This window comes from Stylophora pistillata, chromosome 6 (genome assembly GCF_964205215.1).
Source record: "Stylophora pistillata chromosome 6, jaStyPist1.2, whole genome shotgun sequence".
In the NCBI taxonomy this organism is placed as follows: Eukaryota; Metazoa; Cnidaria; class Anthozoa; order Scleractinia; family Pocilloporidae; genus Stylophora; species Stylophora pistillata.
The window spans coordinates 7,433,410-7,573,643 of NC_142524.1; the positions used below are offsets into that span (position 1 = coordinate 7,433,410).

At 39.0% G+C, this 140,234-nt stretch overlaps 13 protein-coding genes, 2 long non-coding RNA genes and 1 pseudogene across 19 annotated transcripts; 8 read left to right on the forward strand and 8 right to left on the reverse strand.

Annotated features, from left to right (window-relative positions):
- The first annotated feature begins 3,484 nt into the window (after positions 1 to 3,484).
- LOC148728036 (neural cell adhesion molecule 2-like) lies at positions 3,485 to 5,280 on the forward strand. The gene has a single exon (XM_088724908.1). It carries the CDS (start codon positions 3,485 to 3,487, stop codon positions 4,421 to 4,423), a length of 939 nt encoding a protein of 312 aa, XP_088581034.1. The 3' UTR covers positions 4,424 to 5,280.
- Positions 5,281 to 5,896: 616 nt separating this feature from the next.
- Positions 5,897 to 12,136, forward strand: LOC111319360 (uncharacterized). Of its 2 annotated transcripts, none has more exons than XM_088763173.1 (3): positions 5,897 to 6,296; positions 9,805 to 10,368; positions 10,805 to 12,136. In XM_088763173.1, exons 1-3 carry the CDS (start codon positions 6,068 to 6,070, stop codon positions 11,947 to 11,949), a joined length of 1,938 nt encoding a protein of 645 aa, XP_088619299.1. In that variant the 5' UTR covers positions 5,897 to 6,067; the 3' UTR covers positions 11,950 to 12,136. The 2 variants fall into 2 exon arrangements, with proteins under 2 accessions (XP_088619299.1, XP_088619300.1); XM_088763174.1 differs by lacking the exon at positions 5,897 to 6,296 and adding an exon at positions 7,748 to 8,050.
- A 700-nt stretch (positions 12,137 to 12,836) lies between these two features.
- Positions 12,837 to 15,563, forward strand: LOC111330685 (uncharacterized). The gene is made up of 3 exons (XM_088763177.1): positions 12,837 to 12,995; positions 13,469 to 13,526; positions 14,023 to 15,563. The coding sequence occupies exons 1-3, from the start codon at positions 12,963 to 12,965 to the stop codon at positions 14,454 to 14,456; spliced, it is 525 nt and encodes a 174-aa protein (XP_088619303.1). The 5' UTR covers positions 12,837 to 12,962; the 3' UTR covers positions 14,457 to 15,563.
- A 145-nt stretch (positions 15,564 to 15,708) lies between these two features.
- LOC111339369 (uS5 assembly chaperone PDCD2) lies at positions 15,709 to 22,567 on the forward strand. The gene is made up of 4 exons (XM_088763175.1): positions 15,709 to 16,568; positions 17,747 to 18,009; positions 19,641 to 19,754; positions 20,450 to 22,567. The coding sequence occupies exons 1-4, from the start codon at positions 15,980 to 15,982 to the stop codon at positions 20,633 to 20,635; spliced, it is 1,152 nt and encodes a 383-aa protein (XP_088619301.1). The 5' UTR covers positions 15,709 to 15,979; the 3' UTR covers positions 20,636 to 22,567.
- On the reverse strand, positions 20,797 to 27,632 carry LOC111338801 (tRNA 2'-phosphotransferase 1). Its single transcript, XM_088763176.1, has 8 exons — positions 27,426 to 27,632; positions 26,789 to 26,876; positions 24,338 to 24,504; positions 23,372 to 23,470; positions 23,194 to 23,266; positions 22,080 to 22,136; positions 21,353 to 21,460; positions 20,797 to 21,013 (listed from the first exon to the last, which is right to left on the reverse strand). Exons 1-8 carry the CDS (start codon positions 27,483 to 27,485, stop codon positions 20,985 to 20,987), a joined length of 681 nt encoding a protein of 226 aa, XP_088619302.1. The 5' UTR covers positions 27,486 to 27,632; the 3' UTR covers positions 20,797 to 20,984.
- A 541-nt stretch (positions 27,633 to 28,173) lies between these two features.
- On the reverse strand, positions 28,174 to 44,977 carry LOC111342608 (pyruvate carboxylase, mitochondrial). Its single transcript, XM_022950050.2, has 17 exons — positions 44,841 to 44,977; positions 44,577 to 44,628; positions 42,147 to 42,575; positions 41,420 to 41,816; positions 40,782 to 41,085; positions 40,074 to 40,236; positions 39,315 to 39,497; positions 38,448 to 38,672; positions 37,760 to 38,015; positions 36,692 to 36,927; positions 36,055 to 36,216; positions 35,255 to 35,504; positions 34,068 to 34,312; positions 33,264 to 33,443; positions 30,849 to 30,945; positions 30,163 to 30,458; positions 28,174 to 29,482 (listed from the first exon to the last, which is right to left on the reverse strand). Exons 3-17 carry the CDS (start codon positions 42,501 to 42,503, stop codon positions 29,225 to 29,227), a joined length of 3,609 nt encoding a protein of 1,202 aa, XP_022805785.2. The 5' UTR covers positions 42,504 to 42,575; positions 44,577 to 44,628; positions 44,841 to 44,977; the 3' UTR covers positions 28,174 to 29,224.
- On the forward strand, positions 43,628 to 53,553 carry LOC111343540 (TAF6-like RNA polymerase II p300/CBP-associated factor-associated factor 65 kDa subunit 6L). 3 transcript variants are annotated; one of them, XM_088725659.1, is made up of 12 exons: positions 43,628 to 43,770; positions 46,079 to 46,165; positions 47,402 to 47,558; positions 47,848 to 47,907; positions 48,003 to 48,049; positions 48,663 to 48,728; positions 49,091 to 49,168; positions 49,365 to 49,460; positions 49,973 to 50,097; positions 50,270 to 50,402; positions 51,533 to 51,661; positions 52,341 to 53,553. In XM_088725659.1, the coding sequence occupies exons 1-12, from the start codon at positions 43,744 to 43,746 to the stop codon at positions 53,106 to 53,108; spliced, it is 1,773 nt and encodes a 590-aa protein (XP_088581785.1). In that variant the 5' UTR covers positions 43,628 to 43,743; the 3' UTR covers positions 53,109 to 53,553. The 3 variants fall into 3 exon arrangements, with proteins under 3 accessions (XP_088581785.1, XP_088581784.1, XP_088581783.1); XM_088725658.1 differs by lacking the exon at positions 43,628 to 43,770 and adding an exon at positions 44,972 to 45,193; XM_088725657.1 differs by lacking the exon at positions 43,628 to 43,770 and adding an exon at positions 45,501 to 45,971.
- On the reverse strand, positions 52,340 to 57,399 carry LOC111340559 (uncharacterized). The gene is made up of 3 exons (XM_022947456.2): positions 57,263 to 57,399; positions 56,621 to 56,660; positions 52,340 to 56,316 (listed from the first exon to the last, which is right to left on the reverse strand). The coding sequence occupies exons 1-3, from the start codon at positions 57,294 to 57,296 to the stop codon at positions 55,401 to 55,403; spliced, it is 990 nt and encodes a 329-aa protein (XP_022803191.1). The 5' UTR covers positions 57,297 to 57,399; the 3' UTR covers positions 52,340 to 55,400.
- Positions 57,400 to 58,011: 612 nt separating this feature from the next.
- Positions 58,012 to 67,729, reverse strand: LOC111320661 (acidic fibroblast growth factor intracellular-binding protein). 2 transcript variants are annotated; one of them, XM_088725664.1, is made up of 12 exons: positions 67,489 to 67,729; positions 66,677 to 66,875; positions 66,332 to 66,458; positions 66,092 to 66,195; positions 65,116 to 65,172; positions 64,639 to 64,727; positions 63,701 to 63,736; positions 63,308 to 63,413; positions 62,957 to 63,026; positions 61,450 to 61,536; positions 60,878 to 60,978; positions 58,012 to 59,959 (listed from the first exon to the last, which is right to left on the reverse strand). In XM_088725664.1, exons 1-12 carry the CDS (start codon positions 67,568 to 67,570, stop codon positions 59,875 to 59,877), a joined length of 1,143 nt encoding a protein of 380 aa, XP_088581790.1. In that variant the 5' UTR covers positions 67,571 to 67,729; the 3' UTR covers positions 58,012 to 59,874. The 2 variants fall into 2 exon arrangements, with proteins under 2 accessions (XP_088581790.1, XP_022779055.2); XM_022923320.2 differs by lacking the exon at positions 63,701 to 63,736 and having other exon boundaries at positions 67,489 to 67,728.
- Positions 67,730 to 68,639: 910 nt separating this feature from the next.
- LOC111345124 (adenosine receptor A2b) lies at positions 68,640 to 71,406 on the reverse strand. Its single transcript, XM_022952436.2, has one exon. The coding sequence runs from the start codon at positions 70,876 to 70,878 to the stop codon at positions 69,712 to 69,714; it is 1,167 nt and encodes a 388-aa protein (XP_022808171.2). The 5' UTR covers positions 70,879 to 71,406; the 3' UTR covers positions 68,640 to 69,711.
- Positions 71,407 to 73,535: 2,129 nt separating this feature from the next.
- LOC148728037 (uncharacterized) lies at positions 73,536 to 85,639 on the forward strand. Its single transcript, XM_088725660.1, has 8 exons — positions 73,536 to 73,800; positions 77,610 to 77,730; positions 78,471 to 78,775; positions 79,260 to 79,395; positions 80,413 to 80,721; positions 82,367 to 82,580; positions 83,396 to 83,724; positions 84,385 to 85,639. Exons 2-8 carry the CDS (start codon positions 77,667 to 77,669, stop codon positions 84,612 to 84,614), a joined length of 1,587 nt encoding a protein of 528 aa, XP_088581786.1. The 5' UTR covers positions 73,536 to 73,800; positions 77,610 to 77,666; the 3' UTR covers positions 84,615 to 85,639.
- On the reverse strand, positions 85,332 to 91,894 carry LOC148728038 (uncharacterized). Its single transcript, XR_015988907.1, has 2 exons — positions 91,004 to 91,894; positions 85,332 to 85,911 (listed from the first exon to the last, which is right to left on the reverse strand). It is a non-coding gene; the product is annotated as an uncharacterized LOC148728038 (long non-coding RNA).
- LOC148728039 (uncharacterized) lies at positions 90,262 to 99,416 on the forward strand. Its single transcript, XM_088725663.1, has 6 exons — positions 90,262 to 90,459; positions 92,369 to 92,447; positions 92,740 to 93,126; positions 93,701 to 93,920; positions 95,024 to 95,367; positions 97,941 to 99,416. The coding sequence occupies exons 2-6, from the start codon at positions 92,393 to 92,395 to the stop codon at positions 98,105 to 98,107; spliced, it is 1,173 nt and encodes a 390-aa protein (XP_088581789.1). The 5' UTR covers positions 90,262 to 90,459; positions 92,369 to 92,392; the 3' UTR covers positions 98,108 to 99,416.
- Positions 99,417 to 123,832: 24,416 nt separating this feature from the next.
- Positions 123,833 to 124,720, reverse strand: LOC148728040 (uncharacterized; annotated as a pseudogene).
- On the reverse strand, positions 123,833 to 125,217 carry LOC148728041 (uncharacterized). The gene is made up of 2 exons (XR_015988906.1): positions 125,107 to 125,217; positions 123,833 to 124,978 (listed from the first exon to the last, which is right to left on the reverse strand). It is a non-coding gene; the product is annotated as an uncharacterized LOC148728041 (long non-coding RNA).
- An 809-nt stretch (positions 125,218 to 126,026) lies between these two features.
- Positions 126,027 to 134,072, forward strand: LOC111338423 (uncharacterized). The gene is made up of 7 exons (XM_088725661.1): positions 126,027 to 126,170; positions 126,925 to 127,229; positions 127,714 to 127,849; positions 128,846 to 129,154; positions 130,800 to 131,013; positions 131,830 to 132,158; positions 132,820 to 134,072. The coding sequence occupies exons 1-7, from the start codon at positions 126,107 to 126,109 to the stop codon at positions 133,047 to 133,049; spliced, it is 1,587 nt and encodes a 528-aa protein (XP_088581787.1). The 5' UTR covers positions 126,027 to 126,106; the 3' UTR covers positions 133,050 to 134,072.
- Positions 134,073 to 140,234: the final 6,162 nt, after the last annotated feature.

Sequence of the window (140,234 nt, forward strand, 5' to 3'; positions counted from 1 at the left end):
AAGACTCTGCATTTCCTTTGTCAAGAGACTTAAAGTAAGATATAGACTACCTAAACAACGCATTGTAATTTTATTATTCATAGCCATATAATTATGTAGTTTAGGTTAGTGATACTTATTTTTAAAAAGAGAATTGTAACTTGCAAGATTCTTTCTTTTTTTTTCTTTTTTACTTTTTATACACTTTCATGTCATATTCCGGGTTGTATGAAATTGCTCAATAAAGATTATTTTATTAAAATTACATGTCAAGCAGTTTGAGTGTTGCTCGGGATTTTCAGACGATGAACGATCTACACTGTAACTTGGTCTTCCACAAAAATTTTTAGATCTAGTTGAGGTCTCCGAAAACAGTTAAGTTGATTCTTTCTGCAGATATGAAAGGTTGGTTATTCATCAAACAAGCTCGGTAAAATTATTGGAGTAATGGAAACAACGATATATTTTTATTTCACACGATACCCTACCCTACAAAGAGGCTCTTATATGCTTTGGTGCGTTAAAGGAAGCTTCAGGTTTGGTTATGAAGTTGTTGACAGCAATTTGTGCTTATCTCAACTGGTTAATGTTAGGTATTTTAGAAGAATATCTGAATGTTTTAAAATTAATACCTCTCACCTTGAACAGTCAAAGTAGCCGAGGATCTCAATGCTCTGAGAATATTCCTTGCTTCGCAGCTGTACGTTGCCACTATCTTGTGACGTCACTTCTGTAATCACCAAGCCCTTACGTGGCAGAACAGCCCGATTGCTCGAAGCAATACTGGTGTTATCTTTTAGCCACGTGACTTTGGGTTGTGGGTTTCCTACGGCCTCACACTGAAACGAAGCTGTACCAGTTTCGTTTATCACTATGGACAGTACTAGTGGAGGTGCCACAATGGAGGGAGCTGCGATAGATTTACCAGGTTCACCCTTAGCTCCCGGAGAGCCCATGGGTCCGGGAGGTCCCTGAATGCCTTGAGGACCATGGTTTCCTGTTGGTCCCCCATTATTCTTCGTTGCCTAGATGGTCCATGCTTACCTGGAGGGCCTATTGGTCCAGCTGGGGGTCTTCCCTGACCGGGTCTCCCTCGTCTTCCCCTGATGCTTTTAGGGCACTGAACGCTACAAGCCTGGCTGCTCAAAGTAAGTCGTACTTCTCTTCTGATCGCTTCACGATCGATGCTGACATTGGCGTTTAACCTCCCGTCTGTATTTTTCAATTTCCGTTTTTGACGAGTTTGAAGATCTGCGGGAAACACTCCAGAATAACTACCGCTACGTTCCACTTAGCTTATTTCACTCTCAAGATGCCTGAGGCTTCTGTTTAAAGAAAAAGGGAATCTGCCGAACCTCTTACAGAGCTACAAGTTTTTATCATCATGCGCTCAGCGTCATTTTGTAAGTGAGGTCGTCTAAACTTACGAATGGCCCATTTAAGCTGGCGCGATTCCCAGCTGCTGTTTCGGAAATGAGAGAACTCAAGAAAACGAGGACATCAAAACTAGAAATGAGTTGCGATACCGCTACAAATTATTCGTTATAATTACGATGCTCGATTCACCGTATGTCTCTTGAGGTGCATGTTATTTATCCTCTCGAACGGAAGAGTTGGACAAAATTATATTTATCTACGCGAGTTTGTTACAAATTCATAACCTACAGCGTATAAATTATCCCCTCAAGCTTTTCTTTGTTTTCTTATTTGTGTGAACTGAACTAAGATTCAGTGTCCACGGCCGTTCGAGCTAAATTGGGTACTGCCTCGGTAAAAGTGCCCATCAAAAGGGGGGAAAGCAGCTCTTGTGCGTGTTTATGTTTTTTTGGTATTTCTGGAACAGACCCAGAACGTTTTGCTTTGAAATCAGAACTACACGAAACAAAAGCAAACATGTCGTCATTAGAGTAGATTAGCAGCTGACTCTGAGACGTTTGAGGGCTTCATTTATAGAAACCTTAAGAATTTTTAAACCGTCAAAATACCCTGTGATGTTTTGTAACCTTCAACCCGTAGATCGAAATTGACAAATGAGCAAATGAAAGCACTCGATATCGTGGAAAGAGGTCACAATCTCCTTCTAACCCTAACCTTAACCCCCCGGGTAAATTAACTTTCTCCAAGACTAAACGATATTGAAATGTAACGATAGAGCGCATAATTTCTGTTTACCTTGCCATGTTTTCAACTGCGATTGTTCTTTCCAACTGTTCATCCAAAAAATGAACGCACTTTTTGCACCGACAGCCTATATATATATATATATATATATATATATATATATATATATATATATATATATATATTTCTGATACAAACCAAGACAAGATTTTGCTGGCGGGAACACAGGGGTTTTCGCGGTTTTGTCACAAGTATCATCTCAAAGCTCATTTGGTTACGCGAACAAAGAGGTTTCAGGTCGTGTCGGGTTTCCGTCCCGCGCCATAAACTTCACATCAGGCTAGTCAGTAGATGAATCGCCGGCGCGAATATGCCCCTGACTCCCCTTTCACACGAGGCATTTGAATCAGGGCATTGTTTACCATCATCCAATCAGCGTGGAGCAAACAGTGTGACGGTTGCTCCCTGGTACACGAAATCTGTGCCGAGGATGCCGATCGCTTGGAAAGCTGCATTTCTCGAAAATTTTATGGCGGTTAGCGCTTGGATTTTGAATGGATCTTGGATTGAACGACACGAGAAGAAGTGTCAACCTTTTAGTTTATCTGGCTTTCGATTTGGAAGCCGGGCGATTCTACTGATTTCTGGGTGAAAATCGGCTTCGCGTCTCCTTCTTATAACGTAAAGTGACAGTCAACGCAAAACCCACCAAATCGCTCAAATTCGCCATTTAGAACCACAGAAACGACAATACACAGCAAGTGAGGTAGGTTTACATTTATTTTGAACCTTAACATAGACATTCCTTGATATAAGTTTACGATTTTACAATTCTTTAATATTCTCCAATACACTTCTTTATATTTCGAGCAAACGACCAGACACGCCGCTTGTGTAGGCTCCCTGTGATTTAACTAACATAAGGTCTATTTGTATTGAGAGATCATTTCCTTAGCTTGAATCCACTCTTACTAACATTCACTGCATTAGTACTGATGTCATACCAACATGTACTTGAGCTGTTCGGTTCTATATTTAACAATTATTCGCCGAAGGCGAGGTGAATATCGTCGAATAATCCCCGAGACGAAGTCGAGGGGATTATTCGACAATATTCACCGAACCTGAGGCGAATAATTGTTTTAGTATAATTTCAGAGCTGAACAGCAGAGAAAAAACTAAAATCAGAACATTTTAGTAACATTTATTAACCTTTTATTTTAACATTTTATATAAACCGCGTGGAGCGGTTTATATAGCGTCATATAAGGAACTGCTCGACCAATCAGATTGCTGGAAACTCTTTGCTCAGCTCTGAAATTATACTAAATATATATATATCTGACGCTGTTTCAATGAAAATTAATTTTTTCTATCTTTATCAATGATTCAGTTAAGGCCTCTATCGTTCGGAAACCCTCGTCTGTTCTGCAAAGCTACTGGTCTACCAACACCAACAGTCACATGGAGGAGAGCGTTTAGGCAATTACCAGAAGAGAAGACCAAAGTCTCTGACAGTAACATTACCATATTCAGAATTACAAAGTTAGAGGGCGGTAGCTACGCATGTGTGGTAAAGAATATGTTCGGTGAAGACTCAGCTGTGGCACAAGTAGTGGTGATTGATGAGCTCGAATTTACTTCCAAGAAAACTTCCAAGAAAGTTAGACTTTCGTCTTTTAGTGACGTTTGGTTGAATTGTGGTGCACAAGGCTCCATAGACATTGACTGGAAAAGACAGGGTCAGTCACTTCCTCAGCACCACGTGATATATCCCAACGGAACTTTGTTTCTAAAAAGCATTTCTTCAAACGATGCCGTCACATATATATGCGAAGCAAAATATTCTCAACGGTCTATAGAGGCAGCGGCCTTCCTTGAGGTATTGAAAGCCATGTCATTCTGCAGTAAATTAAAATCAACCTACAATGGAATCTCTTCAAGTAATTATATGATTGATCTTGATGGCAATGGAGGTATGACACCCTTCAGTGTGTACTGTGACGTGACTGACAAAGGTGGGGTTGGTGTGACGGTCATCAGTCACGACAGTGAGAGGAGAACCTATGTTAATTACAATTCCGGTGGTTTTGGCTCGGTAGGATGTTATAGTAAAGATGTGAGATACACTGGAGTCAGCACCGCTCAGCTGTCAGCACTCACTCGAGTCTCACAGAACTGTGAACAGTTTATCAAGGTTGAGTGTAGCAATGATGTGACGTTTGTTGAGGTAGGATACGCCTGGTGGATATCACGTGATGGAACGCAGATGAGCTACTGGGAGGAGCAACAGGCTCCGATAAGATGTGCGCATGCGGAGTAACAGATTCTTGTTCCAATAGCAACAAATGCAATTGTTTTAATAATGACGATGGCTGAAGAGAAGACAGCGGTCTGCTGACAGACAAATCTGTTCTCCCCGTGACACAAATCAGACTCGGAGACTTGGATGAACCACATGAAGAAGTATATCACAGATTAGCAAAAGTGAAATGTTACGGTGTGACAAGGTGGCATTGTGCTAGAGCAAGCGTAATTACTTATAACAGCTAAGTTTTTCGGTATATATATATATATATATATATATATATATTAAACCTTTTACTAACTATGCATGTTCGGTTAAGATGGCTCCAGAAGCAACTTCACGCCACTCATTGCGGATAATTTCGTTCCTCTTCTTAAAGGAATTTTTCTCAGAGTTAAACTAGCAGTCTGCTCCTTTTCGACGAAGTCCGTCGCGCGAGTACAAAAAATCGTTGAATAAGACATTAATGTTAGCGCACCGCGGGAACCTCTGAGAGTGACGTCGATACTTTGCGGGAGCTCCATGAGTGAGTCGCTCACCCCGTCTAGATCAAAACACGTTTGTTTTCTAAGATAAATTATTCCCTTGACCTTAGCTTTTCATTAACAACCTAAACACTTGTTGACATAAAAAGTTAAACCATAACTCAGTAACAGGCAGCTCAGTGAAGCAAATCCAATAAAAATTGAAGAAACCACATAGGGTCAGGTGAAGGGATTAGATGATCAAAACACTCATTTGTGAGAATGGAAACTAGGGTTTTCAACAATAACTGTCGCTTGGTCGATTCTACTCATTTCCTACGTTCCTACTGCAATCAACTGTCAAAGAATTAGCTGTTGATCTACTCCAATAAAGATCTGTTTGCTCTGTTTCGTGACGTACTAATTTCAAAGCATAATATCAAAAACAGCACTTTTTACTATTTTGATGACCCTTTTTTAGCCTTGGGCCAGATTAAGGAAGGGCGGAAGACTGACAATCTATATATCTCTTGACCAAGAAAACAGCCCTGAATTAGGCTCGAACAAAAGCACTGCCTATCTCTTTGCAAGGTCAATTAAAGAAGGGGACAATCCGAATTCTAAAGCTCTAGATATCCAAGATCGTTATTCTTTTCCTATCACGCCGTGATACCTTGAACATGGAAAACAATGTCAATGAAACTTCGAATTCTTAAATTCCACGTTATAGAGGCATCAATTTTTCTTAATGGAGATGTTCAGAGCACAGGGGAACCCAAAAGAGTGCGACTCCGTATCAATTGGAATCGTTAAAATCTTACACCGAACGGGAGAGTTCCAATTACTGGAACTCTCCTCTTTAGCATAAGATGATAGGAATTGGTGAAATTTTGATTATGTAAGAGACGAATTATGACCAGTGCAAGACAATACTGAAAAACGTGTTCACAATTGGATAAAAACCATATATGCCACCCAACGCCTCGCTGTGACTATAAATAACAATCTTAAGCTGAAGGAAGTGATGAAACTTTGACTTAAAAAGATATGTAACGTGACCAGCGAAAGTTGATAAGAACTCCTGACCCACACGTAATGTCTCGCTGAGATTATAAATGCGTGTGTTGCACTCTGTGAAAGACACTATTTTCATGCTTGACAGAGCTTACGGCACTTTCGTCGTACGTTCCGCGATATGGAGAAATCAAAGACAAAACCAATTTCTAGCTCTCTGGTGTTTTCGACGTTATTTCTCTCCTTTGTTTGCCTCGCCGGACTGATTCACGTCGAGATCGAGCTTCACGCTCATCGACAAATGCTTCAAGTCTTGAATCAATCAAAAGACGTGAAACTAGCGCTGAAGAACACAGCAAACGACGAAAAGACGAATGAGATGAATATTTTATACCCTTACTCAGATAAAGGTGGGTTAAAGCACATTTAAATTAGAAGAGTAGAACGACTCATAGTTTTAACTGGAATAGGCCCTTTACAGCTAGAGGTTTGGCAAAACAAACGTGCTTGGCAAAACAAAACTGGAGAGCAAGCGCTCCAGTAAACAAACTCTCGTAAGAGGTCAAGCATATCTGGCTTTAGACAATAGTTTTCTGTTCATCAAGCTCAATCCTTTTGCAATATCTACAAAAACTCTAAGGTATTTACTAAATCTCTCGTTTGGACTCGATTTTTGGATGGAAAGCACGATATTTTTCTCGAAAACGTGAAAAAACTGTCACCAACAACCCGCTCGACGGCTAAGAAACATGGCGGCTTCGCAAGGTATGCACTTCAAAAAATATACTTTTTTCTGCTTTTTTCTAGTTATTGGACTTCGCAAGTCTATGAAAGTAAAATATTAGATCGAAAATAGCAACGGAGAGTAATTTTACGGCATTCGACGCCCGATTTCTTACGATATTATGAGAGTAATTATGCGTTTGCTGCAGCCTTTTTGCTGCACAAATGACATATTGTTATGTTTCCGGTGAAAGAGGTAGTTGACCAGGTTCAAGAAAAATGCTTCTTGAAGATGAGTTGTTTAGGTTTTGTGTGCGACTCAAGCTTGGTTTATTTTAGCAGGACTTAGCTGACATAGGTTTCAGATACACAACTAAGTTGAAATTGTAAATTGGCCATCTACAAATGTGTCCTTATAACGTTCGGTGTTTATCTTAGGCCTTTGGTAGCTCCTGTCAAGTCATTCTTGATTCTTAATTATAACAGCTAGGTCTTTCGGTATATCTTATATCCTTTACTAATTATACATGTTCAGTTAAGATGAATGGATAAGATTGGTATTCTTTTACGTTTTTATGAACCGAAACGAAACCATTCCAGCATTTATTCGGATGCCCGTCTTAGCAAAGTCGCGTTTTGAGAAAATCTAAACTGACTTGATTTCTATTCATGTGAGGTTACCCAGATTTTTTCCCGCTCAGAGGAAAAGTCCAGGGCTATGATGAAAAGCATTTCTCAGAGCTAGACTAGGAGCAGTCCCTCCTTTTCGGCAAAGTCCGTCCCTGGAGCAAAAAAAACAAAACCAAAAAAAAAAAATTCGGGAAAAAAAACTGATGCTAGCGCGCCGCGGGGATCTCTTGAATTGGGGTAACGTCGATGCACCGGGGAGCTCCATGACTGAGGTGCTCTCCCCGTCGAGATCGATGCACGTTTTTTTTCTAAAATTAATTCTTATCTGACATTTGGCTTTTCATCAACAACCCTAAAAACTTGTTAACATAAAAACTGAAACCATAATTCAGTTACATGCATGCAGCTGAATCAAATCCAATAAAAACTCAGGAAACCAAATATGGTCAGACTGAAGGATTATATGAATTATAAAAGGCCTTGCGGACTTCTTTCAAAGTCTCTTCAAACGTGTAAGTTAATACACTGTCCGTACATCGTAGATTTTATATTCCGAGATCTCGCAGCCTCGCAAATCAGAGTATGAAGAAGTCAAAGATGAACCCAGTTCATAACAAGCTGGTGTTTTCATCATTAGTTCTCACCGTTGTTTGTTTCGCGGGACTGATTCACGTCGAGATCCAGCTTCACGCTCATCGACAAATGCTTAATGTCCTGAATCAACCAAAAGAAGTGACACTTGAGCCAAAAAACAAAGCAAACGACGAACAGACGAGTGAGATAATTATGTCATTCCCTTACACAGATAAAGGTAGGTTTAAACACAAAACACTCCCAGCGGTAGACCGACCTATCCTGGTTGTTAAATATAAATGAGGCTGCTGAGTAACGTTAGAAAAATTGAAAAGTTTATCTGCAGTTTTTAATGTTCCCATTTGAAATTTTTGTTCAAATACTTACTGCGTCTCCTCGCTCGTTCTGTCTTAAGTATCTTTTAATCTTTGGAAAAGTGGCTTTCGACCCGATCACTTTTTTTTTTTTTGCTATCTTGAGCTTCTTAACGATTAAGAATTTTCATACAATGTCAGAATTTCTCATGAGAAAGAAGTTCCTCTAGCTGTTGAAGCCCAAGTTGTCACGTAGAGTTCTTGATGATAAGAAACATCACCGGGGTTTTTCCATCTTTTTATGGCTGCATATTATTCCTATTTCAAAGAATGTATAGCTGAAAATTACACCAGCGAGTAATGTGAAAAAACTTTACATTTTCTATCGCAATAAAACAAAATTTATGATCAGAAGCGTTACTTTAAGCAAGGGAGTCAATGCCCTACAAGAGAAACAGGATGCGGACACTCTGGATCTAGATCTGTTGGGAAGGAACCTCAGCCTTTCAGTATTAAGGACATGAAAATAGATTTCCCCTGGGGCGAGCAAATGTTTTTTTCCTTTCGGTTTTCCAGACGGCTTGCTCGTTCAATTTTAAAATCAAATAACGTTCAATGAAGGGTTTTTGACACTATACAGATTCTTTACGTCTGTGATCAATGCTAAAAATCAATTATATGTAAAAGAGTCAGCTGCTAATCTACTTAAAAGACAATGTGTTTGGCTGTGTTTTGTCTCGTTTTGATTTAAAAATAAAACATTGCAGGTCTGTTTAAAAGATTAAATAAAAAAAAAAAAGAGAAAAAACCTACTAAATCTGTTTTAGGGAGAAAGAAGTTACTTTATCAATTTCTTTCCCTTTGCAATGGTAGGTATTTTTATTGAAGAACTACCCAAAAATCAGATTAAATTGAGTCCGAGCGGCAAAGGAAGCTAATTCTTAATGAAGTTTATACCATAAAAAAAGAAAAAAGTCATAAAGGAAATTTACAGGGTAGAAGGTTATGACTTCGTAACAGACTCGCCCAGATAAATACACTTTGGACATAAAGGTTTTTTAAACAATTTTTCAAATGACAAGATAAATAAAAACCTAGAGAGAAACACCGCAGAAAGTTGAGAAAACAACCGACAAATTGTACTTCGATATCATCAGCGAAGTATAACGCAACTACACTCTAATTACGGCTGGCCGGCTAAGTTTCTGTAGTTCTGTCGAGTCCACTTACTCCTTAAACAGCAGCTGGAAATCGAGCCAATTTGAATTGGCTATTTTTGAGTTGCCAACGGCCACGGCCAAGGGCACGATACTTAAATTTAATCATCGTATGAGGCTCTACACTAAGCCTCGTTTTGAAACCGAGACCCTATGCAACTTGGAGGTGTTCTGTTTAGCTGAGTGGATGTTAAAGGGGTAGGTTTCTAAAGAAACTGTGGTGCTGCGCCGGTGGGGGAACAAGGTAATTTGGTTATATCAACAAAGTTGAAATTGTAAATTGGCCACCGTAAAGAGTTAAAAAGCTGACGTTTCGAGTGTTAGCCCTTCGCCAGAGCGAATGATTCGCTCTGACGAAGGGCTAACGCTCGAAAGGTCAGCTTTAACTCTTTACGGTGGCCAATTTATAATTTCAACTGAGTGGATGTTAGCCGAAATAATTCTGTGGTGATTTTTTGCAGAACCAAAAATTCGTAACAAACGGCAAGTAACAAAAACAGAAAGGAGATCGAACGCCAGTGTCACCATCAATCGTGAAGCGATCAGAAAAGAAGTACGACTTGCTATCAAGAGCCAGACTTGCAGTGTTCACTGCCCCAAGAGCATCAGGGGAAGACGGGGCAGACCTGGTCATAGAGGCCCTCCTGGGCCACAGGGAGTAAAAGGACCTAAAGGAAATCAGGGCTCCCAGGGAATTCATGGACCACCCGGACCTATGGGCCCTCCTGGAGCTAAGGGCGAGCCTGGTATATCTATCTCAGCTCCCTCCATTGTGACGTCTCCAATGCCAATGGTGGTAAACGAAACTGGCACAGCCATGTTCCCATGTGAGGTTGAAGGAAACCCACAGCCTAGAGTCACATGGCTGAAGGATAACTCCAGTCTTCTCACGAACAAACGAATTGTTCCGTCACGGGCAGGCCTGATGATTAATGACGTTAGGTCAGAAGATAGTGGAAAGTACACCTGTGTGGCAAGAAATATTCTTGGAATGATTACGTCATTGGCTGAGCTGTCTGTTCAAGGTAGGAAATAATTATCTTACGTCTTGGTCGGATACATTTTTTTATCTACATTACTCGATAGCGAACATAAAAAGGCAATATTAACATTTTATTCTCGCAAATTATTTGTCCAACGTTAAGGATTTGAAACGTTTATTTATCTCCAAGGAGAAAAACATCTATTCGACTCTTTAACTGAAGGCATATTCCTCACGTTCCTCAAATCGTAGAAATCTACGGTAAAGTTATCGTTATGCTGAAAATGTCACAGTGCAGAGATTTTGAAATAAGTAACGGTAGAATATTCGAAAGTGCAGGAGTCTGCGAAAAAAAGGGGACTCGAAATAACACTACTTCACAGCAATTTCTACTAGTCATGGCCGGGATCCTGCCCATGTTCTACGCAGCACATAATCTGGTTATCTTACATCATTCTATTTTTCACTGTTCAACCTAGTTGGTGCGTCTATCATCCAAAAACCCACATCCGTTATCGCTGAAGAAGGACAAGACGTGACTCTGATCTGCCAAGCTAGTGGTCGGCCGACACCAACGGTCACGTGGCTAAAGGCAGTTGGTCACATGTCACAGGAAAGATCAAGAATTATTGATGGAAGACTGAACTTGGTCAATGTGACTAAAACAGACGGTGGAGACTACATATGTTCTGCTAAGAACGTTCTTAGCATGGAATCAGCCCATGCGCAAGTTATGGTGTTCGACGAACTTAAGTTTACATTACCTCCACCTAATAAAAGCGAAGCCACAACCTCAGAAAACGTGTTACTGACTTGTGAAGCACAAGGGGCAAGAGAAGTCGTGTGGCAGAGGAAAGCACAAGGTCTGCCTTCAGGTCACGTAATTCATTCAAATGGCTCCCTGCTTCTTAAGAATGTTTCCCCAAATGATTCTGGATCGTACACTTGCATCGCGAGAAATTTTTATCGCTCCATCACAGCAACTACTGTGCTTGAGATTCAAGGACCGACATCTTGTAGTGACATGAAGACACTCAATCGAGCAACAACATCAGGAACCTATATGATTGACCCCGATCGTAGAGGAGGAGTGACACCCTTCAAGGTGTACTGTGATATGACTGACAAAGGTGGAGTTGGTGTAACGCTCATTAGTCACGATACTGAGAGAAGAACCTTTGTAGATTACAAATCGGGTGGATGTCGCGGGAAAGGATGTTACAGTAAAGATGTACGATACACTGGAGTCAGCATCGCTCAATTGGCAGCACTAACTCGAGTCTCACAAAATTGCGAACAGTTTCTTAATTTTGAGTGTACCGCTGGTGTGGGATTTTTCGAGACAGGTGTTGCTTGGTGGGTGTCACGGAGTGGAACGCGGATGAACTATTGGGGAGGAGCTACAGGACATGACAATAAGTGCGCATGCGGAGTAACAAATTCTTGTTCCAGCGGTTTCATGTGTAATTGTAGAGGCCGTTTCAGTGGCTGGAAAGAGGATGGCGGTCTGTTGACAGACAAGTCTGTTCTACCTGTGACACAAATTAGACTCGGAGACCTGGATGGCCCGCACGAAAAAGGATATTATACATTGGGAAAACTTAAGTGTTATGGTGTGGCTTAACGTTACACTTCGTGAGGGTGACCGGGCCTTTAAAAGTTTTACAAATTTGTATTGACTCCTTCGTATGACCGCAGTAAATAAAGTCGCATGTGATATTGTAAACTTCATTGCCACGGCTTGTAGATGTGATCCGAATAATTTTGAGCAATCATTAGAGCTAATAAAAAAACTAAGTGTAAATTTTCCACTAGTTTTGACAGCTCTAACGCGTCATTATATACACCCGATCATTGTTACCGGCGGGGGGAAAAGGCAGATTGACAAGGAAACATCAACAGCACCAACAAACAAACGACTTAAATCAATAACGGTCCGAATGAAAAAAAAAAAAAACGATAACAACTACAACAACAGCACGAGTAGTGTCTAAAATAGATTTACAGCTTCGGCCACATGCTACCACCTTGAGCGGGTTTGCACAAGAAGAAACTTCAACAGAAGCAATTTTTGTTTTAAGTTCAGTTTGAAACTGTTTGTACTTTTCAAACTCGGCCGGATCAGGCAGTTGAAGAAAGTTTTTGCTCGTTCGCCATGAGTACGTGACCTCAATAAAATAAATCTGAATTTCCCGGATGCTCAATTCAATAATCTGAAGGAAACTCTTTATTCGCGCTATTTCAAGAGGTTACCACAGATTATAAAAGTTAGAATATAATCACATCAATAATCAAAAGTAAAATGTGCAGTGACCAAACTAGCATAGCTTTCGAGTTGGCCACTGAAAAGCTTCGAGTTGGCCACTGAAAAAATAAAAAAACACTCGTTAATGAGCTAGCGTTCCCCTTGATGGACGTGCTTCTGATGTGAGAGAAATCTCTGACATTGAGAATTTTTTTGTTCGTTTCTCCAAAATACTACTTCATGTTTCTCACCCGATATGTCCCAGCTGTTTTCGTTGCTATCGTTACCATGGAACCCGCACGTAAGACGCAGGCGCTCTCGATTTTTTTCGCGATTCAGGTAAATGTGGATTATTTCCACCATGTTTCCTTTTCGTTTATAACTGGTTCTTCATGGGTTGTGGCAGTTCTTCGTCGGGTGCTGTGGTAAGTGTACAAACTAGTCTGAAATCATCTTTTCTCTGCGGTTAATTGCTTTCCCACAGGTGACTGGAGATTTGTTATAATTTTTCTTTTGAGACTTTTTTGTAGAACATTCAGTAGATAATTATCAAAAAGAACGCTAGAATTGTTGTGTTAAGCTGAAGTTGGTACCGTTTAATTAATCAGGAAGTAACAAAAACAAGCGTGATTAACCTTAAGAGATCTAAACCACCAAAGCCCATAGTGAATATGTTAACGTGAATTGCTTCATCCTTCCCTCTATTTGTTCGTTAAATTTTCTCCCATTTTAAACTTTTCTATATCTGTATATCTTGCTCGTTAATGATGGAGGTGGAATTGAAAGCCACTGATTTAGAAAAGTCATGCTCGTTTTTCGGATTCTCAGAACTATTAAAAAGGATTAGAAAGTACTATTATATGAATCATGTTGATATTTCTGATTTGTTTACCATCAGATAACAACTCAGCAATCGACCGTGGTCACACCACAGTATAATGGAACTCAAACTGTAGGTTGGTACAACCAACTTTTCGAATATTTTTCCCCATGTTAACTGTTAGTAAGCTTTTTGAAAGTAGGTATGAAACTGTTTCTGATCAAAAATCTTTGCTCGTGGGCAAGACCGCAAAATCAGCTGATATCAGAGGGTAGCAGTACACTGTTACCGGAAAATGTTGGCTAGTGATGGCTATTGCATGTGAACTGAGTGTGATTGAATATAGCATTTAGTTTTTAGCACAGTGGTATTTTTCACTAGTATGCATATGGACTTACATGAAATTTATCAGCAAAATTTCCATTTGTTTTCACATTTTGTCCAGTAATGCCCCTGTTATGCTATAACAAATCATCTAAATTTAATTGGTTCCTGTGGAAAAATTTATAATTCTGTTTTTCTCACCTTCTGCCTCACTCAGGAAACATTGATATTCTCAAGAAACAAAATCAACTGTTTCATTCAGGACCATTTTTTAAATCTTAAATTAATTTTTTTTTATCCATTTTCAGCGCAATATCCATCATCTTACCCACAACAAGCAGTCTACCCCCAACAACGTGGACCACCACCACCTTACTACAGCCAGCGTTATCCTGGTCAGCCTGTGGGATATGGAACCCCTGGGGTCATTCAGCAATCCCAGACAGTTGTGGTCCAGGACAGAGATAGAGGTGGAGACCTCTTGGTTGGAATGGCAGCTGGTGCAGTAATGGCAAATGCTCTACACGGACCTCATTATTACGGGCATGGGTCACAAATCCACATACATGATCATGACCACTTCCATAGCGGGGGAGATCACTTTCATGAGCACCATCACTATGGAGGTCCTGAGTATCATGAACATTATGGTGACACGGGTGGGTTTGATGGTGGTGGTGGATTTGATGATGGTGGTGGATTTGATGGGGGAGGCTTTGATGATGGAGGAGGGTTTGATTAAACTAAAGTTACATGTTCTAGATGAATGTAAAGACTGCAAAAATACAAAAAGTAGCCAGTAGATATTGGGATTTCTATCAGTCAGCCAACAAGGGGCAAAATTCACTGTATAAATTATATCTAACCATGTTGCCCCCCTTATGAAATTAAGAACACTGGAATAAAAATTGCACTTTCCTTAGCTGCAAACTTATTGAAACCTCTCAGAGAAATAGCCTGAAATAAGACAAGGTGCTAGCTTTGAATGAAAGATGACTAACTAAATGCCCTAGACATGTACTAGTAACTTTTGCTAATAAGCCATGTTATAACTACTGGAAGCTTATAACCTAGCTGGCTCATATGCTTCTGTTACTACTTAAACTATTTGTACAGATTATCTGGGGTATCCTTTTAGAACAGAGTAGAGGTCTTTTCTTTTGCAAAAATGGTCTCTGCTTTCTCAGGCTTCATTTAAGTTTTTGTGTTCGTAAATCATTTTAAGTTCTTTTATCCTACATATATGTAAAAAGGCTGATAGTTTCTAAAGAAACTGTTTGGGGCTGCGTCGGTGGGGGTAACGAAATAATTTGAATATATCAACTAAGTTGAAATGGTAAATTGGCCACCGTTATGTCAGCTTTTATAATCGTAACGGTGGCCAATTTACCATTTCAACGTTGTTGATATATTCAAATTACTATATATTAGATTGAAATTTAATATGAGGTACTTTTGAAAGTTGTGATAAACTTACTAAGATGCAAAAAGAGAACAAAATACATTCTATTGATGTAGTTATAAAGGTATGTCACTGTATTCGTTGTGAATGCATTTCCTCCTTAGTAGGGAAGTATGACTACCGCTGTATTTATTGAGTACTTGAATTTGTTGTTAGTATGTGGAGAAATCAATGTAATACTAACCATTAAAATTCATGCAATTACATATAGAAAAATGTATTTTGTAGGTTGTTGATACTTCAATCATCACTTTGTAAATACATGACTATAAAATGGTACACGAATGAGTGTATATTGTTGTCCAGTTATTTAATAGGTATTGTGTTAAAACTATAGGGTGTTAGATTTAATCTGTGAAAAATTAAATTTACCCTCTCAAATCATCATTGGTTTTTAGTCACATTTTTTTTTAATTTGAATGCATTGAATACATATAGCTTGACCTAGCAGAAGTGGTAAGATGTTATTATTCCAACATTTTCCCCAAGTTTCTCCAGTAACTATCAGTTATTTGTAATTAACTATCTGAATTTACTTGTGCAAAATGGTTTTAATTCAAATATTCAAGATAGCATCAAAGAGCTTCCCAAAACCAGGGGGCATTTTGTGCACAATCTACTGTTTGATCATCTTCATTTGACCTTCTTCGTCCACATCATCACTGCGCACTCATCTTTCCTATTAATCTTCTACTTCTGAGGAAATTTTCGAAAATTTGCCTGACCCTCCTCTCCCTGCTCATACTACCCCAAGAAGTAGAGCCCGTACCTTTACTTGCCAGCGGTGAACTTCGTGAATCGACATGGCGGCCGAAGAAGTGGAACTAGGTTTTGTAGAAGAAATTGGTAACGATGCTGTTCGTAAACTGCAGATGACGAGCGCCTTCTTTCCGAGCAAAATCGGTGGAACCCCAGCATGGTTAAACTTGCTAGATTTGCCCGATCCAAGCTGTATGCTGTGTAAGATCTGCTTAAAACCAATGGCATTTCTCTTACAAGTGTACGCTCCGATGCCACAAGACCATAGTTTTCATCGAACGATCTTCGTATTTTGTTGTAGAGATGGCAGTTGTCACTCTAAAAAGTACACCGATTGTTTCCTTGTACTAAGAAATCAGTTAAAACGCGATAACAAGTTTTACAGCTTTAATCCGCCGCCGGAATTGGACGAAATTAACGAGCTGTCTATGGAATGTCAGGCTGAAGAGTTCAAACCTAAAACGTGGACCAGTTTGTGCGACGTGTGCGGGTGCAAAGGGGACAAGAAGTGCTCTAAATGTCACGTGGCACAGTACTGTGGCCGTGAACATCAGACGGTGGATTGGAAATCAGGTCATAAGAACTTGTGTCCGAAATTTTGCTCACAGGAAAATAAAGAGCACATGTTACAAGGTAAAATGACATTTTAACCCTGTAACTCCCAAGATCTGATTGTCAGTTCTCCCCACTAGCTGATACACATTTACTCATAAATTAGTTATGAGAATTTGAATTTCGATCAAGATTACAGTGGTGGATCCAGGGGGTGGGTCCGGGGGGTCCGGACCCCCCCTAACAGACCTGAAGCTTACAACTTTGAAATTGAAATTCTTACATTGACAGGATCGTATATCACTTTTTAACTGGTTGATCTTTTAATGAATCCAAGTAAACGATAAGCGGCCAAGGAATTATAACGTGCAACCGCGACTGGTGGGAGGGGGTGTGGGGGAGAAGTAATTTGCCTCAAAAGAGTCCAACAGTCCTTTCTGAACCAAATTTTGGACCCCCCAATCAAAAATTACTGGATCTGCCCCTGGATTACAACTTGTACCTGGTAAGTTTGTGTATTCCCAAGACTTGTGTGCTAGATAATGTGTGGATATTATAGAGGAAAGTTGCATGTTGATCACTTCAGGGAGTTAAAAGGACAAAAATACATGTAGAGTACATAATTATAACTTTTGTCCAATGATTTCAGTCAGAAAAGATGTGTGATGGAGGCCCATTTGGTAGGATCATTTACTTTTTCATCACTTTTTTCTCTTATACAGTACGTGAATGTACAATTGTACTAAATCAGTTGCTGGAAAGTTTTAAGTTTAACCCCATCTAATTTTAAATCAAAGCCTTAGTCCCAAGGGCAATTTATCATTTTCATCATTATTTTCTTTATCCAATAACTGTTTGCATAATGAAGTACAAGGTTGTATGGAAAATCTCTCCTGGATGTGTAATTATTGATCTGCATATTCACTTGAAACAGTTGAAATAATGACGACAACAGTTATTAGCATACATTTCTCAAGTCTCAATGTGTGTAATGGTTGAATGTCACAGCAGGTTATGTTGGGCTTTGATGTAAAAATAAAAAAAACTAAGAACTTTCAGCAACAATGATCATCAAACTGTAGAAGTTACTGAGACATGTACCAATAAAAATATTTACTTGGAAAATATCAAACCCTTTAAATGTCTCCAACATATCCCTAAAAGTTTATCAAGGTTGATTGGGGCTTTTATGTGATTTTATCAGTTTGTTCTTGTTATATCCTTAATTGATCTTCTTATTCATTTATTTTTGTTTTCAGGTGACAAGCGTGGGAACAGTAAAATTCTCTTTCCAGAATATGAACTAGTAATTGAGACAGAACCAGATGAAAATGAGGAAAATGAGAAAAGTGAAAAGGACAGATTAGATGAATTCAAACAGTTTATGAAAACAAATGAGCTGCTCACAGATATGGGAAGTGACAAAGAATTAGAATCCTTAGCTTCCCTTGGAAAGGAAGCTTTACTTGCCGATAAACAGTTTAGGAAATTCAAAAAGAGAATTGCCAGAGAACCCAAACAGGTCTGTTAACCCTTTCCACACTATTATCAGTGACCAAAATTCTCCCTACTGTTCTCTATACATTTCCTAACATGATGACTAGGTGAATTTGTTTAACAATCAAGAGCTTCTTTGGTTGGTGATGACCTACCTTATTCTCATAATATTAACATGTGATTCAGGGGTGATATTGTTAGGAGAAATTTGATGTTGGTCTCTCTGAGGGATTAAAGAGTTAAATAGAGAGCAAGAAAAAATAGAGCAACTCCCCCTCTACCTTCATTGAGCACTCGTTTGTTGTACCTGGTTAAGTCTGTAAATTAGTTATTGGGCAGCAGAGATACAGTAAACACCCGCATATAAGAACACATGGATTAAGAACATCAGGCTGAAATTTTGCAAATAAAGCACCATTTTTATAAGAACAAAATCAGCCTGGAAATATAAAATGTTCTTATAAAATGGATAAGACATTAACATGCCCTTCATGTTAGATGTATTTTCTTGTTCTGTTCGCTAGTTAACTGGTAATAAGGTTGATTTTCTTTTGCAGGCTAATTGTTACAATAATGTCACGATATTTATTAATTTGCTTTGTCATTAGATATGCTAATTTAATCTCAAGCAATTTTTTGCATTGTTACAGTTCTGAATTCCAACAACAAAATTTAAGAACAATTTAAGAACACCTTCAGGCTGATTTTTCACTAAGCACCTGATAAATAAGAACCTGATCAGCCTGGCCTCCAAAATCATGTGTTCTTATATGCGGGTGTTTACTGTATTTTATATTAATTTATCTCTTGTCTAAAGCACACAGCCCAAAGACGTTTTCCCTCATGTTATACTTGATCAGCTTCGCTTGTTTCTCCCTTAAAACCCCACTATATAGATAGATAGATAGATAATAATCTTTAGACAGGGTGCGTTCTCACAGAAGTGGTTTTCAGAACGGCCCTGTAACTACCCACCCAACCCACCCCAGGGAGGACATCCATCACACAGTAATCTCGTGCGTGGGAAATTAACGTCTCCTACCCCAACCCTGCAGGAGACGGGACCTCCATTTATTCGTCCCTATCCGAGAAGACTAGAATATCTAACCATTTCTTGATGTTAAAGAAAGGAAGCATATTCTTCTCAGTTAATTTTAAGACCCTGAGTGTTGGTCCGGCCGGTATTGAACTCTCGACCTCCCGCACAGCAGTCCGGCGCTCTCCCAATTGAGCTAACCAGGCGGCGGTTTGTGCTCCTCTTCCTGTGGGCGAAACTTAATGCAATACTGAGGGGGGAGGGGTAGGGTAGTAACCTGCATGGGAATAACATCTAACTTTTTTGGAGGGAGTAACAATTCACAGATGCTTTTTGCAATGAATGCTGGGATAAGCACTGGCATTGTGAGCATCTTGGCATAACTGCTGACTTTTCCCTTTTTAACCATCTTGTTTAAGAGGCAGATCTTCCAGACTACAGTACCTTTTCCCTCACCATATCAATCACCTTTGAAAGATGAAGTAGTGTAAATATTACTCAGTCAGAGCACATTTGAGAATGCTTGGAATTCAACCCTTTCAAATGGGAATTTCTTTGGTGAGCTTATATTAGTAAAACACCAAAACATTTTGTGATAGTTGTCCTGTTTTGTCCTTTAGGTTTTGCGCTATCACCAAAATGGTGAACCACTCTGGGTCTCTGATGAAGGCAAGCCCAGCAAAGATGACATTCCAAGATGTAAATGTGGGTCTGAAAGGGTGTTTGAATTTCAGGTGATAATGATGGTAACATTATTTTGTGCCCTTTGGAAACCTTGATAATAGTACTGTGTGTTAACTCTTTCTGCACATGAAGTGTGTTTTGTTGTGGCCAATGTTTTAAACGGAAAATTCTCTTTTTTTAATAAATAATATTGCATACAGAAAATTCTTTCACAGGAATGAAGAACCCACTAAAATTTTCCTTTCACCCAGCATGTGGCTTTATACAACTCGGTTGATGGTAACCCTCAACTAGTATCTGTGGGGAGCATTTCCCAATTCTGAGAAAACCTGACTTCTTTTCTGCAGTTCTATTCAATTGCAGCTCATCTGGGAAAATCATTAATGAACTTGAAAGCATTGATTCATAATTCCCAATATTGCAATTCAGTATTGTACAAATATTTGTTCGGTTAACACCATGGAGTTGATAAGAGATTAAATATTTCTTCCCCTGATGTTGGCTGAATATTGCAACAATATGGTGAGGAAAAATTTACTTGTTAACCACCTCAGGGAGCTTAAAGGTTTGGAAAACAACCCACTGTGATGTTGGTGATAGCAATTACTGGTATTTCTATCAGTTTTTTGATAAGAAAATTGTCAGGTCAATACTACATTTTTTTTTCTTTTACTGATCTTAGTAATGATTGTTATTTTTTCTTTCATTGATCTTATTAAAGATTGCTTTTTAATTGCCTTTTCAGATTATGCCTCAGTTGCTAAACTATTTGCATGTGGACAGTCTTGAAGAAAGTGCTGATTGGGGAACATTACTTGTGTACACTTGTGCTCAAAGTTGTGGTGATGGAAGTTCATATCAAACTGAGTATATCTGGAAACAAAACTTTGCAGACACAGGGATACCAACTACTGCTTTAGGAACTGGTTGAGGACTTTCATACTAACCATGTTCACAGGCACAACTATTTATTGCATGAAAATTAATTTTTGCCTGGTTTCCTTTTTTTCTTACATGTATTTAGTGAAACCGGTCAGTCATTGATTTCTCAATCTTCTCATTATTGCCAGATTAATAAATTAAATGACAGAATTATAAAGTTATGACTGGTATCTCTTTTTATTCACCAACATATACATGTACAACATACCTTGTGGTTTACATGTACATTTTCTTTGCTTTTTAAAAAGTTCAAACCAAAGAAATATTTTAATCACAAACTTTGTTTGTTTCATCTTAACATATACTTTCATAATGAATAATTATAGTACATTTTATGATCAGTTGGCAGAAAGAAGTAGTTGTCTTTCTGAAAACAAAAACAAGACAAAGCCACATTAAACAGCATTAGATTCCCACAAACCAGCATAGTTTCAGGGCTCGTCACTAATTTTTCAACTTACTAGCCAAGTGGCTAGTGACATCGTAGATGATTTTAGATGTTACGACAATTTCAGTCTGTTTACTAGCCAAACTGGCTGGTGGAAATTGAAAACCACTAGCCAAAACTGAATATCTACTAGTCTGTGGCTAGTGGGCTACTGTTAGTGTTGAGCCCTGAGTTTAAGTTCTGACTGTTACATGGCTTTTTCTCTACTAGCATCTACAGTCTGTTTGTTTATGAAATAAATGAAAATCACATACTTACTGGGTTTAGTCTGTACAACCTTTTCAAAGTATTGAGGTGGGAGAAATCCTTGTTCATTACCAGGACAAAGAATCACATTGTTGGCTGATTGATAAAATCTGAAGCCATCTGAATGAAAAAAGAAATGTATAAATTAATTCTAGGCAGGTATTTTGATTCAAGAACACTTTACATTGTGGCCTTAGCCATTAACCCTTTAACTCCCTAGATCTGATTGTTAATTCTCCCCTCTAACTGCTATACATTTCCTTGTAAATTGGTTATGAGAATTTGGTGTTCAATCAAGGTAACAACTCTCACCTGATAAGTTTGAGTATTCTCATTACCTGTTTGCTGGATCATGTATGGATATTATAGGGAGAAGTTACAGGTTAATCACTTCTAGGAGTTCAAGGGTTAAAAGTTAAACCAACATTACTTCATGTAGAGAAATTTTTTTTGTTCCAATCACAAGCAGGGGAAAAAGTTAAAATTCTAAGTCTCTATGAGACATTGTGTTACTGCTGAGCCATAGAACCTATGGTGAACTAAATTCATATGACTTGTACTGATGGAAGCAGTGTGGCTGATTCAAGTATTGAAAAAAAAAAAAAAACTTACAGTAAAAAGTAAAAAGAAACCAAAAGCAAAACAAAAACAGGAAAATTAAACTATTAAACAAGAATGGGACATTTTAATTAGTCACAAGTCAACTACATTTTATAAAACTAATTCTAAGTTACTGTACCACTCAGGGCCTTTTTGAGGTTGATAAACACCAGGATTTGACAGCTCGAACGCATTCCTAAAGGAATATAATTAACAAATGATAAACACCACAGTGTACACTATTCAGTTATGGATGCACGCAGGAGGTTGCTAAGCACGAAAGAAACGTAAGATTCGTGCGAGGCGATAGCCGAGAGTGACTCTAGCTTCTCGAGTGCTTAGCAAACCTCTCGAGTGCATCCATAACTCAATCGTATACACTGTGGTGTTTATCATTTGTTTTATAACATAACATTGATACATTGTAGCTAAAGAGTTCCCTTTTATTTAACAAATCTTACACGACCAGAAAAAACAAGCGCGCGCAGAAAAATAGTCTTTGCATTTGCTCATGTCAGCAGCGTACACCCATGGGCAAATGGGGGATGCTAAACTGACCAATCAGAGTGTGCGCTTTACTTTGGTTATGTTATAAATGATGTTAAATAAAAGAAAACAATTAGAATATCGTACTGACTCACAGACACATGTTGAGATAAGATAACGTCACTTTATTTACATGTTGTGAAAAAAATTCAGGGTTCTGAATTTTCCCGAAACTTATCATGTTACATTCCTGACTAGCACTAATTGTAAAGCCACTGTTACATACAGATATTAAAGAGTGACAAGCTTGAAAAGGTTCTTTACTTATCACTACACCGTAATGATGAAGATTATCTAAAAATTAATACTAAAATGAGTTCTTGGCTTCTTAATTAGCCTTCTCAACCAGTAGTGCATAATGACATGTAAACCAAAAGTAAGGCACAGTGTTACAATGAGTTGTTGAAAGGGACTTGCCACTGAGGCTAACAGTGGAGTCATCATCATTGATCAGGGTTTGACACTAACTTTTCAATTTACTAGCAGAGTGGCTAGTGAAAACTTAGATGTTACAACAATTTTAGTTCGCTTACTAAGCCAAACTGGCTGGTAGAAATCAAAAACCACCAGCCAAAACTGAATTTTTACTAGTCTGTGGCTAGTTGGCTACCGTTATTAATATTTGTAAAGTATCTTAAATACAGATACAATATGTATTGCACAACCACTAGCAGAAGCAAAACATTTATTTACAAACATTTACTGACCACTGATGACTCCCTCTTCTCCTGGTTCTCCTGATGCAAAATGAATATGATTTCTGCTCATTCTTGACAAACCCTGGTAAGAGAAAAAAAGTGTTTTGCAAGTAACAACATAGCCAGATGAGGGTTAATGAAAAAAACAATGAAAAAAAAAAATGCCAAAAAAAGTAAAAATACCCACCTGAGATTTTATTAGCTCCCAACACTCACTGTAGGTGCCATGGACAACAACTGGTGCATCAGAGTGATCTGTGATGGGATCCAGTTCAAGATCATCAACCTAAAATGCAAAAAAGTTAATAAAAAATAATAGCATTAGTTAAACCTACACTCATTAACCCTTCGCTTCCAACAACTTGATGAAAATTCTCTTTACTGTCTGCCCTACATCTCTTATAAATTTTGTACTGAGAATTTAAATTTGAATAAGACAATAATCCCCTTCAGTTGTTGACATTTTTTTTTACCATTCTCATCACCATCACTAATGTCTGCTTGATATTGTGATTGTAAGCCCTAAAGGTCAAAACTTCAAACTAACATGAAAACTGTAATCTTGCCTTGTGATTGTATGAAGAGCTTTCTTGTTTGGATTAGAACATCCTTACCCTTGCAATACATATATCTTATTATTTTGGATATATCAACATGAATGCTCCAACAGCGAATGCTCCGACGAAGGGCTAACGCTTGAAACGTCAGCTTTTGTAATCATTACCGTGGCCAATTTACCATTTCAACTTTGTTGATATATCCAAATTATTTCGTTACTCCCACCGACGCAGCCCCAAACAGTTTCTTTCGAAACTATCAGCACATATATCTTATTAACCAAGCGCGAGGGCCGTACTGGGAGAATATCGGCCCAAGGTCTTGACAGTACGGACCCAGCGCAGCGAGGTCTGTACAAAAAAGACCAAGGGCTGAAATTCTTCCAGTACAGTCCCAAGCAAGCTTGGTTAATAAGAGATTTATTATACGACTGAAGTCCAAAGGGACACAAGTGCGGTATCATTCGGGACCATTCGGGACAGTGCCTGGTCCAATACTTAGAGAATATTGGACCGGCAATAGATCATTTTGATTGGTTAATTTTAGTTATTGGCCCTCTGACTGCCCGAGTCGTGTAATAAAGCATTATACTAACCTCCATGGTGTGTCCTTGATTTGCTTTGATTTGCAGCCTGTTTGTGGCTGCATCAAGTCTTAGGGCAAACCTCTTCTTGTCATTCTCATCAACAACTTTTTTGATGTCACTCTCAGAATACCTTTTCAATTGTTGTAATTTTAACAGCTCATCAACAAAGACAAATCCTACAGGAATAAGTGTTGATAAAATATAATCCAATAATCATTAAAGTCCTTTTGTGCCTGACCCAAAAAGTAAAATTCCGTTTCCTTTTGATATTTATTTAATACTTCATTTTTCCCAAGGGTATTGATACATTTTCAAACAGAAAAGTGATGAAAGGTAGGAAAAAAATAATACCAGTATACACACAATGTAATAAATTGTTTCATTTGGCACCTAGTTCTCAGATATAAGAAATGTGGCAGACAGTGCAAAGGTTTTTTATTTCTATCTTAGTTGGGAGTGAAAGAGTTAATATTAATACTCTCACTCTTAAGATCTCATTCTAGGCATATTGTAAAACAACTGGATTGGATTTGTAAAACATGGACTTGATTTGTAAAACATGGATTTGTTAAACATGGATTTGTTAAACATGGATTTGTAAAACATGGATCTGTAAAACATGGATTTGTAAAACATGGATTTGTAAAACATGGATTTGTAAAACATGGATTTGTAAAACATGGATCTGTAAAACATGGATTTGTAAAACATGGATTTGTAAAACACGGATTTGTAAAACATGGATTTTTAGCTACCAATTCAAACACTAAAAATTATCCGTGTTTAATTTCTTTCTCGCGACCTTCTTCACTCTTTTTCACGTGTTTGCTGGATGCAGAGTATTCACTTTTTCACATTTTTGAGTTAACTGAAAAAGCTCGGTCCAGATATGTACAGTTACCGTTATAACAAATCTGGAAAACATTTAAAGTACATGGCACTTAGATAGACTCCAGTGTTTTATTCATCTTTAACACAGGAGAAGAAACAAAATTAATGTAAAGTCAGACAAATAGACACTCCCAAATGTCCTGCTTCCAAACCCTTCTTTAACTTTTACAGAGCTCCATGAGAACTCGGGAAATTCAAATCCATGTCGCCGTTTTCCGGTCAGAGATGGAAGTTTAAAAGAAGCCGCCATCTCCTTCCTTGCACAATAACCTATCTTCTCCCGCAAAAATTTAAAAGATGCAGATTTATTTTCGACAGAGGTCTACAATGCATTTTCAAATTACGGTCTTTTGGCAGCCTGGTTGTTTCTATGTCACGTACACTTTTGTTTGTTCCATGTTTGCCCTAGTAAAATTACCTATTCCCGTAAAATGTTGGAAATCGGTCTTGACCAGCTCCTGTGTATTAAGATGTTGATAATTTTAAAAATAAAAACGCCCCAAATGCATTGTAGAGTTAAATATAAGGACGTGGAATTTTGTTTTTGAACACAAGAGAATGCCGAAAATGCTGAGAATGGTTACTCGCTGTAAGCGAGTGCTTCTCGTATTTCTTGATTATTCTTAAAAATTTCCAAAAATTAATGCTAATATTACTCAACATCAAACAATCTTTTAGAGAAATTATTAGGTAAATAAATATAAAATGAAAATAATATAAAGTAAAACAATTAAGATTAAAAAGGGACAGACAGAGAAATAAACGAATAAACAGTCAAACAATGCTATCATGTTTCCATAAATCCATGTTTTACAAATCCATGTTTTACAAACCAGTCCATGTTTTACAAATCCAGTCCATGTCTTACAAATCCAATCCAGTCCATATTTTACAATATGCCCTCATTCTAAAGTAATTTTCCTTACTGTCTGCCATACAGTTCTCATGATGCTAGTACTGATAATTTGGTAATTGATTAACTAATAATCCCCTAACTGATATTTTCTTTTTTCTCATCAATTTTTTTCCACTTGACATTGTACTGTTGCAGCATCAATAATTTACGTCTCGCAGGTCTACAAATTTGTGTGTGAATTCAGATTTTAACGTTGTTCCAAGGGCCACATCATGTACGCTGGGCTTCATAATGGTATGCTTAAAGTTGGCCTGCAGATGAATCAAATCCTTGGTGAGCAGGCCCTGAGATCCCACTAACAAAATTCTGGAATCTCAACTATCTTCTCTAGGCTCCTTTGATTGCCATGTACTGTATGAGGATTTCAACAAAGTTAGCCGGTTTTGTTTTGGGCTTGGATCATTCAATCAGTACCAGATTAGACATTGCTGCAGCAAAGGGAACCAGCATGGCTCAAATAATCGGGCTTTCAATCCTAGTCATTTCTCAGGTAAACTTAAGTCACAAGTAGATTGACTGCCTGTGGTTACATTCCTAATTACTAGAGTGCGAGGTAAAACTTAAGAACATGCACCTAGATCGATGTGTACTATCTGCAAAAACCATAAACATATATTACAATAACTGTAATAATACATTCTAGAAACATTTACCTTCAGACATGTGCAAACCCTCTTTCGAAGCACCATGCCGAAGAATATAAGAAAGGGCTTTGGACAACTGGATTAAATTGTGACCTCTCTAACAAAAAAATTAGATTTTTTTTTTAATGAATTTTGTCTGGCTTTATCAAAGTGTACTACAAGTTATGAAATACATGTAAAATTCATGGCAAATATATCTCAGTATACTTTTTGTCTTTAAAATTGGCTGAGCTTTAAAATCATTAGCTAAAACTAACAATGTACAGGAAAATATGTGAAAGGAAAATAGAGTCAGTTAGGTAAGCCACATGCAACGGCCAAACGGTATCATAAGTAGGTTTGTCTAGTGAAAATGATCTACAGATATTCATTGACCCTGGGTAGCCAAACAAAGTAAAGAGTCATTATTTTTTGAAGGGAGATAGCCAAAGTTTTGTAAAGCCACTCCGACCCCAGGCATGAAAAGCGTCCCGGCCTCTCAATCATTCAAGCTCATAACCTTTGTGAACCAGACTAGTTCTTCAATCTTTTATGGAGTTTACCGAAACAATGCTTGCTCTTGTCTGAGACTACTGGAAGTCTTTTGAAATGCTGGACGTCCGAAGTTTTAGATACAATACATAATTATTTGACGGATATTCCTCACCTTTCGCGGCTTTCCTGCGCTTGCCTCATCTGCAAGACGCTGGCTCCGCGAACCACTCATTCAAATCAAATATTATTTCTGTACATAAAAAAGCCCAACCTTAAGACCCCTCAATTATTTAGTGTCCTAAGTCCTCGCAAAAACGAAACCATCTGTTGCTATACTTCTTGCACCATCCATAGCTAAACGTTTGCAATTGTGTCACGATGTCACGCGTTCTATTTAGTTACCAGGACCCGCTCATTAGTCTCCTCCATCACGCAGTCAGGACCATGCGAGCTCCTTATTCAAAGCTGTCGTAATTTTCAAATCATTAATAATTATATCTTGTCTGAGTGTGTCTCAACAATATTTCTACACCTTTTATGATCTCTCCAATAAAGCCGTGTAATTTGGGAAACTTCACAAACGTTCATCATACAAACTTCTAGGCGAATACGACCTCCCGTAAACAAAATCACGCACGCACAACAGGTTAATTGATTCGCATTTCACGGGAAAAACGAAACAGCGCTAATGAAGAACTGCTAGTAGAAATGAGTGTTTGGAATTCGGCGCATGGGTGTTAATCTTCGTATAAAATTAATTGAATCTTGGGGACAGAATACTCCAAAATCCCGGTTGAATGGCAGTGGAGAAAGATTGAGCTTGAAAGATTTTGGTGTCGAAGAGTCGATTAACAGCATCCTCAAACCAGTGACGGAGGTGGTGAGATTTGGCGAATATTTAAAACAAAATGACCTTCAGGTTAATTTTTTCTATTGTTTTTATTTATCAAATTTACCAAATGAAGCTTAATTTAAAATGTTACACTCTTTCTGCCTGGTAAAAAATAATTGTATCTAGTTTATTCCTTGATCGTCCCAACGTGTCTCAGCCTGAAAATCGTACTCAATTCTAATCTGAAATCGGTGTGTTTCCAAAGATGGCGTGATATAATTTAACCCTCGTAGATTGCAAATTATAAATTAGTTCATAGATATATTTACTCTCCTTTTAGCAAATAATGACATTTCTCTGGGTGAACATCATCTTTGGATTGTTCTTTAAGCCAAGAGCTTGATTAAATATCTAATTCCTTAATTTAACGTCATAATCCTCCTGTGTTCGTCTTACAGTTAAGTTTTTTGGGGGTAACTGAATTCAACCGTGATCATTTTTATTTTGGGAACCCAAGAAGAACTCTAAATATGATAAATTAAAAAAAAACTTTAGAGAATTAAGAACGATATGTTAACGTATCGAAAACGAAGACAGCGGTAGTAGCCACCAAAAACATAACATGACAAAACCACAAACCAATAAACAGCAATTGCAAATCTAAAATTAGTTAAATCAGATTATGTTTTAACCATTTAACTCCTGTGAGTGATCAACATTCAACTTCCAGCTGTGATTCCGACAGGTTGTCCTGTAAAACAGGTTGTGGGATCAGACGTGGTAATCAGCTAGCGCCGGGGTGTCTTCGTGACATAACACCAAATTCTCTTGTTTACTTTGCAAGGAAATGTGTGGTAATCAGTTAGGAGATTAACTAATTAGATCTTGGAAGTTAAAGGGTTAGGGACCTCCATACGCTACCCATTTCTGACGACAGATTTTTCTGAGAAGTGCTTTCCATCATTCAACTTTTTAAACATTAAAATTCCCTACTGTTTAAATACTAATACACATTTGAACATTTGACTATTGAAAATGTTTAACCGCATGGCACGGAAGTGCTTGTCCACCGACACTTCCATAACTTCCCGAAGTTATCCGAAGGTGCACCGAGCGACTATGATCAGTTCCCGACCGGTTTAACTCAGAGGCTCAATATCCACCAAAAGATCGCCCGCATCTAAGTTCTGGTTCAATTTGACGGAAATCTTCGTCACCGTTCCGTCGATGGGAGCAGTCACGTTGGTCTCCATCTTCATGGCGCTGAGCACAACTAGAGGGGTTCCCTTCTTCACCACCTCGTTCTCTTTCGCTCGGATGCCGACAACTTTTCCCGGCATGGGGGCTCCGACGGATCCTTTGACGGACTTGTCGGCCTTCGGATGTCGCTCAAGTGTCTGAGAAAGGAGGAAGAAAAAAGAAAACAGCAGTGGTCAGACTGCAACAAGGGAAGTATTAGAAACAGTAATAATGATAATGACAATAGTATTAATATTAATAGTCACACTTATAATAATAAAAGATCTTCAACCGTTAACACAGGAATTTTTTTAATATGCAAAGGACCATTTGGGAGGCACGGGTTCGAGTTCTATCGACGCCTGAATGATGTTAGTGTAGAGAATTTGGTATTGAATCAAATAATAATTCCCTAATTGATATTTTTCTTTGTTCTCATCACTTGTCTGCTTGATATTGTATTGATATTGTAAGGAGAAATTCTGTCTTGGTCACTCATCGGAATTAAAGGGTAAGGGCTTCTTTTCTGCAATTTCTTCATCCTTGCGAGGGTCATGTCTCTATTCGGACTATGAAACTGTCGCTTAGGGGTGGTATTGTTGGTGCAGTTTTAACACCAGGGTGGTTTCAGGATTTGGTGCTTTCCATTGCCATGGTAACACTGATTTCTACAGAAATACAATTCCATTAGTCTTCACTCTTAGCAAAGAAGTGAACATTTCATGTCTACCCGACGATGAAAAGGTATTAAAAGTCTGGATAGGTATGGCCCACAAAAATAACAACGAAAAATGTGTACGCGAAAGAGAGCTTGTTTTCACGCTAAGGCAGTCAATACCTTGGTTACAGACTTGTCCTCCACCAATACTGTCCTCAGTTGTCCGTTCATCTCACAGAAGACTTCTCTTTGTCCATTCGGGTGCAAGTCACTGATGGCCAGTACTTTAATGTTCAAAACTTTTCCAGGCTCGATCGCTACTTGGAATTCTTCTCCGATTTCAGGGCCAGTGAAGAAGAGTCTGGTGGGAAGACCATCAACTGGACCAAACTCCTCCCTGAACACCATGTAATCATTGAAAACTTTGGGGTACAGAGCAGCGCTAAGTACGTCCTCGTCACGGATGGCATTTTCTCCTGCACAGAAACAAAAAAAAAAAAAAAAACGCGCGCTTAAGTTTATAGATATTCTACCGCTGTGATCAACGTGAAGGGCTGTGAGGTTTGAAAAGGAGGCTGAAGAAGTAAGGCGACAATTAGACCTGTAGTATTCTCCTTTCTCAGAAGCATGCATCACGACCATTGCCGTCAGACCGATGGTAGCACTAAGGTAGTCCGCACCACCCCAAACCCTGACCCTGATCACAGTTCAGACATTTCAGAAATTTTCTTTCCATTCAATCAAACTGAGGTACATAGATACACAAACACTATTAAAAATATACAGATAACTGCAAATTTTGAGATCTCTGACGTACCTTTTTGTTATTAAAGCACTTGCATGTTGGTACAAGCTTTCGTACTTACCGAATTCCTCTTGCAGTTTGCTTTTCAGTGCTTCAAAGTCAAGTGGCTCCAAAGATTCTCCAGGCCTGCCCTCGATGGTGGGGCGTCCCTTCAAAGCCTGCAGGGACAATAGAGGGCTTTCAATGAGGTTAACAGTAGATGGCATGTAAGCATTTGTAGACGGCCAGGTTAACGTGGAAGCCATGTTATTTCGTGAGATGACATGTAAGACTGAGAACTGTTCAGTCAAAATGTCCCACGCATTTCCACGAAGTTCGCATGAACCTTCAGAAAAATTTCTGAAAGTGGATTCGGTTCATACATCTAAACCGGTTATTTGTTAATTATGAATTCAGTACGGTTCTGTATGGTGCTTTATAAATTGAAAAAAAAACAAAAACAAAAACAAAAACAAACAAACAAACTTACAAAAATTGTTTACACTTTCTTTCCGGAAAGAATATTTGTAACGAGGACAGTGCGAGATACGAACAACTGAAAGCAGGTGAAGTGGCGATCTGGAAAAGAACTTGGTGCGCTTGAGCAAGCAATGGAGAAGAGAGTAATTTCTGGAAAAATATTAATTAATTAAAAAACCAAGGAGAGTTTTTCAATCTTAAGAGGCTGGTGATATTTTAGACTGTCGAAGAGCCGTCTAACCAAAAAAAAAAAAATCTGGCACCCATCTTTTGTCTCCAAGTGAACTTAAAAAAAACATATCAAATTTCGGCTCGATTTTTAAGTCTTTTGGGATATCCACGTCGGAAATGTTCTTATTGATTGAAGGCTACAAGCCTGGATTTTGTCAATAATCATTTTGACTTTGATCTTGCGATTGATATTTGGTCTTAGAAAGTAAAACTTGAATTTCGGCCCGCCTACTTCTTCAGAGATCTGGTGTCGAGCTACAATCGGAGAAAAGAGGAGATATACACAACATACACAGATGGTTCTGGATAATCGGTTGGTTCCCTTCCATTATGGCTGTAACAGGAAACGCAATTTGTGATTTGGCTCATAATGACAAGAAGACGAATACGAACTACAGCAAACTGGTTCGTTACATCCCTGGCTGCGGATTTCTTCATTGGTTTAGTTTTGTTCCCTACCCTATACACCTGCAAGATTCGATGGAGTTTGTGTTCGTCGCAAAAGGGTCACGTTATCACGATTCTGCTAAGTATTCTGTTGCACGCTTCGGTGGGGAATCTTTGCGCGATGATAATCGATTGTTACGTCACCATCGCGTTGCCTCTCAAGTACATCGTTTACATGACGCCAAAACGGACGCCAAGGCATGGATTTTCCCAGCAGTTGTGTGGATTCTTCACACAGTCATTGTAATGTATTTTAGTGCATCGGCCACCGTGTTTACTGCAACCGTCAGAAGAAAGTGCGTTCTTGAATTTCTTCCCATGATCCTCTTGACTTCAGCCACTATTCACATGCTCGTGATTGTTCGAAGGCATAAAAAAGAAACCTCTTCTCTCCTGGCCGATTTACCACATAATCGCCCCATCTCCGATGAAAACCGGAAACTTTTCCGACTGATTCCCGAAACGTCTTCGGCAATGGTTGTAGCAGTCTTGGTTTTCATCTTTGTTTTTTGTTACTCTATCGAAACTCACTTATTTTCTGTACAGTCTGCCCGTTAGCTTTGGTCGATGTCGTTTTGTTTTTCTTGCTATTAAACGCCGCGGCAAATCCTCTCGCTTACGCATTCTTAAAGAAGGAAATCAGGAGAGAGTTGGGAAGAGTTTTTAAAGCCAAATGCATTCACAGAAAAGTAATAAGGCATAATTAGTTCTTATTAACCGAGCGGGAGGTCTGTATGGGAGAATCTTGACCGACGTCGCCAGTACAGACCGAACGTAGTGAGATCTGTACCAGCGACCGAGGTCAAGATTCTCCCATACAGACCGACCTAGCTCGGTTAACAAGATATTTATTATATGGCTGTGTCTTATATGCCAATTTTTTTATATTCTTTGTACCTGTTTTTTTCTAGACCGGTCTAGATGCCGGTCTAGATGGGAAAATCTAGACCGCTTTCAATATTGATTTCAGCCAATCAAATTAGTGAATTCGGTAGTTCCCAGTCCTTGTGAGACACAGCCATATAATAAGAGACGGTAATATCCACAAAAACGTGTAAAACCCGTGATAACTAGTCAAAAAATATCGCGAAAAAGTTGATTGTCTCCGTAATGATAATTCATTTGTTAACCAATCTAATTATTATTTTCCTTTAAATACAACAAAGAAATAAGAGTTATATTTGTAAAGAGTACTTTTAATTTAAAGAACGCAAGTTCCAAAAGGTTCTTTGGACACAGGAAAGGCCTCGCTTTCAAGTGACATAGGAACCCGTTTTCTTTTACCAAAACAAAACGCTTTAAAAAAAGGTTCGATTTCAAACGAAGGGAATTAACTGACCTTTGTTCGAAGTGGCTCGGGAAAGCCGCCATGCGGTTGTCCCAAATAACCTTGCAAGAACTCCACCACTGACGAAGGGAAGTCAAGTTCATCGGCCTTGGCCAGCACATCGCGATCATCCAACTTATTCTGCACCATAAACTGGGCTAAATCGCCAACCACCTTGGAGGTTGGAGTCACCTGAGGAGAAATTATATCTCCTGTTAGTTTCTTGAAGTGGAGCCGTTTTTTGTTCTAGTTAGTATAGATATAAATGACGAACCAGTCAAGATTAACCATCTTCGAGCTTCTTGACTATACAATCTTCCGGAGCTTACAAAGAAGATTGAATCACTTGGTAAAGGATAACACCAAACAACTTTTTCGCTTTGATAAGGGTCGCTTCGGTTTTGTTTTGACACGGTGGCCAAGCTACCAGTCCAGTTAGCACGCTTGGTCACGGATCTTCGCTCTTTGTTCCTGGAAAAGTCACTTGCATTCTAAAGTTCTCTCTGCACCCAGCACCATATCTGATAGGTATCAGTAAACTCGAAGCCGGAAGGGGGTGGGACAAACTCGTTCCCATGGCCTCATCCTCAAGTAAGGGAAATGGTTATGGGAACGAGGTCGGGAGATGAAGGGGGGGAGGGGCGGGGCTTTAATCAGATCAGCATCCATACAGGGGAGGGGTAATACTCCTAGCCACTGCAAAAGATGACGAGATGGACTACCGTAATAATGGTGCACAAAGCTTCTACGGCATCAGCATTAAAATCGTTACTAAAGAAATTTATTTCCAAATCTTTCATCAAAAAACAGTTATACCTTCACTACATCACCCAGCAGTTCATTAGCCAGGGCATACTTCTTTTTAACGTCGGTAAACTGATCAGCCAGGCCGAGCGAGTAGGCCTGGAAGTGAAGATTGGTATACTGTCCCCCAGGGATCTCGTTTTCGTACACGTCAGCATTTCCGGTCTTCATGGTCACGGTGCTCTCAAATGGAGCGTACAAATTCCTCGCTCGTTCCCAGTACTCGCTGTACTCGTAGACACGTTCCAGTGGAATGCCTTCGTAAGAAAAAAAAAGATTTTAAGACTTGTGTCATGGAGTTGCTCGCACATTTCATACAGATAGCGCTCTCATTTCAGAAAGATCATATAGAGGGCTGAAATTCTAATAAGAAATATTTAATCAAGAGATGTTTAACTCAGTAAGATAAAACTTAGCTTTCTCCCGGTATAATGTTTTTTAGTTTCCTCACATTTGCACTTGTGCTAACCGTGCAGTTTTTACACGCCCACAGTATTCACCTTCTAAAAAGAGCCTCTATACGTTTGTCATCAACAATCTGTCGGTCTTCTCTATTATTTAAGGCTCCGGTTCGGCCGAGAAATTCGGTTTTGTTTTGACCTGGTTCACTTGTTGTAAGCTGTGTTTTGATTGGCTGTGTTCCCTAAGAGACGATTTTACCCTATATGAAATTCCCGCAGGACATCCAGCGTAGCAATAAAGTTGGTGGGTCTTTTTTATAATTACTATTTCTTCCCTCCTCTTTCTCAAGATTGAATTGTTATGCTGATGTGTTCTCAGGCAACATACTGAACTTACGAGATCAAATGGTACTGGCAGGAAACCCTTACATGATGCTCCTTTTTCATTTGAAAAAAAAAGTCTGCTTACAAGCCAAGTGGCCCATCAGACCTGCGCTTGACTCCGGTTTCCGTAGTATAAAGTAACTAGAAGTATTTCTACTCCCCCCTGGATGGGATGCCAGTCCATCACAGGGTTACCCCCCAGCATTAAATTTGCCGGTACCCATTGGAACACCCGGGTGAAGAGTGGCACTGTGAGAGTAAAGTGTCTTGCCTAAGAATACAACACAATGTTCCCAGCCAAGGCTCTAACCCAGACCACTCGATCAGGAGTCGAGCGCGCCGACTATGAGGCCACCGCGCAATTAAGCTAAGTATGAACTCTTCATGTTGTGATTCTAAAATCTTCAACAATACCTGTTTCCTTCTCTGAGTTTTCCAAAGCCGCAACAATGGCGCCCATGCTGGGCTGCGACGTCATGCCAGACATGGAGTCTACTGCAACGTCTACCACGTCGGCTCCAGCCTCCGTCGCGGCCAGCATGGAGGCTACACCTGCTCCAGCGGTATCATGGGTATGCACGTGAATGGGGAGCTTGGGGAACTGGGCTCGAAGGGAACCAATCAACAGTGTAGCAGCATTTGGTTTTAAAACTCCGGCCATGTCCTGTGATAAAGAATAAACAGGGACACGTTACGAGTTGAGCAGATACTGAGGAGAGGTCGCACTATATCATTAGGAAAAACAAACAAACAAAAAGAAAGAAAGAGAGAAAAACATAAGAGAAAGAAAGTAGAGAAACAGAAAGACCTTTATTCTCCTAAACTCAAAGCTACGTCTTATACTGGGAATAACTTAAGTATACTTTTTCATTAAAATTTACGCGGACGAGTAGCGTTCTTTCTGAAGACCATGACCTAGTTGGCCAAAGCCTATGTCGTGAAACAAGGGTAGATGTGAAAATCATTCAGTTTATTCTTTTAGTTCTTATGCAAACAAAACTCATTCGACACAAAAAACGGTTTGACCCACTGCCTCAGTTTGAAAATGCGAGCTGTTGTAATGGATAATTTGGCGAGGAAAGTAATGGCAAAATAAAACCTATGTAAAATAATGGCTTCTTTTAAGGCTAAAAGATGCAGTGATTACTACAAGCTTATTTGTTGAGCAAAACGAAAGTACAAATAAATGAATAAGTTATTCTTTCCCACCATACCTTGATACAGAGCACATGCGCACCAGAGCGTGCCAGTTCTGTTGCCAGGTTCATGTAGTAATCAATGTTATACTTTGTCTTCATTGGATTGGACACATCACCGGTGTAAGATATGGCAGCCTCAACCACTCCGCCAGCTGCACCAGCTGCTTCAATACCAAGCTTAAGGGGAAAAAAAATGGGCGTCAATCAGAGATGGAAGGAAGGCCAAATTCTCATGAGGAGTACCTGCTTTATTAACTCATACGTGTTACTGGTGAGGTAAAAAACGAACACAGCGTGAATTAAAAGTTTAATACAGTGCAGTGCTATAATATGTTTGAAACACGCAGTGGAACACGATTGAAAAGATATATTGATATGTTAAGGCCAAAGTTTAAAACGTGCTGTAGAAACATTACGAGAAATAATAGCCTCGGTACAGTACTAAAACTCTAATGAAGATCAGTAGAGGAGCATCTCCTGGTAGTACCAATGGAAAGGCCTTGGATTTGACACGAAACCCTCGTATCCCATTTTTCAAGGAGCGTGGGGCGTGGGGGAGGATTGCCTGCAATGGGCTAACATCCCTATGAGAAGCAAACAAACTTATAGTCGGTTCAAGCGGCATAATTTGTAGATATAATATTGTAGTTACCTGTAGGTTAGGCAGGTAGTTCAAAGAATCGAAAACCCTGAAAATGTCCATGCCGTTCTGGTGTGCCTTTTCACAGAACTTGAAAACTACGTTGTCGGGGTAACTGGTGTAACCCACTGCATTGGCCCCACGGAGGAGCATCTGAAACGGGATGTTGGGAACAGCTTCTCGCAGCTGCGCCAGACGATCCCAAGGACATTCGTACAGAAAGCGTAAAGCCACATCAAAGGTTGCACCTGTACATAGATTGAGGTTGGAAAGATGGTTGATATTGAGCTCGGTCGCCCGTAGAGAAAGAAGTCATTGTGTTTAGTTGCGTAATATTTAATTTTTTTCACTGTCGCTCACCCCCTCGGTACAAATTTCTTTCTCTCCCCAGCCTTCCGCTCCCATTAAAATCAGAGATGACGGCCATAATTTTCGGTCAGAAAATACCGAGCGCTCTCTCGCCAAAATTACGCCTGCACAGCAAGCTACTTAGTTACAAGCGTGTAACTAAGGGGAAAAAATATGAGCTCCCCAGAAGGATTAGGGATCCAGACCGCACTCTGATACTCTACCACTACTCTACCACTACTCTGCAGAGAACTTGATGTTGATCTAGCTTACTTCCCCAGCCCAAAAAGGACCTTAAACTGTATTCCTTCAGACCTAAATTTGTTGACTGCAACAAAAGCTGGCAGAAAGAGGTTTCGTAATTCTATGACAAAGTGCAATTTTCAAACAAGGGTCCAAATCAATCCCGCCTTGCATCGGTATCGCTTTACCTTGCTTTGTGATTGGTCTAGAAAACTAGCATCACCCTCTTAACCAATCAAATACAAATCTAAAACCAGTCGAGACTATGACACTCGCTTTTTCCCGCGCTTCAAGCAGATCACGTGTTTTCAAATTGAATTTTCATTGGCCCCTTGGAATTACTCTGGTATTTTTTTTTAACGACACTTGATCGAAATGCGCTCTGAGGGAAGCTAATTCAGACGCTGTATAAATTTCAAGATCGGTTATTTTACAACTACTGTCGCCATTAAGGATTTTCAATCTAGGCTCTCTTGCATATACACTGACCTCCCCAATTCTCCAAGCTGTAGGCATTGGCAAAGTAATGCGACACAAATGGGGCCACTTTAAGCATGTCATGAGTCCTCACTCGAGTGGCCAGCAGTGACTGATGAGCATCTCTAAATGTGGTATCGGTCAGCAGAAGCCTGTTGCTCTTTCGAACAGCGCTGGCAAAACCTTCTGGTCCTTGCTGTAATAAAATATCTCGGAATCCGCTCGGTTTCAGGTGGCCGTAAGAACCGGAATTGGACGTTTTGGGGATCTAGCAAAAGAGAAAGCTTCTTTCAGTACTAACAACCTGCAACTATTAATAACCCCGTGTAAAATAGCCTGATTGCAGGCGTTTGTGCGTGTTTTTCAAGCGTAAGACTCAGCGCGGCGAACATTCGATCGCTATATTGGACAGGTGAAAGAGTAGGGACGAGTGACAAAACTATAGGGGAGGAAGGGTATTTCTCACTCGTCCTAAATCTTCCACCCGTCCAATATGGCGACCGAATATTCGCACTTGAAAATACAAACTACCCCGTGCAAGCAGGCTACGAGTAAAACTCCCTGGCTGTGCTTTCTATATACAGTAGCCAACAAATCCATAAGGTAGTAAGTGCGGAACTCTAAAAATCTTAGGCTAAATTTGTGTTCAGTATACAAGCCATCACTCAGCCCGTTACAACTTGCGCATTAAGGCTCATACCTCGGGTGCTTCTGGGGCGTCCTTGGAAGGTTTCAAACCAGTAGCCAAAGGTGTGCACGGTCCGTTAACCATCACGTTTCCAAGATACTGGAGCAATTTTTGGGCTCGATTTTGACCCCATTCCACTTTGATCAAGTGAGGTCTATGGAGGATGAAATCTGTCTTGACAGCTCCTCCTAAAAACTCTTCTTCTTTAAGAACATTGATGATGAAAGGAATATTGGTCTGAAAACAAAACAAAGTCACTGCGTCAATTAAATTGACTCAGGCATATTTCGTCCTTCTAAGAGAGGCTAGTAGTTGAATTCTAGCCTCACGAGATACCGAGGCCGCTTTTTATGCGTAGTACATAAGCTTCCTCGCGGCAGTATTTCAAACGACAACAATCACGCAAGACTTTCTGCGCTCACAACGATAATTCAACGCTATTTTAGCTGCCCTCAGACCGTAATTATCAGCGTAAGTTAAACAGAATCCTAGGAAAGTGTGAGACTGGGACACGTGGCAAAGGCTGACGAGATTTTAAGATTGGAATCCCGGGCGTTTGACACGGAAAATTCTAGCTGTGTTTTTTTGTCCGCTAGTTAATCAGCTTTTGTGATATTTACTGAAACAATAATTCACCTTAACGTTGATGGAAGTGGTGGCTTAACTTCGGCGAATACAGTTGAACCTCTCCACAGCGGCCACCTTAAGGATAGAGGAAAGTGGCCAACTTGTGTAGAGGTGGCCGTTGTAGATGAATGCATGGACAGCCCTCCGGGACCAAAAAAAGTTACCGTTGTGGAGAGGTGGTCATTGTAAAGGGGTAGCCGTGAGTGGAGTAGTTGTTTAATTAAAGACAGAAAAATAATTCGTTAGCCATACCTTGACCCCTCTCACCCTAAACTCACGCAGCGCCCTCAGGAGTTTGGTTGCAGATTCTCTGTGAGTCGAACCTTTGCTGATAACTTTTGTTAGAAGTGAGTCGTAATGAGGAGAAACCACAGCCCCGGGAAACATAGAATTTCCATCCAGCCGAATTCCCATTCCTTCGCCTGTTCGGAAAACCTGCGAATAAACAGCAAAAATCGAGACGAGTGAAGCACGGTTAAAGTTACACAATGTGAATGGAAATCCTCTTTCCAAGTCCCTGAACCTTAAACAACCTCGAGCTCCATAATCAACATAGTAAATCTTCGGTTTTTTCCAGAGATATTCGACGATCTCCGTAGTCAACGTAATGCAATCTTCGCTTTCCGTAGTCAACGTCATGCGTCTTCGGCCATCTCTGAAAATCTTCGGCAAAAACCGTAATCACGGTGATACGATCTCTAAAACTCTCTGAAGATTTTTAGCAATCTCAATAATCAACGCAGAATGGTCTTTCAATTTATTCTCGGCTATCTCCGTGATCAAAATGATAAAATCTCCGAATTTCTGGTAATCTCCATCAATCTCCGTAGTCGACGAAGCACAATCTTTTCGGCAATCTCCGTAATCAACCTCACAAACCTTCGACAGTCTTCGTAAATCTCCGTAATCAACGCCGTAGAGCATAATTATGTACTTTATAAAAAAAGGAGCACTCCATAAAATCAGGGTTTCCCAACACTCTAATCCACGCAAAGTACATCAAAATGTTACCTCAATCCTTCCTGTATCCGGAGTGAAGTTATTAGCAGGATCTTCAGTTGTGATACGAGCTTGAATAGCTGAACCAGTCACCTTTATATCTTCTTGACGAAGTCCAATTTCCTCCAAGGATTTTCCTTCTGCCACATTGATTTGGGTTCTTACTAGGTCGACACTATAAATTCAAGAGAGGAAAATCATTTCAGCATTCAGACAGTGACCGTTTGGTCGCCATGGTGGGTAGATTAGCAGCAAAAGCCGCCAACTTAGCGGCCTGTGCTGTTGGAACACGAAGAAAGCTAGAAAGTTTTCATTTGTCGTGTTTATGGTTCAAAGTGATAATGAGATAAAATTTTCATCACAAGAAATTGATTTATCGTTGTCTTTCCTATTTTTTTTTTCGTTTACGTCACTGATACTCTCCTTCGCTGCCGCTGCTAAGTCTCGTCACGCAACGCACATTCTCCACCGCTCTCTCCTCTCCTTGGTGGGAGAGGGAGCGCGTTGCGTGACGAGACCAAACAAAGGCTGCAAAGGGGACACTGCTGGCCGTTTTGCTGGTTCTCTTGCTTACAAGAAAAGTTTCAAGTACGTCATGTAACAGTTCACAAGCCGTCTTTTCTATAAAAGAAGGGCCACACCCCCTTCCATCTCTCTTCGCTTCTAACCAGACTACAACCTCCCAGTAAACATCAGGAAAACCAAAAGCCAAAAGTTTACCCTGTAACTTCTTCCGTCACCGTGTGCTCCACTTGAAGACGGGCGTTGACTTCGATAAAGTAATGATTCCCTTGTGGATCCAGCAAGAATTCCACAGTCCCGGCATTCTGATAACCAACTGCTTTACACAGTTTGACAGCATCGCTGGTCATTTTGTCTCTGATTTCCCTTGGCAGTTCTGGAGCTGGAGCGATTTCTATAATCTTCTGATGACGTCTCTGCACTGAGCAGTCTCGTTCATAGAGGTGCACCACATTTCCGTAGGCATCACCCATCATCTGAACTTCTATGTGTCTTGGTTGTTCTGGATAAAAGAGAAAAAAAAAAAAAAAAAAAAAAAAAAAAAAAAAACGCTATATCCAAAACTATTGTTGTCACTGACTGCTAAAATTTGAAATCAATTTTTCCCACTGATTACGATACAATGTTGATCAGTCCTGGGAATATGATGTTACATTGTTCTAGACAATTTCCCTTGTTGTTAACTTAGTTGCTGACATTCTGCAATTATTGAGAAATGACTGTTTAACAGTATATCAACATTTCAATGAACAAAATTGTACAGTTTGTATGTGCACATTGATGCAATCAAATTTACTGGTATAACTCCTCTGTGAGACACAGTTGCATGTACCTACCAACAAATTTTTCAATAAACATTGAACCATCTCCAAAAGCAGCATATGCCTCATTGCTGGCCAAGTTAAAGAACTCCTCCACATCTTCCATTTTATAGATCACCCTCATGCCACGCCCACCTCCACCATATGCTGCCTTGGTGATGACAGGCAACCCATACTCCTCACAGAAGGCTTTAGCCTCTTCAGCAGTCTTGATTGGGTTTTCTGTGCCAGGAACCACAGGCACACCTGCATCTACTGCTACTTGCCGAGCTTCCACCTTGTCCCCCATCATTTTGACTATTGATGGGGAGGGGCCAATGAAAATTATACCATTTTTGACACAAGCTTCAGCAAAGTTGGCTCTCTCTGAGAGAAATCCATACCCTGGATGAATCGCATCAGCTTCAGTTTCCTAGCAAATAATTTAGAAGATAATGATTAAACACTTCATCCAATATTATACATATGTAGCTCTACTATTTTTGTTTTTTTTTTTTTTACCCTTTCTTAACCAAGAGTGAAATTCTCCTTTCAAAATTAATTCAATATCAAGCAGATAAGTGAAGAGAAAAAAGAAAACAATCACATTTAAGGGATTATCATGAGTTGATCCAATACCACATTCTCCAATTAAAATTCTTGAGAATTAAATGTCTGGCAGAAATGAAGGAGAATTACTTAATAATGAGATCTTGGGAGTGAAACGATTAAAAAAAAAATGTAAACTCACTCATCCTTTTACCTTTGCAATTTTGATTATTTCTGGAATATTTAAATAAGCTGCAACAGGAGGCATGCCTTTGCCAATGAGATAGGCTTCATCAGCCTTTTGTCTGTGCATAAGATTGGCATCTTGCTCTGAGTAAATAGCAACAGTCCTAATACCAGCCTCAGCAGAGGCACGAAAGACTCTGATCGCTATCTCGCCTCGATTGGCAACCAGGATTTTCTTTATTTCACTTCTTCGTGGCTCAGGTTTGTTAGTCTGGAAAAGTTTATTTCCTGCATGGAGATAGCGACATGTGGACCATAATCCACCACTGCTGGTAAACTGTTTTTGAATAATTTTCTTGAAATGTGGCGTGTGAATTCGTAACATTTTCCTAACAGTAATTCGACCAATCTCTTGACGCTGGTTTGGTGCTGGTTAGTTAACTAAAGCTTATCCTCCCTGAAAATTAAAAGTATATTACAAATTAAGTCATATCAAATATTATAATAATGAAGGATTTAATATATATAGCACCATATCCATTGGTTCACAGCTCTTAACAATGCTTTGCACTGGACTTTGGCCAGATTGCATAATGAGCAGTTAACAATATCTGAAGGAATTTTTGTAGATGCTCTCAATTTTGTAATCAAGGTCACACCACTACTCTTTACAAATGGGTTCTTTAACATCCCTTGCCCAAACATCCAGAGAAGATGACGGAGATGGGGCCTGTAGTTTATCATTCTTATCCGAAAAGACTAGGATGTCTAACCATTTCCAGATGTCAGAGCAAAGGCAGCACATTCTCCTCAGTGTTCAGATTCCATTATACAAAATTGAGACATCATAAGAGAGAGAGAACAGCTGCCCAAACACTTGGACATCATTTGTGCTCTAGAGAAACTGTTAATACCTTTTGTATCTTTCTTAGTTAAAATGATTTCTCATGTAAGCTAAACTATACTGCCAAACTGCATTTAAATCGTTAATTCATTCCTCAGTGTAATTATCAAACTATCTCAATCATTCTACATAAAACAACTACAAAAAAAGCCTTCATTAGAATCCAGATTTCTGATATCCCCCATTTAATTCCTAATATAAAACTCCAGATAACTCACACCAAAACTGCTTCCTTCTCTTAATCAAACACTGTAATTTTACTTAAGTACTTTAACCCCTTGTGACAACCAATTTCCCTTCCCTTGGGAGTTGAAAGACTGTTTTTTTTTTTTTTCCTAATGTCAAACATACTCATATTGGGCACACTAGGGAAAATTAAGAAAAGTTGTTTTAAACTGCCTAGGAAAGGACAGAAATAAGTCATTAAATATCAGTATAAAGACAGCCAATCAAAGTAACAAAGATTACACACTTAACAAATCAAGTGTACTCTCCTCGGGAATTAGATCTTTCCCAATCAGTCATGTTGCAATATGACACCCAGTTAGATTATCATATTGTAAAGATCTCAAAAGCTTGCTAAGACCTTGTTCATTATATTTGAGGATCAGTAAACATGTATATACAGCTGTAAATATGGTCAGTTATTGGATGACTACAGTAAAGGCACAAACATTGCAACCATGCACTTCAAACTTTACAAGACTCTTCTGGTTGACAGATGACAGGCTTGCTTCCCACAGGCAAGGTATGTCTTAGATTTCAACATAATATTATTTTCTGCAGACCAAGTCTGATTTTGCAAGACACAGACCGCAGTCATTGTGAAATCATTTGTTTTTTAATGTGACTTTTGGAGCGTTCTGCCGCAATGTAATATTTTTCGTTCTCTTAACTTTTTCGAATCAAGATCCAGTTTGTCTAATACTCAGTTTCAAATAATTTAGTTCCACGCCTAAAAATATGGGCAAGAACACTACGTCACTTCTAGTAAGATTTCGAATAAGCATGGCGAGGAGGTCTTGCGGCCATCCGAAGATTATCAAAAAACAGTTTTCCTAAGGATTTCTCTCCATGAAACAACATCAGCTATGTTTAAACATCTAAGTGACTTTCAGCTCGTTATTTATTAATCGTGTTCTTCAGTAATGTGATTTCATCGTGGCTAGATATCAATAATGTCACTTGGATATAGATCGAACGCTTAGAGGATTTCTTGTATCTGTCTAAACAAGCTTATACTTGATCAAGCACATTCGATAAAAAAATACAAATTGTTAATTAAAAAAAATTCAATTCTAGGAGTACAGCTATACAATTTGCCACGAACAAAAACAAGAGTGATTGTTAACAAATCCTAATTAAAAATGTACGAAGTTAAAAATCTAAACAAAACGAATGGTTTGTTCTCTGATAATTATTACAATATCTTCTCAGAAATTGCTTCGATTCTCGTACACGTATCAACTCGTGCTTTGGGGCCAAGGGTCAACGCATCTTATATTTATATATTAAGCTTGTTTCTTCTTTATAAACACATCGTTAATTACTAACCTGTGAGATCAAATCCTAGAAAGAAAATCTTTGATCAAAAGGAGATCATCCACTGCAGAAAAAGCGATCAAGAAATAATTACGTCAGGCCAAAGAAATAGTACCGCGGTTTGTCTTTTCTTTTCTAAATGCTAAATTATGTCACACTTGAGTTCCAGCGAGGGATGTACAACCAAGTGTACAAACAAAATTCACAAACGCATTATACGTAAAGGAAGAGAGCAATTCAGAACTTAGAACTATAGAGCTAGCTAGGGTTGTTTACCTTAAGAGTGAAGCCCCAAGACATAGCCACTATGTCAATGACAATTGACTGGCAGAAATGCTCCGTCATAAGTAAACTGTGCGATTATTCACGATTTGGTCACGCGTGCGCCCGCAATCAATCAGCAGGTCTTCGAGAGGTGTTCGAACTAACAACTCTAGCCTACCAAGCCTAGCCTGAGCTGCGTCGCAGACAGTCTAAACCGCCGGGGGTATGGACTATACCGGGGATTGTGTGACATGTCCGGCTGCAAAGCGGGCTAACCAAGCCTGCCACATGTTATGTCTGCATGCGTATATGATATCAAGAATTTGAAAGTCTGGCATGGTCCGAATCTATTTCGAAATTTTACAGTGAGTTTTCAAAACAAATCTTCATACATGCTTCTTTAGGTTCCCATGCAGATCAAAAGAAAAAACTTGGAATGTTTCGGACTAAGATTGTTGTTACTCCAGGTGACATTCTTTGTCGTGTCTGTTGTAGGATCATTCAGGATCCAAACGAGTTACATCGTGGCCTGAAAGTCATCAAATGATCTTGTGATATTGATAATATTGATAGGAAAAAATAGAAACAAAGGAAAAAAATCAGGTACTTTTTATTTCACTTAAATGATAAACCGCCTTCAATTTTGAAGGTTTTTAACCCAGAATAAGACACCAGGACAATCAAGCATGAAAACTCTCTTTTTTTATTTAATCACTTACTATAATCAGTTGTCCCTATACTTATTGATATTTCTATTCTTTTATTCACCTTCTCACTTATTTACTGCCGTTTTACAAATAATGATTTGTCTGTTTGTTTATTTGTTAGAGTAGCTCCTCCATTTGAGGTTGTCCTGTACTAGAGCCCAATCTCCCTCGACAAACAATTTTCAACATGGCGTTCACGCGTAGACATCCGATTAGATCTACAACATTTCTTCACCTGTCCCGTGTAGTTTCGATGATGTATTTCAGATAGATAAAGTTTAAATTCTGAGCCATGACGGAAGAATCGAGATTTTCCATTGTTTCACCAGAGTCGGTGAAACTGTACGCAGAAATTTGCGGCGTTCAGACTTTGACAGACGATCTTGCCAGCTCCTTGGCTGAGGATGTGACTTACAGACTTCGCGAGACGCTCCAGGTTTAAAAGGACATTCTCACTCCTTCCGTAAACTCGTGTATTGTTTTTATGTTTTTGTAAAGGTAGTATCATTTTAATCAGCTGAATATTTTATTTAAATTTCGCAGAGCGCCTCGCAGTTCATGAAACATGCTAAGCGTAGACGGCTGTCAAGCGAAGACTTCAACAAAGCGTTAGAAAAGAGTAGTACAGAGGTAAAATAAGGAATCTTATTTTATTCGACCTTGTATGAGAGATCATATTGGGTTATATTTAATCTCGCCCACGTTTTAGGAAGGTCTTTGAACCTCCAAGGTACGTGAGTGAGTTTGAATGTCTCAAAAGGCGCAGGGTAGGCTTTTTTGACCATTGTAGTCTTAAAGTGGATTATATGGGTATGTGTGTAAAGAAAATATTGTCTTTTCAATTAATCAAAATGAATAAAGAGAAATGGAGGCGCAGAGAGGTCATTCAAGCTAACTTTTGGGTAAATTTTTTAATTTTGTTTTTCCTTTGGCACTGATGCAAAGCTTGAATGTTACACTGTATATAAGGAAGCCTGATGGATTTGTAAACCTACAACCGTGCAGTGCAGCTTAAAAGCCAGATCTTAAAATGGGTATAGAGCTCAGAGAATAGGCCAGAACATGGCAGGGGATTCATTAAAAGTGGCTTACAGGCAGCCTACTGCCATTTACCACTTATCACTATCTGTTTAGCTTGAGAACAGGGTCTTGTGTTTTGGTTTTGCCTTAGGGCACTTCTCCAGCACAGCCACCTATTACCTCATTAGCAGGGTTCTTTTTGAAAAATAAAGGCAGATAGTTTGGAAAGAAACTGTTTGGGGCTGCATCGGTGGGAGTAACGAAATAATTTGGATATATCAACAAAGTTGAAATGGTAAATTGGCCACCCTAACGATTACAAAAGCTGACGTTTTGAGCGTTAGCCCTTCGTCGGAGTGAATAGAGGAATTGTAGGTTGTGTGTGCTTTTAAAGGCAGAAAATGGAGCTATGTTATTGGTGGGAAAACTACCTTTAAAAGCAGATACAACCCTCAATTCCCTTATTCACTCCAACGAAGGGCTAACGCTCGAAACGTCAGCTTTTGTAATGGTTATGGTGGCCAATTTACCATTTCACCTTTGTTGATATATCCAAATGATTTCTTTTTGAAAAAGGTGTTGAACCTCCCTGACAAAGACATAGGAAATGTCATGTTTTGGTGTGAAATAGGGTCATGACTTGAAGAAATGGCTTGTACATGTACAGCTCTTCAAAGAGATAATTTTGAGGTGTTCTTTGCCCTTAAAGTGTATCAGTATTTTGTACAAATGTTTACTTGTACATGCAAGAAACAGGCTGTAGTGTTGTTACCTTCTCCTTACACATTTTCATGTGATATTTTAATTTATTTACATAACTTATTTTGCATGTGTTTGTCTGGCCAGCCAATCTATGGTTACGGATCCATGGAGGACATGTTGTTTCGAAGTGCACCAACTAAAGATGGGGACATTTTCTTTGTTGAAAACAAGGAGATCAGTTTGCGAGAGCTGGCAATGAATGTGGTTATACCCACTGACCCCGGGCAGAGGAGTGTTAAAGGTAGAATCTCAGTCAGTTATTTTGGTCAGTTCTTTCAATAGCACTTAAAATAGCAGAAAAAATTCTTGTTCATGCACTGTCAAATTAGCTTCATGGTTTTAAGTAGTGTAACATTTTTTCACTTTATTTCAGTCCTTATAATCTTTATTTTACATGATAGCAAATCTTGGTTATTTTCATGGGAATAGAAATATCCTTCATATTTAAAATTACTTATATTTTGTGTTCTTGCTTACACTTTTAACTGATCTTAAAAGGAGTCAGGGGCTATGATTTTTTATTATTGCAGCAAATTGGTTGTCTGCTGAGGGTACAGCACCTGCTGGAAGTTATGCTCAACCAAGTATGGGTAAGTTTATACTGGTCAAACTTATCGTAAGAAAAGGGTGCACTTGCTTACAACTGCATCTTTAAACTTGAGTTGTTTCATCTATGTTACTTTAGGGCGAGTTAACAGTGATGGAGGCACTGTCCAGCGTCCCCTCTCTCAGGTGATTGACTTCATATTTTCGTTTTTAGTACACAGTTTTTTTCATTGTAATTGTAAGAGTTTTCAGTTTTTATTTTGTCAGCCTGTATATCTGTCCTTACTTATTTGAATGAGCATATACTTAAAGGTAATTTTTTTAGCTTAAAAAATTCTTTCAAACCCTTGCTTTAAATCTAAACTCAGCTTGTCACTCAGTGTCTTTGAACATAAAAAAAGGCACTCTTCAAAGAAATACCCTATCGCCGCCCTGCCATTTAACACTGGATTGAAATTCATGCCAACATCTCTTGTATTCATGTAGACTATGTGGTAATTTGTTATTGTTTGGCAAAAGATCACGTTCAACACTTATTTATGTCTGACTGTAGCTGCTATCTTCTGTCTAGGAGTATTATACACTGTAAGCACCTTAAAAATCCTCAGGGAGACCAAGCAAAATGCACTTGGGTTAGTTACATCTTTTGCCATACTCCCCCAAGCAGGACCATTACAGCATGTTGCAGCAGTGTTTAGTCCCACGGGTGACATAGGGCACCAAGTTCATTTTTAATCAGTTTAGACTGTTCACAGTGTACCTTTTTTTAAAAATAATCTTTCTGGCTTTCTCCCAATAGGTGTGTTTGAGTTACTATGAGCAGATAACAAAGGCAGTTTTGGGTGATGATGAACAATGCAACAGAGTAAGAATTTAACTCTTTTACTCTCATGAGTGATCAAGACAGAATTTCTCCTTACAATATCAATACAATATCAAGCAGACAAGTGATGAGAATAAAGAAAAATATAAATAAGGGGATCGTCAGTTGATCCTTTACCAAACTCTCCAAACTAACATCATAAGAATTGTGCGGCGGGCAGTAAGGAGACTTGCTAATTAGATCTCAGGATTGAAAGGGTTAATTAACTGAGTTTAAAATACTTTTTGCTAATCTTGATTCAGTTGGAAAGACTTTTATGTTCATCACTTGTGAAAGTTCAAAGTTAAAAAAAAAGATTTATTATAGAATTTGATTTTTTTCTACATGTATTTTTCCCCTGACAGGTGGCTCTGAGGGATCTGAAAACAAATCCAAAAATCTCTTCCTTACTGGCATATTTTGTGAACTTTGTTGCATCGGGGGTAAGTCTGAGTGGAATATAGGCATGTTACGTCAAAACCTTTGCCTATTTTGTTTAGCAAAAACTGCCTGCCAGATGCTTAAAAAATCAATTTAACTAAATTTCTTCCAATAAATTATTTTATTGGGATGTACACATTCTAAAGCAAGGCTGAGTTTTATGTTCATTGACGGTCCATGTAATGATGTACTTTTCAGGTGAAGATCTACAGCCATGACTTGATGCAAGTAAGCAAGTTGTTGAGTATGGTCAACTCACTGATTGACAATTCATCGCTATTCCTTGAGCCTCATGTAAGCAAATTTTCATTGTATTTATTACCATAAAAGTTTAACTGAATTAGCACTCATCTTTCAAACATGTCTGGTTAAAATTTAAGACTTCTCATTTATGAGTTTTATATATTTTCAAATGCTTTTCAGCTATGTCTTTCAAATGCATCTTGCCCTTGGCTCATGATTTATAAGGTTTAGCTTTATCACATTATAGAGCACAGAAAAATGTTTTCTATTGCTTAAATAAAGTATATATTATAGATGAAATAAAGCAAGTTCTACTAAATTAATAGTATTCTTCATTATGTACATGTACACTCATTTGAACTGCAGGTTATTCAACTGGTGACAGCAGTCATGTATTGTCTGCTTGAGTCTTTAGCTGCTTCTCTGAACCCAAAAAACGACCACTGGAAAAAAAAATGTTTTCTATTGCTTAAATAAAGTATATAGTATAGATGAAATAAAGCAAGTTCTGCTAAATTAATAGTATTCTTCATTATGTACATGTACACTCATTTGAACTGCAGGTTATTCAACTGGTGACAGCAGTCATGTATTGTCTGCTTGAGTCTCTAGCTGCTTCTCTGAACCCAAAAAACGACCACTGGGGATTGAGGGATGAAGCAGCTTCCATTCTGGCTCGCATTAGCAGGTAGACAGACGTGCATTATACAATAGTATAAGGTTATTGCATTATGCATCCTTAGTTGATTTAATGCAGCATATGCTTATCCACATTTCAAAAGGCACTAATTTTTGCTTTCTAGCAAGAGCTCACTTAAAAAAGGTTTATTTGTGTATTGAGATTATGCATTCATTTGTAGAAAATGCAGCAATCCAGTAAACTACTTGAGACAGCAGCTATTAATGACACTACAGGAGGTGTTATTAGATGACGGGCGGCCGTTCTGTTCCCATTATGGTGCTGTGGTAGGATTGACTGAACTGGGACCAGAGGTATAGTTCTTATTCCAGTTCGCATAGGTAATCACATGATTTCGAGTGCAATTTGGAATAAATAAGCACAAGTAAAATTTTTTCAAAGACTAACAAAATTCAGTAAATTGCTTGAACCCGGGGGTAAAATGTGAAGGTGTAGTCTGATCGTCCGGGTGAGTGTAGTCCTGAGAAGGACTGTTGTCGGTGGTAGTGACTGACGTTTCGACAACCTGTGCGGAAGTCATCATCAGAGTCAACTAACAAAATTGCATGAGCCCATAGGGCGACTGCAATTTGTGGTCTTTGAAAAAATTTACAAGTGCTTATTTATTCCAAATTGCACGAGAAAATAATGTGATTATCTATTAGTAATATACATGAAAAAATACGAGGTAGCTTCTCATAACTACGCAGAAGAAAAGCGCGCGCATCACGTGCAAAAAACATTTAGTCAAACCCTGCAAGTGACATTGACCTTGATATTGACATTGACCAATCATTCTGACCAGTCAGAATGTCTGGTTAGTCTCTTTCTTTGCACTGAATTAACTCTCTTCTGCGCTGAATTAACTGAAAACTGCATTCATCTTAACCAATCAGAACTGAGAAATTTTTTCATACATATTTTTAAGTCGGAAACTGGAACAAATTTTTTTTAAAAGAAACTGTGAATAGAGAGTCCTAGCTGTGTAAATTTGGCAAATCTGAATAAAACCTTTTAGTTTGGAAAAATGAAAAAAGTGTTATACAAGGGAGAAATTGCCGCGACAAACATCCACAAAGATGAAAACTATAGTGCTTTTGTATGGGGGGGGGGGGGGGGGTTAAGTTTCTGAAGAAATTGTGGTGAGGAGGTGATATGGTTAGGCCAGAATTCTTTGATTAGATATCAGTTGTGCGCGAATCATCAAGAACACTTTAAGGGGAAGTGTTATTTACCGAGCAAGAGGTCCGCATAGGAAAAACTGTGCCCAAGGTCGACCGAGGGCCTTACTCAAGACAAAGGGCATGTTTTTTTTGTTTTGTTTTTTTTTTTTCGCATGCCGACCGACCTATGGATGGACTATTTAGATTCGAGAGGTTTTTTTACTCCGGCCTGCTTTAATGCCTCAGAAAAAAATAAATTGGGTTATTCTTGTTTATTTCAGGCCTTAGAGCAGTATGTGATGCCACATCTCCGAACCTATTGGACACAGCTTCAGCAAGTGTTAGACGACAATAGCCAATCAAATGCGCTGCTTCAAGAGGAAGCTTACCAAGTTTATGGCGCTCTTTTGGTATGCGAGGCTTTCATTCTTTTCCTTGTACAACGTTATGTATGTATGCGTCACTAAAAGTGCCTTTTCATGATTGGCCGATAGTATATTTTGGACCGAAAGGCTCTCTCAGTTCTATACAATCAAAACACCAACAGGGGACCTCGTGTACAGTCTTGCTCGTACCTTGTTTTTCTGTTTTACTCACTTTCCACTTTTAGATTTAAAATGTGGACGCGAAAGGAACTACTAAGAAAAGCCATAGCTATTTCTAGATTTTCTTTTTGTTAATTTGTAGGCTTTTTATTTGATTGTTTGTTTGCTTGTTTGTTTGCTTGTTCACTTTATTGTCTCGACTAGTATGAGAGTGGGGGGTTTGTTTTGGTTTGCTTTCAGAACTGTTCGAAGCGAGAAGGTTGATCGTTGCAATTTTTTTTACCCTCAAAATTTGCTGCGCAATTATTTATTACTCAAACGCGTTCCTTGTAGTTATAATGACCGAAACATCAAGGGCTGGATATCTAAACGAAGATCGCGGTTAAAGCCAGTTAATACTGAGACCTCGAGTTGGGCAGTTTGAAGTAACTGAGCGTTTTTCCGGAGTTAGCGATGAGCCTTTGCATTGAGCACAAGAATCAAAGTTTCGCTTGGTATTGTAGCTCTTCACCTCTAAAGAGCATTTATTCTTTTTATCCTGCAGCAGGCCGCTGGTTGTCTGTTGAAATCCAAGCAGCATGGCGTGCCTATGACTTCCCTCGGTTTTCAAGTCAACAACTCGCACCCAGCCCTACGCACCAATCTATCTCCGTGGGCTGGAGCGAGCGTACATCAGCGCCCAGCACCCGTGGCAAAGTCCCGATCCCGGTCAAGTTCGACTGGTCTCGCTTCGAATCCCTTTCAGTTGTACCAGCAGCTGTACGATGTGTTCGGCGATAGTCTAGGTCCCAGGACTGCACACAACAACTGGCAAGACGCGGTTGTCACCAAAACTAACCAGCTTCGGCTGCAACCATTTGCACATGCGTACTTTCCCTTACGACCTCTGCCGCGTGATGCAAATATTATCAAAGAGTTGATTAACAAAGCCAAAGAGAAATTACAGACATCTGGTTCACAAAATAACACTTTTGGTACCAAAAGGAAGAGGACTTTTGACGAAGCATCAAATAAGGGTTCAAAAGACAGACCTAAGAGCAAAAGGATCTGTTTGACTTTGAGGCCCTCTTTCGTGAAGATCTCTCTTGCGCCTATGGATTTGGATCCTGAGGAACTCGGTTCATCGCGAGGCACAACGGTGGGAATATCTAGGAGGAGCAGTCAGAAGGGGCTTGTAAAAGTTCCGAGACATGTTCAGCGAGTGACAAACTGTGCTGTTGAAACTGGACGCATTCGAAGAAAGTCAAGAAAACAAAATCCCTCGCTCAGTAACAGAGTCAAGTTCGACTATCATATTGGTGTCACTTTATAACACCGCTATTCTTGTCCTTGAGAAATACCTCAAGATAACAATGTTCATGTAAATATAACTCGGACTAAATATTTACGATGGGTATTTATGCATGGTCGCGCTTCTTTTCCGTGAAGTTGATTGGAACTATTTCTTTTCCTAAATCTCTCCGAAGCCACAATTCAAACGTTTAGGGAGAAAAACTGTCAAATCAGAAGTCTTTAAAGCTTCACGTGACCAGTTCAAAGCGCGGGAAAGTAAAACGCGTGCGACCAAGTTGTGATTGTTGTTGGGTTTTGACACGGATGAGTTTGGCACGTAGCCAAAGTAAAAAGGTCGTCCATTAGACGGCGGTGGAATCATCGGGCTTCTAATGCACACAGGCAATTAAACTTGTTATGAAAGATACGGCAATTTTTGTTTTTTTTGGTGGTTTCATAGAAAAGATAAAGTTGTATTTATAATTGTTTGTCTCACGCGTCAGTCATCGTCAAGTGTTATTATTGTCAGTGTTGGCAGTACGTTATTTTCTCTTCAAGGACGACAGAACAAGTAAGCAAAATGTTCCCCTTTGCTTTTTCTGACACATCGTGGAAATGTAATACACATGGTTACATGAACAACACAGTTCTTAAGTCTAAATCCTCTTCAACGTCTGTCATTTGATAAAGCCTTTAACGTCTGTCATTTTATAAAGCCTTCAACGTCTGTCATTTTATAAAGCCTTCAACGTCTGTCATTTTATAAAGCCTTCAACGTCTGTCATTTTATAAAGCCTTCAACGTCTGTCATTTTATAAAGCCTTCAACGTCTGTCATTTTATAAAGCCTTTAAGGATCAATCAATTCGTGACTCATTCTCTGGTCATAATATGATTTATTTCGTGTATAATTGGCAAATAATTAGTTCTTATTAACCGAAAGGGAGGTCTGTATGGGAGAATCTTGACTGAGGTCGCCAGTATTGACCAAACGCAGTGAGGTCTGTCTAAGCGACCGAGGTCAAGATTGTCTCATGCAAACCTAGCTCGGTTAATAAGATGTTTATTATATGGCTGTGTCTTATATGCCAACTTTTCTTATTATTTGTACGGTTTTTTCTAGACCGGTCTTGATGCCGGTCTAGATGGGAAAATCTAGACCGCTTTCAGTATTGATTTCAGCCAATCAAATTCGTGAATTCGGAAGTTCCCAGTTCTTGTGAGACGCAGCCATATAATACTTTGTTAAATTAATTGTATAAGATTTGCAAATAAGCGAAATTAACAAGGTGAAGTAGCTTTTAACACTTTCTATTTGTACACAGTAAAAAAAGGTTTTTTCGACACCCTTCAGTCTAAATCGCGGGCAACAAACCGAGGAGATTCTCCCACGGGAATGAAGAACCCCACAAAACTTTCCAACAAGTATCTGTGAGGCACGGATTCGAATCTCGTCGAAGCCAGAATTGTTTTGATTGGGTTTCTTTTCTGCAGTTCAACTGCAAAGCTTTATCTAAACTGAGAATCATGGTACAAACTTACTAAATCATTTATCATGATCCTTTAATTAGATTCATTAAGTTCAGAAATGCTTTCGAAAAGCTTTCAGAATTCAAGAATGCGTAAAAAAGTTAGCTACTCACCAAAATTTCCGTGACCAATGGATATTTCAGACTCACTCTGGCTTAGCTGCAGCAGAGTTGTATGATAGCCTGAAGTTGGTAACAACGGAATGCAGGGCGAGTGATTTGAGTTACTCAATTTTAATACACGACTCGGGCAGTCACAGGGCCAATAACTAAAATCAACCAATCAAAATGCTCTATTGCCGGTCAATAGTCTCTCAGTATTGGACCGGGCACTGTCCCTAATGGTCCCGGATGATACCGCACTTGTGTCCCTTTGAACTTCAGTCGTATAATAAATCTCTTATTAACCAAGCTTGCTCGGGACCGTACTGGAAGAATATCGGCACTCGGTCTTTTTTGTACGGACCTCGCTGCGCTCGGTCCGTACTGTCAAGACCTCGGGCCGATATTCTCCCAGTACGGCCCTCGCGCTTGGTTAATAAGATATATATATATATATAAAGCTTAGAAGTGTATAGTCTATCTATTTTTAATAAGTAAACTATAAATTTCTATTGGAATGACGTCAGGTTATTTCTTACGTCATCTTTAAAGATAAAAGCGTGGTTATTTTGTTTTCTATGATTAGGGATAATTTTCAATTGACATCACCACAATTCTAAATTTAGAATTTTGAGACCTGTTGTCCAATTAAGTTAATTTATTTTCCTCCAAATAGTTCCCATATCCTTCACGGTGACGGGTTTACAAGTCGAAGCCATCAAGTTCAACCTTTTCAGCCCATTCAAATACAACATTAATTCTAACACCTTCGTTAGCCTCATAAGTAAACATATTTGGTTTCTTCTTGTGCTCCACTAAGAGTGCGCAGTGATGGAAACCAATAAGATTCCATTGGTCGTCAAAACATGGCGCGCCCGAGGAACCGTGCTTGGTGTCTGCTCTGTAATGCAGAAATGGCGAACTGGTATCCGACGAAGCCACATTTTCTCGAGCCCTTTTAAATGGCAACTTCCACGAGTTCTTTTTCACTGCACATCGCCGTGTCTCGTAGCGGTGGTGTTCGACGAAGTCCTTGGAAAAGAGCTTCAGGAAACTTTCATCATAGTGCAGGACGTGGTTCTGTCGCAGCACCACCATTTGGTTGCCATTTTCGGGATACTGAATGATATTCACGTGCGTGCCTGGTGCTATCGACGGCAACACCTTCTTGCAGAAACCCATTTCACGGATGGGTGTTTCACCGTCAAGCGATCTCTCGGACACGGCAATCAATGCAATGTCGAGACCTTTATCTGGATGTTTCAGGAAAAAAGTGTCCGGTTCCAGAGCAAATTTCACCTCTGACATCTGATAGAAGCTTCGGTCAGGATCGACTCGTTCAAACGACACCTCGCCCTCTTTACAATTGTTGAAAATGTGTGCAGCTGTCAGCAGGACCCTTTCGGACAACAATGTACCCGTTCCTTGATTTCCGTTCTGCAGGAATATCTTTCCCACAAACTTGCAAGCTTTATTCCCTTCGTAGAGAAAGCGGCTGCTCTGTAGCTCTCCATTGAACAGGGCTTCCTCCTCTACTGCTCTGCGCGTTGGGTTGACCAATTCCCGCAGAGCATCGAGGATCCCCAAGTGTGCCTCATGAAAGCGTTTTTCGCTGTGCCTAAAAGTAAAGACGAAAAACTCAAAATATCTGCTCCAGACAGGGTGAGTAGAACTCGCTCTTATAAAAAATGGTCTATTGCGGTACAAATCGCAGTAGACAATTGGCTATGTGAGAAAGGAGTATTTTGGAAAATCTTCTTCCCACAATTAACCTATGAACTGTTTTCTCCCTTAAACCCCATGCCTTTGCGTGCTTCCCGCTTAGCTCACTTATGACTAAAATTGGCGAGGACTGATACGCAATCTAACTCCGCTTTTCGCGCTGAAAAATGATAAATCACAGACGATAAGGACAAACCTACCTTAAGATGGCATCGACCTCATCCTCGCCATCATTTGCCCCTGGAAATTAAAGTGGAGAATTTTTCACCTCAAATTACTTGAAATGGGAAAATAGATGGTAAAAGTCATGACGGCGTAACGACTGCAGGATCGCGTGACAAAGGATCGCAACAAGAAAAGAATTTTAATCCTATGAAAGAAGATCACGCGATTGAAATCCCAAGTTCCGCCTTGATTCCTTCTTTCGATTGAATTCCTAGTTTCAGTCTATGTCAGCTAAACCGAAGCACCAAAAGTACGATTCTGATAGGCAAAAGTCTCGTTCTTAGACATGGACCGGAAATGGACAGACCGAAAGCCGCCAGCCATCGGTAAACACTGAACTTTCGATTCTTTTCTTTTGCAACATCATGAATATTTAATCTTCGATAAATTCCCATGCTCTCAAGATTTACTCCGAAGCAGTCAAAAACGATTCACTCAGCATAGAAATAGTGGATTTTAGGCGCTTGCGATATGAATAAGCAAAAGCTTTATCAAATGAGCCCTTTGGTATCTCTTGACGCTTAAGACAGAGTGGCACAACTCAGAGTAAAACATTTCGATCGCAAATTGAAATTCCGAGGAATGATAATTCACAATGATTTTAATGCTTTTCTTACCTTGGTTTGATGCTGCGGCGTTTCCAAGACTCATCGCATTAACTGAAACGAACTTGAAATGTTGGTATCGTCGCTGCTACTTCTTAGTTTTGCCGTGCCGTGAGCGAATGACCCACGGTTAGTCACGCGACATACGTTGATCAATGATCCATTGTTCCAATTTCGATTCGGGGAATCCCCAGTTTCGGGGAAATTACTCGCCGTTTGCATTATCAGACTCTTCGGAATTACAAGAATAGGGGAATAGAAATAAAATTTAGGACGTGACTTTTAAAGCGGGAGTGGATATTGAGGAATGGGAAATTGGACATGGGAGAATAATTTTTTTCAGTGCGACTCCTAATTTGTGAAACTTGCCGGTTAAAAAAACATGAATGTTTGCCTTGCCAAATTTAGAAGTTTTCGAAGCAGTACATCGAATCCTTTTGCCGAAAATTTGGGAATTTACAAAAGTTTGGCAAGTTTTTCAAGTTGGGAGTCTCACTTATTTTACGCTGAACAAAGGCAGGCTTTATCCTCTTTTTTTTTTTTTTTTTAGCGCAATCTAGATCATGCGCCACATACAAAGTTTTGCTTGCGTGCAAATTGCCAAATTGTACTGCCATGTGCACTACTGTGGGGCGTTTTGAAACGTTGTGGGGAAAGGGGTTTATCTTTCACCTCGCCATGCCCATACCCCTAAATGCCCTTTGTGTTGTTCGTTGGCACAGGCAAACACCTTTGCAATCTTTACAGTTTCGAGTGTGTAATCGATTTGTGACTTACTTTTATTTCTCAGGCGCAGTCTAAAATCTTTCAGCTTAGTATTCGATGGGGTTCCCAGTTCCCAAAGATAAAATTAAATGTCTAATATCCTAGATGCGCTGTCCGGTTTAATGGAGAATTGCTGCAGTTGATAGTTTTCTCGAACACAGACCAGAGGTGTTAAAATATAAGTTTGAGTCCGAGGTATACAGTAGCGGATCTAGACCTTGAGCTAAGAAGGGAGACGTTTTTGTTTGAGTGTGTTTTCCTGCCGGCTTTTCTTCCCTCTGCGTTTAATTTTTTTACCCAAAATAAGGGAGGGGGGCGGGCCCCCCCGTATCCCTTCCCTAGATCCGCCACCGGTATATACAATGTGGCATAGTAAGGTTTTGTGCCTCTGATTGACTCTAATTTGAAACTTTTTACAATACCAGGGCTCGACACTAACGGTAGCCCAGTAGCCACAGACTAGTAGAAATTCAGTTTTGGCTAGTGGTTTTCAATTTCCACTAGTGACTTTGAAATGAGGTTATTTGAATTTAGAAAGTCATAGCATTGGAAGTGGACGACTATTTCCAGTATTTTACTCATCGTTGGCAGAATAGAAATTGGGCGATAATTTGACGCATCTGTCCTATCTCCAGTGCAGCCACTTTCGAGCATTTCAATATTTCAGGAAAATTGCCAGTGCGAATAGAGAGATTCAGTAACTTGGTGATCGAGGGACAAATAACACGCGCGCCACACTTTAAGAGTCTCGCACTGATGCTGTCCCAGCCAATAGCTTTATTTGTCTTCAGACAAAGCAGATGCTTGAGTACTGTTTCCTCGTCAACTTCGTAAAGCGAGAAATACTGTAATTTCGTGGCCGATCTGACTGGGAACATAACAGCATCTGATATTTTAATTGCAAGACTTCTGCTAATGAAAGCGAAATAATATTTGAGCACGGATGCAATAGAGGCTGGAGTGGTGTGTTCAACACCATCAGCTACGATACATTGTGGGCTCGAGGATTTAGTCTCGCGAGAAGACACCTCATTCACCGCCTTCCAGATCTTCCCTGAATCCCCCTTTGCCTCTCAGTAGAATCAAGTCACAATAATACCTGGATTTTGCTGCCTTGACTTCGCAATTAACCCTATTTCTTAGCTTTCTATAGCAAGCCCAATGATAAACAAACTGCAAGTAAACAAACTGAAATTGTCGTACCATGTAAAAACATCTAAGATGTCACTAGCCACTTGAATAGTAAGTTGAAAAGTTAGTGTCGAGCCCTGCAATAGTCAATACTACCTTAATTTTAATCGTCAAATGTTCATGGGTTGGTCTAAAGTTAACTCAATGTTGTTTGTTGTCAAAATTATGATTTTTCCAGAAACTTTAATACAAAAAATTGATTAAGCTCTATCTCCGCCGTTCTTCAATCCTCTCGAAAGAATCTCTCCTCTTCAAGGGAGGACCGTCGGCTCATTCATCGATCAGCGGCTGGTAATCGTAAATAAAAACTGAACCCTCGAATTCGAACTCGGCACCGCACCTTCTTTCTAGGCAGTTCTCTGATTGGCTGCGACTTACTCAGGAATTTTAAAGAACCAGTCAATCAGATGCTACGCTGATCTCTTCATAGCTGCCTCTTTCGGGCAAAATCCCAAAGTGTTCTCGTCGGCGGCAATAGCTGAATTTGCGACAGAGAATCGACTTTTATCCACCAAAACATATCTCCCTTTTCAGAGCAGCTGTTGTGCTTCTTTTCATGGGAAACTCATTTCTCGTTTTTAGATGTTTGCATATCGGGTTCCCTTGAGCTGAAGGAAGGAGCTGCACGTCTTCTACCTTGCAACATTCTGAGACATTAAATTTTTCATTCAGTCATGGTACATTCTCACGATGCACTTTTGGCAGACGGTCATGTAACGTGAATACACTGGGATCAAGCGTTCCAGACTAATTCTGTAAAGTAAAGAGCCAAGATTACGGTCAAAGAAACTTGAAAATGAGTGCTGCCAACAGAGCTACCTCATGCTGTGTGTCTATACAAAATCTAGTTCTAATTTATCAATCTTACGGCGAAAGAAACTTGAAAATGAGCGCTGCCAACAGAGCTACCTCATGCTGTGTGTCTACACAAAATCTATCTCTAATTTATCAATCTTATCGGTATAAATCCATGTTAAATACCCTCCCCACCCTAAATACCCTCCCCACCCTAAATACCCTCCCCACCCTAAATACCCTCCCCACCCTAAATACCCTCCCCACCCTAAATACCCTCCCCACCCTAAATACCCTCCCCACCCTAAATACCCTCCCCACCCTAAATTATTCTTGTTCTCTTTTTGTTTTTTTTTCCCTTTTCGCGTTTGTTTACCCCAGCTATCTTTTGCTGTGTCGCTCTCGTGTACCGCAGCATTACACGCACTTGACATGCGTGCAATTCTACGTTTTGCACGCGCGAAACACACACACAAAAATGGACGCATGTGAGTGTGGATCAAAGTTTTTTTTCGTCGAATGATAACTTTCTCTTTCAGAGCCACAGTATCGCTTTCGACACGAAACAGTTCTCCGAGCGTAAACTTCTGTATGAAGATCTGCAATTTTACCCAGAATATTTCAAAGCAACTTTCCTTGATCTCATTTCTGAGGTGGCGTCTTGCTTTTATCTAACACTCATTAAATTGAAATTAAGTCCAAATATGGTCAATCTCTCTTTTCCACCTGTCACAGACGCTCTCTAGTAGACGCCCTTTCGATTTGCACCTGCATTCATCGCGTTCATTGGATATTTACAAGAGATTCTCTGTGCCGTAGAAAGTGATTCTATTGGTTTTATCATTCAGCGTCCGTATACATGTCTAGTGCATATACCTGTGCAAAGATTCCAATCTGCCGCAGGTATCCACCAAAGAACCGAGAAAAATGTCCGTCTCATTCGCAACCCACTCTTGCTGCTTGCACGATTCGATAAACTACAAAAAAAAAAAACAACAACAGAAAAAAAAAAAACGTAAGGAAGACTAATCTGGGCTGCAGAGACATGGTGCCGGGGTGAGAGCCATCACATCTGCTCGCTCTGGCCTGGATTCGATTCTAAGACCTGACGTCACCAGTAGATTTAGTTTCTTGTTGGTTGTTTGTCCGTGCTTGGATTTTTTTTTTTCAAGGCTTCTCTGGTTTCTTCCCTCCACACACACACACACACACACACACGCACGCACGCATATACACACGCACGCACGCATGTACACGCGCACGTACGCGCACACCCTCAAAAAAGTAAAAACAACACATAAAAAAATTAAACGAAAGGTAACGAAACGAAACAAAATCAACTAAAAAGGACAAAAAAGAAAAAAATACCTCCAGACTTTAATTTCAACCTGGAAGACATTCCACAAAGAGTCATCCATGAAAAAACAACACAGCTTACTTCCAATTACCTTTTCTACAAAGTCACTTAAAACATCCTTGACTTCTTTACTGTGTATGAGACCGGCGGCAATATTTAGGAGACCTCGACAAAGACTCTATAGAGAAAGTGATAGAGGACATTTTCGCGGGCTCTCTAATGTGGTAAAGCCACGCAGGATGTTCCACGAGGAAAGCTTAAAAATCCCGAGCCGAAGGGGAGTAATTGATCGGCTTTCCGAGTGTTCTCCCAACATCCCAAGTGGCTTTATCAAGTTATAGAGCCCGCAAAAGATGCGGTCTATTCCTTTTATGATATAACTGGTTACATGCGGGCTCTATTTAACACCACAGCGTACACTATTGAGTTATGGTTGCACGCGGGAGGTTGCTAAGCACGAAAGAAGCGTAAGAGTCGCTCAAGGCGATAGCCAAGAGCGACTCTAGCTTCTTGCTCACTTATCTGCTCTATGCTCACTTTAATACTCTATGCTCACTTAGTCATTACCTTACATTGAAAGGGTACGCGTGTTCAGTCGCGTGTAACTCGTTGCGTTACACGTTTTCACGTATTGTTCGTTAAGCATTGTGGAGGCATGCTGTCAAAAAATAGAAAACTGTAATTTTGTAGGTGCTCCGGTGAATACGCTTTCTCGTTTCACCTTAAACGTTTATTTTCAATAAACCCGGTTACACTGCCGAAGAAGAGTTCTGACCTCGTCTATTTTTCGGGTAATGGATCAGAGCTTGACGGATCGGAACGCAGTTAACTCCACAAGGGAGAATAAAGCTTATCAGCAATTCAAGCTGTTCAAATGTGGCCTACGAGGCTCTCATTGTTAGCGCCACAAGACACCCATTTCTCTGCCTGTGGGAAACTGGACGGAGACATGTCAACAAGGTCTGCCTGCCGGGGGTCTTGCACTAATGTTACATGTATTGTTACACCACTAGCAGACTTCTCGCTGGCTCACATTTCTACAGCCCTCATAATTTCTCAAGTCCTCACAGAAACGCTCGTGCCAAAGTGCTCTCGGGCTCGCTCAAAGGTGGCATTAAGGACCTTAAGCAGTCAGGACGGCAACGCCAAGGAAGACTTCGATTAAAAAATGAATTTCTACTCTTAGTTAGAATTTCAAAAATAGCTGCACGGCCTTACTGTCTCGTTTGGCGCCACAGCTCATCTTCAGTATGACGTATAAAGTAGCCTTTGAGTTCCAAATGAAAATTAAAATATTTGCCGTCGCGGTTTCGGTCCGCAGACGACGCAAATTTTGGCGATTTCACGTTGTTTTGCATAGGACGGCTAAGAAATGTACAAAGTTTCAAAATGCACGTGCTGAGCTATTGTACTGCCAATTAGATCTCTTGTTTTTCCACGTCCTCGTTGCCGTCGCCGTCGTGGTTGCTTAAGGTCCCTATTGTGATTCATGGTACTCTGATGTAAAGAAAGATTTTGTTTTACTTAAAAAGAAAAAAAAAGATGCAAACTTTGTTGGATGTTAGGTAAGGAGGCCAGAAAGAAATTGAATAGAATACCTTGAAGTTGCTCTCCACAGATTTGGCCAACTTTTTAGTGAACCGCTTAGCTATATCATTGCAAACCAAGCTGAAACAAAAAAAAAAACATTTCCTAATTATAGCCATGTTCTTGAAATGTTTGAAATTATTTAAATATATATATAAAAAAAAAAATTATGAACTGAGGCACCTTTGCCCTTGCAGTTTTCTGTCTGATCCTGTTGTTACAATTTTAAAACAATAAAGTTCTTCTGGCCATTAGAATTGTTTTGAGGTCCAGCTTGTAAACCATCACCCTGTGAGGCTTCAGTAAAACAACTTTCTTAAAAGAAAAGCAACTGCAAATTTGTTTGAAGTTGTTGAACAAACCTTTTGTGCTCGTCCACAATCTCTCTGTCATTCACAAACACCTTCAGATCTCTCAACTCTTGTAGAAACCCTCTGTCAAACTCAGCACCAGTATCTCCAACATCAGCTGAACACAAATAAATCAGGATTGTTTAAGTTACAGTTTTTGGCATTCCAATGGCACCCACCCACCCACCTTTTGCATAATTTATTTGTTCTTATAAACACCAAAAGATTCAGAACAAAAATGCTCAAAAGCACTGGTCATGCCTTAAAATCTACTTCATAAATCAATTTGTGTCTAATATTCACATGAATTGAAACTGTGTTACCACACACACTACGAATTCTAGCAAATGGTAGACTTAAAAAATTAAAGTAGTTCTTAATTCTTCACAATATGAAGATGCTTACAGATGACAACTTTGAACAAAGGTAGTGAACATGACTCTATAAATGGTAAGTAAAAAATTGAAAATTAATCAAAAGCCTCGTTAGAACTTGTAGGTGGATTTCAGTGCAACAGAGCATTGAGAGAATAACGAATGACTGAAAACATGAAGAAATGATTAAAGTACTAAAAAACAGGACAAATGAATTAATGTATCAATGTGCAAGTGAAATAGAAAGAAATGAAATGAGAAAAAATAGATTAAACCATAAAATCTTAAATACAGTTAGTTAACGTGCTTTTCAGGTTTGACATTATTTTCACTTTTAACTGACAGTAATTTATCTAAAAATAATGATGTTCCAAAAAATGCCCAGTTATCTAAAACAATCATGACAGTGAAATATTTATATCAAAACAAAACCTCTGTTAATTCCTATCAAATCAACTTAACCTTTAATTTGTTTATTTCTCTTTATTCTTCAATCCCTGCCTGCTACTTTTTTTTCCTTGTTTCCAATGGTTTTTTTAAGTAATTATTCAATTTGATTGAAAAAAAGGCAAGTTTAAACAAGCACCAACAAACAGCAAAAGGAAAGAGGCAATAAAAAAGTCTAAAGATTTTTGGCCCGGAAAATCTCTCATAATTCTATTTTAAAACCCTTTAACTCCCAAGAAATTCTTCCTGTAATCTACCACACAATTCTCATGATGTTAGTTATGTGAATTTGGTATTGGATCAACTAATAATCCGTCCTCAACTGATATTCTTCTATATTCTCATCACTTGTCTGCTTGATATTGTATTGATATTGTAAGGAGAAATTCTGTCTTGGTCACTCATGGGAGTGAAAGGGTTAAAAGTACAGTGAGAGTTGATGATTTTCACCTCTACAATAAATTATCAACTGATATTCTAATTACAAAGATTTTCATCAACAACTTTTTTTTAGACACTGACCAATGGAGCCTTCTACTGATCCCACTGTCCAGTGATCTAACATCTGCTCTGCACAGAATGCAAGGTCATCAAATGAAAGGTAGGAAAGCCTGACAAGTAAGAAACAATTTCTCCATAAATCACAGTGTGCCTGTACCTCTAGGACAGGTGTGGCTCCCTTCATAAGGGCACTTTCATAGACCACTGAGGCACTGATACCCCCACTCATCTCTCTGTGATACTGCTCTTCCCACTCACTCCTTTCCCCTTCTTCCTACTCATTCCTTTCCCCTAAAAAAAAACCTCTAGGATCCATTTAACACTGCATTGATTCCTACCTGTACCCAAAATTTTCACTTTATGTCAATCTGTACATTAGCAGCAAAGAAGATTTGGAAATTACAATAATCGTTCTTAGAACCTTGTATCCCATAACACATTGAATTCAATCTTCACTACCCTGAATTGTCACTTTACATGTCATTCCAATAAACAAACCTTTTCTTTCCTGTTTCAATTTTGTTGATGGCCATGAAGCAGATGCATGCATATTGCCTGTTTAAAAAGTTCAAAGCACAAGACATTTGAAATGACCTTTTTGTAAGTTAAAGAACAGAAATTTACAGGAATCTCCAATCAAGTGATACCCTAAAAACCAAAAAAAAAAATTATCCCGTAAATGGAAATTAAGGCACCTGCAATGAAGATAACATGTAAATAAAGATTATAGGGCATCCATAGAAAAATGTCAGCCAGAATATGGCAAGACATTTGAACCAAACATGGGCCTAACATCAACCAGACAAGAGCTGAACCAGACAGAGAGGCAAAAAGAACCTGACACAGAGCAGAAATGAGCATTAATCAACCTCCCCAGGGCCAGACAAAATAAATCTTAGACAATGGGAAACAAGCCTGACACAAACCATGCAGAATGTTCATTAAGACAACCTCTTAGTGCGGGAACATTTACATTATACATGACTGCATTTTCAATTGTGCTCACAGTAAACCACACATTACAAAGTTTTAGCTGTAAGCTCACACCAGGTGAAGTGAGCATATATGTAAATGTAATAATTTGGATGTATCAACAAAGTTGAAATGGTAAATTGGCCACCGTAACGATTACAAAAGCTGACGTTTCGAGCGTTAGCCCTTTGTTGATATATCCAAATTATTTCGCTACTCCCACCGACGCAGCCCCAAACAGTTTCTTTCGAAACTATCCACCTTTATTCATTTATATGTAAATGTACCCTTGCAAAAGACCCCTGATGTCAGCTCAAGTTATTTTATAAGGGGCTAACTCACAGAGTACTATGATAATCTCATCATGATTTTTCTCAGATTTTAAAACCTTTAAACACTGAGATAAAACTACCCAGTGACATCACTTGTTGAAGATGTCTTAAAAAGAAAAGAAAAGTTGTGTTGATAGAAATTCAAACAGTAAATTTTAATGATTGTCTACCTTGCCAATGAATCTGAAAGAAGAAACAACTTCTTTACAGTATCTGTAAGCCCACCTCCTTCAGTCTCTTCTATTGTCCTGAGAACATTCTTGACATTGTCAAACTAGAAAATGCACATACATGAAGCATATTAGTAGTAAATAACAAAATTAAAGAAACAAGTTGATATCCAAGGTGAATGTAATTCTTATTATTTTATATTAGATTAACATGAAAAGTTACATTGATTGACAACACACCTGTCGGCGACAACTTTTGAGGGGAATATTTGTCTTTTCACTGACATCATCCAAATCTTTCCGTGCACGTCCAGTAAGCTTTTTCCCCAAAAGTTCTCTCACCACCTCCTTGTCAAACTGATAATATCTGTTGACAATATATGATGATATCACAAGTTTAAATGATGGTCCTGTACTTTCAAAGCAAAGGAGATAGATTAAACTGCTGTGTGGCTGCTTTAGAAACCTCTGTTTCTTGATAAATCACCAAATTCTCTGCACCAATTGACAACTGAAGAAAAAGTATTCTCCAACTAGAATTATGAATTATGCATTGAGTCATTTAGGTTGAGAAAGTTAACCTACCTTTCAATTAATATATCTTGAACATCAGGGGATATTTGCAACAACATTTGTGTGGCAAGCATTGGAGGCGATTGAAGAAAACGTTCCAGCATGTAAAACAATCGAAATTGATCCTGAGTGTCGCTGGTGATGATTGCATGAGAGGCACCATAATTCTTGAATTTGTCATCACATTCCCTCCTCTGAGCTGCTACATTTTCTAATTGGCGAAAGAAAGATAAATTTATCAACCTTTCAACTCCCAAGATCTGGTTGTTAATTCTTCCCTCTATAGCTACTACACATTGTCTCGTAAATTAGTTAAATGAGAATTTGGTGTTTGATCAAGGTAACGACTTGACTACCTAATGAGTTTGAACATTCTCATGGTATGAGTATTAAATGGGAGAAGTTACATGTTAATCACTTCTGGAACTTAAAGGGTCCAAAAATTACCCATTTGTTTGTAGACCCGATAACTATTCAAACGAGTAAAAAAACATGCTACCTGCATCAACAATTGGACAAAATCAGTCTGGAATGTTTAGTCGGTCAAAATGAGTTTATCAGTCATAGTGTAAATGGAAACAGGGACTTTTTGTGTAGAAAAAGTTTTACAAAACTTTGAGAAACTGCCGCTCAAGTCAGACGAAATTAAAAAAAATAAACTCTTTCGACCGGGTGCCCCCACAAGCAGGCAGATATAGTATTAGCTTTTTTTTTTTTTTATCATGATCTCGAAGAGAAGAGAAGAATCAAGTGGGTAGCATTATATTTCGTTCATTTTCAAATAACAAATAGGCTGCCTTCGAATTTTATTGACAGCTACTAACCAGAGAATCCCTGCAACCACAGGTCATACACTTGAGGATCAATAAAGGTTGGATCCATGATGAATACATCTATGTTTTCCATTCTTTTCCTATGAGTGACAAGCGACGGGCATTATGTAGATTTTGAAATCAACACACTGTCTTAACAAGCGCCAAAAACGAGTCCTTTATTCTCAATATGCTTCGTGTCCCTCCTGCTAAATTCCCGCCATCTTGAAGATTACGGGGCTCATCTGAGCCAGAGGTCTCAAAATAACAAATTTTCATTTTGTGTAAGACACACCAAATAGGGAAGTCCAAAGTGTCGTTTCGGCTCTGTCCAGCGGTCTGTTTATGGCTTACGAGGTGTTCAAAGCCATATGCTACCGTTCAGGTATTTTTTTAAGCTGCTTTTTAACTCAGTTCCTTCGTTATTTCCCCATAGACATCTTCAATAGCCGAGTAAATCATACAGAAATCCCCCAACATTTTTTAACCGAAGGCTATATATGTTGGACAAAGGAGGCGCGGTGGCCTCATGGTTGGTGCGCTCGACTCCGGATCGAGTGGTCCGGGTTAGAGCCCCGGCCGGGGACATCGTGGTGTATTCTTAGGCAAGACACTTTACTCTCACACTGCCTCTCTCCACCCAGGTGTATTACATGTAAATGAGTAGTGGAGAATTTAATGCTGGGGGTAACCCTGCGATGGACTAGCATCCCATCCAGGGGGGAGGGGGTGTAGAAATACTCCTAGTCCCTTCATGCTACGGAAACCGGAGTTAAGCGCCGGCCCGATGAGCCACATGGCTCCTAATTAGGCTTTCCCTACCTTACCCTATATTGGACAAAGTGAAGAAAAAGCCGCCATTTTAGTTGTCATAAAAGGTCATGCATGCCCTAAGATAGATCGTAATTAATGATCAGTCTTGTAAAATGAAAGCATACCTTTCAACGCCACTCACCTCAACCCACGCAACAATTCCAGCGGCTCAGAGCTGTGTAAAATGTGTGAGGGGGTGGGGGGGCAAAGTCCAGAAGAGGATCCAGGGGACTACAAAGTGTCGCGTTATTGATAATGGCATTTCAACTGAGTAACTTGAACACACTAAAAAAATCCTTTCAAGTTGAGCGACTGAAATATTTGAGGAAAATGAAAGACAATTATTATCGTTACTTTTGAATAGTTTATTAATTCATTACTGATCTTCCCTTGTGAAAGTTGCTTTAGTTGTATTTCGTTTTCGTCAAATGTTATTGTTATTGGTTTCGTGTGGTCTAATTTCTTCCACACCCCACCCCCCCTTCCCTAACCCCTGGACCTATCTACTCTCTAATCAGTGAACTAACACTGGAAGCACATTTTGTGCTCAGGCTAGGGTACACATGAACTTTTATGAAGACAAAAATATATAGCGGGGATCGCTTTCGTGTACATTCTTAAAACCGCAGTGCATATATACGATTTTCATATATTCTCATTCGGCGGGTACGCGTTTTTCTCATCATGTACGTCTTGATTTACTTTCTCAAATCTTATTTCTTAAAATCGTTTTGAGGATAACATCTTTCATGTCTTCTATTTACGTAAAAGCGCATAAGGATGCTGATCATGAGAACCTGCTCCTTTGAAGACTTAATTGTACCGAATGCTTCTTCCTAAACCAAGAGATCAGAGGGGCCTTTGATCAAATCTCTTGACCTAAGCCGATGCATACGATTCACATTTTAAAATTTTATGATAATCTAACAACCGGCTGATAATCCAACAACTTCTAAATTTTCTCTTTTGTTCCGTCCTCTTACAAACTAAATTTTTCTTATCTGACCTTGAATCTGGGATATAAGAGCTGAATTGCAGACTTTGATAACTTTTCTGGCCCTTTTGCCAATTATTTACCTGATGACTTCCTTAGTTTTCAAAAACGACAAACCGGTGTAGAATGGTAATTTTAACTTGATCAAACTGCAAATCGCATTAAGAAAAGTGTTGCCAGATTGCTTGCAAACATAATATGTTGTTTTGTTATTAATTACCCATAGCAATTTAGCGATTTGAATTAAACAAAATTAACTCGTCGATTAACCATGTGTTATTGACGTTTTCACGCTTTGTACTGACATTGCATAAAATTATCACTGGGTCCTTCAATACCCTCGACAAATTGGCACCAATGAATGCAAAGTCATCTAAAAGTATCTCGAAATGAGAGAGCACTGCATCAAAAAGTAATGTATTTAGAATTTACTGATGCAAGCTCGTTGGTCTCGACTCCCCATATTCGTCTCGATTACTGAACGAAACCACCGTTGTAGTTGTTTTGTTGCCAAAGAACGGAGTGCTTCGTCTTTCATCTGGCCACCGCACTGCCAGCGAGGTACCGGGTAAGAACTCTCGTGTTCGCCGAGGATCCAGCATTGTCTGCAACCTGGATGGATACCTCTGCTCGCGAGATCCGAGCGGGTAGCATTGGCGCGCTACACTACGCATAGTATTCCGCATCTCCGGATTCCGGTAGCCATACAGGATTGGATTTAGAGCAGAGTTTGTGTAATGCAAGGCCTTCACGGAGGCTATCAGCCGGAAGAGTCCTGGCGGTTCAGGTAAGCGCTCCAAATCGTACGTAGCTACCACGGTGACAACAAAGAAGGGGAACCACGCGATCATGAATACTCCAGTGACTAGCGCCACTGTTCCCGCAACACGAATTTCTCTGTGAATGGAGGGGGCTGCTCCTCCGGCGTGAATCCTGGACCTCGAGTGCCTTGCTGTCTCGTAGATTAAGAAATAAACCCCAGACATGACGATAAATGGTCCGATGAAGCAAGTAGAGAAGATAAATGCCGTGTAGCCTTTTTCCCAATGTTTCAATTGAACCGGGTACAATCCTGCCACGATTGCAGAACAACCCCATGCGGTAAGAATCATCGCATGAAAGATCCCTTCGCGAAGGGCTCGGTGTCTGATCGGCCAGACAATGGCGATGCATCTCTCTATACTGATGGCAGTAAGTTGAAAGATCGATGCACATCCAATGAACACGTCGAATGTGATGTACATTTCATATGCAACCGGATGCAGTGTAATTTTGAAGTGATGGCAGCTGTATACATACAGCCAAAAGGGGATTGAGACGAACCCCGCTAATAGATCCGACACGGCTAAACCAAGTATGAAAGTGTTTGTAGTAGTTTGAAGTCTCCAGTTCTTCTCGTAAGCGGAAATTACCAGCACGTTTCCCACAAGGATTGCAAGGAACACGCAGCTGTAGAACAGTACACTTACGACAAATTCTCCGGTTGTGATAAACTTGCCATGATTAGAAAACCACGCGGAAGTCGGACTGGCTAGTTCTGAAACTGTTACGGTTGAAACATTTGCCAGAGAACCCGTTTGAAAAGTTGTATTCATGTTTATCCAACTCTGCAGTATCTCTTCGATCTTGCTTAACTATGAACGTTAGTGGAACCCTATTTCCATGAAAACCAAGAGACTTCAAGGATCATAATTGAGCTCGTCGATAATAGATCTAGAGCGACATGAAATGCGCAGCAAAAGTGACAACTGAGATCACTTTATGAACAGATGGATTGCAAGGGTTTCTGCATAATTTTGAATCTGTTAACCCGACAACAATAATTACAACGCAGATAACAAAGCCATCCGCTTCATATCGCTGCGTCCCGTATGGTTCATCATGACAGTCATTTGTCAAATTCTGGGACTCGCTTGAGCAATGATGGCTATAGTGTGAGGTCTGACAAAGAGTTCAATTAGAACTTCAATGCTTCAATACTTAACATTCTTTTCGATCGTGACTCTGGCGTCCTTTTAACACATGCGCGCTAGTATCATTTCCTTACATTACCTATAAATACTTCGTTAAATGAATAGTGGTGGTCGCACCAACAGTACTCTATTCATAAGATTCCCTTCCCAGCAGGTGAATATAAACCGACAGATATCTCTATTGCACATAAGGTATTTGTAGACGCCATTAGCACGCTTTTGTTTGGCTCGTCATCTAAAACAATAAACCCGCAGAGAGTTCCACTCAAGCATACAAGTCGTAAATCAATGGCGAGCCAGATCTTGGTTTCGGGTCAGTTATTTCACCGGCCCCGTTTGTTTCCTTTGCAATTTGTGATTGATTTCAGCTCAAATTGTGATTAAAAACATCCAAGAAAGTCACGAAATAGTAAATGTTATTGAATGTTATTTTTGACCTCGACAAGTTTTTGTTATTTTGAAACAGTTCTTCTTGCCTGAGTTTTTAGAAAGCTTCTCAAACAAAGTCTGGACAGCCACGTCAAATAAGACCACACTAAGAGCGCGCCTCGTATTCTTCAATTTTAAAAACCTTGACGTCCGCTTTGAATCCCCTTTAAAAATCCTTCACCTGTCAACCTCAGGTAGTGCTTTTACTAACGTGAAATCAAACAAATTAATAAAAAGACAAACCAAAAAATTAAATACGACCCCCCCAAAAAAACAAATCAAAACAAAACAGAAGAAAGAATTTTCATTACCTATCCTCTTTATTTGTCAATAATAAAATAGGACGTAGATTCAGACATCCAATTTTTAAAAAACGTTGGCATCTGAACATACTTATGTAATGAATTATAAAAAATCATGCACTGTAATTGGCATAGGAAAAATAACAATAACAATAATAATAATAATAATAATAATGATAATAATAATTAAAAAATTGTTGTCAGTAGAACATTCTACCGACAACAACTATTCACTTTACTCTGATAATGACTTCCGTACAAGTTGTCGAAACGTTAGTCACTACCACCGACAACAGTCCTTCTCAGGACTACACTCACCCGGGCGATCACACTACACTTTCACAATAATAATAATAATAATAATCTTTACACAGGATAACCCCGTTAGTATGATAGACGCTAGTATTACAGGGGTCCTGTAATGTTTTAATCCAAGTCATCGCTAATATGGAAATGCCGTGATTTGATTCTTGAGTCGCTAATTTCTTATATGGAAATGCCGTGATTTGATTCTTGAGTCGCTAATTTCTTATATGGAAATGCCGTGATTTGATTCTTGAGTCGCTAATTTCTTATATGGAAATGCCGTGATTTGATTCTTGAGTCGACCCGAACTGGATATTTTAGACAAGGTAAATTAACCCTTTCACTACCTAATCTCACAACTAATATAATTCTTCTTACTGGCTGTTACACAGTTGCTGTGATGGCACTTAGAGAATTTGGTTGCGCATATTTCTAGTAAGATTATTTAAATTTTATACGCTGAGTCAGATGACTGTGACATCATCAAAGAACATTCTACATTCCGATTGTTCCGGCCTTATGTGCCTTATTTGCAATTCAAACACTAACAAACAAACAAACAAACAGACAAAAGAACAAATAAAAGCATGCAAACTCAGTTCTTAAGTGTCCTTTAATAAGTATCCGGCTACGCAGTTTATACCAGTCGATTGTCTAACACGATGGTATATTGGACGCCTCAAGCTCAAACTCATAACTTGCCTAGCTGTCGGTTTTGTAAAAGCTTCGAGCTACAGAGCGGCAAAAATGAGCGATAAAGATAATTGCTGAAGGGGTTCTAATCGTTTTTACTGATTCGTTGCTTTCACTGTAACGTCCCCGAAGAAAAAAACCTCGGCCAAGTTTTGAAAGTGAGATGCATTCCACGAATTTTGAGGACTTTAGGGCGCTAAACGTACTTGCAATTTAGCCTGGGAATTGAAGCGAAGCTGTTGCTATAGCCTCTTATATTTGTTGTGCATGAGAAACATAATTATTTACCCCCCACTGGTTAATTTCCTCAATGTGAACTAATGAAAATCTTTGCACTAGCGATTAAGAAAAAAATTCATCAAGGGGTATCGAAACCTGTCTGAAAAGAAAATTTACCTCTGGTTTGGAGAGAGTAAACCGTACTTATTTTACAATGCAAATGAAGCGCCGCGTTAATAACACTGCAGTAAACAAAACATTGATCTTTTAAAAATAACTAACTTACGTCAAATGCTCTGTGGCTGAGAGCCCTCGGGGGGGAAGATAGTTCAGTGACATTAATAAACATTCTTCTCATCGAAGTTTCGAGGCGTTTAATCACCACTTTTGCAGGCCGGGATGTGAAAAAAGTTATGGAAGCAAAGTCGCTCTGATTGTCACACTGCATACGTAAATGACTTAATTCATCACTTGGTCTTCATGAACGGTTAGATTGCAACCTTTATACTGAGTTCGCTGCTAGGTTGCTGTTTAACATTGTCGCTTGTTTGAAGTAATTTGCTTCGAATCTTTGATCCCGACTTGGACGAATAAGGTAAGCGATATAGCACCGAAGGTTCAGTGCGTTGTATGAACGGTGGTGCGTGCATTCTTGCTCTGAATGCGAGTTATTACTCACTAATCACTTGTATTCAGGGAAAAACTTACACACAATAAGATTTGTAGTAATGCAAATCAAAACCTCGAGCCTTGATCGCACGAAATCACCCCAGCTTTCAACATCGTGTTACGGAAGTTATCCCTTTCTTCTGTCAAACAAATTTAGAAATCAATAGTCCCTTTTTTCATGGAAATAACTGATTCTAACATTTCAATGGCTTGATTTTAGTCTTTCTTGCGCGTCTGCTCTAAGCAGGTAACAGTTAAGGCACTGTTTCTGAGCTTTAGTATGCGTATGCAAATCACGCAACAAGATTCAGAGTAAAATTGTCAAAATAGAGCTTGTCATTCCCCTCTTTACTTTATAAAACTGTGAAAGTAAAGGTCTTACATCTTCCAATCTTCGAACTAAAGTCTACAGCTTAAAAGGCGACGTATATTCTAGAAAAATGATAAACTGTCAAAGTAATTTTTCTTTCTTAAAATTCTTAGAGCAGTGAAACGTTTGCGGTTTGTTGTGCTTGTTAAGGTTAGCCAGCACGTTTGTTTAATTTTTTTACGATTTAAAAATGCCTTAGAACTTAACTCAAGTTATATTTCAATCAAAAGCGGCTTATATAGGAACCGTATTTCATGATTAAAAATCATTACAATGACAAGAATTCCGAAAATGCGTTGAAGCAGAATCGAACGTAACATTTTGCAAAATGAATTAGTAATCACGACTTCAAAGTGTTATTTAGTGCACTTGAATGAGTTCTTTTAATTTCAAACCACACGTACACTCTTGAGAAATAGTGTCAAGTGAATAATTTGACATAGTTGCTTGATCAAGATGTTATATTTTTAAAAAATAGTTTAAACGGGAGAAGACGATTTTCAAGTAACTTCTCAATCAAAATTTGCGTAGACACTAGAAAAGTATTATTGATAAAAAATTTCAGGTTCAGAAAGTGTAAACGCAAGAATTTTGTTCTTAGAGTTTTTGTCAATTTGTGCCTCTTTCCTGTTTTCTCATATAATTTATGCGGACAGTGAGCAAGTTGACCCCAATGGGAAGGCTTTCAGTCTTCCCTACGATTTGCAAATCCATGCATCTGTTTATTTCACTGAAACTATACTGTTTCTCTCAGTCCAAAACTAATATTATTATTTGAGTTGAATTCACTGGAATTGTTCTCCTTTTACGCTTACATCAAGGAGAGCCAAGTTAATACTAGCATATGGAGCATCGACAACTTGTTGTTGCAAAGGCCTTAATCAAAACAATTATGTAACAACAGACCTCGAAATTGCAATCGCTTGATAGTTGATGAGAAAGAATCGCGAATTAACCATCATTCATATAAATCGAAAGCAAATAATCCAGTTGTTCTGCTAATAGTCTAATGGTCGTTCAAATCTTAATTACTGACAAGATAGGCCCATGGTCTTTTTTTCATTTTGTTTTCAATTGCTCTACAACCTAAGGCTGGATAAGTTGGATAGCCAATCAGATGCCTGCATTTATGATAGTTTATGATATTTTTATAAGGGTAATTTCGAGATCGTTTGTCCGGGGGTAAGTTGAAACGACTTTATCAATTTTGATGCAAAAAGAAAAAAAAAACCATTATCACTAGCAAGGTTTTGACACCAGACCTCATTTCGAAAGTGAGGACGTTTAGAACTCGGAAAGGGTTCGACTGAAACTTGGTTCGTTTTCGTTTCTTCCTTCTTACTTCCCATGGTAAAATATTACTCCAGACTTAACTATAGTGATCTACTGACTGACTGTGCCGTTATCAGCTGCGAAGAGCCAAAGCGCTGCGGCTGATTTCCTAAAGCACAATTATATGTATCTAGAAACCCAAGTCTGATTGTGAATTCTCCCCTCTAGCCGATATAAACACATTCCTTGGTAGACCAGTTACGAGAATTAATTTGGTGTTAGATCAAGATAGGAACTTCTACCTGATAAGTTTGAGTATTCCTGTTATCTGTTTGCTGGATCATGTATGGATGTTATGAGGAGAACATGTTAATCACTTCTGGAAGTTAAAAAGGCTAAACAAATGCTAGCGCAAGCAACAACACTCGATCAGGAAATTACTACAATAACTGCGGCAATGAATAAATGGGGAACTGTTTTAGGTTTTATTATCGTTTGAGGTGCAGTGAACGTAAAACATGAAATGAGGATCATAACATTTAGCAAGTTGTACATCTGAATATAAAATCGAATTGCTTTAAACTCTTCGAGGCTCTCTTTCTTCTGTAATGGTACCGAGATTTCTTATTTACTCTGCTAAGAGAATCTGGTGGTATTTCAAGATAAAATTCTCTAACAAGACGCATTTATACTGTCAATTCCCACCATCTGTTTGCTGGAAAATGACATGGCGTTGTGCCAGCAGCAATTTAACGCGACTTCCTGTGGAGTTTGAGGGTCGTTTTAAACAGTGGTTATTCTTTGTAATGAAAACAGCAATCTCTGAATCAAACAGGCCCTAAATTGTACCTCAACCTGTAATTCAAAATCATCAAAAAAACAAATAGTAAGACTTCTGGATCATTAAACCAACGGTGACTGTTTTAAACTCGGGTGTTTGGGTGTCTGTTCTGATAGATCCACAAATTGTTCCGCTCTCCGCAACGTATATTATTAGGGTAAAAACTACTTCTCTAGAGACGAAATTAACCTTGCTTGAAAAACTAAATTGCTGCAATGCAACAATTGACGAGCCTGTCAATGAACGTGTCACTAACAGCCTGTGCTTGGCTACAAGATATGAGAAATTTTTACCAAGTCTCTGGAATGCTACTGCATTCAATTAAAAAAGAATACAGAACTCTCCAGACACTCACAGCTGTTTTAGTTTCAATTTAATTTTCTTCGAGCTCGCAATAAACTGGTTCTAGCAACACTACTTGGTTGAAGTAGAAGCTTTCTCGAACGTAAGTACTTTTTAGCGCCGCCTCTTATCTTTTGAGTTTTAACGTCCTAATAATAACACTACGCCCGGCTGTAATTTATTGTGATTCACTGAGAATTGATTTGATGAGAATGCTATCAGAAATAGGGTATTGAAAAGAAATCAAATTATGTGTCTTGACTTGCTCTGTGAAAGTTGTTGTCCTTTTTCAGTTGAATTAAATTGTGTGGTTTACCTTTGAAACTTATCCGCTGCATGATTCTAAGGCTCAAGCATACTTTGAGTCTCGCAGAACCTTGTATCATTATCTTTACTCATCGAGACTCCTGTGATTTACCAAGGACCTTATTTTTCATGGTAACATCGTTAGCACATCATAGCTTTGGCTTTGGCAAGCTAAAGGAAAAAATTTCATATCTTTAGACCTTGATAAACATCAGGATTTCCAGAATTTTGTTGTGCGGGGGTTGTGCGTCATACACTATCACAGGTCAATCCTTTATCGCGAGAAAGTTCGGTCTTGTAGTTGAATTTCTTGAAATAGACCTTCTCATGGCTAGCCTATTGTCTGCTTTGGAGACTTTACCGAGGTACACCATCAAATGATTTTTCCATAGTTGTTTATTCTCTACAGTTCTAGAATTAAAGTCTGCCTGAGAATGCATAATAGATAAAAGGAAACTGCAGTCAGTAAATGGCAAAAGAGAAGTTTTATTTTCCTAAATCTCAAAATTAAAGGATTAACAGATTGCTGCCTTCTTTCAAACGTTCGCAATGCTTGATGATCTTTATCTTTTAACAGTGATTTCGATATTTTCTCAACTTTCAGATCGTGTCAAGTTTACTGAACCAAAAATCTGATCACCACCTAAAGACTCGTACAAGCATGACAAAGTTCACATGGATACAGATCCTTGTAGCAGTGTTTCAACTCATTTCGTCGGCAGCTGGTAAGAAATTTCTAACAGAAGACATAATAATATAACCCGAGAGTTCTTCAGATATCAGTTGGTCATAATCACGTCCTATAATCCATCAAATAATTTTGCTCCTCGAATCTCAGTTTTCCCCGAACGTTGCTCTCGGAAAACCGTTCGCACGTCGGAACAGATAATGTCCGCTGGATAATATCCGTGCATATTTTCGCGCCCAGTGGAGGCCATTGTTTATATATCCAACAAGCACGAAGGCGTAATATCGTTTCCAGGGTCATCTCTCTTCCACCCACGAGATCCTAGAATTCGGAAGATTGCAACAAAGACATATCGAAGGAGAGGTTCATGCGCCGAAGTTTTATCAATACCAACTGAATTGCATAAATGACAAAATTAAGTTGAGCATCCACCCTCCCTACAGCGTTTTGTTTTTCTTCTGCATAGGCACATGAACAGCCGCTATAAGGGTTCTTCCTCAAGACCGGAGGATAGAGGACCCTGGCAAAGAAGTTGACAGGGGCGAAATAACTTTTTTTTCTCAATTTAAAGACGCTCATAAAATAATGTTATAAACCTGGCTGATAGCATAATTCAAAATAAAACCTTGTTAATCCAGTAACTGGGGTTAATGGTCAGTAATAATAACCTAATAGGCTATGGCTTTATCAATCCCGGGAGATGAAATTCAGCTAATCATTTGCGCATGTGTGCTAGAGTATATTTGTACGCGCATTTTTTTGATTGGAAACATTCAGGTGCGTGTTCTTACACTCCGGTTGGTGTTCGAGATGAACTGAAAGTTATACCTGATGGTAGCATGAATGGAAGCTCGGCACTCACGAGTTTTCCTGCCAAAGATGGTCGCCTTGCCGGAAAAAATGCCTGGTGTCCACTAGCAGCTGGCAATGACAGTGATCCATATCTTACGATAGACCTAGGAAGAAACTACGAAATATGCGGCGTCGAAGTACAAGGAAAGCCTGGCGCTACAGAGTCTACAAACTTTATGCTCCAGTTTTCAATAAACGGATTAAACTTTACTGATGTTGACTCAGGGCAGGTAAATAATTGACCTGTAATTTTTATCTACTTGTTTCGCTCACAAGCTCATTCAATCATTTTTATGTAAAGGATTTGAATATACGCTCAGTTCTCCAGGCTGGAAAAAAGTGGAAGAAGTAGTACAATGCAAAATTAAAAAAACGTGAGATCACCAAAAGTTGCGTCATTTGAAAACGGAAACTTCATTTACAAATTATATACTTTTTCTCTCTAAAACTTCGTTATTGGCATTTTTAAAGCCTTGGTGCTGGCGTTTGTATTATTTTCCCTGCTGTCCTTGTCTTAGCAGTTTACAAACTAGAATTCTTCAAGATCAATAGTGGTCTTTCTTTTGGGCGGATGCTTACAATAGATTATTGGTATTCGGTCAGTCAAATGGTTTTAATTTTTCTTAAAACTGAAAAGGGAAGCAGTAGCTTTAATTTCCCTTAATCCTGCTTTTTTATTGCTGTGAAATTTTAACGTTTCCAATATCTCTCCAGACCTTCCACGCCTCTTCAGCCGGTGGTAACGTCACTACGTTCCATAGCCTAACAACGGCCGTAACTGCGACACATCTGCGGTTTAAGCCAGTTTCCAACGACATATGCCTAAGAGTGGAGATTTATGCCGTACCAGGTATGTTTCACGGCGATATTATCTTGATGATAATGATATTTAAAAGGTTGTATTTGAAACATCTGGGGAACAAAATAGCCCATTCAAGACTCTCCGTAAGTAGAGATGAGCGCAAGACGAGCACAACACTGAGAAGACTGGTGACAATGTCGAACACGACGGGACAAACTGTGGCCAGTGCACCCGGTTGTTAAGTGGCGGTCGTCATGAAAGGAAGACTGGAAAAGAGGTTTCAGGAATCATCATATTTCTCGCTACTCATTTAAAAATATCGCAAGTGACGTCATGTCAAGGTTTATATCACCCGGCTACGCTGTTCAGTTAAGATCACGTGAACACCATACTTACGGCTTCGATGCTTTAGGTTTTGTGGCTTGACTATTTCATCGAGTGACATTAAAATAAAATTGAATTAAACACAAAGATCAATCAGAAGAACTAAAGGATCAATGAGAATTAAAACATGACGTAATGACGTGCGGGACTGGATGCGAGTGATGAAATAACAACTGAGAGTGTTTTGCCTCTGATTAAACGAAGGGATGCCTGTGACGCGTGTTTTCAAAAGTGTTCACAGGGCGTAATATAACAAAGCCAACGCAATCCCAGATTGATCTTGACGCTTATTATGAAATACGTCTATGAAACCAGCTATTGCTAACTGGCACCGGGGAAGGATGGCGAGTGAGGGGTGGGTGGGTGGGTGGGTGGAATCATGGGTCATCTGTGGTGAATCACGCTGGTCAAATTAGATAGAATTATGAATTTATAAGGTTGGAATTTGGGATCATGAATTACGAGACATACTTCAAACTGAATTATTAATATTGAAAAAAAGTTGCAAATGAATCAAGCTTCGTTGGGCTAGAAAATAAAAGGAATCATGAAACAAGAATATCAAATCGTTCTATATCCCATGTCTTCCCCCCCCCCCCACACCCCCTCCCTTTAATTTATTTAACTGACCAGCGATGATACAGTCGTCCTCATCGTTTTATTTGATTCATTTTATTTCAGAGAAAGTTTCCGTCACCTGCCAGGCGTCCAACATTTTAGTGGCGATTCAAAAGTCATTATTTACTAATACTGATCCTGCTATTGCCGCGACCGACCTGGCTCTCAAAGACAGAAACTGTAAAGCCACTAATGGTTCAACCACTTTCGACTTTGACATTACCCTTGGAACATGTCAAACAGCTCTGACTATCTCAAACGATGAAACAAGATCGTTTTACCGCAACGTTGTCTTCAATACCACAGCAGAACCAGACGAAGCCGAATTCAACATCATTTGCTCATACGAGCGAACTCCGACAGCTGCTTCTGGTGAGTAGATTTAACTGCACTATAGTTCTCCTTTAGAACTTGTCATGAGTAGGTTGTCTGTTTGTTTTGTTTTTTTCTTCTATCACTTAATGATTGTTCTTAAGACTTCCCTTCAGTTTTCAAATTAGACCTAACATGTCCATCGATACTGTCACGCCAAGATAGAGGCTTTCACTTTAAATTCAACCTCTGAATGAATTTGGGGCGATCTCACTGGAAACATTGTATCATGTCATACAATTCTACCGATAGACACCGTTTGGGTGGACTTCACTAACATGAAAAATATTAACACGATAGGAAATAGACATCAAATCTTGATCCAAAAGTATCGGATAGAGAAAAACGGCAATAGTTTAATTTAAAACTCTAGATTTGATTATCTCTTTGTCTGGAAATTCCGCTCACGGACCCAGGAAAGAAATAATTCATTCAACTGAAAAAGTGGCTACAACATATCTAAGTAGCACTCGACACTTCTCGACTAATCGTTCATTTTTCGGGCGATTCGGTAGCCTAGGCTTCCAAATATCAAGCGAAAGAAGTATCAGATGCCGGGTACTCTGTGATGTCTGATTCGACCTTATGCACAAATGAACATGTCCCTTCTTCTGTAACAACCACAACACTTTCTCATCTTGAATTAAAAATTAAAACAAAGATTCAATCGCGACGTAAGGTTTAAAATTTTGGGAATATCATTTAAAGTACACCCTCAGATATTCCACAATTTTAGCTGGGGCATATTCGGTCACGTGATGTGTTTAGACCAATCGTGCGAGAGCAAAAATTTTTGATGGACAATAACAAAGAATAGCTAGATAGCAAGTAGCGTGGCCGATCAGATTGCATTACTTGTGATGGGAAGCTAGTAGTAGATTTATATTAGTCCGTCTTGATGGCGAGTGAACAAAGCAAGGAAAAAAAAAAAAAGAAATATGAGCCTGTCTTGTTGTTAAGCTTGAATGAGAACTAGCTTCATACCAATTGAAAACAATTATAGATCATTGGCTCTTGAAATCTAACTGTTAAGTATGATTATGTTATGGACAGAGTTTAATCAAAACTATGACAAAATTTTGAGACGCAAAATACCTATTACGAATGATGCACGATCCTCGCAGTAGAGAGCGCTATTTATGCAATAGCGAAAATCAGACCTGAAAAAAGACCTGATTTTTTTCAGGTCTGATTTTCGCTATTGCATAAATAGCGCTCTCTACTGCGAGGATCGTGCATCATTCGTATCTATAACCGCAGTACAAAATATATGAACTTCATATATTCACCGTAACCAAAATACCTATTGGTCAAAGCTATTTTTCAATTTTTTTTCCTCTTCTATTCCTTTGATTTTTTCCTGCAGAAAATCAATGAGCCAATTGGTCTATGTAAGAGCCTGTGTATGTACATACCAATTGAATCCAATTATACAGACAGCTTATGCACCACATGAGTGGTGCATAAGCTGTCCTAATGCACTATCTGATCACAAACATGACGCATAAACTCACCTGATAGTGCTCAAACCGGGCTGCTGATAACCAGTTGCGTTCGTGAATTTTTGTCATAATTTTGATAAAGTATTAAGAACACTTATGTTACTCTGGTTTTTCTATGATTTGAATATCTTGTTGTTTGACAGGTACTGGAGCCCTGACGTTTACTATGAACATCCACACGGACGAAAACCATCAAACCCCTGTTGGGGATACCGTGATCGCTTTGGGGCAGAAACTATATTTCAAAATTGAGGTTCAAACTACAAGCAGTGACATTGAATTACATCTTACCCAGTGCAAGGCTACGCCCACCAATAACGTCAATGATGCTAACAGCTACATATTTATTCAAAGCGGGTAAGATTCCGAAAATGCGAAGCGTTTTCGTTGTTTTAAATCTCTAACTTCACGACTAGTACTTCTTCCTTTTAGCTAACAAACATCTCCTAAGGGGATAGCAAAGAAAATTCTATCGTCTTATCAAGGTATAATCATTCCTCTGACGGAGAAGTTACACAATGTTCACATAATGGACAGGAAACCGATAATCCGTTTTCTCGAAGAACAAAGCTTCTTTGCTTTTCAATCTTAACGCACGTTATCTGAGCGAAACTGACCAAAACTGAAGTCATACTGCTTTCAACTATTTTCTTGTCCATGAACTTCTAACAAAGCAAAAACAAAAAACAAATAGATATCGAAACTGGGGAATTTGGTAGTGTCAACATAATTTATCGGATCCCCACATAAGGCTCTTTAATATTCTTATGACCTCCCTCATTGGCAGTTTATTGGCGGCTGATTTTTCATTTTTAATAAATCTTAAAAATAAATAAATAATAATAAAACTGTGAGGTTCCTCCAACCCACCTCCCCCTCCACTTATTTTATAAAATTTGACCCTTAGTTATTTATACGTACGTAAGATTCAGTATGGCGGCGGACTACCTCGCATTTCTAGCACATTTCAAGACAGTTTTTAAAAGTTCGTGTACTTGTATCCCAAATGCAGTAAGAATCATGGTTAATTATTCTTTTTTATGGTTTAAACGAAAATCAAATGATTTCTGATGCATACTTCTTTAACTTCTGAGCTCAGTTCATAGTTTGATAAAGTAACTCCTTTGAGATATATTTGATCATATACTACCCTTGCTATTTTTTTTTATTAGTTGCCATGTTCAAAGTGATCAGTTTGTGACGGATTATAACTGCTCAGCAACCCCCACCAACACTCAAACGTTTACTTTGTCCGCGTTCCGCTTCGCTAGTGGAAGTGCTGGTGACCGGGTTTATTTCCACTGTAATGCATTAGCGTGCTTGATAAGCAATAGTGCTTCCACTTGTACTACGCAATGTAATGCCTGCACAAGTAGACGAAAGAGACGGAACTTGGAAGAGCAAGATCCAAATGAAGTGCATTTAGTTCTTGGACCATTTACCATCGTTGAAGAAGGCAAAACCACCGGGCCTACAGCCAATGAAAATGACAGTGAAGAAGGTTTGTAAGCCTTTGGTTCGATCGATGATTAACGAAGGAAGGATGTTTCTTTATTCGGTGATAGAGCTAAAATTTGGCAATCGGTTGGCATAAGAGTATATTTTCCTGTTTGGACTAACCGAAAAACAATCCACGTTGAATGATAAAAGTGATCAAAAATCATGATGAACATGTTTTCTATTCTTTTACATATGTTCAAATTTCTAAAAAAAGAAAAGAAAAACATTATGATCACTGATAAAATCATTTTCTAGCCATCATGATATGCTTATGTTCTTTAAAACCTCTCGGAATTCCTGTTTCTTTTCTATGGCCAGTTTTCAGTCTTTCTCGCCACCTCCACTGCTGCTGTTACACCTCGGCAGAAACTCTTCTAAGTGATTCACAAACGGTTGGAGAATCGACGTAGACAACTTTAACACGTTTCAAATTGTCTAAAATTCTGCAATCCTTCGGTAAATTTGCTATTTCATGTGATTCTACTCCGTTTGCCTCTTTTTGATTCTGATCTTGACATGCACAGTAGATTTGAAGCTCTTTCCCATGTCACCACGTGCACAGTGGCTAATCAAAGACAGGACATTTGAAGACGAGGCTGAGTTAGATGTTCGATGTCTCTGAACTAAACTAACCAACCACACTTATCTTTCATTTTTTCAGATTCAAACACGATCCAAGAAGACAGCGAAAATTTTCCCACGACTTGGGTGGTCATCTTCTGTGCGGGTGCCATGGTTGCCATGGCAATAATAATAGGCCTGGTGGTTATGATGAGGCTCTCTAAAAATTCTCGTGGGCCTGCCGTGAAAAATGTCACCGCTGACCTAGCTCAGGATAATGCAGCCTTCGACGATACAGACGTCAAAACGCTGAGTGTAAAGTCAACGTAAAGTTGAGGAAGTACTATATTGAAATTATTAGTCATGTGGATATAAAAACACGGGAGGTCTCCTATTTCGCTAATCCATTTCATTTTAAAATCATTTTGAAACACAGGAGGTGAACTGTCTGAAACGCGATTAAGAGCTGAGTGATTCATAATTTGCTTTCTATAATTTTCCGTTCGCTGTGATGAAGCCCCCAAAGTCTTCATCCTTATTACATACTTTTATATAGGAGAAATCAAAACCCCCTTTTAACCTATAATCATGGATTAATGCTAAGGGCTTTAAGTACAATCAACACAGTGGTCAAACGTCAGTGTTTCTCACGAGTTACAAACAGCCACACAAGCTAGTAAGTCACGGAGTTTGAAAACCGTATAACCTCTTCAGTAAACTCAAAACACTAAGGAAGGTAGATCAACAAGATACCAAGCTATGTGTTCGAAAAGCCTGGAGTTTCCCTTTTTCCTACTTTTATTTCCTTTTACAGAAATCTATGAACATTTCAATTTTGCGCAGAAAATTGGCGCGCGGCTAGCCATGATTAATCCCATCGCGCATGGGCATGCCTGACTGACCGCTGTGTTAGAGAAACCTCAGCTAACCCTTGAATGTATTCAGTCGTTTGTTGTTACCTGGATTAATTCATTTTAGTTCTCAATGTCTTGAGGCTGGAAAGAAGAAATCAGTCTTGTGATTTCAGAGTGGAAACAACAAAAGGACTTTTAATTTTAATTGAGGATTAAAGTAGATGTTTTTAGAGAAGTCAGAAATTCATACTGCCAGTTATTTATCTTCGGAACACGCCGATGGAAGTGAAGAAGTGATACTAAACCAAGGCTTACAGTTTCAGAGGTTGTGAACCAAGTAGTTAATGAAAGTTGATCGTGAAAAGCCAGCTGTGTTGAAAACAATTACAAAATCAGAGTATTTTCATTCCTGTTGTGTATTAACTTTGTCACAGCTTGCAATTATTTGTATTTTATATTGTTCAGTCCAGTAATAAAAATACAATATTTAAGAAGGATAAATAGTTTATTTTGTATCCTCTCTTGACTAGGTATCTTGTTTCACCCCACTAATCTTTGAATCCTTGATAATTACCGTCTGTACTCTAGCCAAGTGACCCTGAAGGTATCCGGTCATTTCGTACCCAAATTTAAGTTGGCTCGTACCAAGTTTGGGTTGGTTCGTACCCAAACCGCTGATCGATTCATACATATATTAGAAATTCCTCACGCACCAGCGTTTGAACAGATGTCAATCGTTGCGTTGGACAAGTTTGTAGAGTCAAACGAGTAACCTACAAAAAAAAAAACTTGTGACACTTGTGACCTTCTGAACAAAAACAACTTAGATATTGCTTAGCACAAGATTAGTGTGATATTTTTAATACAAAAGTCTTTTGTTCATACATGTGACTTTTTTAAACAATGACAGCTTGTGAAACTGTGATATTGTTCCTCCAAATGTGAACATGGAAAACATATATTTTTAATTAGTTTGGGTACGAAACGACTCAACTGACTGGGTATACGTACGAAACGATTTGGTTCGAAACAACAGTAGGTACGAAACGACCGGTAACCACCATGACAGCCTTGGGCTGGTCTTCCTACCATGATTAGGAGTTTTGCTCTACCCCTCTCCCTCCCCCTTAACTTGATGCTAGTCCATCGTAGGGTACCCCCTTCCCCAGCATTTTGTCAGTCTACCGTGATTGGTTCGCCGTAAACAATTCACACTTTGGGCAGAGATTGAAGAGAGGCTCTGGGTAAGAGCAAAGTGTCTTGTCCAAGAACACACTCTTGAGCCTGTACCCTTTTACATATCGTCCAAGCCGTTATGCAACCGCCTTCCCTTTGGTTTTTATTCGTTTGTTTGTTTGTTTTTTTTTAACCATTTCCTCGGAGCAAGACGGGTGATCTCCATCACTGAATAGTGCATCGTTGTTAAAACCTCTTCCAAAGTGGTGAGGCCAGCACTTATAATCATGCACCGCTTCAAATCAGGCTTTCAACACCGGACACCATCCTGTTTGAGAATTATCGTAACCATTAAGTAGAAGAGCTTTTAGGCATGTATTTCAGCCAGGGCAAGAATGTGGTCCTCTAGATGCCATCTGTTAGAAACATGCATGGCCATAACACTAAGTTCTCCTGCAAGATGACTTATACGCTCTTATACTAACCCAAAAGTCAGAGCAAATTATGGAATTTTCAAAGTAAGGTCCAGGGTGCTTAAGTTTGAAATAAATATGATGAGATCAAGCTTCTCCCTTTAAAACCTTTTAAGGAAAAGCATTAGTCCAAACTTATTGAAATATTAATTGCTATTTGCAGAATTTTTTTGTTGTTGTTTATTTTTTAACTCTACATTATTTCAGGCTTTCCGTTGTGTAATACTGGCATCCTAAGTTTTCTTTTTGCTTTTCTTTTTCTTGCTTTTTTGTTTATTTATCTATTAATCTATATTTCTGCTCTTTTTCTTTTCGTGTAGGTGTGTGTGCGTGAGTGGTACCTGACCTCAATATCCATAAATCAATCACCTAGGTGAGGCTGCCCCCCATCTTTCTAGCCCTTTATGGCTATTGAGGGCAGCCTGTGCTCTACATAATATAAAATTGCAGTAAATTTACTCGTAATCGTTAAATACAAAAATAAATTTGTTGATATTCGCAGCTAACGGAGTTTTTAGGCTCTCTAAACTACAGGGTTAAATTTCTGCTAGAGCTGTAACCCAAGATTGAGATCAGCTTTTATTGGTCCAGATTGCGTAGGGCTTGTTTTTAATTAAAGGAAAAACAATTCTTTTCTTCGGCTTTAGAAAGGTTCCTGTAAATATCTACTTCGTAGCGCATCTTTCAAGTTGTCAAGGATTAACCAAAACGTTTGTTCCAGTAGAGTTTGATCGTAGATGCCGTCAGTTTACTTCTGGCCGCACAACCAAAACCACAACACGAAGTTCACAAATATCTGCTGCTCAGATACTTTGCTTGAGTCAAGATTGCCATTTTGAGTCGCTTCTTGTCGTTGTTCAAAACATCTATTGCTAAGACATAGTAACTGGCCTAGTTGCTAAGCGAGATTCAAACCGGCGGCGTACGTTGTCGAATGATTAAAGCACGCCGAAAGCGGTCAAAGAGTCAAAAATTTTGTGATTTCTTGGGAAACTTCTCCTTTAAACTGACACGAGGTCTCAAATTCATTGTACAATGAAACTATTAAATAAAAGGATTGCGGTGGAAATAAAAAATTTAAATCCAGTTGCTAAATGTGCTCTGTTATTTTTATCTAATTTTGTTTTTATTTCAGAGTTGGCTAAAATTGCGCACTGTCGTTCTCACACGTTTTAAAATTGGGAGAAAGAACATCCAAACAACTGTGTCGATCAAGGTATAAAACAATTGGTATGTCAGTTGCGCATTTATGGAGACATGAAGCACTTGGAAAGTTTTAAGAGCCCTCAAGCAGCTAGAGTTTTCCTCAGCTGCGCCTCGAGCAAATATTACGCTTCTCTCGTGCTCTTTAAACTTCATCATTGCTTCATATTCCCATGTACACACGCTTATGTTCGCGCCAATTTTTAAGCAAGTATTCTCAAAGTTGATCTCATAAAGGAATGTTGTTTCTCCATGGGTCTCACATTTTTTCCGCGTGTTCTGCGTTCCTAATTTTCGAAAAAGATCTTCTTGACTAGGCTATCAAAGGCTTCTGACAAATTATAACTGTTTTGATATTAGGTAGTATTAACTAACGATCCCGAATAACACTTAAACTTGTGCTGAAAGCTCCATAAACCATTTCGACGTTTTCAACCTGTCTTTCAGGGTATTTCACCAGGAGTCAACTATAGTTCATGTATCGAAATTTCCATATTCTTTATCTTATGAAAAATAGGGAAAACTAAAATTAAGAGCTAATAAATTACCAGTAATTGCTTTTGTCACTCACAGGACCCTTAAAAGTCCAGAAGGTTCTAGCACCATTTTGCGGTGAAGTGCCCGTCAAGGGTATTCAAATACTAATTGAAGGCAAACATCACGAACTATGCGGGTGTTAAAAACAGTTGGATTTCATCTGAAAGAATGTAGAATATACAAACCTCTTTATTAAATCACCAGTTTGAAATAGCATTTTCTTGAAATAAAGTGGAGAAGCAAATTATTTTAAAACTACCTGCCCCAACCCATCCTGTCCAGCATGATAATTGATCGTGAAGGCAGACTGTGTGTGTTTTTTTTTTCTTTTTTAATTTGTTTTGTTTTTCTTACTTTGTGGCATCATTGGCCTTTTCATATTTTAAGTTTATGAGTTCTGGGAGAATATTTGCTACAGGTAAGTGGGAACGTATAGAATGCATTTAATTTGTCTATATGAATATCAAACTCATCCAAAAAATATTTTCTAGGCAATGAAAAGCGACAATATATAATTTCCAGTCATCTGATTGACATTGTTAATGTGCACAGTATCGCAAAGGAGCTGATGGAGCGTTTTATCGAAAAAACAAAATTACTCTAAATGAAATCACGGCAAGCTTATCTAATACTGTTGCTTCTAAACGCACGTGACCACTAAGTTCACAAGATTTATTCCCTGCACTATATATTTCTTTGTAGCTGAATGTTCGAGGTCATGATTTTTCCTCGAGTTTGCTTACCTGTAGAACTCTCGTTTACTTATGCATACGAAATTAGTGGAATGTTTAAATCAGTGCAAGTTATAATTCTGTGAGGTTTTGTGTCCAATGTGACGCCTAATCAACCGTTCGATATTCATGCTTTTATTTTCCTGCTGACATCCTAACCTGGAGGAGGATAACAGAGCTATATATCAAAACTTATTGCATGATGTCATCTTGGTATTGTTTTTGACTCTTCACAAGCAAAGTACCTTTCGAAAATTAATCTAGAACTTGTTGGACGATTTGGCAGTATGAAGTCTGCCTAACATGGCAATGTCCAATTTTCGTAATTTTTTACGCACGGTGACATTATCACTGTAGTCACGAAAGCTTTCTTTTGTATAAAAAATCAAATGCTAATCTGATTGTATCGTCAGAAACTTTGTTCCCTGAGCAGTCAAATCTGTAGAAGTGTGCTTATATAAATATTTGTCAGTTTGACGCTGGAGATAACCCACGCGGTTAACTACACGAGTTCTGATTTACGCAATTAGTGGGTTTCAGGCTTTCTCTAGGAGATCGTTGATCTAATTAAATATATGTCCTTCCACTGTTAGTTTTCGACCCCCTTAACATTGCTCTCAAACATAACTGTTCAGAAAAAGGTTCAGCTAAATTGAGGATTATTTAGGACGCAATTTTGTTAAACAACGGATAAACTCTGTTTAAATAATCAGATCTAACTGTCTGCGTGACATTCTCAAAAGGATAAAAGATAGGATAGAAGATGTGATGGAACTTTTTAGCGTTCTAGAAGACTTGCATGAAAGTTTCTACACAATCATGAATCATTGGCCCACGCGATAAATAAGATAGACTTGACGTTTTGTTTATGCTTCAGTTGAGCTTTCAAACTGTGAACTATCGTATTCTTTTGTTTTGCTTTTTGTCCTTTGTTCCTTTCTTTTTGCGTATTCCGCATTGCGGTTTTGTTTGTCACGAACTTATATGAAAAGACAAGGGAGGCATTTTTTCATTTAGCCACTAGGTTCTGAGAGGTAACACGACTGTGAAAACAATTATTTCCTAGGAGGTTTATTCACAATTTTCATTGCCTTATTTTTACTATTTCCGGTGAGTGTAAAGTCATTCCTCTCATCTTGCGATCCCATTTTTCACGTGCAAATCTTACTACGGACCGATTGTGGAGTAAACCTAAGTTTTGGTAAGTTACAAAGCCAGTTTTTATTATTTTTTTATGGGCTCTAGATGAAGAGTTACATCCAAGCGATGTTTTCCTACAGTAATGCAAAGCTTTCCCACGAGTTGGTGAATTCCTATCTTCGACAAAAGGAAATTTTGCCAACGTCGAAGTGACCATCAATCAAGAAATTACGAACCCTACCCAGAACAGTGCGTCCTTAGGGTTGCGGTTCGTTTGTTACTTTCTCAGAAAATATTGAGCTCAGCAAATTGCATCTTGAGCAAACTTGATTGACCATCAATCAAGAAATTACGAACCCTACCCAGAACAGTGCGTCCTTAGGGTTGCGGTTCGTTTGTTACTTTCTCAGAAAATATTGAGCTCAGCAAATTGCATCTTGAGCAAAAGAAATAGAATCCTTAATTATTCAAATTTTTGGGCTTTTTAAGTTTGTCTTGATATTTGACGAGGCGCATTTCTAACGGCGCGACCAAGCTATTTTGCTCTAACGCATTTCAAGCTCGATTCTGCATTTTCACTTTCATCAGAGCGATATACAACCTACCTCACTAAGTTTAGTTGAGGATGGCAACTTCATTCTTCCTCTGTGAATAGATCTGAAATGAACTTCAACGAGCAAACCACTTAGTGTTCCCAATCATGTTTCTGCCTGAATACTTCGGTCCAAATTTCTAGGCCACACCTTAATTAGCATGTGAAGCAGCTTTTTTTTTTTTCCTTCGTTGCCTTTTAGAATCATGTTTTGCTACCTTATTGCTTGTATCATTACCAGTTTAGGTTGAAAATTGTTTTTCCATCCTAGCAATACTACTGTTAATGCAATATTCTGCAAGAGCCTTCCACGCCTTGTTAAAAGTTCGATCATAAATACTGAACTTCTTGTGGCTTTTCGTTAAGAATGACAATTAACATATAAAAGCTAAAAATCTGTGCCATTCTTCGAAGGAACCTCAAAATGCACCAAGTTTAAAACCATCTGAATTTTACTGTTGAAGTCCGAGCCTAAGGTGTTCTTGGGACAAACCTATAATAGAATTCTAGGATTTTTCCTGTGGCAAAGTGTAATTTGTAAACTACTTCAAGCAAACAAACAACAAAACAGTTCTAGAAATCACGACGTGATATTGGCGGCTTCGTTCTCGTCAAATGATCACATAGAGAGCTATTGTGGAATTGTTTTATTCTTGGCATAGTTATCAATCATTAATCATCAAGGAATTTTGTGATTATTTCGAAAACGGGAATAGTCCGCCGAAGAAAGCAAGAATATTATAAAAAGAAACCATCTACGGGTTTATATCGAATTAATTTGATGGCCTGCTCCCAGTTGGCTTGTTAGCTCAATTGGTAGAGCGCTGCACTAGTATCGCAGAGGTCAGTGGTTCGAATCCCGTACAGGCCTGAAATTTTTTTCAGGTCTGATTTCCACTATTGCTCAAATGGTGCTTTACTGCGAAGGATCGTTCTCATATACGTCTCATAACCGCAGTTCACACATATGTTTCATATGTTTGTTGTTGTTTAAAAAGAAACCATGTTAAACTTTGAGCGAAAAAAGTCATGTTGGTTTTTTTCGTTGTTCTTACAACCCATGTTTTTCTTTAAACTGTTATTGCTGGTATTTATCTTCATCAACTACTTGGTTTTTTTGTGGTTTATTTTTGTTAATGAGTGGCTTTTGTTGATTTGTTTTGTTTTTTTTCTAATGAGGTATTTCTTCTCTGTTGCTCTTTTTCTCGTTGCTCTTATTACCTCTTTTTTTCTCATTCTCATGATCACCTCTTGTACCATCACTAATTCTTTTTCAATAAATTATTTCTACTTGCGCTGGGGTTTCAACAACTTTGTACATTTCTTTTCGTCTATTTATTTATTTGTTTATCTATTTATTTTTTATTTCTCGCCGCAGATCCAAGAGAAACTAATTATCAACATGAAGAGGGCAATTATTTTGGCGGCATTTCTGCATGTTTTGCAATCATCAAAAGGTAACGTAGTCATTTCGTCTGTATCAGTCTTGATTCCAAAATTGTGATTATCATATATAATTCTTCGTGGGTTTCATGAATTGACGATTTTATAAAAGCTTTACGAATAGAAATAACGAAATAACAGAATTGAAATCTGCGATTTCTTCACCGATTTGATTTGGGTTCGTTAACATTTTATCATTACAAAGTCTCTCTTTTCTTACAACTATAATTAAATAGGATGTGTCATTAAATTACCTATCATAAATTAAAGAGCTGGAGTTAAAAATTGTTTTCTACTCTCAATCAGATGCCTCACACTCAGGGCCGCACGCCACAGTGACTTGTAACGCCGATCACACTGTGAATATATCGATCTCAAACGTGGATGATGCAGGAAAATGGGACCCAAATGAGTGGACCACAAAGACAGGCTATGCAGAGTGTGAACCAACAATTGGTGCTGATACAGTTACTTATGGAAATCTCCCCCTCCCCAACTGTACTTTAGAGTCAAACCAGAATGCTACACACATTACTTACATACTCCGAATAAACGCTGAAAAATCTAATCCTGGTGTTACAGGCCAGTTGCGCGCTTACGACCACAAGTACTACGTCACGTGTACTTACAATAATACAGGCAGTGCTATAGCGAGTTTTGTGCCGATCAAGAACCGAGCAGATAACGATACAGGTATACGGCTCTGATCTAGATAACAGCATGTTTAATTTATGTTAGTTAATCTTAGTTTGAATTCCTGCAAAAGGGAGATTCCTCTATCAAACCCGCTTTGCCACCGAATGTATTGGCCAGCCTTCCTTCAGTGGCTAATGGAAAAAAAAGGGACAAATAATCTTCATATCAAGATATGTTTGATTTGATTTTAATTTCTCATAACAAAAACGTGACTGAATACCTCGTTTTGTAATATAGAAAGTTTTGCTTTTCATCCTTTACGCTAACTGACTACTAGGGCGTGCTGGTTCAAAAACAGTTGTTGTCATCAACTACCTTGTAGGGATTTGGATTTTAAAATACTTTTGTTTTCGTCATTTTCAATAATCTGTGACTGCCACAGAAGGACTTAAGTTCTAATTTGAGAGCTATTATCATTAAATAAATATCTCGACTTCGCTTCATTTAATTTGATTACAAAATAGCCTTGCGTTTGTCAGATCGAGAAAATTCCTTTAATGATAAACTCTATCTCTTTTTCTTTTTAACTCATCCTTACTCGCTGTTTTTGTTCTTTTTTGTCAACTTTTAGCGGACGGAGTTTTCACATTTTCTCTCAAGGCGTATACAAACGCCGCACATACGGAAATGGTCACCGGCTATCTTGATCTGAATGTAGAAATTTTCTTCAAAGCCGAAGTCACGACTCAAAGCAGCGCACCAAACCTTGACCTGTACCCCGTGAGTTGTTATTCATCAAAAAGCAATGATCCAGATGATGCTAGCGGTAAATTCATTCTAATAACCAACGGGTAAGAATTTCTGTGATATCAATTTGCCCACCAAACACGACTAAAATATAATAATGGTAATAACAATGACAATAACAGTTATAATTAATTTTCAAACAATTTAGAAGAAGACTAGATACTATTATACTAGATACTAATGAAATACCAGGATTTTACCTTTTGCTAAAAATCATAACTTCGTCGCGCGCAGTGAAGATACTATTTATATCTTTCACGTGTGAGGATAATAGTGTCGCCATGGTTACTAACATGTTTACTTTTACTGCTGTAGAATTTTTCTCTTCTTCATTAGAATTTTGACTTATTGGAACAGAAAATATAACCATTATTGTCTTTATGTCTCCTTTATAACTTTATGTCCAAGTTTCATGACATTGTTATGACAAGCATTTTGCGATAGGTGACCACTTAAATTGCACTATTTTGCTGTTTCGAAAATGAATAAAAAAAAGTTGTTTATTTGGAAATTTCATCAGTATCTATAAAACTGAACAGAATATTACATGGCCGCTTGGGGATACGAATTTTATCTTCTCGTGCTGAAAGTATCTCTCACTTGTTCGCTTCGCTCACTCGAGAGAGATACTCGAAGATAAAATTCGTATCCCTAAGTGGACATGTAATATCCTCTATTTGTCTTGAACTGTCTGGTACTGTATCGTTACTACTCCCTGTGGCTCTTAATCTCGGTGAAAAATGGCCGTCAGTATAGACCCCAGGTAGACTGAGACAGTCTTGTTAGTTTCTGTGAGACACTGTCAGACTACTGACCAAACATGAGTGAGTGACACTGGCTAGGTCTAAAAGAAGTAGGGCTCACCTTAAACAATGAATCTCATTCACTCTCTTTTTTTTCAGTTACTTGCCAATAAATGGTAAGCCTTAGCCTTCCCAAAACCTCAATTAAAACCTACCGTTATAGTTTTCGCAGGAAACTTTTCTTGCGTGCTGTGTGTCTGGTATCAACTCAGTATAGAATATATAGCTGATGCTATGGAATTACCTGGCTCTTCTCCATTTTAGATAAAATTTGTTACGTCGAAAGTGCGAGGAATTATGTTTACACTACTTTCTTACACCATTTATTATCATTTCTTACCCAGTTGTGGCAGCGATGGTGTCAGCGCAGATCTCGATGACACATTAAAGTACAATTGTACCGACGACAGCATCATGGAGGCATTCTCACTCAAAACTTATCGGTATTTTGGAGCAGCCGAAGGAGACCCTGTTTATATCCACTGTGATTTCAGAGTTTGCTTGGCAAATGAAGCCAATACTACTTGTGAATGTCCAAAGAATGCTGCCTCATGCGTAGGTGTTCCTTCTACTGATGTTTACCGTAGACGTCGTCGTTCAGTCTCTGCTTCAGTGGATGAGTCACGGCTTTATCATGCTGTTTCCGGTCCATTCACTTTTAAGCAGGAACAACTAAACAAAGATGAAGGTAAAGGATAATTCACAAGGCTTTTAGCTAAGAGACAGGGTTTATATTAAGTGCTTTTTACAATCTCTGTTAACCAAGACTAGTTTCCCATGATAACTGACCAAGTTAGATTGATAGAGGCCGCACCGGCCATCTTGTAGAATCTGGAAGCTAACTCGAACATTTTAGATATGATATCATATAAACGATATGTAACATCATATACCGTAACAAAGATTATAGACAATTAACCAAGGCTTGATGAAAACCTCCAGAAAAGCTATGGACATGTCCCCTCTCATATATTCTCAATTACTCCGCCTTAATTAAGAAAAAATGTATAATTTAGTTATATCAACTCAGTTGAAATTGTAAATTGGCCACCGTAACGAATAAAAAAGCTGACGTCTCGAGCGTTAGCCCTTCGTCAGAGCGAATGACGAAGGGCTAAAAAAACTGAACCGACGGTTTTATCTCTGATATCTACTTACACCCTCGATAGGGCTTACTGTATTTTGCGAAACGAAACGAAACGAAACGAAACGAAACGAGACGAAACGAGTAAACCCGTACTGTATTTTGCGAAACCAGCTCTTCGAAGACTCTAGCGATATATAACTTATTTTTTCCGATTCGTAAACACAATTCGTAGATACAACTCGATGCAGTGATGATTTATAAATAAAGACTTTGAGCCAAAAGGTCAGAAGTGCGCCGTTTCGCAAATTACAGATATGTAAATCTGTAATTTGCGAAACGAGCTCTTTGAAGACTCTAATGATATGTAACTTATGTCTTCCGATTCTATAACACTTTTCGTAGATACAACTCGATGCAGTGATGATTTTTTAATAAAGAGTTTGAGCAAAAAGGTCAGAAGTGCGCCGTTTCGCAAATTACAGATATGTAAATCTGTAATTTGCGAAACGAGCTCTTTGAAGACTCTAATGATATGTAACTTATTTCTTCCGATTCTATAACACTTTTCGTAGATACAACTCGATGCAGTGATGATTTTGTAATAAAGAGCTCGAGCCAAAAGGTCAGAAGTGCGCCGTTTCGCAAATTACAGATATGTAAATCTGTAATTTGCGAAACGAGCTCTTTGAAGACTCTAATGATATGTAACTTATTTCTTCCGATTCTATAACACTTTTCGTAGATACAACTCGATGCAGTGATGATTTTGTAATAAAGAGCTCGAGCCAAAAGGTCAGAAGTGCGCCGTTTCGCAAATTACAGATATGTAAATCTGTAATTTGCGAAACGAGCTCTTTGAAGGCTCTAATGATATGTAACTTATTTCTTCCGATTCTATAACACTTTTCGTAGATACAACTCGATGCAGTGATGATTTTGTAATAAAGAGCTCGAGCCAAAAGGTCAGAAGTGCGCCGTTTCGCAAATTACAGATATGTAAATCTGTAATTTGCGAAACGAGCTCTTTGAAGGCTCTAATAGCATTTGGTTAGTACCAGATAAAAACCAGGTCAAAATTGGAATTCTGCCCTTTGACATTGCTGTAGCATGTGTTAGAAACCTTGCGCGTACCGCAATGTATGTTTGTACATTTATTAAAATCTACAACAATTTTGTTATTTTTTACCGGCCGCCTAGTCCAGTTGATAGTTTATGAACAGAAAGCAATTTATCTTTAGGGACTTCTTTCCTGTCCGCTACCTTTTTTTAATTACCATATTGGTCTTTCCGAAACATTGCCATATCAGGTTACTAGTTATTTCTCATTCTTACGCAATATAATGCGTGACACGTGTGAGATTTGGTGGGAAACTCGTTTCGCAAATTACAGATTTACATATCGTCTGTAATTTGCGAAACGGCGCACTTCTGACCTTTTGGCTCGAGCTCTTTATTACAAAATCATCACTGCATCGAGTTGTATCTACGAAAAGTGTTATAGAATCGGAAGAAATAAGTTACATATCATTAGAGCCTTCAAAGAGCTCGTTTCGCAAATTACAGATTTACATATCTGTAATTTGCGAAACGGCGCACTTCTGACCTTTTGGCTCGAGCTCTTTATTACAAAATCATCACTGCATCGAGTTGTATCTACGAAAAGTGTCGTAGAATCGGAAGAAATAAGTTACATATCATTAGAGTCTTCAAAGAGCTCGTTTCGCAAATTACAGATTTACATATCTGTAATTTGCGAAACGGCGCACTTCTGACCTTTTTGCTCAAACTCTTTATTAAAAAATCATCACTGCATCGAGTCGTATCTACGAAAAGTGTTATAGAATCGGAAGAAATAAGTTACATATCATTAGAGTCTTCAAAGAGCTCGTTTCGCAAATTACAGATTCGCATATCTGTAATTTGCGAAACGGCGCACTTCTGACCTTTTGGCTCAAAGTTTTTATTTATAAATCATCACTGCATCGAGTTGTATCTACGAATTGTGTTTACGAATCGGAAGAAATAAGTTATATATCGCTAGAGTCTTCGAAGAGCTGGTTTCGCAAAATACAGTACGGGTTTACTCGTTTCGTTTCGTTTCGTTTCGCAAAATACAGTAAGCCCTCGATAGTCCAACCGAATTATTAATATGAAATCAATTTGCTTCATTTCAGTTGCATCTGAAGACCAAGAAGAGACCAGCCAGTCTTTCCAGACCGTAGCAATTGTTGGGGCAGTATGTGGTGTTGTGGCTGTAGCTATCGTCTGCGCTACCGTCTATCTTGTCATTCGCCATCGCAGCAAGCAAACGCAAAATGGAGATCTGCACGTGGTCACCTAAACTCAAACACAAATAAGCTGTGTTGTGCAAACGGGCGCATATTAATTTTATTAAGATATATCTATTTGAGTGATGAGACCTATGAAGCAATTTGATAAGGTTTAGTTGAGTTGTGGATGCTGATTCAGACATCGTCAACGTCGAAGTTATACGACGTGTATATGATACATAACCTAATGCTAGTCGTAGTAAGTATAGCCAAGTCGCATGCGGGCCTAATAGTCCTTTTTACAGTTCCCGGCGCCATATTGAATGTGTAACCGCGCAAACATGATAGCGAGGTTAGTGTTGAGTCGCGTTGCGAGTTCTAGTGAGAGTTTAGTGAAATGTGGTGGTGCTCTGTCCTTTTCATCGAGATATTTCGACAATGAACGATACTTTCCCTACGCAGGATATTCCTCCTTCTTCTTCGAAAGGAAGAGGAAGACACTGTGCCGCTTTTTGGTTGTGCTAATAGCTATTATGACACAGCAGGCAATCCAACAGGTCTGCATTTCTTCTAGTTTCCAAATGACTTCCAGCAGTGAATCAGATGGTGCAATCTCCTGAATCGCCAGCATGGAAAGGACGGATTCTTCATCACAAAATCAATTTTTTTGTGCTCAGAACATTTCAAAAAAGAAGACATGCGAAAAAACGTGGGCAGGTCGCTGGAAATTGGTGAAAGGTTTATAATGTTTGTACGGTTGTTTTGTTGCTTGGATACCGAAAGAAAATGCCTGCTTTGATTTTCGGTATTGAAGTGTTTATGTTGGGATTTTTGTTTTTTTTTTGGGGGGGGGGATTTTTTTCTCCTTATTAAAATGGTGATATTTATATTTCTTTGTGTACTGTGGTCTTATACGATATCTGTGAACTGAATGTAAAATTATAAAATTGTAATGTACAATTAAAATGTAAAATTACAAATTTATAAAATGATGAGTTTAATTATTATATATATGGGCAGAACCACCTCGATTTAACTGGTCAGTACCGAAAAAACTATGGAAAATACCTGCTAAAAGGGTCCCGGTAGCAACTGTGACAACTGAATGAGAGTCATTTGAAGTTGACAGGAATTATTTCACCAAGAAGTTAAAGCACCTGTGTCAACTGTCAATGCTGCTTCACCTTCCCCAGCTCAAATTTAATGCTCAAATTGATTTAGGTGTAATCTTTCCTTACATTAAGAAATATTAATATTAATGTTGTTAGTACTCAGGGAAAAAAAGATGATGTTGGGCTTGTAAAATCAAGATAAGGTACCATTGTACATTGTGTAAATAAGGGAAGTGATTGGCATGACAATAAAACGCGAGTTAAACTATGTCTTTATGGGAAGGAGCTTCAAAATTCTATTCTTCAAACATAACATTTCGAAGAGCCTATTGACAATAATTAACATTATTATTCACAGGAGAAAAAATAAACAGTTCTGTACAGTCTAAAATAATCCTAGTTGTTGCATATTGAGCAAACTCTTGCAGCATATTTTTGTGAACAAGTTCTTGTGCTGGAAATGGGAAAGGTTCTTTCAGTTCCACATAGTTAAGATTAATCCATGTAATGCAGATTCTGGACACCAGGCTCTTGCTGATCCCAAATCTATCAGCAAGATCTTGTACAAATACCCCAGCCTTTAGTCTCATAAGTATGAGCAAAAATTCATCCAAGAATGACAATTTCTTGAGGGCCCCAGCTTACTTCTGTTATCATCTGTTTGGTATGGCTGACTCTCTTTCGACAATTTCTCTCCTTTCCAGTACTGCATCTTTGCCAGCACTGGGCTTTCCCATTACAGGAGCTTAAGCCCTTTTAGTAACGCAACAGTACCAGTGCAATGTTTAAGAATTTCTGGAAATTTCGCCGAGCAACATCTCAATAAAATGTAGACAGCGTGGTGACTTAAGTATAAAACCTTTGTGTTCTTCTCTTTCTGTCAATGTATGTGATCTAGAGCGGAACCGGACGGCCATCTTTCTCTCCAATGGTTCAAAACCTTGACCCGCTGTTGCCGTCACGCAAAATGTGCGAAAGAAATTGATTGAAACATCTATCAGAAATAATTTTGGTTCGGACGGTTTGGAAGACCGTTTTGTTTTGAATATGTCTATGTGCCAAGTATTGGAATCGAATATGTCTATGTGCCAAGTATTTCAGTGCAATGGTGCAACAGAAAATTCGAAGTGTATAACATTCTGACAAAAGTCCTGTACACTTTAAATGATTTCAGAAAATACTGTTTTTCGCGTACTGTGTTTTCAATCAATGGTGCCCTTGAAAGAGAACAAAGACATTTGATCGAGACACATATGTTCTTGGCTAATAAGAATTTTCTGTTTACGGTGTGTAGAGATAAAACTAAGGCCGGTAGAAAAGCTGGCAAATATACTTTGGATCTAAATTCAACGTGCTTCCATCGAAGATATGATGAAATTTTCCAGTATTCTGGAAGACTTACATGAGGATTCCACAAGATAATTAATCATTTGCCCATGCGATAGGTTAGAAGGACATGACGTTACCTCAAGCTTCCGTTGAGCTTTTAAAGTGTGAATTATCGCATTCTTTTGTTTTTTCCTTTGTTCCTTTTTGTTTTGTGTATTCCGTTTTGCGGTTTTGTTTGTCACGTATTTGAGAACGTGTCCGCGAGCATTATTGATTATATCTCTGCCCTTCTAGAATCACTAAGAAAAGTAGAAGCGTCTACGCGCTAGGGAGGTTTTTTTTCCACGTTTTGATTTTAACAATAGTGGATTGTCGCTTATTCTTCTTAACCCTTAAGAGCGGCTACTACTTCTGTCTGATATTTACTACGAAATTGATCGTTGACCACCTCCCCTTTCTCACTCCACCTTTTATTGAAAATTCGCACTTTTGCAATGGAGCAATTTCTAAGGTACAACTCGACTAAAAGCCAGACATGGCAGCAGACAGCAAGTGATTACATATCAAATGTAAGCAGTAAACCTCAGATAAAATATGTAAGAGATTTCTATAAACGGATCAGTTTTTCACCATAATTTTCTTTTTCCTTATACTGAGAGGAAACCATATACCAGTGGTTTTTTGTTTATTCTGTGAACTCAAGCTTATCAATTAAAAACTCAAATATTTTGGCAGTAATTTATCTCGCAAAGAGTAAGATATGACATGCCAAATTAATATCAAAGTTGACCGCTTAACAAAACTGCGGGCTCGATGTGATAAAAGATGGCGGGTTGTCCTTTTGATTTACATCAGCTTTCGGGGCATCAAATAATCTTCTTTCCACTAACACATATCATGTAAGTCGATTAGTATCAAACATAACAAGACAGATAATCTTGATCGATATTTCCAAGAGCTCTAACCCCGTTTAACGAAGCACTTCAAACAAATGATATCAAGCCGATAGTTGCAACTAAGGCACCACAGAGACATGTATGTATTATCAAGTTTCTTCCTACACTTCTTTTGTCAGAAAGTTCGACTAAATGCGCCCTTGATCCTCTTTATCAACTACTGCGTTTACTCGAGAATAATCCAAATATGGCTGCGAAAAAGTCCTCAAAAAGGGCTCAACTTGCGCTATTCCGAAGATTCTCTCCTAATACATCGATACTTTCTAAGCGGAAATATCTTAAACATTTTTAGTCAGTTTTAAGTTTATAAAACAAAGATATGGTTCACGGAATTTTCATGATACAGACAAAAAGCGGTTAGTTAGATGTAAATTTCACGTCAGCACTGGCAATGAAACGAGTTGCCCAAAAATTGTATTACTGATTTTGGCGAAGTTCAGTAATGGCTTTCACTGCTCATGTAGGAATCATGATCAGAAGGAGTTGGTCATCGGAGATATTGGGCCTTAAAATACTCCTTTTTTTGGACTTTTTCATAACCAGAGGAAAGAAATGAGACGAAAAAATTCAACTTTCATGAATTCTGATAGATTAAGAACACAACGCAATTGATTGAATTAGCAGATGGCTTTTCAGTTTGTCACAGCAGCAATGCAACGGTAGCAAAAAATGCAGGAAATGGGGGGTTTTCTCAGGGGGACCCTATATCTCCCAGGGAATGAAATATTTTGACCTATTATTTTCACACATTTGTTGGCTCGTAATCCTTAGCAGTTGTGCCAAGTTTGAGTCAAATCGATGATTTGAGCATATCGCCCCCACCCGGTTCTGCCGGTTTTCTCGTGGACACGCTCTTAAATAAAAAGGCAAAGCAGTTGTTTTTTCAGTTAACCACCAGGCTCTGAGAGGTAACACGACTATGAAAACAATTTATTCCTATGAGGTTTAGACAGAATTTTCATTGCCCTCATTTTTCTATTTTCAGTAAGCATAAGGCCTTTTCGTCTGGTCTTGCGATTACATTTCCTACGCGCAAATCTCACTGCGGACCGATTGTGGAGTAAACCTAACTTTTGGTAAGTTACGACGCCAGTTTCTATTTTTTCATGTTACTTCCAAGCGGTGTTTTCCTACAGTAATGCAAAGCTTTCCAACAAGTCAGTCGAAATGATCATTAATCGAGAAATTACGAAACTTACCCCGAACAGTCTATCCTGGTTGCGATTCGTTCGTTACTTTCTCAGAAAATGAGCTCAGCAAATTGCATCATAAAGCGAAAGAAATATTATTCAAATTTTGGGGCTTTTAAATTCATCTTGACATAAAAAACCAAGCTGGTTTTTGCTCTAACGCATTTTAAACTAGATTCTGCGTTTCCACTTTTATCTGAGCCAAATAAAACCGTCACCTGTCTAAATTTAGTCAACACTAGAAACTTTCTGTGCGAATTGATCTGAAATGAACTTCAGCGAGTAAACCCCTTTATATGTTTTATTCCGAATGCTTCGGTCCAAATTTCCAAGCCACACTTTAGCTTGTGAAACAGCTTTTTAATCAGTTCCTCCGTTGCCTTTTTAAATCATGCTTTGCTACGTTATCGTAAAACAGTTTGGTCCTTATTGCTTGTAATTCGCCAGTTCGGGGTTAAAATTTGTTTTTCCATCCGTAGCAATACCATTGTCAATATTCTGCAAGAGCCTTCCACGCCTAGCTAAAAGGTCGATCGCAAATACTGAACTTCCTGTGGCTTTTCACCAAAAATGACATTTAATATGTAAAAGCTAAAAATCAGTGCCATTGTTCGAAGGAACCTCGAAATGCACCAAGTTTAAAACCATCTGAAGTTTACTGTTGAAGTCCGAGCCTATTGTACTCTTGTGACATACCCAGAATAGAATTTTAGGGTTTTGCCTGTGGCAACGTGTCATTTGCAGGCTACTTCAAACAAACAAACAAACAAACAACAAAACAGTTCTAGAAATCACGACGTGCTAAAGGCAGCTTCGTTCTCGTCAAAAGATCGCACACAAAGCTATTGTGGGATCGTTTCATTCTTAGCTTAGTTACTAATCATTCAGTTAAGGAATTTGGAGATTATTTCGAAAACGGGAATGGTCCGCATAGAAAGTAAAAATATTATGACAAGAAACCATGTTAAACTTTTAGCGATTAAATTCACGTCGGTTTATATTTTCGTAGTTTTACAAGTTCTGTTTTATAAACAAGCGGGAGTGTTTTATCGTGTTATAAAACCCCGTGGACGACGCCTCAAGCGAATATGCGAACTTGTTTGGTTTAGCGTATTTGTGCGATAATTTTTGGTTAAGCGTACTAGTGCGATAATTTTAATGTCGTGTTACACAAATGAATTTGAAGATGCTAGCACGCATTATGTGGAGTCGCCCTGGGAATTATTGTGAGAATCATCATGGCGTGTTCTGGGGCTGTATGAACAATTCATTACACACCAAAAATCACATGGCTTGGAACCGAACGTTTCATGAGCCAAAAAGCGCGGAGGAAGAAAGTGAAATACTGGGACATGCAGTCCCAAAGTCGACCCGTTCGGTAAATAAATGGCGATGAAGATTTTTGGGGAATGGCAAGCAGGCGGGGAGAACAAAGAAGAAAGCCTGTGAGTAAGAAAGCGGAATTGCTGCGGAAACTTCTAAAATTCAAGATTTAGAAATTAAACGAACATTTGCGACATGACGGCAGTCTCCAAACTTTTGGCTGACGACGTTCATCATGGAGATATGCAAAGACACAGGAGAAACTTACCCTCTACGAACTTTATAGTATCTGTTCTGGTATACAGTGTGATTTCGAGAATTTTAATCAATGAAATGCAGTAATTTTTATGGGCAAGATGGATAACAGTTAGGAATTTTGTTCGAACTGGACTTTTGAAAGTTTACTCTCTCTAAACGTTCTAAATTTGTTCACTTTCTTCTGTTTTAGGTTCCACACCTTTAGGCGGGCGTTGGATGCTAATATAAAGCTGGCCATTCCACTAGTTCACTTCTTTATAACTATTTTGTGAAAAGTCATCTTTATTAGTATTAGAATGCTAATAAGGACGAAATTTTCTACAGAGACTGATATCAATGAAGCAAAGTACAATCAGCCCCGCTCTCCTGGGGGTGCAATCAAATGCCGCCCCCAAGGTTTTTAGTTTGACAGTGTTTTACTGGGGTTTAAAACACGAGTATGTGACTGATTCTAATGTCGCGAGAGATTGTTGAGCTCATAATTTATTAATACATATTTGAACCCTCTTTCGTGTTTCTCTTTAAGTTGTTATTGCTGCTGTTTATCTTAATCGAGTACTTCGTTTTTATGATTTATTCTTTTAACAGTGGTTTTTGTTGTTGTTGTTTTTGTTATTGATGTATTTCTTCTGTGGCTTATTTTCTCAGCTCGTTGCTCTAACTACCTCTTTTAATTTTTTCTCATGATCACCTCTTGTACCATTACTTCTTTTTCGATATATTATTTCTACTTGCTTGTGGTTTTCATGATCAATAACTTTCTACAATTCTTTTCATCTATTTATTTCTCGCGCAGATTCAAGAGAAACTAATTATCAACATGAAGAGGGCAATTATTTTGGCGGCATTTATGCTTGTTTTACAACAAACAAAAGGTAACGCAGTCATTTCGTCTGTGTTACTCTTCATCCCAAAGTTATGATAACCATACATCATTCTTCGTGGGTTTCATGAATTGACGAAATGTCGAAGCTTAACGGATAGCAAAATTAAATAATTAAAATCTGCGATTTCTTCGCCGATTTCGTTTGGATTCGTCAACATTTTATCACTGTATAGTCTCTCTCTTTTCTCATCACTACAACTACATAGAATGTGTTATAACCTTTCATAAGTGAAAGAGTTGGGGTTAAAAATTGTTTTTTACACCCTCTCTCAGGTCAGCTCCCCTCACCGGTGGCCACAGTGACTTGTAACACCAATTACACTTTGGATATATCGATCTCAAACGTGGATGATGCAGCAGAATGGACCGAAGTAGATTGGAGCACAAAGACAGACGACGCAGCATATAAACCAACAATTGCTGGTCAAACGGTCACCTATACCAATCTTCCCCTATCCAACTGTGCTTCAGAGTCAAACGAGACTACTTCGTACATAACTTTCAAACTCCAAATCAGCACTGCAAAAACTGACCCGGGTAATACAGGGCAGTTGCGCGCTTACGACCACCAGTACAACTTCTGGTGCTCCTACAATAAAACAGGCAAGGCCTCAACGAGTTTTGTGCCGATCAAGAACCGAGCAGATAGCGATAAAGGTATGCAGCTTTGATCAAGATAACATGTAAAGATGGAACAATTCAATGTAATAAGAAAAAAATCGAAGTCCCAGATGGGATTTGAACCCACGACCCTCCGTGAACTAGTCGGATGCTCTCACCACTTAGCTACTGGAGACTCTATGGTGAGTAATGGTCCATTTGTGGGTCTCGACTGGAACCGCATCGCTCGGCTACACAGCCAAGTTTTGAATTCCTGCAAAGTGAAGATTCTTCTATATCAAACCTTTGTCACCGAGTGGTTTGGTTAGCCTTTCTTCCGTGGCTGATGGAAAAATAAGGGGCAAATAATCTTCATACATGACGAGCCATGTTTGCTCAAGAAAAAATTCTCAGCAGGCTTCGTAAACTGATGACGAGGTTTGGGGAAGAAGGTGTTGGGTGGATGTCACCTATGGGCCACTGTAGTCATCACATTAATTACACCACAATGTAATTACACAGATTAGCGCCCACGAATCCACGAGAGATACGCGAATGCGTGCGCGTTAACGCGGGGTCATCTGTTGGCAATGAAAATCAAAATCATGAAATGAAGTTTGCTGCGCGCGCAATGGTCATAAAATACTGCGTTTTCTCTGTTTCTGCCTGTTTCCTTATAACCACATTTCTAATCACGTAGTCTTTCTAAGATCCTTCCTTTTCACAGAAGAGGCAATACCTGCGAGGCACCGTATTCGAAAAAGCCTCTCTTTCGATTAGTTAGGTATGATTCTTTCGCTTGGTTTGCCATAAAACAGTAACAAAAGATATCGCAATTTTCATGTGCCCTACGACCAGAATAACAACCGTATCGAATTTCCAGTATTGCGTCACTTGGTGGATCGATCAGTGCTCACGCTTTGCGATCGTAGTACACGATGATATTGTTTTTGTACAAAACCTGTGGCGATCGCACGACTTGGCCTCGTATCCTGGTTAAATTCTTACCAATATTATAATATTAAACCTCGACGAGACTTTTAATGTCGAAATGTCGAAAAGCATCATGTTTTCGATTTCGAAACCATTCGAAATGAAGTCAGAGGCAGTCGGATTTTCGACGTGCGGCTTTCCACCGGCTAACTTAACCACGCAGAGTCTTTGCAGGATTACAAGTGCATTGGTATCTACTTTTGAAAGAGGTATGTGACGTTCCTTTGCGTAAATATTTCATACGCGATGTATTTAAGATATTTCCCGACGAAATCCAAAGTGTGGCGGCGCGGGAACTTTAGCCGGCCAAATCATCGTTCGGAGTAGTGGGGTTAGTCAGGATTCCCGACCTCGTTCACGTTGTGTTCACGTTCGGTCTAGCTGGTCTATCTTCTTTGTAATAAAACAATCCCCGACGAACTTATTAAATCTGCGGGATTTATGACTATCGTAAATTTGGTGAACTCCGCCACACTAGACTTTGAGCCCGAAGGCGCGAAAAATTTATCTTTTGGCGCCAAACTTACCGAAAGATCAGCTAGAGTAAATTCCCTTGGAGTGGAACTGAAGAAGCTTCGAACACGGATTTCTCATCTCGATTCGAGCTTGGAGTCAAGTTTACAGACCCCTTTTTTCCACCTTAATGTTCGTACCTTGTCGTGGTGAGGTGGCTTGAGTGCCTCAGTCAATGACCAATTGCAATAAAATTCCTATGAACAATTCAGCTTCAGTTGGTGGGCTGTATTTTCTGCAAGGTAGAGGCCAGACTAACACGGACTTTGTCATTGTAGTTATTGTTATGATTATTATAATTATCATTATTATTAATGATTTTGTTATTGTTATCATTATCATTATCTTTATGATTGTGATTGAATCATTTTCAAAATGAAATAGGCTGCTCAATGAGGATGGCATGCTGAGGCAAGTAGATTTTCATTTAATTACCCCTCCCCCCAAGTAGAAATTCAAGTGTTTCTGATAGTTTTTATCTTCAATAGATTGTTAGTATGCAGGAAGATTTTCTAAGACACATTGTACAGAGGGCTTGTCTTAAGTAGTTGTTTTCTGATTCAAAACCACCTGCCTGGTTCTGTTTCTCTTGGGTAGTTAGTCCATGGACTGTTGTTATCTGATGGCAGAACTAACAGGTGGATCTGTTTCTCTTGGGTAGTCAGTCCATTATGGGCTGTTGTTATGTGATGGCAGAACCACCAATCTGTTCTGTTTCTCTTGGGTAGTCAGTCTATGGACTGTTGTTATCTGATTGCAGAACCAGTCCCTATTTTTTTCAGCTCTATGCTGTCAGTCTTTTATGGACAGTTATTTTTATCTGATGGCAGTTTTAGCTTGCTCTTTTTGTTTTGAAAAATGTGTTGCCTATGCTGTTTGTCACGTATCATCTGTTATTAGTCATAGGCACTTTGGTCAATCAATGCTATCATTGTCCTAATTATTATTATTGTTAATTCAGCTGCTACTCTTCTCTCTTTGACACAGGGCCCACTACAGACAGCACTAGCTTCATGAAGTCCCAAAACGTTTCACAATGAGCCAACTCAAGAATTGCAGTCTTGAACAGTTTTTGGGGTTTCCTGTCTTTTCTTGAGATTATTTTGCCCCAGTTTCAATCCCCAGCAAGACTAACAATAACGCCATTTTGTTCATAGATAAATGCTGAAATAATCATAATAATAATATAAATGATAATAATAATGATTAGATTAATGGAAATAATCATAGGAATTATAACCATCAGGATAATGAACATTATTTCTATAACTATTGTAAATATTTTTATTATTGTTATTATTATTATTATTATTATTATCATTATCATTGTTATCAATGTTATTATTTTCATAATGAATTATTGATTTACTCACTTTCACCAGAGTGTGGTGAGGGTCGCACAACAGAGCGAGGCTCCTTATTAAGTGCGCCCTATATCCCACCCATCCCACCCCAGGGGAGGACATCCATCACACAGTAATCTTGTGTGTGGGAAATTAACGTCTCCTACCCCAACCCTGCAGGAGACGGGACCTCCATTTATTCGTCCCTATCCGAGAAGACTAGAATATCTAACCATTTCTTGATGTTATAGAAAGGTAGCAAATTCTTCTCAATTATTTTTAAGGCCCTGAGTATTGGTCCGGCCGGGGCTCGAACCCTCGACCTCCCGCACAACAGTCCAGCGCTCTGCGATCTAGTTCACAACAGTCCAGCGATCTAGTTCCTCCAACTCATTATTCTTTCAGTTAAGTGAATTAAGACTTTTGTGAACAGTTACTACTTTATTCTGTCATTCCTGATGACCATAGAAATGGTGAAAGTCCACAGATATTAACCCTCTAAGAGTTTCTCCAGGCGTTTTTTTCCTCTGAATTTGGTTACAACAGAATGAAGGCCATCAGAGTATAGTGCGCCCAGCTAGACATGAATAGCATTAACATTACAGGGTCATTTGCTGTATTCAGGGTTTAATCTTAGCCTTCTACAGACAAGTTTGTTCCTCTAAATGCAAAACACATTTTATCGTTTCTTAAAACAAACTTACAAAAACTGCCAAGAAACAGCTACTAAATTTATGGAAACATGACGAACAAGTCAACCAGACTGTGTACTACACATCACTGAAATCAAAGTATCACTTTAGGAACATAAAATCGCAAGGTCAGTTTCCCATTTCTAGTGCCTGAGAAAAGATCAGGCCACCAGATTACTTTAAATTCTCTAGTTGCTCGTCCCTCTCAATTTCCAACAACCATTTTAGTTTACTGGGTGAGAATCGTGCTTAATTTCTTGCCCCATGCTCTTTCCTTGGCCGCCTGTAAAGCTTGTTGAGAGTTTAACAACTACTACTTGCAGCAACCTCCATATTCCCCCGATAGCTTTTCTTTAACTCTAATGGTACAGAACTTTGATGACTCAGACCAGAAATAACATCATTCACTCTACCATCCCTGTAATAAAAAACTTTGGATTTTTCTCTCCATACAGGGGGCCGCAAATGCATTTTTTCCCTCGCACTGCTTATAAAAGCATTCGGCATGCTTGCCAACAAAGCTTGGATGTATGTTTCAAGAATTTAGTATCTTTCAACTCGACACCATTTGCCTGAAACCAAAATAACAATTACGAAAGTTAAGAGATTATTTACTTCTGGAGTGAAATGTACCAAATGATTTGCCCTTTCAAACATAAACCTGAGTTATCAGGTTTTGTCAATCACAAAATTACACGCCGGGTTATTATTATTCCTCGGAGACCTTCCTATATTATCATAAATATCTATGACAAGTAGGTCTTTTAGCTAGGTAAATATATGTTAAAAATCGCGCTGTACAGCACTTCGAATTATTTTCCTCACTCATTATTTTTCTAACACTGCAACTTCGCGTAGTACGCAATTATTACTACGCAGTCATATCTGGTGTCCAATTGGTAGAAAAGCTTATTATTTTTGTTTTAACAGCTACTCGAGTGTGTGAAGAACGGAAAAGAGCAAAATTACATACCATCGGCTTTTGAATGCAGGGACGAATTAAAACTTTCTACAATTCCACTTATCCATTGCTTGTAACTGATAGACCTTGTCCTTACTCTTGCGGGAGGCCGTACCATCTGTTGTCCATTGTAGAACTTGGCAAACGTAGCGTACTCTGCCTCGAGCGTAACAATGTGAAATTTCGATTCTCTATCTCAGTAGTGCAGTTGTTGTGTTGAACATGGACGAATAATACATCGCGGCGTGTCTTGTAGATAGCTAGAGATGCCATGTTTAGGATAAGCGCTGAATATGGACGAGCGTTAAAGCCGCTTCTGAAAAAGCACAATCGACCGTTTTTCATTGTAAGGAGGTCTTTCACACAGCTGTCAGAATTTAAAGAGAGGAAGAACGTCAATCTCGCTCAACTAAGTAGCGAAGTACGCCACGAGCGGCGACAATGATCAAACACCTGGAAGATCACCGTGGTGTCCCTCTACTCTTTGGTATCATAACCAAGAGCAAACCCTTTCGACGTGTCACTAAGTTTAAATGGTTTATAAAACAAAGGCCCCGCTCTGCACAAAACCTTAAAGAAAGAAACACTGGAAAAGCTTACTTGGCTTGGAATCATATAAATTTCCTTTCTTAAAAATCGAAGATTTTCATTGTTTTCGTAACTTCGTATTTTTCTAAATTTCCCCTTTTGCATGTTATGCTGTTTTGCATTTTCTTCAACATATAATTTAGTTAAGCGTCGATCAATTATCATCCTTAGAAGAAAATATTCTGATCTTTACGTTTAACTGTAAAATTGCTTTGGCTTACATTGTGCGCATAAAAGGAGCGTTAAAGTAAACACGCGAGGGTTTTACCTGGTTATGTCGGTGTCACAAGAGTGACACCGACATAACCGCGTGTCCCTTTCTGGAAAACATTCGTGTTATGACAAGAAAGGTCAGCTTAAGGGTTTTGGGTTACCCAAACTATGCAATTTTGACGCCGAAAAGTGCCAAAAAGTAATCAGAAACTTCATCCGCAACACCTTGAACGTGCTGTGGGCGCGAACTGAGATCTTCTCTTACAGTTAATAATTGCCAGGCAGATCTCAGATCCGGCTTAGCCTAATTTACATAAATGTTTTAGGTGGGAAAAGCTCGTCATGCAATGGTTTGGAATTCAAAATAATTTTGTTTTCGTCATTTTCAGTTTTCGTCATTTTCAGTAATCTGTGACTGCTACAGGAGGACTTTTAGTTCTTATTTAAGAGCTATAATGATCATTGAATAAATATTTAGACTTCACACTTTTTTAATTTGATAACTATATAGCCTTCATTGATTTATAATACAAAAGTGTTTAATAAAGTTCTTATCTCTTAGTTTTTTTTTTGGTTTTTTTACTTATCCTTACTCGCTCGTTTTTTTTTTTGTCACATTTATACGATGGAGATTTCACATTTACTCTCACGGCGTTTTCAGACTCCGCACATACTACCGCGGTTTCCGGCTCCGTTGATTTGAATGTAGAAATTTACTTCAAAGCTGAAGTTACAACTCAAAGCAGCGCACCAAACCTTGACCTGCACCCGTGAGTTGTTATTCGTCAAAATGCAGTAATCCAGATGCTGCTGATGCTAAATTCACTCTAATAACCAACGGGTAAGAATTTCTGGGATATAAATAAGCCCGCCAAACGTGACTAAAATATAATAATGATAGTAACAATCATTACTAATTTTTGAAGACCTTAAAACATTTTAGAGGTAGATCCACTCGCAGAAGTGCTCCTCAGTGAGGTCCAGCAACTCAAAAAGGAAAGTGTAGAAATATTTGACGAGGTTTTAAATGAAAAAAATCTAGAAAGATGTAGATTTGAATATGGTAACACAAATGCATACAAATGTAAAAATTAAAAAACTTTAGAATTTGATTTTCAGCCAGACTTATCATAATGAGGTAACTACAAAAACAAAAAGTAAGGGTTCTTGCATCATAAATCAGTTTACTCCAATAACCAATACTTCTGTTCGTGAACTATCGTTCGACCCCGGGGAGTGTACTCCCTTATAAGGGCTTAATGGGGACGTGCGGCCAGCCAGGGTATGTTTTTCGAGATTTTTGTCTTAAACAGGGTATCGAATTTATCATTTTTGTCTTAATCAGGGTACCGATTTATCAATTTTTGTCTTAAACAGGATATCTTTCCTTGGAAGATAAACAACAAAATTTTTGCAAGCTCTAATTTTAATTAATATTGAATTCCGTTGATTTTGGCACTGATACCAGGCACATTAAATGTCTTAAGAGGCTGTCTCTCTTATTTCCACCCGGTCAATTTTGCGTGAAAAATAATTTTGCCTGAAACTCTGTCAACAGAAAGACTTTACTTTGGAAAGAACTAAATAAGGTTTGGTTTGATTCGAAATAGTTTCTGACTGCTTTAGGGGCCACAGTTATTTCCCAGTCCGTGGGGACTGTGGCAACGTCTCGAAAATTGAAAAATAGGCATATTTTGTAACATTGTAAAATATTTTATTCGCATAGTTAAGCCACCGAATTTGTATCAGATTGCTTAAAAACCTTTCTAGTTTGCCAAGAAAGTGAGAATTTTCCTCTTCAATATATCTAAAAAGGCGAATTTTAGCATATTCTGACCCCTATAAATCTACATCGGCCGATGGCCGAAAATAACCTTGATTTAGACGTTAAGTTTTGGGACCTGGTTGACAACTCTATCCTACACAGCCGTTAAGTTTAGACCTTTATAGGCAAAAAAATGCAAAAACCCCTGTACGTTTTCGATTTTTCAAAAGTTATGACCGTTTGAATCAGCACATGTACGAGCATTCGCGATTTTTTCACCTACACCAAAATCAAACTACTGGACCAGATTTCGTCATAAATACAACTTACCCGCTTTGCAGCCCGGCTTCATGGCTAACTTCAGCATTTTTGTAATAACCAAATTGCTGAAATCCATGACAACCTCAAGAAATTGCTCGGTTTTGTCTTCGAAAAGTACGCTGCATCCATCGTGATTCGATCGTGGTATCAAAACAAATGGTCGGAATTATGGCCACATTTCGCAGTTAATTACCCATTTAATATCGCTTCCGAGGGGAATTTTTCCAGAATCAGAATATGAACTCTCCATGTCTGGAAGCTAAGGGGGAAATGAAGGTTTTAGGCTTCTGAAGTGAAGAAATAATCGCTTAAATATAGATCACGACGATCTAGTTCGATGTTGTACTGTTCTCACAAAGGTCCGCACAAAAGAGAAGACCGCTGATAGCTTGTGCCGTACGCTGTGTCGTATGATTTTGTTCTATCCCAATTTACACCTCAATGTAATATCTGGGGAGAAGATTGTGGCTGAAAAGAATAAATGCTTTCAAGCTGGAGTTTGATATGATATAATTAATAAATTAATTTCAAATGTCTTGAGCTTGCTTCTCTCGGTTCCGCGTCGATTGTGTCCACAGACCAGCAACTTGTCAATAGCCGGAGAAATCGGCTACAAACGTGATAAAAATTTTGACACATGCTTGGTATGAACAGATGTTATAAGTGTTCCTTCTGATAAATTTTCAATCGTTGTTATAAAAAAATATAGCTGTTTGCGACAAGCTGAACACACTTCTCCCTGTTTTCGTTAAAAATGATTTTGACTTGAAGAACAAGGCTCTGTACGATGCCTAGATCGTGTATCAGACACTGCTTGACATGTCGTCAAACTAGGTACTATCTTTCACTGATTTAGTTCTGAATTCTAAGTTAGTAAAGCACGAAAAAATTTAATGTCACAGATATCATAAGCTTTGAGTATTACACTAGAACAACGCCGTCAGAACTTGATATCGGAACTAAAGGAAGTTTGTACCTGTAGAAAATATTCTACACTTTCAGCAACTGTATAGGACATTGTTTACATAAGTCTACCGTGAAACACACTGACAATCCTTAATCACCTCGGACAGTTTGTCTACGGGGATCTGCTTTTTGTCTCTCAGTTTTACAGGGATCTCAAAATGACTACAGATGGCTCGCAACAAAACCACATTGAATTTCTGAAGTGTGTTTCTGTGGTAACGTTCACAGAGGTCATACGTGTCGTAGCACATTGGATGCGAGACTTTAATCCCTTTGTTAATTTTGTCTACCAGATCTTGTCTCTCGGAATTCTCCTGGACGCATTGGACATCTTCCTGCTCGTCCAGCGATATCCCGATCACACCCTGATCTTTGCGTCGCATTGCTGCTAGCCGGGAGAAAAAGCTATGAACTAGGCTCTTTGTCAGCCACTGATCTCTAGTGAGCAAACGTGCATTTGATTCATTTTTCGCATTTCGCATGTCCACTGCAACTTGGGCGGGGTCTGCCTTTAGCCCAGTTCTTTCTCCAAGTGTAAACCGTGCCGTTAGGTATTCTTTTACATTCTCTGAAAATCTAACACTGCCCCTCGGTTTGCTTACGGCCCATCCTGTTCGTAGAAGCGAGAGGGGCGAAGTATCCCCAGGAGAAGTGAGTGGTACACTGGAATCCGACGAGCAGCTCGAACACTCGATACCAGCGGTATCTATTGACGAGAACTTAAGGGCCCAGTCCCTTTTGATTACATCATACTAGCTTAACCCGCTGACTGTATGCTTTCCAACGTCCAGGTGGAGCTCTAGTTGCGAAAACGTTTCGAACACTTCAACACACCCAAGCACGGAGCTTTCAAACAATGGCGTTGTACCCTCTGTTTCCATGCTGTCCTTTGAACGACCCTTGACTACACGCTTTTCAGGAGGATCATAAAACCGTTGAGATTCCATGGTTTGAAGGGACGTTTCACCTTGGTGCTTGATATAAATCACGTCATATGGGATGTACTTTCCTTTACCGATGCCATAACATTTCCAAACTCTCAGACCGGTATCTCCATATTCGAAATTGTGGAAGCTACTGAAATGCTCAATCTTACTTATACAGAGAGTGTTCTTTGATTCGTCGACTATGCTAACTGCAGCGGTTGTTCCCTTCCCTGGGTGTTGCGTCAATGCATCTCTCGTGTCCACGGCAGTTAAAACATCGCGCCCTTCGTTGCAGTAACCGCGAATAGAGGACTTCATTGGGCAGAGGATACGATCGCAAATGTCTTTACCAGACTACAGCTTCGAGTAGTGATAACTATGAACTTCAACCCCAACTCCTTTTCCGACATCTCTCACAGCGGTTACTAGGGAGCTGTTATGATAGCAACCGGCTTCATCTGACCTCAGATGAACTTTCTGCAGCAAAGGATTCTTGACTTTCAGCTGCTTTAGAAGATCTTCGAGAATTGACGTAACTGCATACCAGTCCTGAGTACACCGATCAAAGAGGTAAGCGTACGAGATGACTTCCGTCGTGTTAGACTGGCTTCGAGACACAACGCTACTAATGTGCCAACTTAACCCTCTTTTTCCGTACCAGTCACTTTGCTTCTCTCTATAGCGCAGTTGCAGAAACTTCATGGCCCAATCTATAACAAGAAGACACGAAGTCTGGTCAAGCTTTGCGATGATATCTTGCTTTGCACATTCCTGATTCACGGACCTCATAATGTGAGCTTTCCGCTGAACGAGAGCCTCCGAAGATTTCTGGATATCGTACAACAAGTCATTTTTTTGGTCCTCGATTTAAAAAACTAAGGCTTTGTTATCATTAACAATCTGTTGCATCTTCTGCAAAACGGAAGTAATTTCGTCGCATTGAGAGCAGAGAAGCGTGTGTTGATGTGAGCATTGTTCCTGGAAATCTGGATCGTTTGGATCGCTGAGACCCAACTTACGACAGCGGTCGGGACACTCGCTCTCATCTTCCTGGCAGTGACTCTGAAACTGGGTTTTGAGGTACTTCTTACCCTCGCTGAGGGCTCTTCGCAGTTCGTCTGCCACGTTCTTTGCAAGCCCAATCTGATCAAGCTCGTCCACTATTCGGAGGAGTTGCGCGAACCCCGCCGACCCATCAGCTGCTGTGTTATCCAAGCCGCTAAGGGACTTCTGTTGAGAGGCTTCCCTTACCTCGAGGATGCGAAATAGGGTTGAACGGCTCAGTGGTTCAAACTGCTCTTCTTCGCAGAACTGAAGGTACTGCTTGACCATTGTTGACCTTGTGACTTTGCGAATGACATTTGGCATTGTGATCTTCTCGCCACTGCTGAGCCTCAGTTTCCTCGTACTAAATGACACGTCTTGATAAAAGTAGGGGCGGTTCGCGAAGTCTAAGTAATGGTCAAGCTTTATTGGTGGCAGTCGAACTCGATGACATGGCGACTTTTCGACCAAATAAACTGGACCATATTCTCTTGCATGAGCTCTAGCGCGTCTAATTTGCCACTCGGTTAACTTTGCGTATGCCTCGTGGATTTTCTGAAGTGTCTTCACTGGATATCGATACGCATACGGGCTAAGAATTTGGGTCTTCAAGGCACTCGTCATGGCGTTACTGTAGGCCTGCATCAACGGCACAAGGTCCATGTGGCTGGTCCCTTCATCGGGTGTGAAACAGGCCTGAAATAGCTCTTGTCCAGCCTTCGGCGCTATGACGTCACAAACGAGACTACAAGCTTCAGTAGCCTTGTCGATGCAAATCTCTTTCTCGTGTTCTTTTGCCTCCTCCCATGTACTTTTCAGCTGAAAGGTCAAAGGACTGACCCGGCCACCACCGGTTGCTAGTGGGTTCAGTTTCTCCATGGCATCTGTAAACGCCGACATTGCAAACTCGCTGGTACTTTCAGCTGCCTCGTCGTCTCCAGAGCTCTGGCTGTCGGTCCCAGATCTGCATCCTAGATTCCAATCAGATGTAAAGGCATTCGCTTTCGGTCGAGGCGGCGTCGCGGCAGGCGTTGATGTGACCGTTGCAAGATTTATAGCTGCCATTCGTTTGGCGAGTCTGGGAGTTGAGAAAATCAAACAAAAATTAGAAGTCCTCCCGCCATTTGATTAACTGCATAGTGTGTCCACCACTGAAATTTTTGAGCGCATTGTTGCGAAAGTAGAATTTAGATCATCTTCGTTAGCAATACGCACAAAAAATTCCGTTGTGTTCACAATCAGCATCACCGCGTGCAATTGTATGGTACATTATCAACCATTTTCTCTTTTAAAGTCGTCCAATTTAAAGCCAAAACACTGTTTGTCACTTTTTCGAAAACTTTTCCCATTTTTTCCATGCACCAGTAAACATAATTTGCTTACTGTATCAGCAATGTTGCGCGAAATATTTTAGTGTATGGCCTCGCCGAGGAAAACAATTTTGCTTGCATGCAACATTTCCTTTGAACGTTTGTCCTTGAAAGTTCGCTAGGTGTCAATGCATATCATGGTCTGCTTTATTTATAGGATCAGGTATCGTTATATGACCTATAAGGTTCGTCCTCTTGCTGGTTATTTTCTTCGGGACGTTGCCCTTGGAACAACGTCATGTTCTCAGTGAGTTTGATCTTGTGCAGCTTGTAACAAGATACACAGATTACTGAAAAGCACGAAATACAACAGTAATGCAAAATGGTAATAAGCAGAGTAATACTTATAGATAACAAATAATTTAATTTAATTTATTCCATTTCACTGCAATTACATGGGAAAATAAAACAAAAGAACACACAATAATAACAAATTGGGTTACATAACAAGGCAGTGGGGAAGACTAGAAGGGAACTGACGAACCATACGTGCTAGTCAACCCATTATGAAGAAAATATACGGATATATAAAAAACTTAATCAAGGTATGTAACTGGCTAGCTGCTAACTACCTAACTGAGTAATCTAACTAACTTACTAACTAACAACCTTACTAACTAAGTGCTGGTTTAGCCCAGGTGGTACATGGGTGCTCAGGGTCGAAAACCCTATCGTTATAAAAATTAGTGCATAGTCTCTTAAAAGAAGAAACACTACAGCTAGCCGTCCTCAACGCATCAGGCAGATTGTTCCATAGATACGGAATCCAATTAAAAAATGTTCCCTTAAAAAGTTCCGTCCTGAATCTATTAATTCTTAGTTTATTACTTGCATGCGATCTTAATCTCTCATCTGAACAAAATTGAAAATACGACTTAAGTGAAGAGTTAAAATGCCCGCACTTCAGTTTATAAAAAGTTGAAAGATCCTTGACTTCTCTGCGGTAAACCAGTGGTAGCAGGTTGAGACGTTTTAGGCGTTCATTATAGCTAAAATCGGGTAACATAAGCCGAGTCGCACGTCGTTGCACCCCTTCTATTCTTTTTATCATAGTAATTGATTTTGGGCTCCAGATTTCAGAGGCGCACTCAAGGTGAGAACGTACGAGAGCCACATAAAGGGATCTCAGAGTTGGTAATTAAATTTTGCTTCCGCTGATAGTGCGACGAATAAAACCCAGCATTTTGTTAGCCTTGTTTACCTGGGCTTGGATGTGATCATTGAAGCTAGCTGTATCTGACATAAGTACCCCGAGATCGCGCTGGGCTCTCACCCTGCTAAGAGCCTTCTCTCCCATTCTGTAGTTGCAAATTATGGGGCTGCGTTTCCGTGTTACTGTGCAAAGTGAGCATTTGTCAACATTGAAGGCCAGCTTCCAGTTGTTACTCCAGTCAACCAGCTTGTCAATTCCGTCTTGTAGCAAGGCACAGTCAGCATAAGATCTTATGGTGCGGAAGCACTTAGCGTCATCAGCAAACAGAGCCAATGTGCTTGAGTGAGATAACGCACTCGGCATATCATTAATAAACAACACAAATAAAGCAGGTCCAAGTAGAGAACCCTGTGGGACTCCTGAGGTGACAGGTAACCAATTTGAGCTTTTACCATCAATTACTACTCACTGTAGGCTATTGCCAAGGTAGCTTATGAACCAGTGCAACAATGGTCCCTTAATTCCAGACTGATCCAGCTTACTGATTAGATGTGCATGAGATACTGAATCAAATGCCTTGGAGAAATCCAAGAAGGCGACATCCGTTTGTTCGCCATGGTCGATTGTTCTGACCATCCGGTGTACTGTGTCGAGGAGCTGAGTGATAGTAGAGCGTCCTTTGACGAAACCATGTTGCATGGGATAGATTTTATCGGCAATAAAGTTGGAGAAACGATCAAGAACAATGCGCTCAGTAATCTTGGAAATAAGGCTTAACAGTGAGATTGCTCTATAGCTACAGACATCTTCGTTGTCACCTTTTTTATAAACAGGAACAACGTTTGCACGCTTCCAATCCTGTGGGACACAGCCAACTCTTAAAGAAATATTAATTAAACGTGTTAGAGAAGGTGCAATTTCAAATAAAAATAGTTGCACTATGATCACGTGACCCCTGGGTACTATCTTAAAATTCCAATAGGGGGTGTGCTGCAAAGGTTGTTAAACTCGACTCTAGGGATAAAAGGACGAAAATCGATGCCTCCTGGTTTCTAAATTATAATCAGTACAGTTGCTGTTTCCCGATTATAAACATAATTGACTAACGTCACAATTTTGTAGTGTTGGAAACTTTGGTTGTAGATTTCAAGTTTGTTTCAGAGCATTGTTACAAGTCGAAGTGTGATTTAAGTTATCAAGTTGCACTAGCTGCTACATGGCCTCCATGTGGAATAACGGTACGTATCTTGCGACGAAATCACAGCAGCTGATTTGTTTTATACTCACTTTCGTCCGAGCTTTGGCCCAGATGTTAATCAAATCCAAAATACTGAGTTCTGGCATTTACCGCACCTCAATATATGTGTAGATATTATCTTAATTTAAACGATGGTCTACATTTCAGGACAATACCTCATTGGTAAGCTATAATTTATATAATCAAACTTACGGGAACCTGTTGGAACGAGTTCTGAAAAGATAGCATTAATTTCCCTTGACATATCGAGATGAACTGCATTTCTTGTATTTAGCTGCTTTTTCCAGCCGTTGTGCAGCGGGTACTGGCAAGTGCGACGTGGTCGCCAGTTTTTACCCATGTTTCCTCTATGCTTTTCGCAGATCCAAAGTTCTTCAAGTTGATCGGGGGAAAGGTCGTGTGGCAACCCTGACCTGTTAACGATAAGCTCATATTCTTGTACCTTTCCTCTAAGCTGACCTAAGTGATGTGCTTGTAGATGATCATTGATGTCACCTCAACATTCTGAGAGCTTTATCAACTTCGCCGAAGACTCGCTACAGATTGAAGCCTTTCTGGTTTGAAAAAGCACTTGCATGCCATACCACAGTTGAAGGCCTTCCAGAAAAATAAAGGGTCAGCGGGTTCACCCGCAATGGTCAATGCGGACCTCTGTGAAAACAGAACCACAGCTGTGCTCGATAGTGCAATCGTTCAGCCTTAAATTCCAAATTTTAGCCCCCAAACTTCGACATATAGACTTGTGGAGTTCTATGACTGATTCGTGAAGAGAATGCAGCAGCGATCCAAAATTTTAACAGGAAATTAAGCGCGAAACATGGCTTTAGTTTTCGAGTTTAGTTCGCAATAACCAGTTAAAGAAGAGTGTCGATATACGCCGACCGCTGAAGTTTGGAGTTATTTGCTGGAGTTATCATTACGTTCACCAGTTTGGGGAGCGAGGAATATCTGAAATCTCACATAAAGCCAACGTGTGCCGAAGGTAAGCTGTATTTATCACGAAATCTGCTCCAGTAGTTCGATTTTAGGGTAGGTGAAAAAATCGCGAATGCTCGTATATGTGCTGATTCAAACGGTCATAACTTTTGAAAAATCGAAAAGGTACAGGGGTTCTTCCATTTTATTTCCTATAAAGGTCTAAACTTAACGGCTGTGTAGGATAGAGTTGTCAACCAGGTCCCAAATCCCAAAACATAACGTCTAAATCAAGGTTATTTTCGGCCATCGGCCGATGGAGAATTATAGGGGTCAGAATATGCTAAAATTCGCCTTTTCAGATATATTGAGAGGGCAAATTCTAACTTTCTTGGCAAACTAGAAAGGTTTTTAAGCAATCTGATACAAATTCGGTGGCTTAACTATGCGAATGAAATATATTACAATGTTACAAAATATGCCTATTTTTCAATTTTCGAGACGTTGCGACGGTCCCAACAGACTGGGGAAACAATTATGGCCCCTAACGCAGTCAGAAAATTATTTCGAAACAAACCAAATCTAATTTAGTGCTTTCCTAAGTAAAGTCTTTCTGTTGACAGAGTTTCAGGCAAAATTATTTTTGACGCGAAATTGATCGGGTGGAAATAAGAGAGACAGCCTCTTAATTACTGACAAGATAGGCCCATGGTCTTTTTTTCATTTTGTTTTCAATTGCTCTACAACCTAAGGCTGGATAAGTTGGATAGCCAATCAGATGCCTGCATTTATGATAGTTTATGATATTTTTATAAGGGTAATTTCGAGATCGTTTGTCCGGGGGTAAGTTGAAACGATTTTATCAATTTTGATGCAAAAAAAGAAAAAAACCCATTCTCACAAGCAAGGTTTTGACACCAGACCTCATTGCGAAAGTGAGGACGTTTAGAACTCGGAAAGGGTTCGACTGAAACTTGGTTCGTTTTCGTTTCTTCCTTCTTAGTTCCCAGCGTAAAATATTGCTCCAGACTTACCTATAGTGATCTACTGACTGACTGTGCCGTTATCAGCTGCGAAGAGCCAAAGCGCTGCGGCTGAGCTCCTAAAGCTCAATTATACGTATCTAGAAACCCGAGTCTGATTGTGAATTCTCCTCTCTAGCCGATATAAACACATTTCTTGGTAGACCAGTTATGAGAATTAATTTGGTGTTAGATCAAGATAGGAACTTCTACCTGATAAGTTTGAGTATTCCTGTTACCTGTTTGCTGGATCATGTATGGATATTATGAGGAGAACATGTTAGTCACTTCTGGAAGTTAAAAGGGCTAAACAAATGCTAGCGCGAGCAACAACACTCGATCAGGAAATTACTACAATAACTGCGGTAATGAATAGATGGGGAACTGTTTTAGGTTTTATTATCGTTTGAGGTGCAGTGAACGTAAAACATGAAATGAGGATCATAAAATTTAGCAAGTTGTACATCTGAATATAAAATCGAATTGCTTTAAACTCTGCGAGGCTCTCTTTCTTCTGTAATTGTACCGAAATTTCTTATTTACTCTTCTAAGAGAATCTGGTGGTATTTCAAGATAAAGTTCTCTAACAGACAGACAGACAGACATCTATATTTATACAGGATAGCCCCTTCAGTGTAGTAAACACTGGTATCAACGGGGGTCCTGTTACTCACCCGTCCCACCCCAGGGGAGGACATCCATCACACAGTAATCTCGTGCGTGGGAAATTAACGTCTCCTGCCCCTAACCCTGCAGGAGACGGGACCTCCATTTATTCGTCCCTATCCGAGAAGACTAGAATATCTAACCATTACTTGATGTTATAGAAAGGTAGCATATTCTTCTCAATTATTTTAAGACCCTGAGTGTTGGTCCGGCCGGGGCTCGAACCCTCGACCTCCCGCACAACAGTCCAGCGCTCTAACCAATTGAGCTAACCGGGAGGCGGTTTAGTTTTAAAAAGACGCATTTATACTGTCAATTCCCACCATCTGTTTGCTGGAAAATGACATGGCGTTGTGCAAGCAGCAATTTAACGAGACTTCCTCTGGAGTTTGAGGGTCGTTTTAAACAGTGGTTATTCTTTGTAATGAAAACAGCAGTCTCTGAATCAAACAGGCCCTAAATTGTACCTCAACCTGTAATTCAAAATCATCAAAAAAACAAATCGTAAGACTTCTGGATCACTAAACCAACGGTGACTGTTTTAAGCTCGGGTGTCTGGGCGTCTGTTCTGATAGGTCCACAAATTGTTCCGCTCTCCGCAACGTATATTATTAGGGTAAAAACTATTTCTCTAGAGACGAAATTAACCTTGCTTGAAAAAATAAATTGTTGCAATACAACAATTGACGAGCCTGTCAATGAACGTGTCACTAACAGCCTGTGCTTGGCTACAAGATATGAGAAATTTTTACCAAGTCTCTGGAATGCTACTGCATTCAATTAAAAAAGAATACAGAACTCTCCAGACACACACTGCTGTTTTAGTTTCAATTTAATTTTCTTCGAGCTCGCAATAAACTGGTTTTAGCAACACTACTTGGTTGAAGTAAAAGCTTTCTCGAACGTAAGTACTTTTTAGCGCCGCCTCTTATCTTTTGAGTTTTAACGTGCTAATAATAACACTACGCCCGGCTGTAATTTATTGTGATTCATTGAGAATTGATTTGATCATAGTTAGTAGAGGAGACTGGTTAGGAAACGCGGCAAACTTCAGTCGGCTAGGTTATTGTTCGATTTTATCGAGGTCACGTGACAATGACCCTGCACACATAAATCCAAAATGGCGCCGCGGGCTTGTTTCGACAGTCACGTAGCGTTTAAGTTTTTGGATTTTCTCCGTGATCGAGCGACATCTTACCTTCAAAGTATAGCTAAGAACATTAATCAAGTCAGTGGACATAATGCCAGGTGAAAATTTTTCAGTATTTGGCTGTGGAACGTGTAGGAGAAGTAAAGGAATTGGAATCTGGAAGCTACCGGCGCCGCGAAACGCAAAATACAAGAATTGGCGAGAAGACTAGCTAAAAATAAATAAGTTACTCTATGTTAGATACTTTAACCATATAGCCTTTATACTCATTTTGTCTATAAAATAATCATTAATGAGTAATATTTAATATGTTGCAGGTTGTAGCTACCAAATTAATCTTTTGTAATAAATTACTTATTGACAAATTGTGGCAGGTTCTTACTTCTAACTATATCTGCCTTTCTTGTTCTTTGCTGGCTCTACAAATTTCCTTTCGTAGTGTTTTTGTCTTCATTTGTTTACATTGAATTTTGTGTTTCTGTATAACATCTTTGGCCAGTGAAAAACACCGTACAGTAACATATAAATGAATAATGCTGTCCAAAACATCTTTTGCAATGCTGTTATCTACCACTGTGTCTGAGTCCAACAACATGGTGTTATATGCTTAGACCAATTGAACATCACAAGCTGATTTGGATTCTATCTTAACATTGTCAATCTTCAGCTGGAGACTTCCTGAGGTCAGAATCCTAAAATTATGTTTTATTCTCTTAAAAATTGTTTGAGCTTGTTTAGAAATAACCCAAAGTCCACCTCGGTTTAAAGATGAAATTAGTTTTTGACTCCCTGCAACATGCAAATCTTCTGCTTTGCCAGCTTTCAGTATTGAAGCTGTTTGTTCAGTATGTGCTGTGGGATTATATACATCGTTCACCTTGCTATAAAGTTTGTGCAGTACATATCCTCCAATATATTGTAACCCTGCCATTTCTCTATTACACAGTTTAGTAGGGATATTGGGATTTGGTGATTCATCTTTCTGTTTGCTGTGAGCTGTCAAACAATCAGCTACTTTGGTACTAAGCAATGTTGCCGCATTACTTGACAACCCCACAAAAATCTTTGTTGAATTGAGGCCTATTCTTGAATAGTACTTCGAGTAGAATTGTTCTGCATTTCCAGTTTTAACCAAACGCATATACATGGATTCTACTTCTGAGAAGTTCATATTTTCTTCATCCCAGGCAATCGTATATCTTCGTAGCTCTTCTTTTACGCTTTGAGGGTAGATTTTCTTTCAATTTTTTTATCTCGTGCTTTCATTGATAACGCTTCGAAGTCTTCAGCAGTGAATTTGGCTTCTTGAGTCGGTTGATTTCCCCGCGCTTGTTCCTCCTTATGCTTTATTGTCTTGTCTTTTTAATCCAGCCTTAGTCTTGCATTTCTTTTGGCACAACTCGCAAACAATTCCCTCTTCATATTGAACCTAAAAATCGAAAGACTTTCAGTAAAAAAAATATGTTGTTGTACTACGACCGATGCCATTGCTAAGGGCATCAATAACTACAAAGTTTTGGGCGAAAATAACGTTTTAAAGGCTTCTGAAAGACGTACAGAGTCAGCTGCTTCGACAAAGTGCTCTTGTAATTCTTCATCGTTTTCCAAAGTTTCCAATATGGCATCAAAATCGTCGCCGAAGAAAAATAAGTCGTTCATGTCCTCCATGTTGTTTTGGTTCTGTGCAGGGTCATTGGTCACGTGACGTTCAAGCGAAGCTCAGAGGACAGACAATAGGCCGGCCCTTTGAAGTTTGCCGCGTTTCCTAACCAGTCCCCTCTACTAACTATGATTTGATGAGAATGCTATCAGGAATAGGGTATTGAAAAGAAATCAAATTATGTGTCTTGACTTGCTCTGTGAAAGTTGTTGTCCTTTTTCAGTTGAATTAAATTGTGTGGTTTACCTTTGAAACTTATCCGCTGCATGATTCCAAGGCTCAAGCATACTTTGAGTCTCGCAGAACCTTGTATCATTATCTTTACTCATCGAGACTCCTGTCACTTACCAAGGACCTTATTTTTCATGGTAACATCGTTAGCACATCATAGCTTTGGCTTTGGCAAGCTAAAGGAAAAAATTTCATATTTTTAGACCTTGATAAACATCAGGATTTCCAGAATTTTGTTGTGCTGGGGTTGTGCGTCATACACTATCACAGGTCAATCCTTTATCGCGAGAAAGTTCGGTCTTGTAGTTGAATTTCTTGAAATAGACCTTCTCATGGCTAGCCTATTGTCTGCTTTGGAGACTTTACCGAGGTACACCATCAAATGATTTTTCCATAGTTGTTTATTCTCTACAGTTCTAGAATTAAAGTCTGCCTGAGAATGCATAACAGATAAAAGGAAACTGCAGTCAGTAAATGGCAAAAGAGAAGTTTTATTTTCCTAAATCTCAAAATTAAAGGATTAACAGATTGCTGCCTTCTTTCCCACGTTCGCAATGCTTGATGATCTTTATCTTTTAACAGTGATTTCGATATTTTCTCAACTTTCAGATCGTGTCAAGTTTACTGAACCAAAAATCTGATCACCACCTAAAGACTCGTACAAGCATGACAAAGTTCACATGGATACAGATCCTTGTAGCAGTGTTTCAACTCATTTCGTCGGCAGCTGGTAAGAAATTTCTAACCGAAGACATAATGATATAACCCGAGAGTTCTTCAGATATCAGTTGGTCATAATCACGTCCTATAATCCATCAAATAATTTTGCTCCTCGAATCTCAGTTTTCCCCGAACGTTGCTCTCGGAAAACCGTTCGCACGTCGGAACAGATAATGTCCGCTGGAAAATATCCGTGCATATTTTCGCGCCCAGTGGAGGCCATTGTTTAGATATCCAACAAGCACGAAGGCGTAATATCGTTCCCAGGGTCATCTCTCTTCCACCCACGAGATCCTAGAATTCGGAAGATTGCAACAAAGACATATCGAGGGAGAGGTTCATGCGCCGAAGTTTTATCAATACCAACTGAATTGCATAAATGACAAAATTAAGTTGAGCATCCACCCTCCCTATAGCGTTTTGTTTTTCTTCTGCATGGGCACATGAACAGCCGCTATAAGGGTTCTTCCTCAAGACCGGAGGATAGAGGACCCTGGCAAAGAAGTTGGTAGGGGCGAAACAACTTTTTTTTTCTCAATTTAAAGACGCTCATAAAATAATGTTATAAACCTGGCTGATAGCATAATTCAAAATAAAACCTTTTTAAGCCAGTAACTGGGGTTAATGGTCAGTAATAATAACCTAATAGGCTATGGCTTTATCAATCCCGGGAGATGAAATTCAGCTAATCATTTGCGCATGTGTGCTAGAGTACATTTGTTCATCTTAAATGTAGGCGCATTTTTTTGATTGGAAACATTCAGGTGCGTGTTCTGACACTCCGGTTGGTGTTCGAGATGAACTGAAAGTTATACCTGATGGTAGCATGAATGCAAGCTCGGCACTCACGAGTTTTCCTGCCAAAGATGGTCGCCTTGCCGGAAAAAATGCCTGGTGTCCACTAGCAGCTGGCAATGACAGTGATCCATATCTTACGATAGACCTAGGAAGAAACTACGAAATATGCGGCGTCGAAGTACAAGGAAAGCCTGGCGCTACAGAGTCTACAAACTTTACGCTCCAGTTTTCAATAAACGGATTAAACTTTATTGATGTTGACTCAGGGCAGGTAAATAATTGACCTGTAATTTTTATCTACTTGTTTCGCTCACAAGCTCATTCAATCATTTTTATGTAAAGGATTTGAATATACGCTCAGTTCTCCAGGCTGGAAAAAAGTGGAAGAAGTAGTACAATGCAAAATTAAAAAAACGTGAGATCACCAAAATTTGCGTCATTTGAAAACGGAAACTTCATTTACAAATTATATACTTTTTCTCTCTAAAACTTCGTTATTGCCATTTTTAAAGCCTTGGTGCTGGCTTTTGTATTATTTTCCCTGTTGTCCTTGTCTTAGCAGTTTACAAACTAGAATTCTTCAAGATCAATAGTGGTCTTTCTTTTGGGCGGATGTTTACAATAGATTATTGGTATTCGGTCAGTCAAATGGTTTTAATTTTTCTTAAAACTGAAAAGGGAAGCAGTAGCTTTAATTTCCCTTAATCCTGCTTTTTTATTGCTGTGAAATTTTAACGTTTCCAATATCTCTCCAGACCTTCCACGCCTCTTCAGCCGGTGGTAACGTCACTACGTTCCATAGCCTAACAACGGCCGTAACTGCGACACATCTGCGGTTTAAGCCAGTTTCCAACGACATATGCCTAAGAGTGGAGATTTATGCCGTACCAGGTATGTTTCACGGCGATATGATCTTGATGATAATGATATTTAAAAGGTTGTATTTGAAACATCTGGGGAACAAAATAGCCCATTCAAGACTCTCCGTAAGTAGAGATGAGCGCAAGACGAGCACAACACTGAGAAGACTGGTGACAATGTCGAACACGACGGGAGAAACTGTGGCCAGTGCAGCCGGTTGTTAAGTGGCGGTCGTCATGAAAGGAAGACTGGAAAAGAGGTTTCAGGAATCATCATATTTCTCGCTACTCATTTAAAAATATAGCAAGTGACGTCATGTCAAGGTTTATATCACCCGGCTACGCTGTTCAGTTAAGATCACGTGAACACCATACTTACGGCTTCGATGCTTTAGGTTTTGTGGCTTGACTATTTCATCGAGTGACATTAAAATAAAATTGAATTAAACACAAAGATCAATCAGAAGAACTAAAGGATCAATGAGAATTAAAACATGACGTAATGACGTGCGGGACTGGATGCTAGTGATGAAATAACAACTGAGAGTGTTTTGCCTCTGATTAAACGAAGGGATGCCTGTGACGCGTGTTTCCAAAAGTAATCACAGAGCGTAATATAACAAAGCCAACGCAATCCCAGATTGATCTTGACGCTTAATATGAAATACATCTATGAAACCAGCTATTGCTAACCGGCACCGGGGAAGGATGGCGAGTGAGGGGTGGGTGGGTGGGTGGAATCGTGGGTCATCTGTGGCGAATCACGCTGGTCAAATTAGATAGAATTATGAATTTAAAAGGTTGGAATTTGGGATCATGAATTATGAGATATACTTCAAAATTAATTATTAATAGTGAAAAAAGTTGCAAATGAATCAAGCTTCGTTGGGCTAGAAAATAAAAGGAATCACGAATCAAGAATATCAAATCATTCCGCATCCCATCTCTCCGCACCCCCCTCCCTTTATTTAACTGACCAGCGAGGATGCAGTCGTCCTTATCGTTTTGTTGATTCATTTTACTTCAGAGGATGTTTCCGTCACCTGCCAGGCGTCCAACATTTTAGTGGAGATTCAAAAGTCATTATTTACTAATACTGATCCTGCTATTGCCGCGACCGACCTGGCTCTCAATGACAGAAACTGTAAAGCCACTGATGGATCAACCACTTTCGACTTTGACATTACCCTTGGGACATGTCAAACAGCTCTCACCATCTCAAACGATGAAGCAAGATCGTTTTACCGCAACGTTGTCTTCAATACCACAGCAGAACCAGACGAAGCCGAATTCAACATCATTTGCTCATACGAGCGAACTCCGACAACTGCTTCTGGTGAGTAGATTTAACTGCACTATAGTTCTCCTTCAGTAGGTTGTCTGTTTGTTTTGTTTTTTTCTTCTTTCACTTAATGATTGTTCTTAAGACTTCCCTTCAGTTTTCGAATTAGACCTAACATGTCCATCGACACTGTCACGCCAAGATAGAGGCTTTCACTTTAAATTCAACCTCTGAATGAATTTGGGGCGATCTCACTGGAAACATTGCAGCATGTCATACAATTCTGAGACCAAACATCTACCTGTAGCCACCGTTTGGGTGGACTCCACTAACATGAAAAATATTAACACGATAGGAAATAGACACCAAATCTTGATCCAAAAGTATCAGATAGAGAAAAACGGCAATAGTTTAATTTAAAACTCTAGATTTGATTATCTCTTTGTCTGGAAATTCCGCTCACGGACCCAGGAAAGAAATAATTCATTCAACTAAAAAATTGGCTACAACATATCTAAGTAGCACTCGATACTTCTCGACTAATCGTTCATTTTTCGGGCGATTCGGTAGCCTAGGCTTCCAAATATCAAGCGAAAGAAGTATCAGATGCCGGGTACTCTGTGATGTCTGATTCGACCTTATGCACAAATGAACATGTCCCTTCTTCTGTAACAACCACAACACTTTCTCATCTTGAATTAAAAATTAAAACAAAGATTCAATCGCGACGTAAGGTTTAAAATTTTGGGAATATCATTTAAAGTACATCCTCAGATATTCCCCAATTTTAGCTGGGGCATATTCGGTCACGTGATGTGTTTAGACCAATCGTGCGAGAGCAAAAATTTTTGATGGACAATAACAAAGAATAGCTAGATAGCAAGTAGTGTAGCTGATCAGATTGCATTACTTGTGATGGGAAGCTAGTAGTAGATTCATATTAGTCCGTCTTGATGGCGAGTGAACAAAGCAAGAAAAAAAAAAAAGAAATACGAGCCTGTCTTGTTGTTAAGCTTGAATGAGAACTAGTTTCATGCCAATTGAAAAAAATTATAGATCATTGGCTCTTGAAATCTAACTGTTAAGTATGATTATGTTATGGACAGAATTTAATCAAAACTATGACAAAATTTTGAGGCGCAAAATACCTATTACGAATGATGCACGATCCTCGCAGTAGAGAGCGCTATTTATGCAATAGCGAAAATCAGACCTGAAAAAAGACCTGATTTTTTTCAGGTCTGATTTTCGCTATTGCATAAATAGCGCTCTCTACTGCGAGGATCGTGCATCATTCGTATCTATAACCGCAGTTCAAAATATATGAACTTCATATATTCACCGTAACCAAAATACCTATTGGTCAAAGCTATTTTTCAATTTTTTTTTTCTCTTCTATTCCTTTGATTTTTTCCTGCAGAAAATCAATGAGCCAATTGGTCTATGTAAGAGCCTGTGTATGTAGATACCAATTGAATACAATTATACAGACAGCTTATGCACCACATGAGTGATGCATAAGCTGTCCTAATGCACTATCCGATCACAAACATGACGCATAAACTCACCTGATAGTGCTCAAACCGGGCTGCTGATAACCAGTTGCGTTCGTGAATTTTTGTCATAATTTTGATAAAGTATTAAGAACACTTATGTTACTCTGGTTTTTCTATGATTTGAATACCTTGTTGTTTTAAAGGTACTGGAGCCCTGACGTTTACTATGAACATCCACACGGACGAAAACCATCAAACCCCTGTTGGGGATACCGTGATCGCTTTGGGGCAGAAATTATATTTCAAAATTGAGGTTCAAACTACAAGCAGTGATATTGAATTACATCTTACCCAGTGCAAGGCTACGCCCACCAATAACGTCAATGATGCTAACAGCTACATATTTATTCAAAGCGGGTAAGATTCCGAAGATGCGAAGCGTTTTCGTTGTTTTAAATCTCTAACTTCACGACTAGTACTTCTTCCTTTTAGCTAACAAACATCTCCTAAGGGGATAGCAAAGAAAATTCTATCGTCTTATCGAGGTATAATCATTCCTCTGACGGAGAAGTTACAGAATGTTCACATAATGGACAGGAAACCGATAATCCGTTTTCTCGAAGAACAAAGCTTCTTTGCTTTTCAATCTTAACGCACGTTATCTGAGCGAAACTGAGCAAAACTGAAGTCATACTGCTTTCAACTATTTTCTTGTCCATGAACTTCTAACAAAGCAAAAACAAAAAACAAATAGAAATCGAAACTGGGGAATTTGGTAGTGTCAACATAATTTATCGGATCCCCAAATAAGGCTCTTTAATATTCTTATGACCCCCCTCATTGGCAGTTTATTGGCGGCTGATTTTTCATTTTTAATAAATCTTAAAAATAAATAAATAATAATAAAACTGTGAGGTTCCTCCAACCCACCTCCCCCTCCACTTATTTCATAAAATTTGACCCTTAGTTATTTATACGTAGGTAAGATTCAATATGGCGGCGGACTACCTCGCATTTCTAGCACATTTCAAGACAGTTTTTAAAAGTTCGTGTACTTGTATCCCAAATGCAGTAAGAATCATGGTTAATTATACTTTTTTATGGTTTAAACGAAAATCAAATGATTTCTGATGCATACTTCTTTAACTTCTGAGCTCAGTTCATAGTTTGATAAAGTAACTCCTTTGAGATATATTTGATCATATACTACCCTTGCTATTTTTTTTTTATTAGTTGCCATGTTCAAAGTGATCAGTTTGTGACGGATTATAACTGCTCAGCAACCCCCACCAACACTCAAACGTTTACTTTGTCCGCGTTCCGCTTCGCTAGTGGAAGTGCTGGTGACCGGGTTTATTTCCACTGTAATGCATTGGCGTGCTTGATAAGCAATAGTGCTTCCACTTGTACTACGCAATGTAATGCCTGCACAAGTAGACGAAAGAGACGGAACTTGGAAGAGCAAGATCCAAATGAAGTGCATTTAGTTCTTGGACCATTTACCATCGTTGAAGAAGGCAAAACCACCGGGCCTACAGCCAATGAAAATGACAGTGAAGAAGGTTTGTAAGCCTTTGGTTCGATCGATGATTAACGAAGGAAGGATGTTTCTTTATTCGGTGATAGAGCTAAAATTTGGCAATCGGTTGGCATAAGAGTATATTTTCCTGTTTGGACTAACCGAAAAACAATCCACGTTGAATGATAAAAGTGATCAAAAATCATGATGAACATGTTTTCTATTCTTTTACATATGTTCAAATTTCTAAAAAAAAGAAAAGAAAAACATTATGATCACTGATAAAATCATTTTCTAGCCATCATGATATGCTTATGTTCTTTAAAACCTCTCGGAATTCCTGTTTCTTTTCTATGGCCAGTTTTCAGTCTTTCTCGCCACCTCCACTGCTGCTGTTACACCTCGGCAGAAACTCTTCTAAGTGATTCACAAACGGTTGGAGAATCGACGTAGACAACTTTAACACGTTTCAAATTGTCTAAAATTCTGCAATCCTTCGGTAAATTTGCTATTTCATGTGATTCTACTCCGTTTGCCTCTTTTTGATTCTGATCTTGACATGTACAGTAGATTTGAAGCTCTTTCCCATGTCACCACGTGCACAGTGGCTAATCAAAGACAGGACATCTGAAGACGAGGCTGAGTTAGATGTTCGATGTCTCTGAACTAAACTAACCAACCACACTTATCATTCATTTTTTCAGATTCAAACACGATCCAAGAAGACAGCGAAAATTTTCCCACGACTTGGGTGGTCATCTTCTGTGCGGGTGCCATGGTTGCCATGGCAATAATAATAGGCCTGGTGGTTATGATGAGGCTCTCTAAAAATTCTCGTGGGCCTGCCGTGAAAAATGTCACCGCTGACCTAGCTCAGGATAATGCAGCCTTCGACGATACAGACGTCAAAACGCTGAGTGTAAAGTCAATGTAAAGTTGAGGAAGTACTATTTTGAAATTATTAGTCATGTGGATATAAAAACACGGGAGATCTCCTATTTCGCTAATCCATTTTTTTAAAATCATTTTGAAACACAGGAGGTGAACTGTCTGAAACGCGATTAAGAGCTGAGTGATTCATAATTTGCTTTCTATAATTTTCCGTTCACTGTGATGAAGCCCCCAAAGACTTCATCCCTATTACATACTTTTATATAGGAGAAATCAAAACCCCCTTTTAACCTATAATCATGGATTAATGCTAAGGGCTTTAAGTACAATCAACACAGTGGTCAAACGTCAGTGTTTCTCACGAGTTACAAACAGCCACACAAGCTAGTAAGTCACGGAGTTTGAAAACCGTATAACCTCTTCGGTAAACTCAAAACACTGAGGACGGTAGATCAACAAGATACCAAGCTATGTGTTCGAAAAGCCTGGAGTTTCCCTTTTTCCTACTTTTATTTCCTTTAACAGAAATCTATGAACATTTCAATTTTGCGCAGAAAATTGGCGCGCGGCTAGCCATGATTAGTCCCATCGCGCATGGGCATACCTGACTGACCGCTGTGTTAGAGAAACCTCAGCTAACCCTTGAATGTATTCAGTCGTTTGTTGTTACCCGGATTAATTCATTTTAGTTCTCAATGTCTTGAGGCTGGAAAAAAGAAATCAGTCTTGTGATTTCAGAGTGGAAACAACAAAAGGACTTTTAATTTTAATTGAGGATTAAAGTAGATGTTTTTAGAGAAGTCAGAAATTCATACTGCCAGTTATTTATCTTCGGAACACGCCGATGGAAGTGAAGAAGTGATACTAAACCAAGGCTTACAGTTTCAGAGGTTGTGAACCAAGTAGTTAATGAAAGTTGATCGTGAAAAGCCAGCTGTGTTGAAAACAATTACAAAATCAGAGTATTTTCATTCCTGTTGTGTATTAACTTTGTCACAGCTTGCAATTATTTGTATTTTATATTGTTCAGTCCAGTAATAAAAATACAATATTTAAGAAGGATAAATAGTTTATTTTGTATCCTCTCTTAACAAGGTATCTTGTTTCACCCCACTAATCTTTGAATCCTTGATAATTACCGTCTGTACTCTAGCCAAGGGACCCTGAAGGTATCCGGTCATTTCGTACCCAAATTTAAGTTGGCTCGTACCAAGTTTGGGTTGGTTCGTACCCAAACCGCTGATCGATTCATACATATATTAGAAATTCCTCACGCACCAGCGTTTGAACAGATGTCAATCGTTGCGTTGGACAAGTTTGTAGAGTCAAACGAGTAACCTACAAAAAAAAAAAACTTGTGACACTTGTGACCTTCTGAACAAAAACAACTTAGATATTGCTTAGCACAAGATTAGTGTGATATTTTTAATAGAAAAGTCTTTTGTTCATACATATGACTTTTTTAAACAATGACAGCTTGTGAAACTGTGATATTGTTCCTCCAAATGTGAACATGGAAAACATATATTTTTAATTAGTTTGGGTACGAAACGACTCAACTGACTGGGTATACGTACGAAACGATTTGGTTCGAAACAACGTAGATACGAAACGACCGGTAACCACCATGACAGCCTTGGGCTGGTCTTCCTACCATGATTAGGAGTTTTGCTCTACCCCTCTCCCTCCCCCTTAACTTGATGCTAGTCCATCGTAGGGTACCCCCTTCCCCAGCATTTTGTCAGTCTACCGTGATTGGTTCGCCGTAAACAATTCACACTTTGGGCAGAGATTGAAGAGAGGCTCTGGGTAAGAGCAAAGTGTCTTGTCCAAGAACACACTCTTGAGCCTGTACCCTTTTACATATCGTCCAAACCGTTATGCAACCGCCTTCCCTTTGGTTTTTATTCGTTTGTTTGTTTGTTTTTTTTTTTAACCATTTCTTCGGAGCAAGACGGGTGATCTCCATCACTGAATAGTGCATCGTTGTTAAAACCTCTTCCAAAGTGGTAAGGCCAGCACTTATAATCATGCACCGCTTCAAATCAGGCTTTCAACACCGGACACCATCCTGTTTGAGAATTATCTTAACCATTAAGTAGAATAGCTTTTAGGCATGTATTTCAGCCAGGGCAAGAATGTGGTCCTCTAGATGCCATCTGTTAGAAACATGCATGGCCATAACACTAAGTTCTCCTGCAAGATGACTTATACGCTCTTATACTAACCCAAAAGTCAGAGCAAATTATGGAATTTTCAAAGTAAGGTCCAGGGTGCTTAAGTTTGAAATAAATATGATGAGATCAAGCTTCTCCCTTTAAAACCTTTTAAGGAAAAGCATTAGTCCAAACTTATTGAAATATTAATTGCTATTTGCAGAATTTTTTTGTTGTTGTTTATTTTTTAACTCTACATTATTTCAGGCTTTCCGTTGTGTAATACTGGCATCCTAAGTTTTCTTTTTGCTTTTCTTTTTCTTGCTTTTTTGTTTATTTATCTATTAATCTATATTTCTGCTCTTTTTCTTTTCGTGTAGGTGTGTGTGCGTGAGTGGTACCTGACCTCAATATCCATAAATTAATCACCTAGGTGAGGCTGCCCCCCATCTTTCTAGCCCTTTATGGCTATTGAGGGCAGCCTGTGCTCTCTACATAATATAAAATTGTAGTAAATTTACTCGTAATCGTTAAGTACAAAAATAAATTTGTTGATATTCGCAGCTAACGGAGTTTTTAGGCTCTCTAAACTACAGGGTTAAATTTCTGCTAGAGCTGTAACCCAAGATTTAGATCAGCTGTTATTGGTCCAGATTGCGTAGGGCTTGTTTTTAATTAAAGGAAAAACAATTCTTTTCTTCGGCATTAGAAAGGTTCCTGTAAATATCTACTTTGTAGCGCATCTTTCAAGTTGTCAAGGATTAACCAAAACGTTTGTTCCAGTAGAGTTTGATCGTAGATGCCGTCAGTTTACTTCTGGCCGCACAGCCAAAACCACAACACGAAGTTCACAAATATCTGCTGCTCAGATACTTTGCTTGAGTCAAGATTGCCATTTTGAGTCGCTTCTTGTCGTTGTTCAAACATCTATTGCTAAGACATAGTAACTGGCCTGGTAGCTAAGCGAGATTCAAACTGGCGGCGTACGTTGTCGAATGATTAAAGCACGCCGAAAGCGGCCAAAGAGTCAAAAATTTGTGATTTCTTGGGAAACTTCTCCTTTAAACTGACACGAGGTCTCACATTCATTGTACAATGAAACTATTAAATAAAAGGATTGCGGTGGAAATAAAAAATTTAAATCCAGTTGCTAAATGTGCTCTGTTATTTTTATCTAATTTTGTTTTTATTTCAGAGTTGGCTAAAATTGCGCACTGTTGTTCTCAAACGTTTTAAAATTGGGAGAAAGAACATCCAAACAACTGTGTCGATCAAGGTATAAAACAATTGGTATGTCAGTTGTGCATTTATGGAGACATGAAGCACTTGGAAAGTTTTAAGAACCCTCAAGCAGCTAGAGTTTTCCTCAGCTGCGCCTCGAGCAAATATTACGCTTCTCTCGTGCTCTTTAAACTTCATCATTGCTTCATATTCCCATGTACACACGCTTATGTTCGCGCCAATTTTTAAGCAAGGTATTATCAAAGTTGATCTCATAAAGGAATGTTGTTTCTCCATGGGTCTCACATTTTTTCCGCGTGTTCTGCGTTCCTAATTTTCGAAAAAGATCTTCTTGACTAGGCTATCAAAGGCTTCTGACAAATTATAACTGTTTTGATTTTAGGTAGTATTAACTAACGATCCCGAATAACACTTAAACTTGTGCTGAAAGCTCCATAAACCATTTCGACGTTGTCAACTTGTCTTTCAGGGTATTTCACCAAGAGTCAACTATAGTTCATGTATCGAAATTTCCATATTCTTTAACTTATAAAAAATAGGGAAAACTAAAATTAAGAGCTAATAAATTACCAGTGATTGCTTTTGTCACTCACAAGACCCTTAAAAGTCCAAAAGGTTCTTGCACCACTTCGCGGTGAAGTGCCCGTCAGGGGTATTCAAATACTAATTGAAGGCAAACATCACGAACTATGCGGGTGGTAAAAAAACAGTTGGATTTCATCTGAAAGAATGTAGAATATACAAACCTCTTTATTAAATCACCAGTTTGAAATAGCATTTTCTTGAAATAAAGTGGAGAAGCAAATTATTTTAAAACTACCTGCTCCAACCCATCCTGTCCAGCATGATAATTGATCGTGAAGGCAGACTTTGTGTGTGTGTGTTTTTTTTTTTCTTTTTTAATTTGTTTTGTTTTTCTTACTTTGTGGCATCATGGGCCTTTTCATATTTTAAGTTTATGAGTTCTGGGAGAATATTTACTACAGGTTAGTGGGAACGTATAGAATGCATTTAATTTGTCTATTTGAATATCAAACTCATCCAAAAATATTTTCTAGGTAATGAAAAGCGACAATATATAATTTCCAGTCATCTGATTGACATTGTTAGTGTGCACAGTATCGCAAAGGAGCTGATGGAGCGTTTTATCGAAAAAACAAAATTACTCTAACTGAAATCACGGCAAGCTTATCTAATACTGTTGCTTCTAAACGCACGTGACCACTAAGTTCACAAGATTTATTCCCTGCACTATATATTTCTTTTTAGCTGAATGTTCGAGGTCATGATTTTTCCTCGAGTTTGCTTACCTGTAGAACTCTCGTTTGCTTATGCATACGAAATTAGTGGAATGTTTAAATCAGTGCAAGTTATAATTCTGTGAGGTTTTGTGTCCAATGTTACGCCTAATCAACCGTTCGATATTCATGCTTTTATTTTCGTGCTGACGTCCTAACCTGGAGGAGGATAACAGAGCTATATATCAAAACTCGTGAAAACCCTGACAACGATCTACCAATTTAAAACATAGAAAGATGTAAATTTAGTGAGGCGGTAAGCCACGACAAATCTGAAAGCCAAGGTCGACAACAACGCCTAAAAATAGACAGTCAAGCAATTTTTGTAGCATTGAAAACAATTAGAGATTATACATATAATGACACTAGACTGGTAGTTTTGCAGAATATTTGTCTTGCATGCAAAACGGAAAACCTGCCGCATTCTACATATTTATGAGTACCCTGTGCTACAAGAAAATGACTATTCAAGAATATATTGTCTAACTGACATTCTGACCAATAATTAAATGGTACCAAATCGTAATATTAGCCGATAGCAATGGTAATATGATAAGAAAATGGGCATTCAAGAATATATTGTCTAATTGACATTCAACTAATAATTAAATGGTAACAAGTCATAATATTGGCCGATAGCAATGATAATATAACAATAATTTTAAGGGTCTAGCTCGAGAGCCTCGTGGTTCCCCCTGGCTTTAATTTGGGCTCCAACAATGATTACCTAAGCTTATTTTAATTTCGTTTGTTAATCATAAATAGTTTCTTTTTTTTTTAAATTCCATTTTTTGAGACTTTTGTATCATGCCAAAAGGCGTTTGGAGTTTTAGGATAATCCGCCAATCCGTCATTCCTCCGTTCCATCATTCTGTCACGGAATAATTCATGGTATCGCATTTCGCAGCTTGATTTAGGGACCCTTTTCGGCATCAGTCGCTGAGCAAACGGTAAAATACTCTCTTTTTACAGAAAAAAATACTATCCTCAAAGCCTCCATGATGTACAAATCACATCTGCTGAGATTGCAAGGAAAAGTTTTTTATTTCAATTATGCGTCAGTGGTGCCGTCGTGGATTATTTCGAAACTGATTTCATATCTTCTTTTGTAGTGTCACGGGAAGAACCGAAAATATTATATCTTCGGATCTACATAATCTACAAAATGCTCTCTCCTCAAAAAGATTTCCGCTGAGTTTCACGATGCTCCGATCAAACCTATTAAGATATTCTGCTTGGGAAACGTTTGTTTTAAATAGCATGCAATCCTGTCATTTCTTCAAACACTCTCGGCCTATATTGAGTAAGTAAGCCTTCGGGCAGTATTTTGATAAATAAGAAAGGTCGGACCACCTTGAATGTTCCACATTCCTTTGCCGTTAATGCACCATCAACCTTCTAGAAGAGTAGAATCAACCACAAATGACTTCACGCACGCTTGACTTTGTTTGTTGTTGACATTTTAACGACACCCAAGAAGCTGTCTAAATTTCTGGCTGGTCTATAAAAATGACTTCGCTCAGTTCTATGTTTCTCGCTCTCACATGTTTTCTAAATAAGGACAAGTGTCTTTCACTCAAAATTTAGTCTCATTCAGGAAAAAAAAAAACGGAAAATGAAAAAAAAAACAAACAAACAAACAAACACACACACAAAAATGCACCAGGGTTTTATGAGGTTACCCGCAGTATGAAACCGTTATTTTCCTAATCGTTATTGACATAATTGAAATTTCTCGAGAAAGCTAGAATTTTTGCTCCAGTTTGGACAGATTACTTTACTTGTATAATAGAAGACAAAAAAAGAGAGAGGGAAACAGCTCACGAAAACGGCTTCAGCTTCTAGGGTGTCGTTAAGGTTGTGGTGCTTTTGAATAAATATACATAGAATTTGCGCCTTAGAAGTCAATAAATTATTATTGTTATTATTAAAAACCAAGTTTTTGGTGTTCAGATTTTCTAGGCAGCATTAGTAAAAGAACAGGTCGCTTTTGAATACTGAACAACCTAACATAATTGCAACAACTCAGCTGTTCAAGTCGGAAGGTCTTCCTTCCTTGTGAACTCATAACACGATAAAACTCGTCGCTGAACAGTTTCCCTTTTGTATACTGACGGTCAAAACCGATTTCAAAACAACGACTGACTTAGCGCATGATGTCACCTTGGTACTGTTTTTGACTCTTCACAAGCAAAGTACCTTTCGAAAATTAATCTAGAACTTATTGGACGATTTAGCAGTATGAAGTCTGCCTAACATAGCAATGTCCAATTTTCGTAATTTTTTACGCACGGTGACATTATCACTGTAGTCACGAAAGCTTTCTTTTGTATAAAAAATCAAATGCCAATCTGATTGTATCGTCAGAAACTTTTTTCCCTGAGCAGTCAAATCTGTAGAAGTGTGCCTATATAAATATTTGTCAGTTTGACGCTGGAGATAACCTACGCGGTTAACTACACGAGTTCTGATTTACGCAATCAGTGGGTTTCAGGCTTTCTCTAGGAGATCGTTGATCTAATTAAATGTATG

Bases quoted from the DNA above. Each gene is read 5' to 3' on its own strand.
- LOC148728036 (XM_088724908.1), top strand. From the start codon at position 3,485: ATGATTCAGTTAAGGCCTCTATCGTTCGGAAACCCTCGTCTGTTCTGC.
- LOC111319360 (XM_088763173.1), top strand. From the start codon at position 6,068: ATGGAGAAATCAAAGACAAAACCAATTTCTAGCTCTCTGGTGTTTTCG. The intron at 6,297-9,804 runs GTGGGTTAAAGC...GATTTTTTGCAG, and splicing joins ATACCCTTACTCAGATAAAG to AACCAAAAATTCGTAACAAA. The intron at 10,369-10,804 runs GTAGGAAATAAT...TGTTCAACCTAG, and splicing joins GGCTGAGCTGTCTGTTCAAG to TTGGTGCGTCTATCATCCAA.
- LOC111330685 (XM_088763177.1), top strand. From the start codon at position 12,963: ATGGGTTGTGGCAGTTCTTCGTCGGGTGCTGTG. The intron at 12,996-13,468 runs GTAAGTGTACAA...GTTTACCATCAG, and splicing joins GTTCTTCGTCGGGTGCTGTG to ATAACAACTCAGCAATCGAC. The intron at 13,527-14,022 runs GTTGGTACAACC...ATCCATTTTCAG, and splicing joins TAATGGAACTCAAACTGTAG to CGCAATATCCATCATCTTAC.
- LOC111339369 (XM_088763175.1), top strand. From the start codon at position 15,980: ATGGCGGCCGAAGAAGTGGAACTAGGTTTTGTAGAAGAAATTGGTAAC. The intron at 16,569-17,746 runs GTAAAATGACAT...TTTTGTTTTCAG, and splicing joins TAAAGAGCACATGTTACAAG to GTGACAAGCGTGGGAACAGT. The intron at 19,755-20,449 runs GTGATAATGATG...TTGCCTTTTCAG, and splicing joins AAAGGGTGTTTGAATTTCAG to ATTATGCCTCAGTTGCTAAA.
- LOC111338801 (XM_088763176.1), bottom strand. From the start codon at position 27,485: ATGAGTGGTTCGCGGAGCCAGCGTCTTGCAGATGAGGCAAGCGCAGGA. The intron at 24,505-26,788 runs GTAAATGTTTCT...TTATTCCTGTAG, and splicing joins GGGTTTGCACATGTCTGAAG to GATTTGTCTTTGTTGATGAG. The intron at 23,267-23,371 runs GTGGGTATTTTT...TTCTCTTACCAG, and splicing joins GGGAGCTAATAAAATCTCAG to GGTTTGTCAAGAATGAGCAG.
- LOC111342608 (XM_022950050.2), bottom strand. From the start codon at position 42,503: ATGTTACGAATTCACACGCCACATTTCAAGAAAATTATTCAAAAACAG. The intron at 36,928-37,759 runs GTCAGTGTATAT...ATCTATGTACAG, and splicing joins CAGCTTGGAGAATTGGGGAG to GTGCAACCTTTGATGTGGCT. The intron at 30,946-33,263 runs GTCAGTTAATTC...TTGTCCCTGCAG, and splicing joins CCGAGCCACTTCGAACAAAG to GCTTTGAAGGGACGCCCCAC.
- LOC111343540 (XM_088725657.1), top strand. From the start codon at position 45,828: ATGACGGAAGAATCGAGATTTTCCATTGTTTCACCAGAGTCGGTGAAA. The intron at 45,972-46,078 runs GTTTAAAAGGAC...TAAATTTCGCAG, and splicing joins GACTTCGCGAGACGCTCCAG to AGCGCCTCGCAGTTCATGAA. The intron at 51,662-52,340 runs GTATGCGAGGCT...TTTATCCTGCAG, and splicing joins AAGTTTATGGCGCTCTTTTG to CAGGCCGCTGGTTGTCTGTT.
- LOC111340559 (XM_022947456.2), bottom strand. From the start codon at position 57,296: ATGAGTCTTGGAAACGCCGCAGCATCAAACCAAG. The intron at 56,661-57,262 runs GTAAGAAAAGCA...TTTAATTTCCAG, and splicing joins CGCCGCAGCATCAAACCAAG to GGGCAAATGATGGCGAGGAT. The intron at 56,317-56,620 runs GTAGGTTTGTCC...CTTTACTTTTAG, and splicing joins GAGGTCGATGCCATCTTAAG to GCACAGCGAAAAACGCTTTC.
- LOC111320661 (XM_088725664.1), bottom strand. From the start codon at position 67,570: ATGGAAAACATAGATGTATTCATCATGGATCCAACCTTTATTGATCCT. The intron at 66,459-66,676 runs GTAGGTTAACTT...TATTGTCAACAG, and splicing joins CAAGATATATTAATTGAAAG to ATATTATCAGTTTGACAAGG. The intron at 63,737-64,638 runs GTCAGTGTCTAA...TACCATTTATAG, and splicing joins ATCAGTAGAAGGCTCCATTG to AGTCATGTTCACTACCTTTG.
- LOC111345124 (XM_022952436.2), bottom strand. From the start codon at position 70,878: ATGAATACAACTTTTCAAACGGGTTCTCTGGCAAATGTTTCAACCGTA.
- LOC148728037 (XM_088725660.1), top strand. From the start codon at position 77,667: ATGACAAAGTTCACATGGATACAGATCCTTGTAGCAGTGTTTCAACTC. The intron at 80,722-82,366 runs GTGAGTAGATTT...GTTGTTTGACAG, and splicing joins AACTCCGACAGCTGCTTCTG to GTACTGGAGCCCTGACGTTT. The intron at 83,725-84,384 runs GTTTGTAAGCCT...TCATTTTTTCAG, and splicing joins TGAAAATGACAGTGAAGAAG to ATTCAAACACGATCCAAGAA.
- LOC148728039 (XM_088725663.1), top strand. From the start codon at position 92,393: ATGAAGAGGGCAATTATTTTGGCGGCATTTCTGCATGTTTTGCAATCA. The intron at 92,448-92,739 runs GTAACGTAGTCA...ACTCTCAATCAG, and splicing joins TGTTTTGCAATCATCAAAAG to ATGCCTCACACTCAGGGCCG. The intron at 93,127-93,700 runs GTATACGGCTCT...GTCAACTTTTAG, and splicing joins CCGAGCAGATAACGATACAG to CGGACGGAGTTTTCACATTT.
- LOC111338423 (XM_088725661.1), top strand. From the start codon at position 126,107: ATGACAAAGTTCACATGGATACAGATCCTTGTAGCAGTGTTTCAACTC. The intron at 126,171-126,924 runs GTAAGAAATTTC...GGAAACATTCAG, and splicing joins ACTCATTTCGTCGGCAGCTG to GTGCGTGTTCTGACACTCCG. The intron at 127,850-128,845 runs GTATGTTTCACG...ATTTTACTTCAG, and splicing joins GGAGATTTATGCCGTACCAG to AGGATGTTTCCGTCACCTGC.